This window comes from Rhinolophus ferrumequinum, chromosome 9, assembly GCF_004115265.2.
Source record: "Rhinolophus ferrumequinum isolate MPI-CBG mRhiFer1 chromosome 9, mRhiFer1_v1.p, whole genome shotgun sequence".
NCBI lineage: Eukaryota > Metazoa > Chordata > Mammalia > Chiroptera > Rhinolophidae > Rhinolophus > Rhinolophus ferrumequinum.
The window spans coordinates 22,280,716-22,410,537 of record NC_046292.1 but is presented as its reverse complement, the minus strand read 5'-3'; the positions used below and the strand labels follow the sequence as shown (position 1 = coordinate 22,410,537).

At 41.1% G+C, this 129,822-nt stretch overlaps 4 protein-coding genes and 1 pseudogene across 15 annotated transcripts; 3 read left to right on the top strand and 2 right to left on the bottom strand.

The window, feature by feature from the left end:
* The first annotated feature begins 22,277 nt into the window (after nt 1-22,277).
* On the top strand, nt 22,278-36,180 carry SYNC (syncoilin, intermediate filament protein). Of its 4 annotated transcripts, XM_033114423.1 has the most exons (5): nt 22,278-22,711; nt 26,632-27,853; nt 32,852-32,976; nt 33,152-33,228; nt 34,323-36,180. In XM_033114423.1, the coding sequence occupies exons 1-5, from the start codon at nt 22,659-22,661 to the stop codon at nt 34,331-34,333; spliced, it is 1,488 nt and encodes a 495-aa protein (XP_032970314.1). In that variant the 5' UTR covers nt 22,278-22,658; the 3' UTR covers nt 34,334-36,180. The 4 variants fall into 4 exon arrangements, with proteins under 4 accessions (XP_032970314.1, XP_032970315.1, XP_032970312.1 ...); XM_033114424.1 differs by lacking the exon at nt 33,152-33,228; XM_033114421.1 differs by having other exon boundaries at nt 33,152-36,180.
* On the bottom strand, nt 35,550-54,036 carry RBBP4 (RB binding protein 4, chromatin remodeling factor). The gene is made up of 12 exons (XM_033114433.1): nt 53,877-54,036; nt 53,152-53,299; nt 49,560-49,705; nt 42,414-42,587; nt 41,962-42,077; nt 41,684-41,844; nt 41,455-41,581; nt 41,245-41,322; nt 40,059-40,135; nt 39,897-39,954; nt 39,700-39,810; nt 35,550-36,522 (listed from the first exon to the last, which is right to left on the bottom strand). The coding sequence occupies exons 1-12, from the start codon at nt 53,890-53,892 to the stop codon at nt 36,457-36,459; spliced, it is 1,278 nt and encodes a 425-aa protein (XP_032970324.1). The 5' UTR covers nt 53,893-54,036; the 3' UTR covers nt 35,550-36,456.
* ZBTB8OS (zinc finger and BTB domain containing 8 opposite strand) lies at nt 53,499-81,878 on the top strand. 4 transcript variants are annotated; one of them, XM_033114437.1, is made up of 7 exons: nt 53,499-53,774; nt 61,566-61,590; nt 61,864-61,985; nt 62,187-62,269; nt 63,427-63,479; nt 64,729-64,765; nt 66,652-68,277. In XM_033114437.1, exons 3-7 carry the CDS (start codon nt 61,913-61,915, stop codon nt 66,736-66,738), a joined length of 333 nt encoding a protein of 110 aa, XP_032970328.1. In that variant the 5' UTR covers nt 53,499-53,774; nt 61,566-61,590; nt 61,864-61,912; the 3' UTR covers nt 66,739-68,277. The 4 variants fall into 4 exon arrangements, with proteins under 4 accessions (XP_032970328.1, XP_032970326.1, XP_032970325.1 ...); XM_033114435.1 differs by lacking the exons at nt 53,499-53,774; nt 66,652-68,277 and adding exons at nt 54,267-54,764; nt 81,758-81,878; XM_033114434.1 differs by lacking the exon at nt 53,499-53,774 and adding an exon at nt 54,279-54,764.
* Nucleotides 75,508-113,273, bottom strand: ZBTB8A (zinc finger and BTB domain containing 8A). Of its 6 annotated transcripts, none has more exons than XM_033114431.1 (7): nt 113,217-113,267; nt 112,857-112,956; nt 102,448-102,547; nt 101,598-101,685; nt 81,762-82,585; nt 79,547-79,716; nt 75,508-76,174 (listed from the first exon to the last, which is right to left on the bottom strand). In XM_033114431.1, exons 5-7 carry the CDS (start codon nt 82,582-82,584, stop codon nt 75,842-75,844), a joined length of 1,326 nt encoding a protein of 441 aa, XP_032970322.1. In that variant the 5' UTR covers nt 82,585; nt 101,598-101,685; nt 102,448-102,547; nt 112,857-112,956; nt 113,217-113,267; the 3' UTR covers nt 75,508-75,841. The 6 variants fall into 6 exon arrangements, with proteins under 6 accessions (XP_032970322.1, XP_032970318.1, XP_032970321.1 ...); XM_033114427.1 differs by lacking the exon at nt 113,217-113,267 and adding an exon at nt 101,310-101,472 and having other exon boundaries at nt 112,857-113,011; XM_033114430.1 differs by lacking the exon at nt 101,598-101,685 and having other exon boundaries at nt 102,448-102,549; nt 113,217-113,273.
* Nucleotides 80,476-80,613, top strand: LOC117027885 (uncharacterized; annotated as a pseudogene).
* Nucleotides 113,274-129,822: the final 16,549 nt, after the last annotated feature.

Sequence of the window (129,822 nt, the reverse complement as noted above, 5' to 3'; positions counted from 1 at the left end):
TGAGGCGAGGAGGGGGACAGTGATTGCTGGTCAGCAGCAGAGGAGCCAAGACCAGCAATCTCAGTCTTGTCTTCGCCGGGTCCCCAGAGGCTAGAAATTGCCCTAGGGGCCAGCTTGGGTTCAGCAGACTCTCGTCCTGGGTCCCCAGAGAGGCACTGTGATCACCCCACCAGTTAGAATTTGTCTTTGTCACCCAACCTGACCCTGGTCACATAGCTCCCCCCTGGTCCTGGTCTCCACGAAGGCACAAACCCATTTGTCTGGGGCACTCAGACTAGTCAACCCCAGCATAGTGTAGATATTGTAGGATGATTAGAGTGCAGAGTATGACCTCCCTAACCAGCCTTAGCCCCTGAGTGTTCCCAGGGGCTGAGCTGTGGCAAACCTGGGCCATCACTGACATGCTTCCCACCAGGGAGGCCTAGGGCAGATCGCTGTCCTTGCTGGGCCTCAGTTTCCCATCTAACTGCCATTTATTCAGGTCTGGCCCACAATCCTAAAGCACCCATTCTGGATCAAGCACTGTCATGCTCAGGGATCACACTGGACCCTGTCCTCAGGGTGCTCCCTGCCCAGCCCAGCACTATATCCTTAAGGGCACTGCTGCTCCCTCAGTTAGTGAGTGTCAAAGGAAAAGTGTCACAGGCAGGGCTGAGACTTGGAGAGAAAGCAGTGCCCAGGGCCTTGGACTGCTGGATAGTCTGGTTGCATTGGGTAGGGAGGAGAGAGGAAGGCAAACATACTCTGGCTTTTGGAAGGAGTGGTCAGGAGAGGAATACTAGTCAGTCTTGCCCCCCACCAACTCTTTCATTACCCCCTTCTTCCCATTGGCCAGGACAGCTACATAGTTTGCAAGGCCCAGTGCAAAATGAAAATGGAGGGCCTTTTGTTCAAAAGGTATTAAAAATGTCAAGAGGAAAACAGCAGAGCATTCAACCAAGCACCGGGCCCTTCTGAGAGCAGGACATTGTGTGACTACCCCCATGAAGTTGGCCCTGCCAATGGCTCACATAATTCTTCAGCAAAGGCTCCCCTCAAACCAGAATCCCTAGGGGTCAACCCACAGATTGGGTCCCATGATTTGGAGGAGAGGAGAGGAAGGTAAAGAGTGGGAAGAGGTCAGGGTTCTATTCCCTTCATTGTTCCTAACTCCAACACCCAGATGTTTTCACCTCCCGTCTCCAACCTGGACCACCCTCAGGCCAAGCTTTCCCTCTTGTCCCCTAGCCTAGTGGGTGGACATGCTTCTAAGACACCCAAAGAGGACTAGCCTAGGAAGGGCTAGTCTGCAACCCTGCTCTCTGGATTTACGATTGCTCAGCTTAGCTATAGTTCTTTGCAGGCTCTATGGGCAGCTAAGGAAACTAACTTCCCAGCAGACCCTGTCAGCATGGCCCAAAGTCCATCCTGGAGCCAGGCTGTCACCTGACTAGGCAGGAAGTGCCAGCCTGTCCCCAGGGAAGAACCAGCAACAACCAGGCTTGGGACAGCAGCCTCCGGACCCTCTAGTTTGCCCTTTCTGTCTTTGGAAAGCCCAGGACCACCCCATGTTGCTCTCACACCCATTCAACCCCCCAACCCTACCTCCACCTTGGGAGACCTGCCTCCCACAGGCTCCAAGCAGCTTTGTCCTCTGCTGGGCCTGGCCTCCTCCGCACAGACTCCAGCCTGGGCAGCTAGGCCAAGGTGTGGCTGAACCTCCCTCATTTTACAGGGACACCAGGAAGGGAAAGAGCCTGCATAGCACACAGCCAGGAGTGGGAGCACCTGTGGCTTCCCTCAGTGTTTATTAGATCGATTGGAGGGAGTTGGAATTTTAGTAGAGGGCAGGGCAGTTTTGCAAAGTTGAAGATGTTGAAAGATTAATATATTCCTATTCCATGGACAAAAAAGGCTAAGGAGAGGTGGAGTGAGTTGCCAACAGTCACACAGTTACCTCTGGGCAGAGGTGAAATGTAAAACAGATTTGTGTTCTTGTGTGTTTGTGTGTGTGTGTGTGTGTGTGTGTGTGTGTGTGTGTGTGTGTCCTAATTGAGCACCTGCGTTGTGCCAGGCACCCTCCCCCACTCCACCCAAGCTACTTTCAAGAGTTGGCAGTTAAGACCCTAGAAAAAGGGAGTATTTATCCTGGGGCCACAGTTAGGCCTCCAGACACCTCCAGAAATATTCTGCTTAACTTTGAAACCCCTTGCATGTGTTGATCTGGGGAAAGGGTCTGCAGCTTTAACCAGATTCTCAAAGGGGTTCCTGTTTAAGAATGACATCTAAGAATCCACCCTTTGATTCTTTTTAGTGGGAGGAGAACATAGAAAGGGGCTCCTTGCATCGGATGCCCTCCCTCTTGGCTCCTCCCCAGCCTGGGGGTGGGGGTGAGGGGAGAACCCCACAGGTCCCATTCCCAGTGTGCATTCCTGTGCCCACTACAGTGTGGCTCCTGGCATCTGTGGCAGCATGTTAACACATCAAACAACCTCCCTGCCGAGGTCTTCTTTGATCCTCCCAGCAGCTCTTAGAATCAGGTCCCAAACCTAATTCCGCCCATTTTCCCTGCTGGGTTGAGAGGTGAGATAACCCAAGGTGTTAGTGGTGTGTGCCTGGAATCTTTGGAGTCTCGAGGGCTCCCGGTTCTGAATTGGTGCCAGCTCTTAGGAGGCTGAGGAAGGGAAGGGATGAGAGAGAGGAGGAGGAAGAGGTGAGAGCAGGCAGAGACAGAGAGAAAGGAAAAGTAGCTGTTGCCACTGCCCCGTCTCCAATGTGGAATGACTTCTGAGTCCCTTCCTTCTTTCAGCAATTATCTCCTGAGACCAGTTCTGTGCCCCAGGCTTCCAGATTGACCAACTATTCTGTGATCAGAGTGTCACTTTCCTAGCTGTGCCCAGTGTTGACAAGTGGTTTTCAAAGTTTTCCTTTTAGCATTGGAACTTTTGGTTTTTCCCCTCAAACAAAACCTACCCAAATTTTATCTGAGAGGTAAAATAGATAAAAGCAATGTTTTTATAAGTACAAATTTATTTTATAACTCAAAACGTAAACTTTACTCACCACAAAGTAAATCAGCGAGAACAATGATGACATTTTGAAGGACTCCAAATTTGAAACCCTGAGTTATAGGTGATGGTTATGGTTTTAACTAAGAGCCAACATTCAATTTACTTCCTTGGCAGTTTTACACGATAATTAGAAAATACTGTGCCCCATTGACAAGCAGGGGCAAATGGTAAGAGTCTTTACAATTTGGTGGATATATATCAGGAGAAGCTTTATTTTGAGGTCTGTGCAGAAATGAGTTCTGCAGCCAACTCGGCTTAATGGCTTGTCAAAAGTTAGCCTGACCTGGTTCTCTTCGCAGTCCTGCCATTAACTTGCTGGGTGTCCTTGGGCAAGACACTTGCACTATCTGGGCACCAGTTTCCCCATCTGAACATCAGAGGATTTCCCCTAGGAAGTGGTGTGTGTGGAGGTATTTGAGCGTGCCGGGGTGTTGGGGGTGGGGTGCAACACACATATGCTGAAGCTTCATTACTCACCCTCACCATCTATCCCATCCCAGCGCTGGGCCTGAAGAAGGGGCCACAAAAACCACTGAAATGCTGAAGTTTGAAGGCAGAGGCGGGTTGCCATGGACACATGCTTTGTTTCCCAACTGTCTGGCTGCATCTGACAAGCACAAAAAGCTGAGCCAGATGGACACTGACCTAGGTGGAGAGAGCAGGGATTTCCTGACCCTTAGATCCACAGGGCTCACTGATCTCCAAGGAGAGGAGTTCAGTTCTCACCCCCAAAACAGAATGACCAGCCTGGCCTGCCAGCTGATAAGGCTTGGTGTAGGGGCTGCTGGGTGGGGCCCTCCACGTGTTTACAGACACCCACTTCACCAGTCCTGGATAGCAAGTCTGGCCCTGTGCCCAAGGGCAGGCTAAGAGGGAAACACCCACACTCAGGGCTTCTGGAAGCTGGAGGAGGGGTGAAGATGTGTGGGCAGGGCTCCCTACACATGAATGAAACAGAGGGAAACAGCTGCATGTGGACTCTCAGAGACCCTCTACCCCTGCCATCCACACAGGGGCCTACACTAACACACTGAGATACAAACAGGTTGACACACCCTCACGTACACCAATTCACACTGGCACACCCTGATACACAGACACACACAGCAAAAACACAAACCCAGATACAACACACATCTACATCACTAAACACTCAGGTACACGAAGATAGTCTGACATCTAAACACATATAAACACACACACTGAAACACAAACTTGTGCACAGGTGTAACACACACACACAATTTTACAGACAGGCTGATACACACACATAGATATACAAATGCACACATTTCCAGATGCACATACCTGCATATACAGACATCCATTGATACAAGAACACACACACATACTCACTTGCCCATAAACCAATGAGAGATGTGCAAGAGGCTTTGTTACACAAAGGTAAAGAGACAAACAGTTACAAGTAGAAACCCAGTTACACAAATACCCAACACAGATCCAAGCAAGAGGAAGAGAAGAGAAGGGAACTCATACTTGATAAGGGTCAATTCTGAACAAGCAGCATGAAAGGAGTTTTATCTGTAGGATCTTTTTAAAAACCTTCCAACAATCTGTGAAGTTGGTCGTGTTAGCCCTACTATTTACCAATGTGATAATGTAGGATACACATGTCTATAAAAGGCCCAAACAATGCAGAAGTAAATTGGGTAAAATGGGAAAGTGCCTCTTCACACAGGTTTCCCACCCCACTCCCACCACTATTAATGTTAGCTGGCAGTATATACTTTTTCTGTGCATTTACATACAAATATTAAAGATACTAAAGTCTGAACATTTTCCACAAAACTGACTCAGAGAGTTTAAGAAATTTGACCAAGTTCATGCAACTAGTTAGTAGCAGAATCAGGATTTGGATTTAGCCCTGACTCACTCCAAAGTGCTCTTTCTGCTGCCTCAGCCCACAGACAACCACAGGCACAGATTCAGAAGTGAAGTGGAGACCCAGGGGCAGGAGGAGGGCCTGCAACTCTGGCCTGGAGAGGAAGGGACGCGCAACAGGCTCTCTGCCTGATTGCTCCAAGTCCCGTGGGTGGCTCCCCTGGCTAAAGGCACTGTCCCTGTAAATTCCTGTGAAGGAACCTTTGAATCCTTGACCTCAGGTGAACACCCAGCAGGTGACTAAGTGATACACACATAGCTCCAACTCCCAGGACTATCATATCAATTTACCCCAGTCTTCTAACCCCTCTCTCCCCCTCAATCCAGAGGGACCTTTTCTAAGGCTAAATCAGGACCTTGTCCCTCCAGTGCTTAAATCCCTTCCTGTTGTCTCCAGGATAAATCCCAGCCTCATGGACACATAAGGCCCTTCACTCTCTGACCTGACCTGCTTCTCCCCATTCTTCCATGTGGCAAAGCACTTCTCCTTTAAAACCAGCTCAAATGCTCCAGAGCCTTCCCTGACTTCCCCTCCCTGCCCCTACTCCCCACCCCCACCCCACAGAGTTTGTCCAGGAGACATTCACCACAGGACTTACAATCATCACCATCATGGCATCTCTACTAATAGACTGACCAGCTTCCAGGTCCTTCCCTAAGTACATCACATAATCGTCTCCCTTAGTCCTTACAACAGCCCTAAAGAGATAAGTATTGCCCCCATTTTACAGATGATTAAATGGAGGCCCGTAGAGGTTAAGTCCCTTCCTCAAGTCTGATTTTCTCACAAATCAGTCCTTAGCCAAGCCACATGCAATCACATTATAGCACACATGTTTCCATTGCCCTCCTAGCAGCTGGAGCACACACCCCAGGGAACAGGGACTGGCCTCCTTCAGCTCTGACTCTGGTGCCAGCACAGGCTTGGCAGAGTGGGCAGGAGCTCAGTGAATAGTTATTGAGTGGGGTACCCATCCATTTGCTGCCCCCCTGAGTGACAAAATGAGAGGATGGGGAGACATGTTGGGGGGCTGGGGTACCGCATGAAGGGGCCCTGCTAACTGGGATTCCCCGGGAAGTGACTAAAGGTAAGACTTCCCTCAGGATCTGGCTGGGATGCCCTGATGCCTCTGGAGCCCAGCAGACCCTGCTGAGGGAGCAGGTGTCTTCTGACTCCTCCACCTGTCCCTTCAGTCAGGAGCTCTCAGAGAATCTGTTATTAAATATTTACTGTTTCCCACTCTGCTCAGTTTGGTGCCAGGCCCTGGAGGAGAAGACCAACAAGCAGGGGACAGGGAACTGTTTGCAATTAATGATCACCTACCAAGTGTCACGGAATCCTCTTGGTAGCCCTATAGGTTGGATTCTCAGCCCTATTTTTGCAGCTGGAGAAATGAGGCTCAGATTGGGAAAGATACTGGTCCCAGGTCACACAGCCAATGAGTCAGGATCCAGAGTCAGGCATCCTTCCCCTGTATCCTGACCCCACCCCCCAGCCAAGGAAGAATTCGGACCAGGCTCAGAGGAGATTCAAAGAGGCCATTTTTAAGGTGGGGCTGCGGCTAGAACACAGCCTGTCCTGGCCGATTGTCTACAATAACAACAGCTCACATTTGTCCAGCACTTTCCCTTCCATTAGCTCACTCAGCCCTCCCCAACATCCCCTCGGGTGCCTATTATTATCTCCATTTGACAGATGAAGGATGGAAGCTCGGTGAGGTCAAGTGACTTTCCCAAGTTTCCAGTCTGCGAACTGCAAAGCGGGGGTAAACTTTGGGACCCTAATCTTCCCCTGGGTCTCCCTGCTGCCTCCACTTGCACCCCCTCCTAGCAGTCCTCCATGCTGCCCCGAGGGAGCTCTCTAAAACACAAATATGAACTTCTAATTTTAAGGACTGGGCCAGTCTCTGCCCTCTCATACTTCATACTGCTGTACCTTTTTGCCCATGGCTGATTCCCCAGCTCTCTCTGGCTTATTCACCTTTTAAGCTCTTAGTCAGCCTACAAGCGCCAACTCTAATGCTTCCTTGTCTAGGAAGGCTTCCTGAGTGGGCTTCCTCCATACAAACCTCTAATAGAGCAATTATCTTATTTTTTTTAATTGTTTGTCTCCCTCGCCAGACTGTGAGCTCCATACGGGTAAAAACAATGATTTTTCAACTCTGTCTTCCCTGCACATAACTTTGCATTCTCAGTAAGTACTTGTTGAACGAATGAATGACATCCCTGGCTGCTGGGCCTGGTGGAAGATGGGGAGGCAGTAACAGAAATACGGGCATCCAAAAAAGAAGCTAGTGTTTGGAGAGGAAAGAGAAGGGATAGAATTTTGCTTTTGGCCATTTGGAGTCTGGGGTGCCACTAGGACATCCAGCTGGACATGTCCAGTAGGTAGAAGTTGGGGGTGGGATGGGGAGGAAAACCAATCAGGAAGAAAGGACGTGCCAGACTCAATGCTGAAGGCTTCATGTGCATTATATCATCTGATCCCCAGGAAGTACATAATATCAACCCATTTGATGGAGGAGGAAGTTGAGGCTCAGAGAAGTAAATTACGTTATCCAAAGTTATATAGCTAGTAATAGCAGAGTCAGGATTTGAACCCAGGTCCACATGATGCCAAAGCCCATGCACATAATCCCTCCTTCATACAGTAGACTAGGAAGGACTGAGTTTACAGAATACTATTAAGGCGGAGAGAGGAAGCTGAGATCAGTGGAGGAACTAAATGTCCAAGAGCCACAAGGGGAACCAGCAGGGTTTGAGGCCAAGAAAAGAAGCTCCAAGAAGGGTTGGGCAGCAGTGCCTGTTGTTCTGAGAGCAAGCTGAGTTGGGTGAGGGATTTGGCAACTAAGAGGCAATGTTCCAGTGAGCTGCTTCCATGTGCTTCGAGGAGTCAGTCACAGGACCTGCCTCAGTGGGAAGTGAGGAAGTAGAGGTCGTTGGCTGGGAAGAAGAGAAGACAGGGAAGGAAGGGAGCACCCTGGGGTATGTGGGCCTAGGAAGGAGGGGCAAATGGGTTTGGACTGGCCTAGAAATATTGGGGAAGGGATGCAAGCAGGTGGGAGGAGGAGGGCTGAGCAGTTAAGTATTTTCTGTTGAGTCCACGCCTATGACTTGACTCAAGGACACCCTCGACCTCTTCCTTGACGGCTCCAACGTTGTCCCTCGACTGTCCCATTCCCATCTTGCAAGCCAAGGCAGCTATCCTCATTCCTCCTTCCCTCTCCTACTCCAACCATCCTCCACCACTCCCCAGAAATTGTTCAAGACCAGCCACCCCCACCTCCAATCTGCTGTCTCACCTTCCCTGGCCCAGCCTGGTGAGGGAGGCAGGGAGGAGTTTCCAGGCAGGAAAGGGCTGAGTCACTCAGCCACACATCTGGTCTCAGATCTTGATACCCAGCTGGAAAGAGCAGGAAGGAAGAGGGCTCCTCCCCCACAAGATCTCCCTGCCAGTCCTCATGTTACCAGCTGTGTGGGGCAGGCTGGGAGAGGAGAGTCCCTGTTATTAGCAACCAGAATGTGTTGGGCTGCTTCACCCACTCCCACCGGGGTCCTTTGCTTCTGTGATTGCCTTTCATGCTCAGAACAGCCCTGAAAAGTAGGGTTTGTCACCTCCATTTCACAGGAGAGGAAACTCAGAGAGACAAGTGGCTTGGGCAAGGTCCCACAGATTTGGAAGCTGGTCCATTGGTGTCCCCATCCCATGCTCTGGGCACACGGGAGGGGTGGTGTTTGGGGACAGTGGACAAGAGCTGAGGGGTGTAGGCATACCAGTGGATGAGGACTGCCAAAGCTGGGTTGGGGAAGCACTCAGTCCATGCTGCTGCCATCATCGTCCTTTTCCAAAGTCACAGTGGAGCGAGGACTCTCCTTCTGCCCCCACCCCGTGCTCTGCCACTGCTGTTGTTGGCTCAGCTATGAGCCACCCCTACTGCCTTCCTCATCATCTTTCATCCTCTCCTCTCTTCTCCACGCTGAGAGGAACAGCAGGGGCCTTGGCAGGAGGTGGCCTGCCATCCTGCATGCTGCTGGGGCACAGTGTTCCCATTGTCCTGAGCAGAGGGAGGTGTCCAGGTCCTGGGGAGAGGCGGGGTGGGGGATCAGGCCAGGGCCTCTGCTCTCCCCATACTACTCAGCAGCCTTCTCTGGGGCTTGGGCTGTTTTCTCACACAACATCCAGTGTGACAATGGGCAAGTCGCTTCCCCTCTCCCAGATGGGGCTTCCCACACATGTTGCACAGAAGACCACGCCAGCCATCTTTCTCCCATACACCCACAGCATCCCTGACATTAACTTCGGATTTATTTCATTGTATTTACTGGGGCTGGAGTCACAACTGTCCACTTGCTGTGTGACCTTGGAGCAAATTTCTGGACTTCCCTAAGTCTTGGGTTTTTCCTCTTTAAAATGGGAATAACAATAAGATCACCTCCCTCCCAGAGTGGTTGTCGGGGTCGGTTTAGATAATTGCCTACAGCAGGTACCATATAGTGTTAAGAAAAAAAAATTGCTAGTATTATGATTAAGGGATGTCTGATTACAAACTGAATTCATGTTCAAAGAGAACCTGGGCAATGCGGAAAAGCACAGTCATAAATAAAAATCACCTGTAATTCCACCAAGAAGGACTTTTTTTGTGATGATTTTCTTACACAGAATAGAACTGCCCTCCCTCATCCTCCAGGGAATGACCCATGTGTTTCCAGGCTGGGCAGGTGTCATTGAGGGTGGATATAATCTGCATTTTCTGTATCCTCTCTGGACCTCAGATCCCCATCTGGAAAGGAAAGGGTTGAACTAATCATGGAGGACAGATTTAATTTCACATGCCAACTGCTGCCTCAGATGAAGTGGCTCTGGGCTCCGAGTGCCATGATCGATCAATCATGTCTGTCATGGATGCAGAAAGGGGTAGTGGTAGTATGTGTAGCCTGTGTAGCCCATGGGTACAGTCTAAGAAATCCCTAAGAACCACTTCAGATTTTAACATTCGAAGAACCTTTCCTCCTTCCCATTTTACTCCCTGTTCCAGATCCTGGCTTCCTCTGGGGAATAGGAAAGGACTCCTGCCTCTTCTCCCACCTCAGAACTGTCATAAGCATGCTTCTGGGGTCTAGTACCCAAACTAGTTCTTATTTAACTTTCTGCATCGTTGTACCTTCTCTGCAGAGCCCAACTCAGGCTCTCCTCAAGTCAAGATTGGAACAGGGGAGCTGGGGAGGGAGTAGCATTTGAGTGTTTTCCTCACTAAGAAGGAAGTATGCAAATAGCATACACACTGGCAGCCATTCCTTACCAGCTCAAGCTAGGATATTTGAATATTAAATGATCCCATGCAAACGAATGCAAATGAGCATCTCCTCTCTCATTAGCAGCCCCTGCCGTAAATAGGTCCTTGACCCGGCCTGAGTGAAGGGATCCAGTGTCAAGATATCCCTTCCTGCAGGAGGGAAAGTGGCATGAGGGCTCTGTGAGGGGGACCTGGTCTCAGTACGGGGACAGAAACTTAGAGCCAGGGACTCTCTCGGGATGGAGGGTGGGCTCAATCAATGAGGAGGTCCTCTGCAAAAGAGATGGGGACTCAGTAGTGACGAGGGTGCTGGGGGGAATGAGTTCACTCAGAGGAAGAAGGCTCAAGAGTCAGGTGTGGTGCCGCTGCCCTTCCCTTTCTCCTCCTCCCAGTCCTGGAAGCTTGCCAAGGGTTATAACCATCCCAGGATTCCAAATGCCTTTCTGGAAGCTGTGCCCAGCCTACAGGATCCCAGAGGGGGGAGGAAACTTGTGGGAAATAAGAAAATCTGGGACAGGCTCCCTCACCCTCCATGGTCCCAGGCCAGATCTCACTCTCACTAGCTCCTAGGGGCTCACTTCCAGCCCCCATCCCTTTACTGAGCCTCCATTCCCCTGGCTGAGCCCCCGTTCCTCTTGCTGCGCCCCCATTCCCTTCACTGAGCCCCCATTCCCCTCACGGAGCCCCCATTCCTCACTGAGCTCCCATGCCCCTCACTGAGCCCCGTCCCTCCCTGATTTTCTTCCTCCCTAATCAAGCCTTGTTGGTAAACCTCCACTCCCCAGATGAGGCACCTGACTGCAGCCAGTCTCCGGCCATAGCCATATAGCCCCAGTCTTGTCTTCATTCTGGCCCAAGGCACAGGTCATGAGATGGAGGAGCCAGAGGCAAAGGGATCAGTGATAGCCTGGAAGGAGAGCCCAGCTAAGGGCCATCTTGGTCAGCTTCCACTATGGCTCTGGGCCTGCTCTGCCAGCAGAATGGATATTGAGATGATGCCACAGGCAGAGAGGCAGCTTCCCCTCTGGCCTGCCAAGACTCAAGCCAGGCACTGGAACACAAGAATAGGCATTGGTCCCACCCTGATCCCCTGAACAAGAGCTGCACTGTGCATACCCCTCCCTTCCCCCCCAGCCGGCCCCTCAGGCCAGCACAGGGTCAGGCAGGGCCACCCATGGAGGCCAGAAACGGGACACTCAGGCAGGGAGGGAGCAAGGGAGAGAAGCTGTGAGTTCCAGGGTCACGGATATACAGTCAGACCTGCAGGCGGAGAGAGGTGGCGTGCTCACACCCCTGAGTCCGGAGTGGCAGGGGTGGCTACCAGCTGTTCTAGGCATCTCCAGAACACAGAGAAGCAGATCTCTGTGAGGGAAGCCCCAGCCCACAGGCAGAGAAGCAGGGAGGCTGGAGGTGCCGGTGATCCTGGAGTGCCTTGGGCAAGGACACAGGTATCATAGGCCACATTGCACAGCCACAGCCTTCATCAGATCCCCACAGCTCCTTGGCTGACTTCACTCACTGGAACATCAACAGTCACTGCAGCTCGACTCTGCCAGCCCTGTGTTAGGCACGGGGGCAAAGACATGAGAAGGCACTGTGCCCCGCTTCACGGAAATAGCTGAAATCAGGGTCTGGATTCCAGGGAGCTATTTATGCGCTAAGTGCCTGCCTTGCCCACAGTCCTTTCTAATGGTTTTTTAGGTCACCATACTCTAAACCGAGTGACCAAACTGCCCTGCCACTAACTGGACCAGAGGTGGGCCTGGCCCTCACTCAATTGGCCAGGGGCCTATGAAGTGGTCTGGCTGGAAACTGCCCTCTAGGAAACAGATTCACTGAACCAAGTAGATCCTCTCTCGGGGAATAAGGGAGTGCCACAGAGAAAGCCATGAGCAGGGGTGGGAGGCCATGGGAGCCAAGCACAGCAAGGACGCTAGGCACGCAGCCTGTGCAGGAAGAACAGAAGTGAAGGCCCAGAATGACCAAGCCCTAAGCGTCAGACTGGAAGCATCGGAAACCTGCAGTGGTGGCAAAGATGAGACATCCAAGTCAGTGGAGCTGTTCTGTTTCCTGAGCCTCTGTGGGGGTGCTATGAGGCCTGGAGGTGAGCGGCCCCCTCCCTGTCTTCCTTATCTCCCCAAGGAGCCCCATGACAAGCCTTGTTTTTTGAAGCACTTGGGTGAGTGTCTTTCTAGTCCCTGTCCCCCCAAAGAGCCACATAAACCCTTCCTCTCACATCCCTGCCTGTCTGGCCTCTTACCAGCAGACCCCACTGTGGGATCCAGAGGGAGCCACAGACAGCAGCAAAAGCCCTGGACTTGGAGTCCGAAGGTGAGACTTAAGTCCTGCTTTTGCCATGTATCTGCCTCTCAGAGCCTCACTTTCCTCATCAGAAAGATGAGAGGAAAGCCTGTTGCCCTAGAGCATGTTGGGAGAATAAAATGAGACAGTGGGTGAGACAAGCCCAGTGCAGCCTCCCCCAGGGGTCCACCCTTCACACTCACTCCGGCACCTTGTCTCATTTTCATTGCTTCCATCCCTATTCCAGAAGGACATCCAGGATTTCCAATAGTCTGGGACCCTTGCTTTAACCAAACTCCCTCAGGCTGGGTTGGGGGCTCTAGATACCTCCCCCAGAGCCGGAGGTTCTGATCTAAAAGAAGAGCCTTGGGGCTGGCCCGGTGACTCAGGCGGTTGGAGCTCCATGCTTCTAACTCCGAAGGCTGCCGGTTCAATTCCCACATGGGCCAGTGGGCTCTCAACCACAAGGTTGCTGGTTCAACTCCTTGAGTCCCTCAAGGGATGGTGGGCTCCGCCCCCTGCAACTAAGATTGAACTCAGCACCTTGAGCTGAGCTGCCGCTGAGCTCCCGGATGGCTCAGTTGGTTGGAGTGTGTCCTCTCAACCACAAGGTTGCTGGTTGCTGGTTCGATTCCTGCAAGGGATGGTGAGCTGCATCCCCTGCAACTAGCAACGGCAACTGGACCTGGAGCTGAGCTGCACCCTCCACAACTAAGACTGAAAGGACAACAACTTAACTTGGAGAAAAGTCCTGGAAGTACACACTGTTCCCCAATAAAGTCCTGTTTTAAAAAAAAATAAAAGAAATAAAAGAAGAGCCTTGAGGGGACAGAGATTAGTGGATGGTGGAATTTCAAATACTTGTGACCAGCCAGTGGGGAGGTTGCTTAAGCCTGAGCCCACTTAATCACATTGTCCCTCAAGCCAGCACCTCAGTGCAAGGGAGGAAGCCCCGGAGCAGGGAGCCGGACTCTAGTTAGAACAGGAAGTCCTGCCAGGCTGCTGGGGCTCACATGAGACTGTGTCACCTCGGCTCTGGGTGTGATGCCACACGAGAAGTGTCTCGAGTCACCGTTTCTTATTTTCTACCATGTCTCATCATCTTTCCACTTTTCTCTTGGAGACTAGCAGCCAGTCAGCCCTGGGCAGATTGCTGCTCCCCCTCCGCCACCTGCCACTGCCCCTAGTAGCATGATATCTGGAGCTAAAGACATCTGGGTTCGAATCCTGACTCAGCTACTTTCTGACTGTGACACTGGACAAGCTGCCTCACCTCTCTGAGCAAGACCGGAATGAATGAAATGACAACATGTGAATGGCCAAGAAAGTGGCCATTTCCCTTTCTCCTTCCCAGGTCCAGAGCCCTGGCCCGGGACCATTGAAGGGGCTGGAGAAGGCCAGAGATCCTGTCCTGAGCTTTAGGAGTCATGGGATCAAACACACATGCCCACCGTGTGACCTGCAGCAGGTCACTGCTGGCTCTGAGCCCCATGTTTTCACTTATCAAAAGGGGGTATAATGGATCACACTTAGCTAATAATAGGTCCCTCCTCACTGATCATAGAAGGCTGCCTGGGGGAAGGGACTGAGACTCCCTTTGGGGGGGAAGAGAGCAAACTGGACAAGACAGGGACTGCCCTTTAAGGCAGGATCTTGGGGGTGGGCAGGGATGGTAGGAAGTGAGTCACCTGGAGGGCAAGCAAAGCGCTGGGCTTTTCTGAAGGGTGGGGCCGGTTTTATACCTCTACCTCCGTCGGGTCAGTTGGAGGAGCTGCTCAAAGGAGGTGGACTCACAAAGGCTCAGACCTATTCTGAGAGGACTCTGCTAGGGACACACAGAGTCACACACACACTTGCCCACCTGGTCACACAAAGGCACCCTGGACACACACATTCACACACTCCTTACACTCAGGGACATTCCCATAGTTGTCCACAGACAGAAAGACACACTCAGAGACATTCACAAACTCATCCAGAAGCATTTTTACACTCAAGTGTAGCCACACAAAGGCACACATTCACACACGCTCCTGTACACAACATCCACACAGGCAAAAGAGACAAACACAAAGACACACACTTGTGTACACAGGACGTTCCCACAGACACCAACGGCAAACAACCATACTCAGTCTTGCACACCCAGGACATCAGCCCAGAGGCACACACAAAGACATGCTCAGAGACATTCACACATCCTTGCACACAAGCTTGAATACATCGTCACAGTCAAAGGTACGCACTTATTCTGTACACACTCCTGTATACTCTGCAACATTCACAGCCGTTTGGTCAGGTACACTCACGCACACAAACTCCCTCACCCACCCCTGCAGGCATTCCCCACCTCTCCAACCAACTAAGCTCAATTCTTTCTCCCCACCCACTTCCCACCGTCCTCTGGGGCCTCTGGGACCTCCCTCTGGAGCTGGGGGAGGGGATGGGGCGGGGTTCGCCCTGCTGATGTGGCAACTCACTCACCTGCAGCCTGGCCTCACCCTCCACTGGGAAGGCTTAAAGGAGCAGGAATCCCAAGTGCTGACCTCACCAGGTCTCTGCTCTTGTTTCCCAGATGGGGAAAGTGAGGCTCAGAGAGGGAGAGAGGGATCAGATAGAGAATGGGACTCGAACCCAGGACTCCAGTGCTAGGAGTGGAGTGGGGAGGGGATGCTCCTTCTGTAAATGGGAAAGACTGGGTTCCAGGCTCACCTTCTGCCTGACTGGGCTGGCTGCCTGTCAAAGCTGCTCCTTTTCACTGTTCTCAATCTTTCTAACAGGCACTCCCAACTTCTGGCAGCCCTGTCTCCATAGCCACATAGCCATAGGTGCTGAGACAGAAATCTAGTTCCTTCTCTCTCTCTCTCTCTCTCTCTCTCTCTCTCTCTCTCTCTCACACACACACACACACACACACGAGTAGTCACTGTAACCTGTTGAATTTATCTTCCCAATGTTTTCCAAACATAGGCAGGAGGCAGCCTGTGCAGTGAGCAGCCCACCCCCGCTACTTCCCAGCTATGTGACTTAGGGCAAGTCACTGCTTTTCCCTGAACCTGTTTCCTCATCTATAAATGGGGTGATGATCACACCTATCTCCCAGGATTGGATTAGTGAGAGAATTAAACAACATAATAGAGGTAGAGTGCTGCAGGCCCAGGCCCAGGCACTCTGGACAGGTTTGGTGAGTGAATCGAAGGCATATGAATGAGTTGCCAGGACACACTGAATTGGACCGGGTCACACCCTCCTAGAGGATCCTGCAGGACCAGCCTCTCTCAGTGTGGTTTGCTATTAGGCTTGCTGCTGCTTCCAAAGTCCTGGCAACCCAGTCCAGCCCTAATTGCTATACCATGGTGGAAGGAGTGCCTGGCTGGCGGGCAGGGATGGAGAAGGGTCAGGGAGACAGCCATGCCCACAGGCATGACCGGTCTGATGGGGGAGATCGAGCTCAGTTCTGTTCCTGGATTATGCAGCTTAATCAGACATATTCTGTCCTCTGGGCTCCAAGACTAGTTAGTGGGGGAGATGCGGCCCTGCCCCAAGGGCTCCAAGTCTGATGGGAGACAACCTAAGAATCCAAGAGCTCCCAGACTGGTGGGAAAGACACTCCCTGGCCCAGGCCCCCAAACTAGTTGGGAAGACATAACATTTCCCCCGGGATTGCCAGTCTGATGGGAGCGATTCATCCTCTTGGATGCTGCCAGGTTGGTAAAGGAGACACAACACTTATTCTCAGGGATCCCAAGTCACAAAAGATGAGAGTGAATACATAGCTAGACACAAAGGTACCCAGACACAGAGAAGCAGAAATGAGCACAGATGAATTTGGTTACGTGTGTGTGCCTCTTGCATATGACTGTTTGTGACTATGTGCAAGTGTGTGACTGTGTATGACTATGCCTCTGAGTGTGTGCTTCTGTTTCTATGTCTGCATGGGCCTCTGAGCTGAGGCTGTTGCGAAAGCTCAGTGAGTGAACCCAGCTGGGTTGAATCACTCATTCACTGGATATGCATTTAGTGAGCATTCACTTTGTTCCAGTCACTGGGCCCTGCAATACCCTGGAGCCCTCAACAGGTGCGGTTTCTGCTCCCAGGGAGCAGATCACTAGGGCATATCACTATGCCCTATGGGGGGTAGATAAGGAGCACTACACAAGCACGGGGGACTACAAGAACACAGGGGAAGGGGACTTACTGGAAGAAATAATATTTAAGCTTCACCCTGAGTAATAGGCTTTAGGGCTGGGGAAAAGGTGTGCCAGGTAGAGGAAACAGCATGTGCTAAGGCTGTGTGGACCTGGGGAGAGAGAGCCCAGGAAACGTTTCCTGGATGAGGTGGCTGGATGTGGTTTGGGGGAGGTAGGTAGGCAAGAAGACGGAGCATAGCATCATTTGCAGGGGTGGGGGTGGGGAGTGTAGTGGAATAGAGTTTGCTGATCCAAACCTGTCCCTGGGGATGGAAAGATAGTGTCCAGAGGGGCCTGAGGTGCTGAAGGTGAAAGGGCAACTCCAGAGAGAATGCTGCTGGATGGTGGGTTTAGGGGGTAAGCTCCTGGACTGGCTTCGGCTGTGCTAGGAGAGAGGGAGAAATCCAGGGAAGCCCAGGGAGCCCAGGAAAATGGCCCCAGTAGATCCTCTGCTGTAAAGGCAATTTAATAATAGCTCCCTCACATGGTAGAGGTGAGAATTACATTACATGTCCCATCCCAAGTTGCTCTCCAATGAGCCCTCCAGGAGCTCATTTATTCCTCTCAAGAACTATATTATTATATTTCCCATTTTTAAGCTGAAGGAGTAGGCTTAGAGAGGCCCGAGGTTACGGAGCTCAAGGGAGCGGAGCGTGAGAGGGAGCGGTCTGGATTGGAAGCCGGTCTGAGACTAAGCATGGCTCCTTCCCTTAAGTCCCACAGTCTCCTAGCACGCGAATGCGCCTTTTAAATTGGTTACCGGCGGATCTGGTGCTGCCACTATTATTATTGTTTATTATTAATTATCACTGTGATCCTAAAACATCCTTGATTCAGCTCCCGCTCGGACCTCCCTGCCTCCGCGCATAAAACTCCGGGCCCAGGCGACCCCGCGCGGCCGCGGTGGAAACAACAAACTCGGAGTGCGAGGTCGGCGTCGTGGCGCCCCCTGGAGGTAACACTCGGCACTGCCACTAGAGCCCCCGACCGGGGAGCGTGGCGACCTCTACACCCACGGTCAGCACCTGCGCAGGCCCATGATCCCCGGACAACGGTTCCAGTGGGCGGGAAGAAAGGAGAAAATAAAGAGAATAAGGCTTATCAAGCAACTCTTGTATATTGGGCAAGGTGCTGGGCATTTCCTCCACACATTTTCTCATTTAACATCCACCCATCTCATTTTCTAGAAGTGGAAACAGGTTCAGGGAGGTGAAGCAACTTGCCCAGAGATGCAGAACTGGATTTGAAACCAACTCTGCCCAAGTCTGCAGCCATGACCAGGGCCCCTCCCTGGTAAGTCCAAGGGGGAAAAGGCCACGGGACCCAAAATGACAACGATGCGGATAAAAAAAACAATTCAGTCACTAGTGAATTTGAGTGTCACCATTTCCTGCTTGTGTGACTTTGGTCAACTAAGTTACTTAACCTCTTTGAGCCTCAGTTTTACCATCAGTAAATGAGCTTCATTATAGGTCTTATGTTATGGGGATGTTCTGAAGATTCATTGCAATAATGCAGATAAAATGCTTAACTTAGCTCCTGGCATGTAGTAAGTGCTTAAGAAAATAGCTAATATCAGAACAGAGATTGTTCTTGCTTTAATGATTTCCTAGTCTCTCTGTTCCTAGGATCTAACAAATTGTCTGGCTTAATAAATGTTGAAATGAATGAATGATTAAAGGACTGGACAGGTGCATAGATGGATGGATGGATGGACAGATGGACATATTGCAGTAAATCAGTCCATGGTGCAGTTTCAGGGAGAGTAAGAGAGGAAAAAGGGAGTTCTAAAAATAGTTAATATTTCTTGGGCATTCACATTATATCAGGTATCCAACTAAATGCCTTTTGTGTTCTCAGTTCATCCTCTCAGCAAACGTGTGAGGTAAAAAGTGTTACCTGATTTTACAGAGAAGAAAACAATCTTTGTGAGGTAGAATGGCTTTCCTAAGGTCACGGTAAGTGCAGAAGCAGGTTTTACGCTTGTGCCTGCTGCCTCCAAAGCTTGAATTTGAACCCTTGCTCCCTTGAAGCAGTGAGCTGGAGGGCCTGGTGGGGTATCTCTCACCATCCTCCTCCCACCACTGGGTGGTTGGCTGGAGCTCCTGGTACATAGAAACTCAGCAGAATGGCTCCTCCTGCACCAGTAATAATGGGGAATGTGCTATACTCAGCTTTAAGAGCAAGTTCACTTCCATTGGCTCATGTATCAAGCCTCACATTTGATTGCTATTCACAACAGTCCTGTGAAGAGAGTATTAATTGCCCATTTACCAGATTGGGGACTGAGATTCAAGGAGGTTGGCTTCTCAAGGGCAGGTAGGGCATGTTCTGGGGTAGGGTGGATACTGCTGCCTGGGCTCAACCCCCTCTTCTGCCCTCTGGTGCCTCTCTACTTCCGAGCTCACCCTCTGCCAGTCATCTCCCCATTCCTTCCCATTCTCGTAGCCCCTCCCTGCCCTGTTCTCCTGGTCAGGGTAACTATAGGCCTAAGCCTGAGTAAGATGAGCCAAGAGGGACCTCTTGAGTTGGAACCCTGCCTGGAGTGGTGGCCAGGAGGTCACTGCTCACCCAGGATGGGATTTTGATCTGTTCACAACTTTTCTGATTCTAGTTTTTGGTGGTGATTTAGAAAGAGTGTCTCCCTACATTCTCTGCCAAGGGCTCATCTTCCCTGGGTATAGTTCTTACCTTAGGGGGCGTCTCAGCAAGGAATAGGGAAACACTCAAAGTGTTTGCCAGAAGAGGGTTTAATGAAGGGACTGTTCAGAGGTGTGGGCAGGAACGGTAAAGCACCCTTGGGCTCACAACAGTGGGATGGAGTCACTAACCCCAGGTCTGAAGAGGCAAAGGGGAGGGAACCTTGTTAATGAACTTGGAGAGAGCTATAGCCATGGGTGTCGGGCAACCAACAGAAACTGCAGCTTTCAGTGGAGGTGCCACAATCATATTATAAATAGCCTGATCTCACTCTCCTCCTTCCCTCTGCTCTCCTGCCAGTGTCTCCTATGGCCAAATTCACCTGAAACCGTAAGGCAAGGAAGCCCAGGTGAAACTGTTAGCAGGAGTCAGTCCCGAGACACAAGGCAAGGCAGAGAAGCTTGGCGAATGGGAGTTAGGCCAAGAGTAGCCAGCCCAGGGCTTCTCTGCTCTTCCTGGACTCTGCTTTGTGGAGGGGCTGAGAGACGGTGGCTGTGCTTGTCTTTCAAAGCAGTGCCTGCCTGACGCCAGAACACCCTTTCTCATCCTTCCAGGCCTGGTTACTTTGTCTGAGAGGCTGTCCCCACTCCTGGAGTCTCTCCCATCCCTGGCCTCCCTGGTTCTCAGAGACTATCACATCAATCAGCTCAGTGATTTGGCATTATTCTCTGCATGGGTTCATCTCCCCAGGAGACAGCTCTAGCTAGCATCCTCTACCCCGTGAGACTGCAAGTAGGGGATTGGGCCAAATAAAGCCATTTGCTCTGACACAGCGCCTGGCCCAGACCAAAGGCCAATGTTCTCCAAGTGAACTGAGTCCTACAACCTCACTACCTCACTGCCTTGGTATACACAATGTATGTCTATTTCCCTGAGCACACTGGGGTTCCGTGGTGGTGAGTGACCCAGGCCTGGCACACAGGAGGCACCAAATATTGCCTGAGGCCTAGGTAGGACCATCCTTCTTTCATTCATTCATTCAACAATTTTTTGAGATCCTACTATGTGCTAAGCTCTGTGTTGGGCCCTGGGGACATAGCAGTAAATGAGACACACAAAGTCCCTTCCCTCATGGGGCTTCCATTCTAGTGGGGGAAGCAGAGATGGAAGGAATTGAAAAGGAACAGTATGATTGCAGATTGTAATAAGTGCTGTACAGAAAATAAACAAGGTGATGGGATAAACAGTAAATGGTAGACATTCATGGGGGGGGCACATCAGGGAAGGCCTTTCTGAGGATATGACATGTAAACTGAGACCTAAAGAAGAGTAGAAACTAGGATGTCAAGAGCTGGAAAGGGTGTTCTAGGCAGAGGGAACAGCAAGAACAAAGGCCTGGAGGTGGAGTTGCTTCTGGGACTCTGGGGGATTCAGTGTTTTAGCCTAAGAAGGGCTTCGGGGGGAGGCTAGGAGCGGTTAAGGAATTCAGTCTTGGGGACTTCCCAGGGCCAGCTCCTGGGGTAGGGGTTTGGAGGAAAAGAGATGACCCTTCTTAATGCCACCCTTGCTGCCTGTTGCCTAGCACCAACAGCAAACAGTGCTGCTGGCAGGCCTTACCCTGGCTCCCTCAGCTCCCCTCTGACTGGCAGCAGCTGTCAAATGACCAGCAGCTGAGGCTTTGCCAACCTCCTCCCCTGGAATAGTTCAGGGGTAAGTCAGAAAATGACCAGCAGCCTCCAAAACCCGACTTTTTCTGATGCATACCTTACAAGGGTGTATTTGGCTGCCCTGGGTGTTAATCTCCCAACCCCTTGCATTAGACAGAGAGATAAAAATATACAGCCACAGGCTGCACAGAGATACATAGATTAATGAGCACGGATGCAGGTCCCACTCACACACAGAGGACACTCCACATCTGCTTGTGAGCACCCACCCACACTCACAGGCATCAGCGCCTAGTCACTCAGACACACAATCACACACAGGACCATACACACACCCTATAAACACAGTCACGACGGTCGGCTACACCACAGATACTCCACAACCAGCATTACATTACATACATAACCACTCCCCTCAGGATTATACAATCACACATCCACATGCCCGCACACAGACACGTACCCCACAATCATCACAGAGTCACACACAATCTCACAATCTTCCCTTCCACACACCACACACACAGCCAGGTGGTGTTCATACAGTCAGCGGTGGGCACATTGCTACAACACACAGCCCACACACATTCAGCGCAGCCGCGTCATTACCCCACCCCCACCCCACCACAGGCCTTTCTGATTAAACACACATCCAGCCCCTCAGCTACTTTGAGTGCACAGCATTCTTCGGCGATTGAGTCAAAGACCTCCCCAGACAGAGGGGCTAAGTGGAAAAAAGGCATCAGAAGCTAGAATGCCTGAGGCCCAGGTCTAGGAAGGGGCCAGGCAGCTTCTCGCTTGGGGAGAAAGACTTCATGTGGAAGTCTGACACTGACACTGGTGGCCTAAGGACAGGGGAGGAGACATGCCTTGGGATGGACAGAAGCAAGTCTAGGTGGGGGTGACAGGTGGAGCAAGTGGAGAGACCCCCAGGGAACTTCGCCGGGTAGGGAGTGGAAGTGGGGTTGAATACGGACTCAACCATATAGGCTTAAACCCCTCCCACGCAGTCCTTCCCTAACCCCGGCCACAGGCTCTCAGGCTCCTTAATGTCCCCAAACACCCGGGGTGTGACCGTTAACCTTCCTCACTCAGCCCTTCACAACAGCTGCGGGGCCGGGCTCCTCCCCCCTGCGGGTGGGGACCTCAAGGTGTCCAACAGCGGCCGACATTCCTAAATGGGGGTGGCTGGGTTCCTCTTAGTCCTCTACCCCAAACCCTGCCCCCTCTCCCGGGCCAGCCAGGCAGGGAAAGTGCTTTTCTGGCGCTGCAGAGCCACCCTCCTCTCTTGCCCCCAGTAACTGGGACCCTTGGAAGGGAAGGGTGGAGAGAAAGAAGGTTCGGGAAGATCTCGGGGCTGGCTAGTTTCGGAGACGCCGATAACCACCCCCTAACCCCCACCCCAGGCTGGTCCCGGGAGGGGCGGTCTCTCTCCGCCCCCCGGCGGCGTGGCCGGCTCCCTCCTCCCGCGGGCAGGAGCCCCGGCCAAGTGGGCGCGCCAGCCGGGGCCGGGATCTGGTGTCGGCTGCAGCTGGCAGTGCGGCGGGCGCGGAGCTGGCGGCCGGCGGGGCCTCCTATTAATAACGCGGCCACCCAGCACGGGGTCGGACAGCCATGGCCAGCCCGGAGCCCCGGCGCGGCGGGAACGGCACCGCCCAGGCCGCGAGGTAGGACAGTCCAGGGCCTGCGTGGCCGCCCCTATGGGGAGGGGGTGCTGGACGGATTCCCTTCCCCCACGCACCAGCACCTTTGGTGGGTGTAGTGGTCTAGCAGGGGTGCGGCAAGGGGCGGAGCCACCCGGTGAAGGGAGATGGGGGAGTCCTGGCTCAGGGACCTGGCACCTCCGTTTGTCTGTGGATTCTTATAATACCTCCTCCCCTCTCGCTGCCGTGTGAGAATTAACCCTTTCAGACTAGTGGCCATCAAGCATCAAATGCCATTTGGCCCATAGTGGCCAAAGACGCTACTCGTTTCTTTCAATCCTCACCCCAGATGCAACTGGAGATGGAGGCCTCTAGTTGCTGAATTCGCTGTGTGGAAGATACTTGGTGCAAGGCTGGGCATCTGCCAGCTTGGAGTTAAGAGTCTGTGCAGACAGCTTGTTCTCTGCTGCCTGGGGCCTGGGTGGGGTGGTGGTGGCAGGGTCTACTAGCCCAGTCCAGCAGGAGGGCCTTGGTTGGTCAGTGGCCCTGGATGGGAAGCCCTCCCACATCCATCCACACTTAGCTTACCATTGATTAAAGGGAAAGGACCTGTGCTGAGGAATCTGTGGCAAGTAGGGAGTATTTCTGCTGGAGGTCAGACTAGCCCTGGATGTTCCCAGTGTACCAAGAGATGGAAGTGCCAATACACACACCTGACACCCCTTCACTGTTACACAGGACAGAAAGCTGAGCATAGTCTTACCCATACATTCATCTGTACTGCCATGCACACAGACAGGTACACAGAATCAGACCCACACCAAGCCATGCCTGCACAGTGTCACAGACTCTCCCAGCTACAACCCTGATGGATAGAATTGGGAGCTACTGGAGTCTTCTAGGGACAGTGACAGAGTGGCAGAGGCAGGCTGCTTGGTACCCAAGGAAGCTTGAGGTCAAGGACCCCAGCTGAGTTGGCTTCCTTGTCCCTGGGCCCCCCTACTTCCCCCCCCAGCTCCTTAGAGAGAGGGAGCTGTGTGAGGGCAGCATGTAGCAGAGGCCGGGCACTGTGGGACTGAGGCAACAGGGGTGTGGTAACAGCACCACTTACAAATCGGGGTGCCTGGCTTCTACTTCCAGTTTTGCCACTCAACCTTGGGCAAGTTTCCTCCTTGGTTCTCAGTCGGTTTCTGCCTGTCTTCCTTCTACAGAGCCCCCACCCTGGGGTACAGAGAGAATGAGAACTATACTTGTCTTAGGAAATTGACTGTCAGGGCAGACAGACGCATGGCACTTCTATGGTACGAAGCACTAAGTGCAAAGATGAGCTGCATACGAAGTGCCTTGAGAACGCAAGAATGGGGGTTGTCTGGAAAATACTTCACAGAGGAGGTGGTCTTTAGCAGGGCTTGAAGGATGAGTACAAATTTGTTAGGTAAGTGGATATAAGAGTAAATACATTTTGAATGCTATGGGCCAAGTTCTAGTATACCTGCCCTCGTTGTTTTACCTCTTTTAGACTTCATGTCTATTCTAAGAGGAAAGCGGTCAAAAGGAGCTTTGGGTCTGGAGTGGAACCTCAAGTGAGTTCTTTATTCTGTGCTTTGGTTTCCTTATCTATAAAACAGGGCTAAGAGATGAGCATCATATAAATGAATATTCGTGTAAAATACTTAGAATACTGCCTTGAACAGTTATGTCATTCCAGGGTGGAGGACCCAGCAGAAGCATGATAGGAGGGATGTCTGCTGGGAAAGCAGGGACTCTGTTGAGGTCCAGGGTGGGTCTGGCTGGCTGAGCAGGTGCATCCTTCCTGGCACTAGGAGCTCTACCTGTCCAGGACTGTTCTCTAGTGAGGTGGTGTACAATGAGCTGTATTTTCTCAGCTGGATCCTTTAGGCATTGTGAGCTAGGAGTTTATTGGGAACCTGGAGTTAAGATACAGTCTGTTCTGGATTGTCGAGCATTGGGTGGGCTGCAGGGGGAGTAATGTGAGATGAGGCTGAAAAGGCCTTGAATCTCTGCTAAGCAGTGGCTATTTGTGGGTGAAGTGAGCGACATGGTTTGCTTTATGTTATAGCAAGCTGTGGCATTGTTGAACATAGACTGGGATGGGGAGAAGGAAGAAGGCCCGTTGGAAGGCTGGTCAAAAGTGCAGGTGAGAGCTGATGATTTGGACAAGGACCCTGGCAGTGGATGAAGAAGGGGCAGGGACTGAAGACTTTCAGAGATAGGAGGGTCAGTTCTCATTGACTTGGCTTTGTAGGGGAGGGAAAGAGCTGTTTAAAGATTTCTTGCCTCAACAACCTGGTGTAGGATGTGTTTCTCTGAGCTGGAGAATACAGGTGCAGCAAGCTCAGGGAGAAGAATAATTAGGGGACAGTTGAGTTTGAGTATGAAGTAACATCTGGTGAAGATATCTAAGGAACTCTTCCTCTCTGATAAAGTGATGTGAATGGACTAGGTGACTGTTGAGATTGTCTTCAAACTTTAGGTTTTAGTGCGGGTGCTGGGTTAAATAAGGCCGGTGATGTCTGGAGTTTGGTAAAGCCATACTTTTGTAGTTTCCAGAGGGCCAACATGAGAAAACAGAAAGAGAAGCCAGGGATTCCCAGGGTGTTAGAAAGGAAGACAGCGTACATGATGATTTTGTGTAAAACTAATCTTTATTGAGAACTTGGAGTTAAGATACAGAGGTTAAAACCTAGACACAAGTAGGCCTTTTCAAGACAGATCAATCAAATTCTTTGATACGTGGGGCTTTTCATTTATACTTTTTTTAAAAAAAGATTTTATTGGGGAAGGGGAATAGGACTTTATTGGGGAACAGTGTGTACTTCCAGGGCTTTTTCCAAGTCAAGTTGTTGTCCTTTCAGTCTTAGTTGTAGAGGGCGCCGTTCAGCTCCAGGTCCAGTTGCCATTGTTAGTTGCAGGGGGCTCAGCCCACCATCCCTTGGAGAAGTCAAACTGGCAACTTTGTGGTTGAGAGGACGCTCTCCAACCAACTGAGACGCTCTCCAACCAACTCAGCAGCAGCTCAGCTCAAGGTGTCGTGTTCGATCTTAGTTGCAGGGGGCGCTGCCCACCATCCCTTGTGGGAGTCGAGGCGTTGAACCGACAGCCTTGTGGTTGTGAGCCCACTGGCCCATGTGGGAATCGAACCGGCAGCACGGAGCTCCAACTACCTGAGCCACCAGGCTGGCCCCATTTATACCTTTTATCTTAAAAAAGTTTCTTGAAATCTACTTAAATTTAGTCTGTTTTATAGCTGGTGCACATTGAATATGAGTTTCCTTGAGCGAATTATTTAATCTCTTTTAACTTCGGTTTTTTGATCTGTAAAATGGGGATAATAAATGTAACTACCTCATAGAATTGTTAAGAGTTTATATATGTAAAGCATTTAGAACAGTGCCTGGCACATATAAGGCCTTTTTAAATATAATAATAATTATTATTTCCATGGTATATTTTCAAAGAATTACTTAGAGATCCAAGGTAGGTAAGATGTGATTGAAACCGGACAGACCAAAGCCACTTGTGGGCCAAAGAAACAGTGGGGTATTCCTTAACAGGAACTGATTAGGCTAGCAGGCAATGGGCAACTGGGCAAAGGGGCTCCTTTGTTAGAATCACAGAATCTTAATTCAAGAGCCTGTACAGGTTAGAAGGATGGACCAATTCTAACAAGCTGAATGAAGTTTTACAGGAACAAGAGATATGGTTTAAAAGCACTTGGGGTGAAAAAATCTTAAGGATTTTCATCAAACTCAGCATTTGTCAAGAATATGATGGGGCTGCCCTATATGCTAAGGGAATCTTAGCTGCATTAATAGGAGTATAATGTCCAGAGTGACTGCTCAGAGCACACCTGGGTATTGCTTCCAGGACCCATCCCCAAGGGACTGTGTCTGCCTTCTCACTTTAAGTCATTTCTTTTTCAGGAAAACAAGAGCAGAGGCCAGTTCTCCTCTTCAAGAGGAGGAGCACTCTGAATCCCTGGATGAGGCGAGGACCTTGAATCCAGAAGTTCCTCTGTCTTTGGAGGGAAACTGGAATTTAGAGGACATTCTCTTCCTGGGGGACACAGGTGGTTTTGATGACACAGTTTATATGGAAGAGACTGAGAAGCCTGAGGAGATGCTGTACATTGAGGAGACGGGGCAGCCAGATGAGGTTCTGTATGTAGAGGAGACTGTGAAGCCAGAGGAGAGGCTGTATGCGGAGGAGACTGTGAAACCAGAGGAGACACTGTATGCGGAGGAGACTGTGAAACCAGAGGAGACACTGTATGCGGAGGAGACTGTGAAGCCAGAGGAGACCACAAGCCCAGAGCAGATGGTTTATGGGGAAGAGATGGTCACGAGTGAGGAGAAACCTAACCCTGAGGAGAGCCTCAGAGCGGCTCCTAGTCCCAGCACAGAAGAGAGCCTGAGCATAGAGGACCTGGAATTGCTTGAGGGGCGTTTCCAGCAATGTGTCCAAGCTGTGGCCCAGCTGGAAGAGGAGAGGGATCAGCTCATCCATGAGCTTGTGTTGCTCCGGGAACCAGCCCTACAGGAGGTGCAACAAGTCCATCAGGACATCCTGGCTGCCTACAAACTGCATGCCCAAGCAGAGCTGGAGAGGGATGGATTAAGGGAGGAGATCCGGCTGGTCAAGCAGAAGCTGTTCAAGGTGACGAAGGAATGTGTGGCCTACCAATATCAGCTGGAGTGCCGCCAGCAGGATGTGGCCCAATTTGCCGATTTCAGGGAAGTGCTGACTGCACGGGCAGCCCAGCTCTCAGAGGAAGTGGCTCAGCTCCGGGATGCCTATCAGAAGCAGAAGGAGCAGTTACGGCAACAACTAGAAGCACCTCCAAGCCCGAGGGATGGACACTTTCTGCAGGAGAGCCGGCGGCTCTCTGCCCAGTTTGAGAACCTCATGGCAGAGAGCCGCCAGGGCCTGGAGGAGGAGTATGAGCCCCAGCTGCTGCGGCTCCTGGAGAGGAAAGAAACTGCCGCCAAAGCTCTACAGAAAACCCAGGCCAAGATCCAGGAGATGAAGGAGGCTCTGAGACCCCTGCAAGCAGAGGCCCGGCAGCTCCACCTGCAAAACAGGAACCTGGAGGACCAGATCACCCTTGTAAAGCAAAAGCGAGATGAGGAAGTGCAGCAGTACAGGGTAGGCTCATTGGGCATGAAAGGAAGTGCGGTCTTGTAGCCTGGGGAAGGAAAAGGTGACCGGAGTCAAATGTCTTTTGGGCTGAAGGATAGATACTATCGTGCTTAGGAAGAACAACTTATTTGGGGAAGCCATTCACTCACTTCTTTACTCTGTTCTTCATTTCATTCATTCAGGTCTGTGCTAGGGCCTGAAAATTATCTGCACTCTTTGTTTACACTTTCACACGAATTATCTTATTTGATCCTCTCATTAATCTTCCAAGTCAAGTAGTAGTTTTTTGTTTTTTTGTTTTTTTTTTTGTTTAACAGATGAGGAAACTGAAGCTCAGTGAGCCAGAGTAATTTGAACCCTGGTCTGACCGATCCCCAATGTCAGTGCTCTTTTCATGGCACAATTTTTGAATTTTAAGTGACTCACACGTGGGCTTATAGAGAGCAGCAGGGAATGAGGCTCGGTAGAATTCATTCATTCTCTCCCCTCCCCCCATACCCTCAAGTCCCACCTATCTGATCTCTGCCTTAAAATTTTCCAGACTTAAAACTGGGAGGCAATCTATACATTTCTATTCCTCATTTTCCTTTTTTGTGCATTTGTCACCATTTCACTTGTGTTCAGGTTACTTCTGATTGTGAGCCAGTTTTAATCCCTTTATAGAACAGTGGGATAGAAATATTAAGTGAATAAACAATGTGTGTCTCTCCCACAGGTTGTGAGCTTTGAGAAGGTAGGGAGTGTTTTATTTATCTCTGCCACGCAGGCTCAGAGTACACATCAGTGAAATGCTGACTTAATTGCTGCTGGGCACTATGAGACTACAGTGTGGTCCTTACAGAGCAGTATTTTGGTCTTTTGAATCACATGTTCCTTTGAATAACTTAAAAATCTCATGCTTTCAGAGATTCCCATATATCCTGAAGGCAACATGTCCTCTGTTGAAAATGGCTTCACTCAAGATTTTGTCAAGCTTTCTGTAGTTAGTATTATGAAAACAGTAGGGTTTTTTTTTTTGTCATAATATTGAATGTTTTCAAACTGCATACGTGGACTATCCTCACCCCCACTTACCCAAACATTACATAAAGCCCTTTAGTCTGGTCCCCATCTCTCTCTCCAGCCTCGTTGCTGTACTTCTCACATTCCTTATAATCCTGCCACAAGGTAAGTTGAACTGTAAAGATAGGTTGAGGCAGATCACATTGGACTTTGAAATCCAAATGAGGGAGTTTGGACTTTACTCAGTTTGGACTTTAGTCAGTTGCATCATTAAAGGCATTTAAACATAGTAGTAATATGATTCTCCCAGTACTTTTTAGAAAAAGTACTGGTGACAATGTGTAAAATGTAGATAAGAGGCAACAATTGTAGTGGGAATAAAAGGGAACAAATGCAGGATACATTTGACCATCGAATGAATGGGGCAGAGAGGTGAGAAGTCAAAGAGGATCCTGAGATTTCAGGCAAGATTAGGGTGGTGGTGCCATCAATAGGGAATTCTCTGGATTGGCTTTCTGACTACTACTAGAGTTGTAGAATTTTCTCCCCAGTGATTTTCATCACTGTACTGGATTTGTTTCAGACTTGATTTTAGTTTTCTACATTCTATGAAAAACCCTCTTGATGAGTGTCTCCTATTGCTATACCATAATTAAAGTAGGAATCAAGGTCTGAAGGAGCTAATTCTTCTTTCTGAAAATGGCTTCCTAAACTGTTTGCCAAAGGTCATTTATGGCACCTAATTACTTTCCAAGGGTACACTTCACTCTTATAATGTAAACTTTGCCTTTCATCAGCATCATCTATTCATTCAACAAATATTTCTAAGTGCCTCCTCACTGTGTGCCAGGCAGTGAGCTATGTGCTGGCAAGAGATGAGAAACAGGGAGGGGGAGGAGTTCCTGCCCTCAAACACTTTACAGTCCAGGAAGGATACCAGATAAAATGAATATATTTCATGAAGTCTAAGACACTTGATTTTAAGATGCATCCTGATCTGAGATGTTAAAATGTGAAAGCCTTAAAATCAATGCATTGTATTGATGAAGCAGGTGTAATTACCCGACTGGGAAACAAGGGGAAAGTTTCATAAGAGGATTAACAATAGCTGGCATGCACTTAAAAGTTCTTTATATGTAATAATTCATATAATCCTTACCTCTCTGAGATAGGTACGAACTATTGCCATCATTTGAAAAATGAGAACAGGTGAGAGTTGTCATTTGTCCGGGATTATACAGGTAGGAAGTGATGGAAGGATATAACCCTACACAATCTAGCTCAAGTCCACACTCAACTAGTACAAGGTGTCTAAGCTGAGCCTTGAATGAATTTGTTGGATAGACTCGGAAAGGCGTTCCAAGCATTGGAAACAGCTTATACGAAATCATGAAAACACGAAAAAGACATGTTATGGAAAGTGTGGGTGGCTGGATCATAAGGAATGTGAGAAGTACAGAGAGAGGCTGGAGAGATAGATGGGGACCAGACTGTAAAGGGCTTTATGTAATGTTTGGGTAAGTGGTTTTCTAAAAAAGGTTTCTCTCCAAAGCTACAGACCCCTTTTCCCAAAACAGAATTTTATGTGGAATGCCAATTATATAACAGGTAAAACTGGAGTTACTTTCTAATTAAACAGTGGCAATGGCACTCCATTTTGGCTGCCTCCTGGAACTTCATGGGAAACAGTTGAAGACCACTAAAGAGCCTATATATATACAAGCAGAAAAGCAGTTAAGAATATGAGCTTTAAGCCAGTGGCAACTCCTGGCTCTACCACTTCCTAACTGGGAAACTGAACAAATTGCTTAACCCCTGTGGCTCTGCTCCCTCATATGTAATACACATCATAGGCCATTGCAAGGAATGAACTTACCGTGTTTCCCTGAAAATAAGACCTAGCCGGACAATCAGTTCTAATGTGTTTTTTGGAGCAAAAATTAATCTAAGACCTGGTCTTATTTTACTGTAAGACTGGGTATAACACCGGGTCTTATATTAATTTTTGCTTCAAAAGACGCATTAGAGCTGATGGTCCGGCTAGGCCTTATTTTTGGGGAAACAGGGTATTAATAGTTAATATTTGTAAAGCATTTGCCATAGTGCCTGGTACACAGGTATTACTCTTGAAAGTGGCAGTGTGGCGGGTGTATTGAAAAAGCCTACAAGATCACTTAGCCCTTAGGAGGTAAAATGGGTAAGAGACAGTGACTGGTTGCAGTGGGTGGAGTGAGGAATTTAATGAGAATGATGATTTTAACTTGGAATTGGTAGATTACTAATGCCGAAATATGGAATATGCCTACTATCTGCATGTTTCATATCAGCAAGCATTATGTGTAGGGTGCTAGATGTACTAACAACCAGGAGCCTACAATATGGTTGGGAGTTAGATATGAATTAAAAAGATAAACAGTAATATAACACAGCAGATGCTGTCTAGGTGACAGAAGTAGAAGCAAAGGCACAGACATCTGACTTGGTCATCTGGCTAGAGAGTAGCACTGTCCAACAGAAGTATCATGCAAGCCACAGATATCATTTAAAATTTCTAGTAGCCACACTAGAAAAGGTAAGAAACAGGTGAAATATTTTATTTAACCCAGCATATGAAAATATTATTTCAATATGTAATCAATACCAAATTTGAAGTATTTTATTTTTTGTGCCCAGTCTTAGAAATCTGCTGTGTATTTTAGTTGTGTCACATTTCAATTTGGACTAGCCGTATTTCAAGTACTCAATTAGCCACTGTGGCTTCTGACTTCAAACCAGACCGTGCAGAGTAGAAGAAAATGTTCACGTGGAGGTTCTAGTTAGAGGTAGGGGTCAAACCAGAGGGGGTCTGAATGTCAGACCTCTGAAAGACTGAGATGACAAAGCAGCTTTGAGAAACTTAATCTAGTGGTGCTGCATAGGATTAAGATTGGAGATTGTCTCGAATGCCACACTGTAGCAGTGCCTCCTTCGTTCTGACAGTTCCCTGACAGTTCCCGTCACAGCAGCGATGGTACACACTGCCTTCCCAAGCGTGTACTTTTGAGCCTCACTAAAATAACAGGTTTGGGAAATTGGGGCAGAGGTATGCAGATGCTTCCCTTCAGATGACACGCTCTTAGATGGCAGGGCCGCATCTGTGTGGTGCCAAAGCATAGCTAGGCACTAAAAAAAGGCCTTTTGACAATGTTTATGTAAGTTGAGATTCAGCCAGAGTATCAAACATTGCAGACTGATGTGCTACATGTGTATCAAGGATGACTCAGAGAACAAATTGTTTAGATCTTTTTAATAATAGCATATACCCAAACTGGATTCCTAGCTTACCATTCTTCAAAATTTGAGGTGAAGTCATTGCTCCTTTAAAATATGCCTCCCAATTCCCTCTGCTTCCTAAGGATCATGCCAGCTAGCAACTAAACCAGACTGATTTGCTGACATCTTCCTTACCTCATGCCTCAGGCATTAATCCTAGGTAGACATTTACAGAACGCATCCTGCCTGGTTTTGGCACAACGGGAAATGGACAGTTAGCTGAAAGCTCCTGAGGGCCTCAAGGGCACAGCATCTTCTTTCAACTTAACATTTTGAACACTTTGTTTTCTTCTACATGCACTGTAAGCACTTTGTGAACAAACAGTCTTATTGGTAACAAACTTGCACATAGAGCAAAAGGTCTATAAAATTCTCAGCTCACCAACTAGAGAATCAAAATCCTTCCCAACACGTCTTAAAATTGTGAAACCAAAAAACTCCCTCTGACTACCTGTCCCCTCCTTGTAGTATTCTATTAAGAAGTAAGCTGTGGTTAACAGACCAGACTCCTTTCAGGTCACTATCTTCAAAAGAAATGTCACTTTGTCAAAAACACAACCTGTTGAATGTTTCTCAACCTCAATATTGCTATGAAGATTAAACAATATACAAGAAAGTGCTTTGTAAACTCTAATGGACAATGTCATATTTTTGCTTGACTCATTAGAAATGCTCTTGACCCTCATGCAGGAACAGCTGGAGGAAATGGAAGAACGACAGAGGCAGTTAAGAAGTGGGGTGCAACTCCAGCAACTGAAGAACAAAGAGATGGAGCAGCTAAGGATCAGCCTTGCTGAAGAGCTCTCAACTTATAAGTCAGTTTTTGCTGCTACCCAAATCACAACTAACAGTGGCTGAGGGGATCGTGGGGAGGGCACATGTTGCTCGGGGGAATTTCACTTAGAACAGTGGAAAAAAAATGATTTGGGAAACAATTTTCAAATTGTGCTCATTCATGAACAGATGGAAAATGGCTCTCTTTTTTTAAAGGGCTATGCAACTCAAAAACCCGGAACAAGCTAATGCTCCCACTTCTCAGGCAGGTGGAATCGAGACACAGTCCCAAGGTGATCCTTGTGGGTGCAAGAGTGGTGTTTGCATCGCTGCTTTCTTAACAATACTAATTCCTTAAAAGAATTTAAGTGTGTGTCTAATGACAAGTCGTTTAGGGATAACACATACCTCCAAAATGCCTGGTTCAAATATTCAGGGTTCATTTGGAATGTTTCAGTTTCTGGTAGGAATCAAAACATGCCCTAATTACACCCAGGAATTCTGTAACAGAATAAAGCATCTAGGCTTTGTGCATTCTTACCCTCCTCCCCCTACTTTACCCTATCTGCTAATCAGTTTCCTTAGAATAGCAGAGATGGCAGTTATGCTACCTAATTGAGACTATGACCTAAAGAGGCAAAGAAGGCTAAATTAATCTGTAACAGTAATAATAATAAAAAGCTGGTGGGTGTTATTTATAGGCTGAGGGACAGGATTACTGCTTAATATGTGAAACAAGCAACACACCTATCCATTAATTTCTTTATATACCAGTATGTTTTGTATTCTTCAAGTTCTAGATTCTCTTGGATAAACTAAAACTAGAGTTCTCTGTCAAGTTGTATACTAGCCAGATGCCCATAAATTTTATTCTGAATTTCCTAATCTTACACGTTGTACACAAATTCACAAATAACTATTATAACTGACGCTTTTTCTAACTCACTAGAACTTGACTGTGTTTTATCCAGGCATAACTGATTACGCTGATTGGGAGATTACTAGAACCTTGTAATTGAGGAAAATGATCTGCTAAACACCTCTGCATGGATCAGATTAAAAGTACAATAGGTAAAGGCAATGATTAAAAGAAACCCAACTACAGAATTTCAGGCACTGTAGTACCTGTGTAAACTTAACCTGGATGGAGAAAATTTTAGCTAGCCCCTCCCATCACCATCACATCACTTACCACTGATTTGCAAATAGGAGGCACCCAAATACTTGCTAGGGGAAAGTCATCCCTGATCATGCGGAATTCAGTCTAGCAATCCCTCCCTGACACAGCCTGCACTGTACTTTGGAAGTTCACTGTTATAAACATTATGCTGTATTATTCCAAGTTGAAGAAAGTATAAACTTACTCTTTTTTCTCTCAACCTTACAGGGGCTGTTTAGAAACATATGGCCGAATCTGTAACCCAGAAACAACCAAAAAAACTTCTTAGCCAAGGATCATCAAGTACCCTTTGGACATACTTTTTTTCCAGAGAAGGGAGTGCCAGGGACTTGGCAAGCAATTCACCCTGGGAAAGTTACAAATACTGGCTGACCTGTTTAAAAAGATTTTAGGGCTGGCTGGAGGCAGAACACCATCAGTCAGCTCTTAGTGGGGTTGTATTTCATAGGCTGCCAGTCCTGATTTCAATGCACGAAGGAACAGAAAATGAGCCTCCTGTCCTCCAGAGGCAACCTCACAGGCAGAGTAAAGGATGAATGTATGGACACACCTTGAAGTGATGTGAAGAATGTATCTTGCCTTGTGTTGACCGAAACCAAAAACATTTTTGTTGGAGTACAGGTGGGGTCAAAAAGGCAGCCAATTTTTCATTTATATGGGTGTACAATTTGAATTATTTTGTGCAATGAGTATTGGACTTTAAGTGAATCCTCTTACAAAGTTTACTTTTCTTTAAATCTGTGCTTTTATTAGGTTGGTGCAAAATTGTGGTTTTTGCAATTTTAACCTTTTAAACTGCAATTACTTTTGCAGCAAATTATCAAGATAATTTTCATTATACTCTAAAAGGAACCCATCCATATTTCAACCTAAAGGTTAAGGATATTGCTTTCCCTAAAGATCATACCTTATGAAAATGACTTTGGGTCAGTGTGATCCACTCAGTTAAACTGAGTGATTGGCAAAGAACCAGGCATTTTTTCTGGTTATGGCACTTGGTGATGATACAGGCTTTCAAGAGCCTATTATTTCTAACTTCTAAGTATAGGCCCCAGCAAAAAATATTCTGGAGAGATTCAACCTCTTTGAGAAAAGGTTCAAATACCTTTTCCAAATTTAAATTTTGCCTTAAAAATCTCTCTGCCACACTGCCTTTGACATTCTTGCAAGTCCATGTAGTTCTCTAGGGACAGACTTAAAAAAGATGCTATTTTATCAAAGACTAATCTGAGCACCTCTGATTACGTGTGTTACGTCTTTTATTTTCCCTGGGAAAGAGTAAAGCTCTTTTCTATAGCTCTGGGTGTATTATATTTAATTCTGCTCTTGATAGTCAGAGACTACAGAAAATAACTGTTATCCGAAGAATTCTTGTATAAGCCAGACTGGTTGTTGATCAATATTATATACTAAATAAAACCCATCAGCATGGGGTTATGTAGAAAAGCAATTTATTCCATTATAAGCACTTACACAGTTAGTCATGGAGAGTAATAGGCCTGGTGAAACAGGTCACCCAAAATAGAGATGGTATCAAACTAGTGGTCAAGGACTAACTCCTAAAAAAAAAAAGGCAACTCTTATCCAGGATTAATTTAATTTTAAAAACAAATACAAGCTATCAATTCACTCTGCTCAACTTAACTGGACAGTCTACCTGTGGTATAACTGTCAGGTAAAAACATACATCTTTACAACTTGGTGGTCCCCAAGTTCTTTTAAAAAACCATTTCACAGAAAGGAAAGAAATAATATGAAAACAGCTCAAGAAATACACTAACAAGCAAAAATATATGGGAAAGAGGAACACTTAGTTTTGACTTAAGAAACTGAGAGGAGACTGGTCTACATAGGAAAATGTGCATCCTGTAAAGTCAGGTGTGAAGATTTTACAATAGGAATTTATGACTTGAATCTCCCCTATTTCCTGAATGACATTTGCAGTACTTATACATCATGGCTCAGACACCTACCTCAGTTGGCTCTATTCCTTCCTTCCTTCTAGTCTTTACTTCAAGAGTTTGAAAAACTTAGGGATATAGCATAAGAAGAAAAATAAAATAACCACACACAATATTCCCCCTTCGGTGGCTACTTTAGATCTCTGTTACTAGAAAATTCCTGAAGAAAATTTCAATATAAGTCGGTGGCTTTACTGAATCAAGTCCCCTAGTTAATAATTAGAAAACACCCTCGGTTTGGGCTAATAACATTGTTGATGGTACCTATTACAGAGGGATAGCTGAACAAAGTTTGTGTCTCAAAACCAGTGTTAAATCAATCTCAAGGCTGAGAGGAAAAAAAAAAGGGGAGTCTAAAATCACAAGAAGTGCAGACATATCTAAGACCCCTGTCCTTCTGGATCCACGCTTCCTTCAGGGTCTTCATCATTATAAATGTTCTCTGCCTGCCCAAAAACAAGAAAAAGAGAAAAGGTTATTTAGTAATGAAGGCAGTTCTGGCAGTAAGGTTTCAAAAATAGATTAGGCCAGGGAGACAGATTATGAGCCATACAGTCTCTGTTGCAACTATTTAACTCTGCAATTGTTGGATGAAAGCAGCCATAGACAATCTGCAAACGAATGGAAATGGCTGTCCTAATAAACACAGACAGCTGGCCCACAGGCCAACACCCCTAGGTTAGGACATTCCCACAAAACTGAAGTATGGTTACTGTTTGTCTTGATAATCAACCTTCTTGAGTCCTTTAGCCAGACATTATTCATAAGAGTCAAAAAGTAAAACAACACAAATGTCCATCGACTGGTAAGTAGATAAAATATGTATCCATACAATGAAATATTATTTGGAAAGAAAAATGAAGCCACTCAACTATCATTACGATTTTATTTATATTAAATGTCCAGAATAGGCAAATTCACAGAGAAAGTAGATTGGTGGTTGCCTAGTATTGGGTAGACTGGAGGAAAATGGGGAGTGATGGCTAATGTGTATGGGATGCGGTTTTTTTTTGGGCATTAATTTACTGTTGAATGTACTAAAAATCACTGAATTTTGCATAAAAAAAGATAAACCCCACCCTCTACCAAAACCATATGTTCCAAATCTCAATTTAGAAATATTTTAAAAAGAAAATTGCTCTTGCATAAAATAAACTCTAATTGTATTTCTTGATGTTAACTACCAAAATCACTTCCATTTGGGTAAAATTTACTATTCTTACCATCTACTATACACAAATCACGAGGCTAAGCACTACAGAGAATGGGAGTCTTGTCTTCAAAGAACTTGTGATCTGACAGCAAGGAAATGTACACAATTGTGTGATATTTTCTGACAATGAAATGTGTAGTGTCTTTTTCCCTGACACCAATTCTCTGACACCAACTGGGTGTCCAACAACTCAATTCAATCCTGACACTACATAGACGTAGCATCAGATTCCACAGGTCTAAGGAATGTGACTAAGGGCTCAGTCTCACCACACTGTCCTTACTTCAGGGGCCAGTGATGAGCCCTGAGAGCCCGCTACCGGGACTTCTGTCCAACTTGTTGGTTCTAAATTTGGGGGTTCCCACAATCCCTCTACCTACTCAGGTTTGATAATTTGCTGAAATGACTCACCGAATCCAGGCAAATGCTTTATTTACTATAACTGGTTTAATATAAAGGCTACAAATCAGGAACAGCCAAATGGAAGAGATGCTTAGGGAAAGATGGGGAGGTAGCACAGAGCTTCCATGTCCTCTCTGGGTGGCATCAATGTATTTACCAACCCAGAAGCTCATTAAATCAAGAGATTTTTATAGCACTTTCCCAAGTCTTTTATAGAGCTCAATCCTTGCTATCTGCAGGTAAGTGGAACCAAAAGTTCCAACTCTCTAATCAAATGTTTGGTCTTTCTGGAGACCAGCTCCATTCTGAGCCTGTATCCAGGGGTCCCTTAAGTCACATCGTTAGTCTAAACTCAGGTGCGGCCAAAAGGGAATCCTTATAAATAACAAGAGACTTCTTGTAATAACTATATGGTGTCAGATGTGTACTAGACTTATCAGGATGGTCATTTTGTAAGTTATATAAATGTCTAATCATTATGTTGTACACCTGAAACTAATACAGTATTTTATGTCAACTGTAATTGAAAAAAAATAGCAAGACTCCTACCATGCAGGAAATTCTAAGGATTTTAGGAACTCTGTGACAGGAACCTGAACAAAGACCAAATATTTAATACTTTTTATACCACAATTCTAAAAAACAAAACAAAAAACTGACTAAAGTAAAACCTGGCCTGGAGGTGATGGCCTTAAAGATGATGTATGTAGTTCAATCTCGTACAACACTCCCACGGCAACTACTAAAATACCTTTAATTGAGAGGTTATTCAAGGCAGCCCATTTTACCTTCCTGTTAGAACTATTACTTTTTATATTAATTTTCTGGGGTGTATAATAAGGAAAAAGGTTAGTTGGATTTTCTGTTTATATATGTGACAATATATCTGTGAAGGGTACAAAGAAGAAATCAATAGCTCCCTAAATGTACCAACCATATTTTGGCAAACAGACTTCTAAATACATACTTACATATAATCAAACATAAAAAACTAGATACACACAATTTTAATATGAAGTATTCCACCATCCTATTCTGCAATCTGCTTTTTCCCTATTTATCAATAAGTAATAACTATCGTATAAAACTAAGCATACTTCTTTTTGATACATACTATTCCAAAGTATGGATATCGTATATAATTTGTTAATCTCATAGGCCACAAATACGTTTTTACTCATGTTGAGCCAGAAAGTTTCCCTTGGATTTTATTTCTGGCTCTAGATCTACCCTGAGACACCAAAAGTTTCTTTTGAATTCTTTTCATTTATCAGGCTACCATTATTCAAAAGTTATGCAGTAACTTTTTTTTTTAAATTGTGGTAAAATACACAGAACATAAAATGTACCATTTTAACCCATTTTAAATATAGTTCAGTGGCAATAAGTCTATTCACCTTATGTGCAACCACCACCACCACCCATCTCCAGAACACAACTATTTCTTACATATATTAGACATTACAGTTATCTTGACTCAAATGCTAGCAAACAGGGACAAACAGGAGGCAAGTCAATAATTAGGAGGCTACTGCAATAGTCCAGCAAGTGGTAATGAGAATCTGATCAAAAAACTGTGTGGAACAGAAACAGGAAAGTTGGGTATGTATGTTTGTAAGGTGAGTGTAGACCGAAGAAACATTGCAGAGATGGACCATATAAAATCTGGTAAGTGAACTAGAGCTAGAGATGAACAGCAATGGAGAACTCTTGAATTTTCAAGTCTGGTGTGCTAGGGAAATGCCACAAAATCAGAAGCAAAGAGGAATAGGGAGAAGGAAGAGAGAAGAAAAATTCAGTTTTGTTTAGTTGAGTTTGAGATACCAGTGGGATAACCAGATAAAGGTAAAGAGCAGGCAGGTGAAAACGATAATGTACAGACAAGTACTAAAGTCACATAAGGAGTAAACTGAGCAGAGATGACAGCTGTATTCATGAAGTATAAAAGTATGAAGTGATACTGCACGATTACAACATTTAACCTCCTCCAAATGACTAAATTACTTACCATTTGCCACACTTGCATGATATTGTCTTCTGATACAGAACAGATCACCCAAGGTTCATTGGGATTCCAGGAGAAATCAGATATCTTGGCAGTGTGACCACCATGAATAAACTGAAGGACGGAAGAAAATAAAGACATAAAAAACCAGAGGATTTTAAATTATAGAGGATTTCAACTGCTCAATGTTTGTAACATACCAACAACTCTGGTGGCCCATCTTCTGCATCTTCTGGGGATTGTTCTTCTCCAATTTTACTACCATAAAAAGATTTTTAAAAGTTAAAATAAATTTTTCCTGAGTAATTTTAGAAAGTATAAACAAACAAACATAACTCCACAAAAACTAATACAAGACTTACCTTAAATCCCAGACATTCAGCCTGCGATCGGTACCACTGGAAGCCAAAATAGTCTCATTGTGAGGTGACCACTGAACCTACACAGAAGAATGAAGGAAACAGAAAATTGAGGGTAAAATTATATTTAAGAATTTAAAATTTTGTAAATAAAAGGGAAGAAATCAAAGTATCCTAGACATTAAAGTTAAAACTGACAGGTAAGTTTTGTTTTTTGTTTTTTGTATGAAAACAATCCATTATTAGACCTAGGATATCAGCTTTTGTTCTATTTCACCATATATTTTTTGAAGTTCTCACTTTATTTATTATCTAGTTCTGGCCTCTAGCCAAATGTCATCAAATTCTGACCTAAGAACTACAGTACAGACACACACACACACACACACACACACACACACACACACACACAAGTCCTAGCTTCATGGTACAGATAAGAGAGCATTAGTATTTAGGAAAGAATTTGGAATTTGGATACCCTCCAGGCAACACCACCCTTACAAGCAAGGACAAAAAGATAGGGTGGAGACAAAATGTTCCTTGGAGCAGGCTGAAGAATATAAAATAAGGTTGAGAGACTAAGTGCACAAGAGTATGGCTCACCTAGAGCCCAACTCAGATGCCACTCATACACCAAAATTTTAACCACCCCTAGGTTCTTAACATTTCACAAAACAATCTATTATGGTGACACTACTAAATGGGGCTTTCCTCACTATAAAATTTTAAGCTCTCTGAGAGCAAACCTTATTTTCCAGTGCCCCTGCAATAAGCTTTGAATACACAATTTCTTGAACTGAACCAGAGGGCTTTGCATGTTAAAAAAGGAGCTAAAGCTGATGAGGCAGAAAATATGGAGCCAGTGCTTTAGGATTGAACTGCAAAATCAATAGACACGGCAAGTTATAAAGAATGAAGGAATGGGAATATGGGAAGAGACAAGTGTCAGGAAAAAGGCTGATAAAATAATCAGACGCTAGTTTTCTTAATACCTCAGCAATGTAGGTGACCAATGGCCAGTTTGAGAAAGTATAGCAACAACAGAGGAAAAACAATCCCAATACCTATAGAGGTTGGCACAGGCAGACAACATTTCTATCATCGCAATGGGATAAAGCACAAGCATGCCCACTCACACATCAAGGCCTACCTTCTTTAAAAAAAAATTATCAGCATCAGTTTCTCTTACCTGGAATATTTCATCCTTATGTGATTCAAAGGAATGCAACTTAAGTTTCAGATTTCTCAGATCCCACAAGGCAACAGTCTGTGTACAGAAAGGAAAAAGAGCAACCAATATTTTTATGACAAGAAAACCAGTAACTAAAAGATCTCTGTGCATTCAAAAGAAGCCAGAGAAATTCACCCTATATTTTCTTTTAAAATAAATCAAACTGACCTTATCAGCTGATCCTGTAGCAAGAATGAACTCACTATAAGGATTGAAAGAAAGGCAGTTCACTTCAGCAGTGTGAGCATCAACTGAGTGGCTTGGTTTGCAAGTATTATTTGAACGAGTATCCCAGCTTTAGTGAAAAAGGAGAAAAAGGAAAAAAACTCACAATGGGCAACTAAATATAAAACTTAGATAATTTATGAAGAAAACTTTAAAAATGGATTCTACTCACATCATGAGTTTCTGATCATCAGCAACGGACCCAAACAGAGACTCATGGAGCAGATGCCAGGACACATCTTCTACTACTGCTGTATGCCCTGTAAAGATGGTCTTCGCGTCCACAACTTTCCCTTCCTTTGGAACAGCACTGATGTCCCAGAGGCAGATGGTCTTAAATGTAAAATTAACTATTACGGAAAAGGAAGAGCCTCACTTCCCCACACACCCCAGAAAAGTAACCAACTGATAACTAGCCCAGATTTCCTCCAAAATGGGAAAGATACACACGTGGTCATCTGAAGCACTAAGTAAGTGCCCACTGAGATTTGGGTTCCAAGAGAGCCCATAGCCTTCTTTCTGATGTCCACGGAGACGCAAGTCTGGATTGCACTCTCCAGAAGGATCTGCAAAGTAAGAGACACATCAAGACTATCCATCCAGTCTACTGCCTCTTTGGGTCTACTAAGCATAATGGAATTTTGATCAAGAGGTCTAAAGCTCTTAATATTTATAATCAATACAGACACATTATGACCAAATATATAATGCTTAAGTTGCACCATCATTCTGTTCTATGTAACGAAGCATTTTATCACCTACAGAATGAAGACTATCCCTACATATCAATATAAATCAGAAGATGTTAAATTATACAAAGAATAACAAGCAACTAAATTCAGGTTGAGTGGAGCAATGTATTCCCATAGCAACTCATTATTCGAATCAAAGAGGGCAGGTACCTGGTTTAGAAGGATGTTTCGTATAGTCAAAAACAAGAACGTCACTTGATGGAGTCTTTGTTGCAATGATACAAGGGTTCTGAGGCATGTAACGTGCCCTGTTTACTTCTCCTTCATGGTTGATCTTGATTTCTATTTCAATTTTTCCACTAACAGAGCCAAAACCTCCAAATTCTGTAAATAAGAAATTAACTGCAAATGAAGACAAAGCAAGAGCTACTCTATGTATGTCATTCAAAGTATTACACAGGCAAGCCTTTCTATCAACAAACTGGCATAATACTAGACGTAATCTAGACATTTGTTAGCACCATAAAATGCTTTCACATCTCTGATTTTATTTGATTACCATAACCCTACATAGCAGGGAAGATAGTTATCTCCAAAAATTTCACACGGGAACACAGGAGCTCAGAACCTACACTGAATCCCTATTTTTCTGATTCTTAGCCTAGTACTCTTTCAGCTATTCCTCCAATGACTGTAGGTAGTTACATACCAAATAAGAAGTATCATATTACTATCTAAAAGTAAGGAACACTACCAACTCCACTTCAAAAATAGGTTCTCAATAAGCAATTTTCAAACCCTATTTAAAGTACCAAAAAAGTGTGCTAAATAAATAAGACCTAAGTCTCTATGGTAATTAATATTAGGTATTCAGTGTGCTAGGTACTGAAGCGTCCCTCTTACACTATTTATTTGACACTCTAGTTTGGGATAACCCTTCTGAAGTACTATCACACCACTTCCTCTCCCTACACTGTTTCTCTTAGTCCAGTGAGGAAAAACAGAGCCACAACAGCTAGTTCCACTTTCCTAACCCCCACTTATACTTGCTAACCCTAGTCCCTGGTTGAAATAAACCAGGTAGGCAAGGACTAGACAAAAACATTTTTTATTTATATTTGACTACTGTATACCCTTAGAGAGTTCTCCCAAGTACCATTATAAAATGTATAATACAGTATAATTTGTGATTATGTAAGTCTTGGCAAACAGTATGTAAACAAAGGTAGTTAATGATTAGTCAAAGAATTATACAAGACAGCATGATAAGGTACCTAAGAGTCAGACCTTGGCCTAAATGATTCTGTCACTTACTAGCTTGGCGATTTGGGGAAGGCCTTCAATTTCTGAGCCCCAAATACCTTATCCATAAAGTTGTGAGAGTAAATGAAAATGCTATTAATAGCACTGTTACACAAGTGTTCTATTTTGAAGGACAAAAATCTTTAAAAAGCAAGGACATAGATGGGTAATATAGCTGGTAGATTAGGTAACTTTCAACTTCAAAATAACTTTCAAGAGGCTAAAAATCTGAAAATGAAAGTTCAAAATTGACTCTAAGAGACAAAAACCCCCATTAAACAATTTTTCCCCCTAAGAACTTTATACCATGGAGCATCATCTACAATGTGAAAAAAGAAGACGATGTGATACATGAGCTCAAGGAACTCAGTCCAGACACGGAGATGAGCAAACAGCTATTGGTGACGGACAAAAAAGCGTAACTGCCACCATAAAAGGGATACCAACAACAAGGGAAGAGCAATCGCTGGCACGGAGCCCAAAGAACAAGAAGAAATCATCACATAATGTGGGATATTTCAATTTTGGCTACATACTAAACAGAGGACCTCCCTAACTGTAAAGTACAGAAATAAATCAGCATAGAAGATTCACAACTGAAGTTTTAAGAAGACAAGGATTTATCTATTAAAAAATGAGAAACCCCCTACGCTGATATGTCAAACGACAAAAGTGAAGTATGAAAGACTGAGGTATCAACGTAGTCATGCATTGCTTAATGACTAGGATACATTTTGAGAAACATATCTTTAGGCGATTTCATTGTTGTACAAACATTGTAAGAGAGCACTTACACAAACCTAGGAGGTATAGCCTACTGTTCTCCTAGGCTACAAACCTGTACAACATGTTACTGGACTGGATACTGTAGGAAACCCGAACACAAGGGTATTTGTGTATCCAAACATGGAAAAGGTATAGTAAAAATACAGCATAAAAGATTAAAAATGGCACACCTGTATAGGGCCCTTACCATGACTGCGCTTGCAGGACTGGAAGTTGCTCTGGTGAGGCAGTGAGTGGGGAGTGAATGTGAAGGCCTAGGATGTTACTGTCCACTGCTGTAACTTATAAACACTGTCCCACAAGCCCTCCCTCTCCCTGCTTCCTTCCAACAACAGGGTCAGAAATGGGACATCAAAGCTGTCAGTGCTCTTCCATGGACAGGAATGTGGGCTGGATTGATTGGAAATAACAAGGAGAACTCGCTGGGTAAAGCACAGATCACCATTAACAGTGACTGTCAAGAGAGAGTGAAAGCTGGCCTGAGGATTAGTAGGAATAAGAACTCAAGATGAAGAGACAAAGGAAAATGAGGTTGTCATGGCAACGAGGTTTTGGCTATTGCATGCTGGAACAGTGGTCAGATTAAGGAACTTTGGTTTTCATTAATGAAGTTTTAATGGGGTGGCTGGTTAGCTCAGCTGGTTAGTGTGCGGTGCTAGTAACATCAAGGTTGTCAGTTCGATCCCCCCATGGGCCACTGTGAGCTGCATCCTCCTAAAAAAAAGTTTAACTTGGAGAGGGTGTAGAACTGAGGATTCAATATATGTATTTTTTAATATTTTTAAGATTTTATTAGGGAAGGGGAACAGGACTTTATTGGGGGAACAGTGTGTATTTCCAGGACTTTTTTTTTTTTTCTTCCAAGTCAAGTTGTCCTTTCAATCTTAGTTGTGGAGGGTGCCGTTCAGCTTCAAGCTGTTGTCCTTTCAGTCTTAGTTGTGGAGGGCACAGCTCAGCTCCAGGTCCAGTTGCTGTTGCTAGTTGCAGGGGGCGGGGAGCAGCCCACCATCCCTTGTGGGAGTCGAGGAATCGAACTGGCAACCTTGTGGTTGAGAGGACGTGCTCCAACCAACTGAGCCATCTGGGAAGCTCAGCGGCAGCTCAGCTCAAGGTGCTGTGTTCGATCTTAGTTGCAGGGGGCGGAGCCCACGATCCCTTGCAGGACTCGAGGAGTTGAACCGGCAATCTTGTGGTTGGGAGCCCACTGGCCCCTGTGGGAATCGAACCGGCAGCCTTTGGAGTTAGGAGCATGGAGCTCTAACCGCCTGAGCCACCGGGCCGGCCCAGGATTCAATATTTTGCCTTTGGAAATTTGCTTTTGTTTCAATGACCCTATCTGGCACAAAGGGCTCTCTCTGGCATTGAGTCGTTGGAAAGAAAAAAACTTGTCTATGCTTTACATCATTACAACCTGAAAATATTTTCAAAGTACAGGGACAAGCTGGCTCCACACTTCCACAGGAAGCTTTTACTGAAGTGGCAGTGGCCCTGCATACTTGTTAAGGTAGATCCTGTGGACCTGTCTCCTTGTACAGGATAAGAATGTACAGCAATATACTCTGGAGACCATCCAGCTAGATCTGCGAGGGCTGGAGAGCCCTCTGACTATGTCGCACTGGGGGGACAGGCTCCTCTGTGGTGAAACAGGTCAGTGGCTGACTGGGATGGAATCTGTGTACTAAAATTGAGGTGCTGTGAGAGGGAATCTATTGCCAACCCCACAGATACTGCTCTTATCAGAGAGAAAAAGAATTCCTCCAGAACCACATTTACTTCCATGACTTACAGGAGATTCAGTTCCATTATAATCTTATGGGACCACCATCATATATGTGATCTGTCATTACGTGGTGCATGACTGTACAATAAACTGAATGACTACCAAGTTTTAACAATGTTTTGGTTTTGTTTCCTCCTCTCTCTATAAAACACTATTTAAAAATTGAGGTATAACATAATATAGTAAGACTCTAGCTTGATGAATTTTTACATATGCATATACTAGGAGAACCACCACCCATGACAGAACATTCCAGCTCTTCTCGCAGATAGTGTCAGAAGGCACTATCGTGTCCTTCCCAACCAATACTCCCCCCACAAACTAGGTAACTGGTCTTCTGATTTCTACCACACCAAGACACTTTTTGAGCCCATAAACATTTTGAAACTAAGAAGTTCTAACATCCTGAGTCAAATATTTAATTATTTCATCATGATTTAATAATAGTTTCTTACATATAATTAAGACCAAAGACTAAAGATACCTTCTTAAAAAACACAAAGCCAATTCCCCAAATACGTTGCTAAAATTAAACTTGTTGATATTTGAAGATGTTGGTAACAGTCAGAGGTAAAATTTTATACCTAATCTATTTTCAGGGCTTCAAATGTGACTATAGCCAGGCTGAATCTAATATAAACAAACAAATTCTTTCTCATGTCAAAACAGGCCTACGTCAGTTTTTAGCTCTTTCAGTTTGAAAGTTCAAGGATCTTTTGAAGCTACCTGCCATCAATTAAATCAAACAGGGTCAAGTAGATGATAATCAATTACAACAGTTCAATCTGAGAGTCCAGGACATTTCATCTGAGAGGAAGGAGAGACTATAAAGCTATTTACCTAACAACCACCCAAGAAACTTCAAGAGACATTAGACTATATCTACTTCCACCATGGAGACCACATGGAGAGAGTACCCCCAACTTTTAAGCACTAAGCCTATCTAGTGATCTGAAGAAGATATGGGGTGGGGGAAAGTAAAACAGAAGAGGAAGCAATGGGAGCTGCTGTGTAACCTTAGGGCAAGTTACAAAACATCTACAAGTATCAGTTTCCTTGTGAGGATTAAACAGAGTGATTTATAGTTATACAAATACATCATACATATTACTGGTATTTTTACTTGTTCTTTTATTATTAAACGTTAGTAAGAGGGACAAAGGTATCATTGGAACATAAAAGTGAATTGGTTTGATGCCACTCAAAATACTCAGTTACCAGAAAAAGATTTGAATATATATACATTAAAAGACGTCATTTCAAAAATCAGTGGAGAAAATGGATTGGTCAGTAAAGGTATAAAAAAAAACTGCTACCATTTAGGAAAAAGGCTTGGATTCCTATTCCATACCTAACACCCAAACAAATACCAGAAAGATTAGTTTTAATGGTCAAAACATAAAATACCAAAAAAACAACAGCTAACCATTTTGGAAAAATCTTGGAATGATGAAGACCTTTCAAAATCTGAAGGCCATCAGACGAAAAGTTGGACAGTTAAAAACATACAGCTTACAACTAAGACTTAAGATTATAAAATAAACTTGGAAAAACTATCTGCAACTTATTTACTGGGGATAACCTACCTTATACATAGATAACCCAAAAGAAAAAATGAGCAAAATATATAAATAGGCAGCTCAAGAGCGATAGACAAACACAAATATTTTAAAATAAGTTCAATATCATTAATAACTTAAAAACAATGTAAAAGACTGTAGAACATTAAGTTCAATGTTGGTGAGGGCATGGAGAAACACGTAAATACATCGGTTCTTGGTGGGATTGTGAATCTTTTTTGGAGAGCAATTTAGCAGTATCAATTATACTTGAAAATGTTCTTGCCCTATGATCAGCATTCCACTTAGAAAATTATTCTACAACAAAACTATGCAAGTTGTGTGTACAAGAACTGTTTGAAACCAGAAGATTGGAAACCACTCCAATTCCCATAAATAAAGGATGGTTAGGTGTGGCATAGTACACAGCCATCAAAAGGAAATGTTTCTATCCATTCACACAGAATTTTGTCCACAATACCCCAAGCCGGAAAAGTATATTCTATGCTGTATCCCCCATACCAAGAGAGATGCCTGGTATACAATAAGTACTGAACACATTTTTTGAATGAGTAATCCAAAAAGGGAGATAAATCATTCAGAAAACTATGTATCAAACTAACAGTGATCTACAAGAGATAAATTTATGGGAGGGGAGGTTCCACATTTTAATTTGCTTTGATATTTAAAAATAATTTATTACATCACCAGAGAATACTCTTTGTGCCTAAGTAACCCAAGATCCTATATAAAGACAATTTATCTTCATCTAATAGAAAAGAAACAGGTTCAGAGATGCTAAATGAGTTACCTAAAACCACACAGCTAGTGAATGGCACACCCAGGTCTAAAGCCCAAGTCTAAGTTCAGTGTTCCCCCACCTCCATCACTGATGCCTACCCAGAAAATAACTTTCCAGCAATTATAACCTATAGCTACACACTTGGGTCAGTAAGACAAAATGTTTGCTGAACTTTATCCTAAGAACTTATATTGCATTCTGCATCACCCTAAGCTAAATATGGAATAATCAAAAGATCAACTGCACATTACAATCCTGGGAAATAACTGAAGCCCAAAATAACTTAGATAAAAAAAATAGATACCGCTCATCAGGAGAAATCTAAGGTGAACACTAAATATCCATTTTTTAGAGCACAAATCTTAATAATGAGAGCCAATCTTCAACCCCTCGGTAATAATTTGAGTCCAAGGACAACAATAACGGAAACTCACTCATTTCTTCCTCTTCTGAAAGGGAAAGAGTATTTCATGCATAGTTAAAGTCTTAGATTATTTCCTAAAAATAGAATATAATTAAACGGCTCATTTAATTTTTATATACATAGCTAGTACTATGGTTAAGTCATTTCTACCACTTCAAACCTGGAAAAAGTAATTTAAGCCAGTTTCTCAATCTTTTTTTCATTATCCCCCATCTAAGGAACATTTTGTTAAGACATTCTGTAAGACATTTTCCTGATACCCACGATGAAATTTTAGTATCACAGATATCCTGTATATCTATTTACATATGCTATGCGTATCTGTGCTTTATACATTCAAAGAATTAGACTGTTTTCACACACACCTTCTTCCAAAAACCAATTTTCACCCCCTTGGTGGCAGTATCTCCCATGTTGAGAACACATGCATGCACAGCAATAATTTATGATGGAGTTCTGCTTTCAATTCTAGAAATCCACCCCCTCAACAAATTTAATAGAAGAAGGTTTATAGAAAACATACAGAATCAAATATTTGTTGTCTTCTGACATCTAGTATCCACATTACAAACACAGGCTTTCCAAAGCTGAAAATCCCGTTTCTATCTTGAGGCTACTCTACCAAACTGTACATTCTTTTTATGATTCAAAGATATGAAAAATCTACCACACACATTCCTTCTTTCACCTTTCAGATTCCTACCTCCTTTCTCACTGTCGTAGTGTGAAGCATCAAACTGAGCGTCATCGTTAGGGAGCTGCACACTGGCTATCACAAGGTGGTTTTGTTCATCTGATGTGTGTGTCCCCAGGACAAGTCGATGGATGCTGAAATCTTTCCCTTCTGGTCTGTAACAGCAGTATGTATATAGTCACTATTCAACTAATAACACTAAGAGACGACAAAGTCAGTGATATACATCTACGCAAAAGGCATCATTACAATCAGATTTTGAGAGGAGAAAGTCACTAAGAGACCCATTTTCTACTTTTAATGTAATTTTCATAAAGCCTAGTATAAGGACGACTACACAGCACTTAATCTTGTAAGTACAGTAAATCCTCACTTAATGTCATTGATAAGTTCTGTGACTTTAAGCAAAACAATGTATAACAAAACCAATTTTACCATGGGCTGATATAAACAAGAGTTAAGTTCCTATGGCATCTCATCATTAGAGGACCTGCTGTATTTCTTAACTTGGACAAAAATATACAACCGTGTTTTCCTGAAAATAAGACCTAGGCAGACAATTAGCTCTAATGCGTCTTTTGGTGCAAAAATTAACATAAGGCCCGGTATTATATTAATTATATAAGACCGGGTCTTATAGTAAAATAAGATAATAGTGAAATATAGTAAAATAAGACTGGGTCTTATATTAATTTTTGCTCCAAAAGACGCAATAGAGCTGACTGTCCGGCTAGGTCTTATTTTCAAGGAAACACGGAATTACTTTGGGGAAAAAGTCTATCGTGAATTAACAATTCATCCTTTACAATGGGTTGGATGGAAAGAAAATTATTGGGTACACTAATACTTCAGGGTACTTCATTATGTTAACTTCATTAAAAGAAAAAGGAACAGTAAACTAATTATTCAAATATTTACTGAGTGCCTAATCAATGGACACATTGCTTCAAATCGGAAGTACCAATTAAACGTGATTCCTGTTCTCAAAACATCAGGGGAATTAGGCAGTCATGTACACAGATGATTAAAATAATACAAGTCAATATACACTACATGAAAGGCACACAAGAATACTGGAGTTTAGATTAAAAAATTACTTCTGGAATGAAGAATGTGTTTATGGATAACTGAGCAGGTCTGAAAACGAGAAATGAAACCTGGGAGAGTGGGACATGGGCTTGGGAAGACAGCAGGTATTCCAAGGAAAGGGAACTGAGCAAAGGGGAAGGTCTACAAAGAGCCAGGCACCATGTTGGGTCCTTCACATACCTTTTATCATGTAAACACTATAAAGCATTATTCCAACTACAGATGCAGATACTTGAGCTTTAGGAAAATTAAGCAACTGGCCTAAGATCACACAACTACTAAGTAACATAAGTAGGACTGAAGTCCAAATCTGACTTTGGATATGGGAAAACACAGTGGGAGAAAAGGCTACAAAGCTGATTAAAATCAGACTCTAAAGAAAGTTGGGGTGGGACCTACATGCAAAGAATATATTCAGTTTGGAACATGTCATGTTTGGGAAGCCAATTAAGATACTCCAGAGGACACCAGTAGGCAGCTGAAAATTCAGGAAGAGCCTAGAATAGAAGTTGGCTCTAAGAGATAAGAGGAATTCCTCTGCATAGAGGTGATAGGCACCTACCGGATTCCCCCCAAAATAAGACCTACCCCGAAAATAAGCCCCAGTTAAGATTGTCAGCCAGAGAGATGCATTTAGTAGGTTGTGACGATGTTCCAGAAGATGACATGACTGTATTTGAATAAATGTAGATTGTTGTACATGAAAATATAAGACATCCCCTGAAAATACACCCTAATGCATCTTTTGGAGCAAAAATTAATATAAGACCTGGTTCTTATTTTCGGGGAAACACGGTATATCTTAAATAGAAAAAGTAGAGGAAAGAAAAGAGGGTTGTCAACATAAAACTGGGAATTCCTGCGTTTAGAAAGTTAAAGAACCAGAGGAAGTGAGGGAAGGTAGAAGAGGTTTGTAAAACTACATTTTTTAAAAAAAGGATACGAATAAACACAAAGGAAACACATACACAAATAATTAAACACTTGGCATTAGGGATGCTTACCAGCAATCCTCATCCTAAAAAAAAATTAACATTATTATGAGAATACCAAAAAAAAAAAAAAAAAAGGAGAAAGGAAAAAGTCAGGTATTTGGATCAATGTCAAACATTACAGAAAGATTTATTTACCTAGATCTGCTGAAGCAGAAAGTTACTAAAACGATAGCACAAACTTTAGCCTTGGGGAATTTAGTCCAATTCACTGCTTTCCAAACCCAGATAATCACTACATTACATGGGAAGCGTTTTAAACATATGGGTTCCAGAATAATTTCATAGGTATGGGGTAGTCATTATTCAGGAACCACTGGTCCAATATAATTCAGGACATGACTGTAAATCTGGAAACACAAACTATTTCTCATCAAGCACTCTGCCACAAGTTCCTAAATGGTTTGAATTACCATTGAGAACTCCTGACAGAAATGACTCCTTATCCTGAACTCAAGTAATTCTGATGATCAGTTGACTATGGTAACTCCCGGTCATGATCAAGTATCCAATTCTAAATTTCTAGTAACCACATTTTGCAAGTATCTTGACTTCTAAAGACCCGAGTTTGAAGGAATTTATTATTTACTACATATAAAATATAACTTTTAAATGTTTTTCTGAATAGCAAAAGTTTTATAATAGGAAATCCATTATTCCAACGGGCACACTGGTTTTGCTAAAACTTTATATTAATATCTAAATTCATCTTCATCTTTGCATTGTCACTTCCATATGGAAGCCTTTCCTGATATCCCAAGTTGAGGTAATTTTTCCTTCCTCTGATCATTTAATTCCCCCCCACCCCCGCCCACTTCCTGATCATTTAACTTTTGTCACGCTTAAATTTTTTACTGTTGTAACTTATACACATGCAGTCAAGGCGGGGAAGGTGTCTTACCTAAATTTGCATGTCCTAGGATGTGGCTCCTAGTATACTAAATATTTTATCTCCTCTATTAGAGGTAAGCTAGCCATGCTTAAGAAATATGTCATTTATCTCTCACCATGCCTAATTCCCTCATATGAAAACCATCCCACCTTCAGCTGTTAGTTCGAAGCATCCTAGGTATCTCGCTAAAACTACTCTGAGCACATATTACTACAATTATTAGTTTATACTTGCCTTCAACTAGACTGTGCTCTTTAAAGACAGGTACCATGTCATATTCATCTTTGTATTAACCAGCTACAACCAGTGACTGTGAGATTGATAGAACTGTACTCATCATAATACTTTCTGAAAACTGACAAGTTTTTATATTACTATTCGGTCCACTACGGTTATAATACGGCTATTCAATTCAGTAACAGAAAAAGAAAACAGCATGTTCTCTCTTATCAGGAAAATTACAAAGTAATTTTACATTGCCTACTTTTTGACCTAGAAAAAATGTCACCAATAGGTTTTGATCACGTGCCCTCTTCGGATGAATGTAGAAAGGAAAATAGGGAAAAATCAAAGTGAGACATCTACACCGAGGATACACCAAAATAACGTTCAGGAGATTCATTATCACCTGGTTACATCTGGAAGCCACTGCGCAGTTAAGCTGGGCCACTCCAGAGCATGGGTCATCACCAAATCGTAAAGAAAAGGGGTGTTCTTTTTCCATATTTTATACTCTTCGTTGATCACACGTTCTTCTACTGCGTCATCAAAGGCTGCTAAAAAATTAAAAACAAATGAAGTTAGCGAACATAATGGGAACCGAGTAAACACTTCCAAAGCTAACGGCACGGCTGCCGAGTCCTGATATGGAGCTCATCTGTCTAAATTACCCCTAGGAGGAGGCACCAACACGCTCTACATCTTTGCGGGTCGGAACTAATCTCAAGTCAGGTCGGCCAGACACTCCGTTAGCCGTTCGCGCGACGGCGCAGAGCCTCGGGGGCACGGACCCCTACGCCTCAAGTCTACCCAAAAGGCGAGGAGGCCCGAGCAGCGACCCTCGGGGATAGAGAGCGGTGCAGGGCGGACTGGGAGAGAGACGGACAAACCGACAGTGAACGTGAGGAGGGACCAAACACCCGCCAGGGCCCCCACCGCCAGCTTCACGCCGCTGCACCGGGCCTCCGCTCCAGAGAAGCTGGTGGGCCGTTATCCCGCCCCGCGGGGCGATTTCGTCTCACGCCTTCGATGGTGGGGATGGCACTCAGCAGAGTGGGGCCTGCCCTCACTGTTAGGCCATGTCGAAGCCGCGGCGCAAGCCCGGTACCACCCGCTTTCCTGAGGTAGCCTCACCTTCCTTGTCGGCCATGGCGGGCAGGCAAGCCAGGGGGATCCCGGGGTCGAGCGTTGCGGGAGGGGAGGGGAGGCTACGGGCGCTCGCTCTGCGCGCGCGGCCTCTATTGTTTCCTGCTGTCCCTGCGTGAGGGCGACTCGCGCACCTTCGCGCCAACACTGGCCAATCGGAGCGCACCGAACGGCGAGGTGGGCGGTGAATCCTCGTTCGCAACCTATCCAGACGCGCGGAGTCACTATCCGCGGGGCCGAGGCGCGCGCTCCGCTCCTGCCCCCCACGGCCCGGAGCTGACTTCCTTCGATTGAGCGCGCGCGCGCGGCGTTGGTGGGAGTGCGCCCGCCAGGGTCACGTGAGAGGCATAGTCCGCTCCCTCTTCGCGGCAGCCATTTTCTTAAAGGCTGTTCAGGGGATCACTTAAAAGTGCTCGGATGGGAAACTTAGGATGCTTTCGGGTCTAGTTATCAACTGAGGCGGCAAGTACAGGCCTCAATCACTCAGACCTAGAGGTGTCTAATTCACGTGTCCTTTACTCCCGGGTTCTCCAATTTGTTTCCTTACTCCTTAGATCATTGATGAAGTAAGCGTAGAAAATGGGGCCCCGGCTTTTTAAAAATGTGCTCCAAGTAGCGAAGCCTAACACGAAAGTCGTGGGGATAAAGTACGTTGGCGATAATGGAGTCCTGGTCCTTTAAGAGTACGTGCCAAGGGGTGGAGTCTAGAACGGAAGTTGTAAATCAGGGCCGAGGTCCGGCTGTTGAAGGGCGGAAGTAGAGTGTCCAATGCTGCAATCATGGCGCAGGAGGAGGAAGATGTTAGAGATTACAATTTGACTGAGGAGCAGAAGGCGACCAAGGCCAAGTATCCTCCAGTCAATCAGAAGTACGAGTGTGAGTAGGTGGCTCACTTCTCTTCTCTCTCCCAGAGGGACTTACGGCCTCGCTGTCCACTTTTTCGCATAGGGTACTTCAGGCGTGATCCCTTTTCTCCTTGTGGTGTAATTTCATTTGTACTTGGGGAATGCTGAAGAAAAAATCACCTCATCTGAGATTCGAGAGACCTGGGCTCCCAGTTTTATAGTCTCTTGAACTTTTTCCATATATGCCTAATCACATTTGTCTTGTGGGGATTCTGCTAGTATATTAATTCTGAACATAACCATGTTTTCAAGCGTTTGCGTGATTGTCACCCCCGTGTATCTCCAACAGTGGGATAGCGTGTGGCTAGATTAGAAAACTCGGGAAGCTAAGTAAGGGCCTTCTAATTTGGTGTTTTACTTGGATCTGTTAGTAAAATGACTTGGTTTTGCCATTTATTAGCTTAGTGACTTAGGCAAATCGTACATCTTCTCTTTGCATTTTATTTCCTTCATCTGAGGAAGAAATGAGATAATAAATTTGAAAGTATAGTGCGCATTCCTAAGTTCTATATAAACGTTATGCTCTCATCCCTAAAGGTCGCTGTGGTTTGGGGAACACAAATCGGACTGACTTCCCTGCTTAAAAATCTTCATTAATTTCCCATTGTCCTCTGTATAGAGACCAACTATTTACCAGAACATACTATACTCTGTACTGTCTGGACCCCGCATATATCTCCCTAACTCATTTTTCTCTCACTTAAAAACAATTTTTAAAAAAATTATTTAATAGGTAGTATATATAATTCAAAATTCAAAATGTAGAACAGGTGTGCAGTGAAAAGTAAGTTTTTCTTTCAACCCTCATCCCAAGCCACCTAGTCTTCCTCACTAGATCAGTCATCTTTACCATTTTCTTATGTGTACATGCAAAGATGTTATAGCATTTGCTTTATTTAACCAATTTCCAGTTGATGGACATTTGTGATATCTGTATTCTTTTGCAATTAGACACAATGCAGCAGTGAATATACTTGCACATCCATTGTTTTGTACATGTATTTGTACAAGTGTTTTTGTAGAAGAAATTTCTAAAAGTTAACATTGTTTTGTTAAAGGATATGGGCATTTTTAACTTCGAAGTTATTGCCAAATTGCTCTCCATTGAGGTTGTGCCAATTTATACACTCACTAGCATTGTATGAGTGTGCTTCTTCACACTTACCAATTTACTGTTTCACCATACTTTTTGGTCTTTTCCAGTTTGTTAAGTATCTTGTCATATTAATTGCATTTTTCTTATTATAAGTGAGGTTGAACATATTTTAGTAAGTTTGGAGCTATTTGTATTTCCTCTTCAGGGATGTGTATATTCATATATTTAACCCATTTTTCTGTTGGGTTGTTAGTCTTTTTTACTATGCAGAAACTTATGTAGTGAAATGTGTTAACACTTTTTATGACTTCTGGGATGTTATACATAGGAAGGCCTTACCCACTCTGAGATTGTAAAATAATTCTCTATTTATTGAAGTATAATATACGTAGAGAAGAGTTTACATATCATAAGTGAATTTTCACAAACTGAATACACCTGTATAAATAGTAACCAGATAGATAAACAGAATAGTACAGCATCCCAGAAGCCTCTCTCATGTTCCTTTCTAATCACCACCACTCTACTACTTCTCCATTAACCTGACTTCTAACATCGTAAATTAGCTATGCCTGTTTTTGTACATTATGTAAATGAATTATTGTGTATTCCTTTTGTGTTCAACTTTTTTTGCTCATATTTGTCAGAACTCATATTTTTGCTGATAGTTATAGATTGTTCCTTTTTTAAGAAAATTTTTATAAGTTTATTTGAACCAAAACTGACAACAGTTTCAGGAAAGCAAACATCTTAAATGCTCCTGGGTTATAGATTGTTCTTGCTTCTAGTATTTATGTTTGTTTGCTTTTTAACATTTAAATCTCAAATAGGTCAGGATTAGGGTAAGATAAAAATTAAGTATCTGATTTAATTATTTTCCAGATGACTTATGAGATGTTCTCACATTATTTATTCAACAATCTCTTTCCCCCTGTGATTGAAATTCCATAACTTTATCATATACAGAATTTCCCTACCTATATTTAGGTCTGTAGATAGACTTACTTTGGTCAGTGTTGCTCAAGCAGTAGTTGGCTGTAACCAGAAGTGTCTGGACGCTGATGGTAACCACTTTGAGCACCTCTTGTAATTGCAGAAGTCAAACGTGACTTGTATTCATCTTTTTTTATTGGTATATATTGAGTATTACAATTTTAATACAGTTTTTTCCTTTCTTAAAATGTGTATACATTTTTTGGCACTCTCTGTATATGTATATTTATTATACCACAAAAACATTCAGCAAAAAGCAGCAGTTAAGAATGAGATAAAACATAAACAATAGTTTAACTATTGTGCAGAGAAAACCTTTTGGCTCAAAAATCCTGTTAATATTTTTATGTTATTCTTCATGATTACATCTATGGAGATGACTATATACTTATATAAATTACATGAATCAATTTCCTAGTAACTGAATCTTTGCATTCCAGGAATAAACCCTACTTGTTCATACTGGATTCTGCTTGCCAACATTTTGTACAGAATCGTGTCGATGTAATGTTAGAGTAGTCTGTATTTTCTTCCAGCTTCATTTCTTGCCACTGACCACCCCAGTTCTACCACAGGTTTCCCTTGTTAAAAAAGCAACATTCAACTGAGCAAATTTGAAGACCTATTTGGCTTTCTTAAACATTTCAGCATCCCATCTAGCAAATAGAAGGGAGCTGTGAGAAGTTGTACAAAATAGAAGGTTTTTTTATAGGCAGAAACTGGCATGACAAAGTTATTAGCAAAAGAAAAGAAAAGAAAGGTTTGTTTCAGGCGGGGGAATCTTTCTTTGGGGGAAAGGTGGCACGGTCTTGTCAGGCAGATTACTTCACTAGTGTTGATCAGGAAATTCCATACTGATTGGTTTGAGGTCACATTCCTGGGTAAGGCTGAAATTACCCAGTTTGCTGTCCTAGAGGCAAGGGATTTCACCTTGGGCCTGTTTTTTTGTTTTAAACACCCTGTTGGCCTGGTTTTCCTTTCCGACTCAGATGTCATTTCATTTATTCATTCAGCAATGTATTTGAGAACTGGTTGTGTATCAGTTACTGAGCAGAAATTGGGAATAAAAGAATGAGCAAACAGATATAGATCACCCTTATTCTCTTGGCACTTAAAGTGTTAAGTATTGTTTCTTTTAGGAATTCTTACCTGAACCTCTTAGTCTAGGTTACCTTTATCTCTTATGCTCTCCTGTAAAAGCAGTTTTCAAAGTGTGGTCTGTAGACACCTGGGGTTCCCTAGACCCTGTCAGAGGATCTGTGATGTAAAAGCACTTTCATAATGATACTGAGACGTGCTCTTTTCACTGTGATGATGTTTACATTCCTGGTGCAAAAGCAATGGTAGGTAAAACACCATGCTCCTTAGCACAAATTGAGGTACTAGCACCAAACTGTACTGGTAGCTGTTGTATTCTTTACCACCATAAAATTAATTTAAAAAAGAAAAAGTCATTTTTACTTAAAAATGTTCTTCATGAATCGGTAAGAACTATTAATTTTATTAAATCTTGACTATTGAGTACAGACTTTTAAAATGTTCTTTGTAACAAAATGGGAAGTCTGTACAGAGTGTTTCTGCTGCGTGTCAAAGTATTGATGATTACATTGAGAGAAAGAACTTGTATAATTGAGTTGTGAGCTGCTTTTTTCCCACAGAACATCAATTTTTCTCAAAAGAATGATTAAAGACATACCATTGTTATTCAGACTTGAGTATTTGGCAGATATTCTCTTGAAAATAAAGTGATCTGTCACATCACTTTGGAAAATAACACTTTGTTGGCAATGGTAAAATTCAAGCTTTCAAGTGAAATTAGAATTTTGGAAAACTTGTGTCTGCTGTCATGAGCTTGACAGTTTCCTGGTACTTACAGACTTTTCTGGTGGGATTAGTGGTGATATTAACAAATACGGTTTTAAAAAAATTATATGTCATTAAATGTGTCACCATTATCTGTATAACTCAATAAACTAATATTTTCCAAATAACACCCAATGATTGATGTTACACAATCAGGCGTGGGTGAGATCCATTCTAAGCACAAGATAGAGCAATGGATTTTAATGTTACAGAGTGTGAGTTCATCGTTACAGCTTCAGATTTCCCATTGTGAAAAACTACCATGTTTCTAGTTGTGGAGTAGCATCAAAAACTATATACAGTTTTCTGAAAAGCTATTAAAGCACTCCTCTCTTTTACTCCTGCATATCTGTGAGGTTGGATTTTATGTACTCCACCTAAATCAACATACTGCAACACATTGAAAATCAGACATAAAATATTTGCAAAAATGCTAAACAGTGCCACTTCTCACTATTTTTTAAAATTATAGTTATATTTCATAAAAGATGTAGTTTATGTCAAATAAAATAGGCCTATTGGTATTTTTAAATGAATTAAGTACTTAAAATTTCTAGTATGGTTAATATTGCCAAATACAACTCATATAAACAAAAGCTTTTTGGGGTCCTTAGTAATTTTTAGGAGAGTAAAAAGTTCCTGGAACCAAAAAATTTGAGAACCCCTGCCCCATAGCAATCTGTCATTGTCTTTTAAAACTGTTTTTTTTTAATTGAGGTATAATTTACATATAGTAAAAGTGCTCAGATCTTATGTGTAAAGTCCAATGAGTCGAGAAACATACACCTGTGTAACCACCATTTCAATCAAGCTCTAGAACATTTCCCTCATCCTAGAAATTTTCTTTTGCTCTTTTCCAGTGAGTCCCCTATGCTCTTACCTGAAGCAAACACTGTTCTGATTTTCATCACCATAGCTTAATTTTGCCTGTTTAGAGTCTCCTATAAGTGGAATCACGCAGCATAGATTCTTTTATGTCTGGCTTCTTTACTCAATATGAAAGAGGACGTTAAAGTGGTGAATGGATTTTATTCAATAACTACTGATTTTATTCAGTAACTACTGACAGCTGAGCTCTATGCTGATTTGTGCGGAGGTGATTGGGCCTTTTAAAGGGAATTAATGATGGGGAGAGGGTGAGGGGATTCAGTAGAGACTGAGAAGTGAACAATTACAAAAGTTGGTCAGTGTAAATTCAATTAGGCCAGCAGTGTTTACTGCTGGCTGTCAGGTAACAGGGTTCTATCCTCCCACAGAGACTGAGAGTCCTTCCTGATGATAACTTTTCAACGGAATGGTTTTTGAGTCCTTGAGAAAGACACTTCTGAGCTGTAAGAGATAAATATTCACAACGGAAACCCTTTTTAGTAAATGCTCTAAGGAAGGGAGGTCAAGGGCCTATGGTCAGGTGTTGGCTGGAACAAATAGTAAATTCTGTCAGTGTAGAGCTTTCTCAGGCAGGCATTGTAATCGGTGGGGGCGGAGTGTGTGATCCTAGGAACATGGCCTTGTGCTGCTAGAAGCCATGCTCAAGTTCGGACAGGTCTTAGTGCAAGTGGGTTTGGATGGAGTTAAGTGCTGAGAGTTCTGTAGTTTTCACTTAACATTTTTGGGTTTCATGTTAGTATAGTATCAGTAATTCATGCTTTTTTATTGCTGAGTAGTATTGCATTGTATTCCTCAGTTTGTTTATCTGTTCTCTTGACAGACTTTGGGTTTTTAATTTGGGGGAATAAAATTGCAGTGAAGATTGTTGTATGTATTTTTGGGGACACATACTTTCATTTCTCTAAGGTTAATACTAGTCATTTTCTTTTCACTTGTTTGTCATCTCCGTTGGTCATCGAGCCCCTTAGCGGCTAAAGCATATTAAGTCTTTCATAATATTTTTGAGTGAATTAGAAATGAGTTTGAACCTTGAGTGCCACCACAAGATGAAATGTAATGGTGTAAAGTGCACTGAATTGAGAGTCAGAAAATCTCGGTTCTAGTCCCGACTTTGCCTCTAACCAACAGTGTAGTCCTGAACAAGTCACACATTCTCTCTGGATTTCAGGTTTCTTGTAAGTGAAGGAATTCTGTTACATGATCTCCATGAATTCCTTCTAGCCCAAATATTCCATGATCCTAAGTGGGAAGAGTTGATGGAAGTCATGAGTTGATGAAAGAATAGACTCTGAAATGTTAAGATAACAGATCCGATGAGAGCTTGCTAGAGTAGCCGTTGTTATTGGTGTTCCTGGGAGACTAACAGGAAAAATCTCGTAATACGTGTTGTACAGTTTAGTTACTAAAACTATTTTATCAGCCAAGGATATCATCGAAGAGTACTTCAAATGCAAGAAATCGACAAATAAAAAACTTGGCTCTTGCACAATGGATGTTTAGAAAAGATAATTTGTCAAGGAAAAGTAATATCAGGAAATGACATTTGTTTATTAAGAAACTATGATGTATAAGACACTTTTTAGGTCTCCTAGAAACTGGCCCTGCTGCCTTCTAGAATTGTCATTCTTTTAAATATAAATCTTAGCTAAAAAAAAATAAATAACCCTTTAAGATTAATATGGTAATATTATGTTACTATTAGTTCTTTAGCCATTTATTTAATACGTATTAACAGGATAACAACTAAATGCTCAGAAGAAATTTTAAATAACAACCTTTAACAAAGTAATTAACTTTTGTGTCAAAAATGGTGATATGCCCATATTTTCTCTCTCTTCGAGGTTGATGTTCTTCATAATGAACTACAATTCTTTCCTTGTGATTAGCAAGTCGAGTTACTTACTTACAAGTGTTTTTCTCTTCCTCCCTCAGATTTGGATCATACAGCGGATGTCCAGTGAGTATAGCTGGAGTTTATGTCTTTGAAACCATGTGCTTAAATAGGAAAGCTGATGTTTTCATCTTGATGTTCCTGCTTTAAAATTTTCTCCTATTTTGGTTCCTTTAGAACATGAAAATGATGGTTTAAGAACACCTAGTTTCAGTGCCATTAAATTGATTTGAGGCCTTTGGTTTTATATGTATTATATTGATTTTATTTTGACTTTGCTGTCAAGTTTTCTCTCTTGCAGTGTATTATATTACACAGGATACGAATGTATTTCCTTAGGTTACACGCATGGGGAGACACTCTGGAGGAAGCATTCGAACAATGTGCAATGGCCATGTTTGGTTACATGACAGATACTGGGACTGTGGAGCCCCTCCAGACAGTAGAAGTAGAAACCGAAGGTACCAATGTATTCACAAGAAAGTGTTATACAAATGTGCAATATTCTACATAATTTCAGTATATTTTCATAACAAGAACAACAAAATTGATTATGAGCCTGTTCTGCCTAAGAAATGCATTGCTATTTTAAATTCAAGTAAGTTTTTAGAGATGAGATTATTAAACATCATACTATTATGGTTCTTTTTGATGCTGTGTAGGAGATGACTTACAGTCTCTTCTGTTTCACTTTTTGAATGAGTGGCTTTATAAGTTCAGTGCTGATGGATTCTTCATACCCCGGGTAAGCACGGGTTTTCTTTTTTACTGAGCAAATGGGTTCTTAGTTCATATTTTAAAATAGAACAAGTGACTTAAAGTAAAACATGTGATGCGACACCAAGCCATACAGATATGTAAGATGATACTGATTTGCAGAATTATAATGACCATAGGCTGTTCTTGGTTAATGTTCTTGGTTAACGTGAGTTTGCCTAAGTATATGCCACTTGTATTTAGATCTCCTATTATATTCTTGTCACTAATCAGGATTGTGTGATAATAATGCACCTGTCTTCATCCACATTTTGTTTGTTTGTTTGTTTGTTTTTTCTATTGGGGAATATTGGGGAACAGTGTGTTTCTCCAGGGCCCATCAGCTCCAAGTTGTCCTTCAATCTAGTTGTGGAGGGCGCAGCTCACTGGCCCATGTGGGAATCGAAACGGCAACCCTGTTCAGAGCTTGCACTCTAACCAAATGAGCCAACTGAGCCATCTAGCCACCCCTCATCCACACTTTTTGTGTCTCCTGAATTTGAGCTATATTTATGTCCACTTTTATGTTTCTTTTGTCTTGTTTAAAATTTAGTAGCTCTGCCATGTTGGCCCACATTAAAAAATTAGTGCTTTTAGTTTTCCTTAATGTGAAAAAGGAAAAGACAGATGGAGATTCCTTGTTGCCATCAACCTATAGAAGGGAACACCTCTTCAACACCGTTGTTATCTAGCACACATGGCCCTGCTTGCTTCCATAATTTCCTCCATTCTCTCCCTTACCAGCTCCACTACATTTTCTTCCAGCTGGGTCATTCGGCCTATAAAGTCCTGGTGCCTACAATATTTCATAAAAATAGGCTGAGAGTTCTGTCAATTATACCTCAATGAAGCTAAAAAAAAAAAAAAGGCTGAGAGTAATTGAAATCTTATCTCATCCTCTTCTATCTTACAGGAAAATTCTTTTGACTCATATTTTTAGATGGTACATTTTCAAGAATACCTCCCTTGAATATGTAAGGAAAAAAACCCCATTATTGAAATAAATTTAGTTCGTTCTATTTTAGTTTTCTTTGCAGCGTAAAAGTTGTATGCTGTTATCTAGAAAAGGTGATAACCTAGACCTGTTTTTAGTAGATGGACTGTAATTGATATTTTTTTTAATTAAAAATTTTTTTTCCTCTTTAGGAAGTGAAAGTACTTAATATTGATCAGACAAATTTCAAATTGCGGTCAATTGGGTAAGTTTCGAAGATCTTTTAAGTAGCAAGTCATGAAAGATGTTAAGTTACACTCTTCACTGAACTTAGCAGGCAGGAAGACAGAAAAGTCAGAGGACCATTGGCATCCCAGTAGGGCTTTGTGAGACACCATGAGCGAGAGCTCACTTCAGCTTTGGAGCACCAGAAACTTGTCAGAATTGATCTGAGTTGTTAAACCTGAATCCCAATTTGTTGGCATATATATATATATTTCTTTTTTAGTACAAAAAACATGTAATTGCCAGATGGCACAGATACCTGCATAAAGCATAGCTTGGCAATGAGAAACACTGATTCATCATCCTTTCTCATAGATCCTCATACCTGAACTTCATTCAAACCATTTCCATCTATTAATAAATTGTATTTTCCTTCTGGAGTTTGTAAACACTCGGTTAGGTTACTTTGATTGGAGTTGGTGTTTCCCAATGGTATCTTTAGTCACTCAATGCTATCTTTTAGGTTATTTCTATATAAAGCTTATCTTTTCCATTTTATGTTGACTTTTATTAGTTTTATTTTTTTCTTTTTGAAAAGTGAGGTCTTTTATTACCTCCCTCTCATTTTTTTTTTTTTATGGGTAAGGAAACAGGCTTGTCCAAGGGTACGTAGCTAATAAATGGTTGAACTGAATTTTAAAATGTTGTTCTTTCTACTACTCCTACTGCTTCTTCTACTGTGATCTTCAGCCACATTAGTGTTGAAGAGAGAGAGGATACTTAGGCCAAGTTCTAGGAGAGTACCTTTCTAGGGCCTTCTATATACAAACCATGGACATTTTTTGAAAAGTTATAAAATGCAAACCAAGTTCAGACCATATTACAGAATCTAGTATTTTGCTTTTATGTGGTATACTCAGACAGGCTTTCTCCAATAGGAGATATTATTTAATTAGTTCTATATCCTTGAATAGTGAAAATTTTGAACATGCTACTCTATTATTATGAAACAATGTTTTTCATTAAATAGTGTTTATTGACAATCTGCCTATGCACACTATACTAGAGCACTTTTTGTAGAGCAACTATCAACCTTGTTGAAATGGCTGCATAAGTCCCGCAATAGCTGTATTTGCTGGCAATCAAACTGAAATTTGTAGTTTCTTCCCTCCCATCTCTTGGCTTTCTAGTATCTTAACTGCATTTGTAAGTCTTATTTTAAAATATGTAAAGAGAGAACACATTAAATCCTGTAAAACTTAATTCTTGTTTTAATTTTCCTTCTCAAGGTGGGGAGAAGAATTCTCATTGTCCAAGCACCCTCAGGTATGTTTTTCATCCAGCCATTAAAAACATTTTATACTTCCTTACCATACAGTCAGTATATGTGACAGTAAATTTCAATGAGTTCTAATAAATTGGTATAAAGTGGTAAGTTTTTCTCAGACATCTCGGACCTGTCTGGACATACTACATTAAAACATGTGATTTCACACACTAATTTGGTGGATGAGTCAGCACCTGGGTTCTAGGGTCAGGTTTGTTACTGATTATTGTGGAACTTAAGTCCCTTTGCCTTCGCAGGCTTTGATTTCTTCCTCTATAATGAAGGTTTTGAAATAGATGTTCTCTAAATTCTGCCTTCGTATTAGTCAAATCTGTTGGAATAGGGGTAGGCATATTTTTCCTATAAAAGATCAGATAACATTTTAAGCTTTGTGGCAGAGAGTGATGGAAGAGCCACTACTCAACTCTTCTTCTGTTAACACTATAGAAGCCATAGACAATACATAAATGAACGGATGTGGCTGTGTTCCAGGAAAACTTTATGGGCATTGAAATTTGAATTTCATATAATTTTCAACTGTCATGAACTATTGTTCTTTTGGTTTCTTTTTTTCAACCATTTAGAAATGTAACCATTCTTAGTGGGTGGGGCTGTACAAAAACAGGCAGCAGGTTGGATTTGTAGTTTGCTGAACCCTGTGAAAGATCGAGGAGACTTAAATTAGTTGGAGATGGCGGGGAACTCCTGGTTGCTTCCAATAACTGCAGTATCATTCCTTCAACCACCATATGATGAAATAAAGCCTAGTGAGGGAGCCTCAGGAAAGAGAAACATAAAACAGAGAGAAACCAGTAGAGGGGGGCATGTAAATTGAAAACAAATGGAGATGTCAGATAATAGGCATTTATCTATAGAGTGACTTGTTCAAGAGATAGATGTATCTGTGAATATAAATTTGGGAGTCATCACTGAATAGATGATATTTATAGCCATGGAAATGGATAAGATTACCAAGGAGGGAGGGTAGATAAGAGAGAGTAGGACAGAGGACTGAGCCCTGGGACACTAAGTTTGGAAGAGAAGGCGCCATGAAGGACAAGATGGAGGAGAGCCGAGTAAGAGGGTCAAGAGCAGAGGGGTGCCCAAGAAGCTGAGTAGTAATGCTCTTGAGGCTGCTCAGAGGTTGAGGAAGGTAAGGACTGAGAATGGACCATGGATCTGCTAACCAGTGGAATGATGTGTGTAACATTTGAGCTGGTCCAAGAGGAAATGAGAAGTGGGAAAGTAGAGGCAGTATATGGAGACACTTCTTTTGAAGAGTTTGCAGGAAAGACGAACATGGATAGAACGGTAGTAGCTAGAGGAGGATGTGGCTAGTAAGGAAGTTTTTGTTTTGTCTTATTTTGCCCAGCTGGTTTTTGGCCCCATTGTACACTACATGGAAATGATTTGGGAAATTTTATCATGCTGGAAAGGGAGAGAATAATTCCAGAGCAAAGACCTTAAGTGGGTAAGGGGGTTGTGTGTGGGATAGATTATTGAAATGGAGAAATCAGCCTTGAGAAGGAGCCCTGAGCAAACAGTAGGAAAGCTTTGTGTTCTTTGTTTGATTCAACCTATTTGATAAATGAAAAAGCTAATGCTCAGAGAGGTCAAACAGCTTATATTCAGGTGGAAACAAAACCAAGATTAGAGTTCCATCTCCTAACTCGAGCTCAGTGCTCTTTCTACTATGCACATGTTGTTTTTACTAGATAAGTAATAATATAATAATATATACTGTACTAATTTGGTAATTGTTTTATGTGTTTCAGTTTTTCAGAATAATATTAAAAAGTTGACTTTAACCAGTTGTTACTAGTTAAAGATTCTGATTTCAGTGTCCTTTTTTTCCTATTTGTTTTTTTCTCTAACCTAACTTTAGGGAACTGAAGTCAAAGCAATAACATATTCAGCAATGCAGGTCTATAGTGAAGAGAATCCAGAGGTTTTTGTGATTATTGACATTTAAGATACCAAAAAAAGACTCCTATGAAGAACTTCCTTTTGAGAAGATACCACAATATAAATTCTACAATCTGACGATATATGGAGATTTGCAGAACAAATTTTTAACTTACAGTGTGACTTTTAGAAACGGAAAATCAAGGCACATCCTTGGTGTGTGTTAAGGAAATATTCAAACGTTAAAGAATTCTTTAGGTGGCAAGTATGGCTCCTCGTTTATTAATTCGCTGCTGTAGCAGCAGGTGCCTCACACCTTCCCAATGGAATGCCTTCCCTCCAGCGTGATCCCAAAAGGAATCATTGATGTTAGCAGCAGCCCGAGAGACTCTGAAGCCTCCATGCTATTATTGAATACAGTTTGGGGGGAAAATTGTAATTTGAGAAATCCTACAATCAGGTTTTTGCTTTTCCTCCAAAATGGTTAAGACACATTATTTTGTATATGTATATTGAGAGGTTGTGGAACAGTGTCATCCTGTATTCCAGTTGGTATCCTTAAAAGGAATAATTATAGTTGAACAATTGGAAGACTCCTCTAGAAAGAGCCCTGGTTTTCTATTTCACTTTTTTAAAGGACTGGTGTATTGGCAATTTCCTTTTTTCCCATAAGACAAATTCAGTATCCTTACAAATGGGCCTTTTAAACATGTAATTTTACATTAAAGCCAGTATATTTATACTGTTAGTGAAGGAAAATTTTTCTTTAATTTGATTTTTAAAAATTACCTAAGTTCTTCATTTCTAAGGAGATGGGAGACCAGGAAAACAACTTTAAAATGCTCTGCACTTTTCAAAGTAGTTAACTTTGAAAAAATGAAACTGCTTTGGTTTGATTTGCAACATTATTCTATTGTGAGGTGTTTTTTCTTGTGATACAAGAGTTTGCTAAGTTGCTATTTATTCACACGTACAAGAATGCCACTGGGTGGTGCCAAATATCATTGTAGTGGGCTGAAGTTGACCTAAAAGGAGGAGATTGTGAGTTTTGGAAGTGCTCTCTGAGCACTGCATTATTTTTCTCTGAGTATTTAACAGGAAGTAGGGGTATTGAAGACTAGGCCAAGAGCCTGTGGTTTGAATATGCAACAGGATCACTGGGGTAGTGCTTCTTAACCTTTAACCTCAGGCACATTTGGTAAATTTGAATTGTGGCTCTCCAAGCAAAAAATGGAAAAAATGTCTAGAAGAACCAATTTACGTTTTGTTAGGATGAGTTTCTAGGCTGAGATGGGCTCTTTTTTTCATGGACCACTTTGTACATCATGGGCTACTTGGGGTGGTGAAAATGAACAAGGGGATAACATGAGGGCAGTGGAAGAGCCAAATCAGAAGGAGAGGGGCCCTTGGGATGTACTAAGGCGAGTCGGGTATAAACTTGACCAGGAGAAAAAGCATGGCCATGTCTCTTACCATCAGTGCTATATGTTGGGGTTCAGTAAAAACAAGTCAGATGTAATTATCCAATACAAGTTATGTTTTTTGTATTTTTTTTAAAAGTTTGTTTTAAAATAAGTCAAAATAAAGATCCTGGGTAGAAGGAAAATGAGTATGTTATCCTTTATATGTCACGTTGACTTTTTTTTTTTTTTAAAGATTTTATTGGGGAGGGGGAACAGGACTTTATTGGGGAACAGTATGTACTTCCAGGCCTTTTTTCCAAGGTAAGTTATCCTTTCAGTCTTAGTTGTGGAGGGTGCCTTTCAGCTTCAAGTTGTCATCCTTTCAGTCTTAGTTGTGGAGGGCGCAGCTCAGCTCCAGGTCCAGTTGCCATTGCTAGTTGCAGGGGGCACAGCCCACCATCCCTTGCCGGAGTCGAACCCGCAACCTTAAGGTTGAGAGGACTCACTCCAACCAACTGAGCCATCCGGGAGCTCAGCGGCAGCTCAGCTCAAGGTGCCTGTTCAATCTTAGTTGCAGGGGGTGCAGCCCACCATCCCTTGTGGGACTTGAGGAGTAGATTTGGCAACCTTGTGGTTGAGAGCCCACTGGCCCATGTAGGAATCAAACCGGCAGCCTTCGGAGTTAGGAGCACGGAGCTCCAACCGCCTGAGCCACCGGGCCAGCCCCCCATATACTTTTTTAAAATTAATTTTTTATTAAAATACAGTTGGTATACAAGTGTCCCCAGCTTTTCTAGGATAGTTTAGAATCTTATTTATAAATGAAGAAAAAGGGATTCACCTTGGAATTATACTTGGAGCTGTGGAATTTAAACACAACTGTGCTAACATTTTTATTTGGGGGGAAGTAGTGGTTCATAGCACAAACGGGAGCCGAATCACTGGGGTTCAAGTCCTGGTTCTGCCACTTATTGTCTACTTTGGGCATGTTGCTTAACTCTTGTACCTTAATTTCCTCATTTTAAGTGGCGGTGTTAGTACTTGCAGGGTAGTTGAGATAAATGTATACACATAAAGCTGTTAGGACACTGCCTGACACACAGTAAATGCTCAGTAAATGAGGGCTAGTATTATTGGAGCAAGCATAAATGCTAATAGTCCCCTTTTCTCCTTAATTTTTAAAAAGTCAGGTGCTTGGTTAGGGGATGTGGTCAGGCTAGAGACAGCTCTGGTAGCCAGTGCCATTCTGCTAGTCTGAATATTAAGAGCAAACAAAGCCACTCCTTTCTGCTTCACCCTCTCCTGCTTCTCTACTCCAAGTCTTTCCTGTATTCATTGAGTTTTCTAATGTCCACGAGGGCTCTAATCGCTTTGGCACTCGGAGTCATGGGTGGCTTTGGGGTTAGTATTCAATCGTCAGTTTCCTCCTGTTTTAAGTAGGGACTGCGCGAATACCTATGTCAGAGCCCTGGGATCTAGTAGGTCCTTGGCAAATGTCGGCTGCTTATTGGGCGCCCACTATGCAGTAGACAAAATTTCTATTCAAACCTGCACTCCCCACCCCTGGCACCCAGACTCGAGCGTTACGGGTGTCTGGTAGGTTGGGGGCCACTCCGAGGGTCTAAGCTGCCAGTGTAGTCAGTCTTTCCTGAAAATATGATAAGATACACTTGTAAAGCCACGCTGGTCACCCGCCTGAGCACGAATAAAAGTCACTGCTGGTTAGGGAGAAAACTACCCGGGCTTTCATTTTTTAAATAATGGCCTGAAAATACTGGAGCGTCTGTGGCAATTCTTAATATACACCATTTGCCTCTGCAGTATTCCCTGTGGATTTTTTTCCTAGAGGGGGAAAAAAAAGTTTTGAAAACTCAAATACACAACAATCAACAGAGTAAATATTATTTCAACATTTAACCTTTTTGAATTATACAAGAAAGTACCACTTCATCATTGGATTTTTTTTTTTTTTGGTAGGAGACCAAGCAGAGGAGTGTATATACAATACTGCTGAAAGGAATCCTTGTGTTTGAATTGCAAACAACTTTAAATGTGGGAAGGAGGATGGTACTTTACTCAAAAGTTGTTTCAAGTTATTTTCAAAAAAAAAATTTTAATGACAGTACTTGAAGAAGCTAAGAACTTTTTATTTCCAAATTTATCCAAAGTACTATTTCTCTAGGGTGACTTTTAACTTGAATAAAAAATAATTTAATTGAATTCATTGATGGAATTTTAATATGTAGCAATTAGGCTTCATAGTGCTTGGAATGTTCCGGTTCCTTTTAAAAGCAAAGAAAACATTAAAGCTTTCAAAATTTCAGGATATAGTATTTCAGTGACATATTCCTAATACAGTTCTTTTATTAGTCTGAAGTACTATGTAAACTCACAAAATGCAACACCCATAATCAAGTAAAATACAAATGCATCCCAACGTAAAAAAGGGCTATTTTAAGACTACCCACTAATTTAATTTTCATATTATTTGTCCCTAAAAAAATCTTTAGTTAAGGGAACATACACAGTATCTTGAAATTTCACAAAATTACTATTTTTCTTGGCCTCGGCATCCATATTTTTAAATTTTTTCCATAATAGGACTTGAGAACTGTTGAACTGGAAGGTCAAATGGCCAGACGGCCCATCCCTAGTATCTATGTGGAGAAGACAGAGGGAAACCTTGAATAGGGCACCTATTTTACACATAAAAATGAAGTGCTGGGAAGATTTTTAAAAATATGCCCAGGATTCTGGGCATCTGCCAGAGATTCTGATTTGCCTAAGCATCTGTATTTTTTAAAACTCCCCAAGTGTTTCTAGTGTGCAGCCAAGGTTGAGAAATATGGTGTACGCAGAAATGTTGTTCCATTATTTTTTCCCTATGAGCTGAATAAGATTTTTTTTTAATTGGGGAAAGGGAACAGGACTTTGGGGAACAGTGTCTATTTCCAGGACTTTATTGGGGAACAGTGTGTTTTTCCCAGGACCCATCAGCTCCAAGTCAAGTTGTCCTTTCAATCTTAGTTGTGAAGGGCGCACTCAGCTCCAAGTCCGGTTGCCATTGAACCGACAACTTTGTGGTTGAGAGCACGTGCTCCAACCAACTGAGCCATCCGGCCACCCCTCCGGAAGCTCAGCGGCAGCTCGTTGTCTGCATTCTAGTTGTGGAGGGCGCAGCTCGCTGGCCCATGTGGGAATCGAACCGGCAACCCTGTTGCCCAGAGCTCATGCTCTAACCAACTGAGCCACGTGTCTGACCCATATTATTCTTTAATAAAGGAATTAAGTAGTTGTAAATAATACCAAGAAGGAATTAAAAGATTTTTCCCAATGGGAAAATCAAGAAACAATATAATGGATTTGTGTGTCTAGAAATCTGCAAGAGCAAAGCAAAGTATAATAAATTCTTAGATGTACTTTACAACCTGTATTCAATGTAATAAAGTTTGCAAATGATCTAATCAAGCCCAAAGGTAAAGCGGTGACTGGCATTACCCTGGTCACTGGTTTCCTATCTAAAGGTGATAAAATATCCAATGGCTTTTGCTGGTGTGAAAAAATAAAAAGGGATGAGCAGTGTTTATCATGCTATTTAAGTACATTTAAAAATATTTTGCCTTTAAAAGTTGAGTCTCTTGGCTTCTCTTCTGTGTGATTTATTGCTTATTAATATACTTGACTTTTTGTTGGCATTAATACAAACTCTGTAGGGAGAAGGCTGACATGTTAGAAAATGAAGTTTATACATCCTGTGTAGAGTCCATTTTTCTGGTATATTCATGGCTCCATTAGCATGAATAGTTAAGAAATTCCTGCATCAAAATAAAATATTAATTATACATTACAATATAGAAAGCAGCTTGCTAAACAGTGCCATTTCTATGATAACCTGAATTTTATCACTGAAACTCTTTAATAACTAAAGTCACATCCTTTACATAATGTTTATTCTGTATAGGATTTATCCACATACAATGATGTCCAGCTTTAAAACAATTGATTGTTATTTGTATAAAGTCATCTTATAAAATAGAGTAGTACACAACATACCTCAGTGAATTAAGCTGATATTCCAGGATTCAGAAAATTGGATCATTCTAATTCCTATTTTTGTCTGCGTTTCACTGGTTTTCTTAGGTAGACTGCTTTACTGTTCTGTGCCTCAATTTCTTTAACTTTCATGTGGGATAATTGTTCTATTTCATAGATACGTGAAGAGTAACAAAAATTATTAAATACTTTGCAAATATAAAATGCTATATAAATGATAAATAGTTAATACTGATCCACTCTAACATAAAATAATATAGACCTTTCCACTTACAATCTAAAGTTTGGTCCTCCAGTACTTATTAATCATCACCCTTCCCAGTTAATCAAATCTTATGCTGTACTGTTTTTAGTGATTTTCCATAGTATTAATTTTAGGACTCATAGAATATGTATATATAAACAATATGAATGGAAATTTCAATATATCTTAGCATGACTTGGCAAAATAACTACTGAATTGAGTTCTGAGCCCATAAGTAATTGAAACAAGAAACTTTTTTCATCCATTAAGCAGTAACTTGAGCACAAAAAAAGCTTTGTTTGTTTTGACTTCATTACTCAAAAATACAGTATTGAAAAATGTGTTCTTAAAAAGTCTTTAGAGATAACTACAGAAGGAAGATTATATAATAAGGATGTGATTTGCTGCTCTAAGAGACCCTATGATTACCGGCTTATAAATGCAGTAATAGGAGTAATGAAGTAAGACTATTATGCTCAGAAAATTTAAAGTTATTTAGCTCCAAGGTTTTCAGTGTTGTACTCCTGAGCTCTGCCAAGGTGCCTAGGGAAAGGCTCATAGGGGGCTTTCACCAGAGCAGCTTTGATTTTAGAGTTTCTTCTCCTTTAAAGGTTGAACTTCTCTATAAATTCATTTGCAGAAAGGGTTTCTTGGATTTAAAAAAAAAAATCTTTTAAACCACTGATCTAGTCTATTATGCTTCCTCGAGACCAGGGGTGTCCAAACTTTTTTCAACGTTTTTCACCAAGGGCCACATGCAGTAAAATATACAGACAGCTGGGCCACTCACTCGAGGTGAAGTACATATTGCCTCACCTGGTTTATTTAAGTAAACTAAATATATTTTTGGAATTTGCTGCGGGCCAATTAACAATGGATCATGGGCCACAGTTGGCCCGCGGGCTGAAGTTTGGACACCCCTGCTCTAGACACTAGGCACGACTTCAATGATGGTTTATTTTTCCAAAACTTCATCCCGTTAACAAGACCTCTTGAGGACCACAGAGTTAGAAGGGTGTTCAGAAACTGATAAACAGCATCTTTGCAAGAACAAACTGGTCTAACTAATTTCATTCTTTTCCAAATATTTAAAAAAAATCCTTGGCACAAAGAAAGCTTATATTAACAGATTATACGTCTACGTAACATTTCCCCACATTTAAAAGCCAAAGAATTCCGTTTTCTCAGAAACCATTAAAGACAGTTTCTTTAATGGTTTAACTGGTATCTTTAACTGGTCTCTAAAGTCTTAGGTACATATGATTTGATAACTGGAGTATTATGTATAACTTACAAGGATGTCTTGAATGTTCTTTTGTGATACTAAGATGAATGATGGAACAGATTTGCTGTCTAGTTTGGTGAACTTGATAGCTGTTGGGTGGGGATTGCTTGATGCTTGTGATAAACAATTATAAGAAAGCACTATTTCTGCTAAGGTGCACTGTGTTCCGTGGACTCTGCTGAAATGCATGCTGATGTATGTAAAGTCTGCATGCAAAGGATAACAGCATAAAAGAACATGTAGATCATAAAGTGCATTAGAGTATTCACATGCGAGTACTACATTTCTATGAATAAAGCTCAAATCAGTCATTTTCCCTATTGGCTCCAACTGAAAATCAGATTATAATTTTGAAAGATGTTACCATCATCTGTTGAGACTACAGAATAATAAGTGTTCCCTCCCTCATTGGGATACAACCTAATTGTTAAGACTCCTGATTTAGGAACAGTCATGTTAGGAGAACAATGAATTCAATGCACATTAGCCAGTCTTAAAGCAACTCGAAATTTACCATCAGAGGAATCTTGAAAAAGTCTCAGAATTAAGTACCATAAAACAAAGTGGTTATTCATCTATTTATAAAAAATTGTTTTTAGAAATTAACCATTTTAGCCCACAAATTGGTATCAAGGACAATCATTAATTAAAGAATAAGAGAAAATAATTAACAAAAAGTATCATTTTTGAGGTATGTCGTGAAATTTAAAAATATAATACACGGAGCCTCTCAAAATTATATCAAACTTGTGATACCTTTCAGACACCTTTATGAAGGTCAGTTCTTTACTTCTGGTATTTAGATTTTACCTTTAAAACAAAAATGCTCCAACTTAACTGTAGTTTTGGAATATTTCATAATTCATACAGGGGAAGAGTTTAAACTTAACTTTGTATCCTAGGAGAAAAGTTTGTTCTGAAAAATGACATAAACAAGATATGCAAAAATGCTTAAAGTACTTGAGAAAAACTTGTTCAAATAGTTTTATATATAAAATTTACATATAAATAATGACATAAAAACATGTCAATATATACTGTAGGGACATTACTTAGCACTATTTGAGTAACTAGTTAAAGATATATGTTGTTGAAGATGATTAAATTCTTTCAGACTTTCTAATTCTGATAGGCTTCTTTTTATAATTACTGCAGATTGGTGAGGTTTGACATCATTTCATTTCAGTAGACAATACGGGGAGAAACTGTTGAAAGAGAACTGTTTAAAATCAAAACTTGTCCAATCACCAGTCCCATCACTTAAACTTTCTGACCTTAATTGCCTCGTTTATAAGAGACAATAATATTTACCTTGCTGATTTGGTGAGAAAAATGTGTGAGAGAGCACTTTATAAATAATATAGCAGTACATAAATGTTAGAAATTGCTCTTAAGAACTGGTAAGAACTTCCAGTTTTTCTTGTTTTGGGGTTTTATTTTTTTTTTAGAGAGGAAGAGAACTATACTGACAGATCTTCACAGACTATCTTGACTTTTACGCAATATTAGTTTCCTGCTTTAAGAAAATGATATCTGTATATAATCTCTGGTCAGCCTCTACTTTAGGTATTGTTTTTCTTAACAATACTGCCTACATAAAAGTAATTTTTTAATGACAAAAAGTTCAAATATGAACAATTTCAAACATTTTAGATTTTGTCTTCTGCCATAATCCTAAAACATGTTAGGATATCAGAATAATGATAGATAGATGTGGATCTTAAGTTAATAGAAAGCCTTAGTTCAGTCAGGTTGGGTGCCTGACTCTTAAATGTGCTCTTTATACCTGGTTTCCTGTGAAAATTCAATATTAGTAGTTTATGTGTTTTTGAAACATCTTGAAATTATAAAGTTTGGTTGTGGTAAATTTATTTAAAATACTTTTTGAGAATGTTTTTTTTGCTAAGTAGGTCTCCCAACGTTAAAAGCAAAAAGGTATTTCTGTAATAAAAGTAACAGGTTTAATTGTTCATCATGCCAACTCAAGCTAGGCTTTTCTTTCCAGTGCAGCAACATATGTTAGGGCAACAAAGTTCAGAATGGATACAGAGGCCTGTTCAGAAGCATGCAAATGATATCAGGTTAGTCTGGTCATTTGTTAACCAGACTCTGACCATGGAAAGAGAGAGACACAGGAAGTCAATGTAAGTTGCAGACATGCCAGCCTTGTCAGTTCACATGACAGCTACCTAATGTTGGGCTTTATTTCCTTTTCTTCTTCTTCTTCACTATCATCAACCTGTTGTATGACCAGATCAGAAGACCCATCCTCTACAATCTCCACATACGACCTATTCTCGTCTTCACTCAAGTGCCATCTGGAATCCTTATCTCCATCTGATGGGGACATGAGGTGCTGTTCTGTTTCCAAATCAATGGGGAGGCTGTCTATGCCAACTTCAGCAAGGCACTCATTGCAGAGTCTGTAGCGCCTGGTTCCTTCCTGTACCACTTGACCTGTTACATCAGTCACGTGGCGTTTGCATTTCCTGCAGATTAGTTTGCATGCTTGATGAATCTGTGTAGAGATTTAAATAGGGATAAAAAACGATTTTTCAAAAGCAAGACAGTTTGATATTCTAAGTACCAGTCATAAACTTATGTTCAAAAGCCAAGCATTAATATTAGCATCTGGTTATTTCAAAAGATCACAGGTTTTGGTAATAAGTATTAAAGACCAGCTTTCTCTAAATAATGGCTATAATGTTTTTATGATTAATAGCACATACTTAATAATTTCACATATCCCTTAATCCAATAGCATTTTAATATCGGAGGTAACAAGGAACAGCTTTTTCAGAATAATAATGGCAAACACTTCATACACGCCACGTACTATTCTAATGACTTTACACATCTTAATTCGGGGGTGGGGAACCCTCATTTCATGTGACTCTTAATTTTTTGTCATTTTGCTAGGAAAAAAATATGGTCCCAAATTTAAATTTATCAAAAAATATTTTTGGTTAGAGGATTGTCTGCCACTTTTATTAATGAAACATCAATCTAGTAGAAAGAGGACTGGACTAGGAACTGGACTGCTTGAGTTCTAGTCCTGATTTTGTTATTTACTAACCTGTCATTTACTAACAAAGTAATTTAAACATAAACCTGCTTCCAGGGTGATAGTCAAAATATTTAATAACTGGTGAATATATAAATGGGCACCACCCAATCAGAACAGAAGCCTGATTAATCAGAATGGACACTAGTTATAAACAACCACGATGGTGGCTGTTACATACCAGCCAGCCTATTTATCCTGCCTGCTTCCATTATTACTACTGGGGATACATCTCAAGTTGTGAGGACCAAATGAGTTAATATGTATGAAATGCTTTGGGAAAAAGTTGTAATTGATCAATAATTACATATTATAGTTAGTAATAAACAACTTTGTTCATCAGCTGTCAGAGCAGTAGATTATATGGCCTAATCTAAAAATTACTACAATTAATTGTATAATGCTGAATTAATGTTTATGGTATATTCATTTAGATAAAGTCAGAACAGTATGGAAATAGGCCACCAAACAGAAATAGTCAAAAAACCCAAGAAAAGTACTAATGCAGTCTAGTAAAATATCTAAGAAAATATATGGGACTACCACTCGGTATAGTTATTGCCTTCTGCTTAACTACTGACATATTAATCAGTACATATTGGAAGTACACAATTTGAGTGTACCCTTATTTCTCCTGACATGGTAATCGTATGATTATCATTTGTGGCATTGTTTTTGTTACAAAGTTCTGACACAGGTTCATGTTCTCCCCCTAATTCCAACACAATTTTGAAGTCAAAGAAATGAAGTGAAACACTATAATGTTAAGACTGAAAATTTCATCATGAACTCATTATTTTAAAAAAATGTATCTTTTAGCTCTGTTCACTGAAACAGTATAAAAAGAATGACACCCTAATAACAATGAGTACCCTAGGTGTCCAAATATTGGTTTCTAATTTTAGTCCCCACTAAAAGGAACCAAAGCTCCTTTGAGAAATGGCTGTTTCTAGTTTTGTGGCAGGGAAAGTACAAGGTGAGCCTAAGGGCTCTTTGGAGCCAGAAAACAAGGACACTTTGAAAATTTAATGAAGTTGTGACAAAAGGACACAAAGAAGCCAGCTTCAAGGTGTCTGCACTGGACAAAACTGATCATTGTGGAGTATCAAAAAGAATAATAATTGTTATGGATCCAAACACAACGAATCAATACAAATTCATGAGATCACATGCTATTTAAAAAAACAAAGCCAGATAACAATTCATGAATCATTTGAGACTACTATTTAATCAACTCTTTCCTTTGAAAACTATTAAAGAATTAAAACATTTATCCTGCTTCTCTTTCAAAGTAATCAAATAGCCTCAGCTGATGAGGGAAAGATTTACTTTACAGAATTCCAGCTAATAATGTAGAAGGAAGAATAAAATTAGTAACTCATTCCACAACTTCAAATAAAATTAATAATGTGAGCAGAGATTATCAACTGGTGTTAATGCCCTGAAATAAATGGTTGATGGGGAAATGGATAGTTGCATGGTACCAAAATAGTTCCACACAGGTTCCTTTTTAATAAGGCAGCACCTTTAGCTGTACAAGGGTGGCATCACAGTATCGTCACACGAATCCACTGATCAGTTGTTGTGTTTTTTTTAACTTTTATTTAAGTGTGTTTTTCCAGGACCCATCAGCTCCAAGTCAAGTAATTGTTTCAGTCTAGTTGTGGAGGGCGCAGCTCAGTGGCCCATGCAGGGATCGCACAACCTTATTAAGAGCACTGCGCTCTAACCGACTAAGCTAACCAGCCGCACCCAGTGATCAGTCTTACTACGGATGGTGCGTCCACCAGATAATTATGTGTCTCCTAATGTGACACAATATGAAATACACAATTGCATTCTTGATGCATTCTAGCCAAAAGTATTCAACTTGAATCCATTAAGGCTTTAGATAAAATTTCTAGTTTATAGAAAACACAGTGGAGAGGAATAAGCTACATGATACCATGTGGAAGCAAGCAGAGAAATAAATCTAGAGGTACGATATTTTGTAAAACAATTGGCTAGATATCTGTAGTAAGTCAGTGTTATGAAAAAGAAGGGGGTGGGGAAAATTATGTTATCTTAAAAACATATTTAAGGGACCTAACAATGAGATGGAATACATGGTTCTGGCTTGGATAAACCAGCTATAAAAGGTATTTGAGGGACAATAAGGAAATCTGAAATTGAACTGGGTATTACATAAAATTTTACTGAGATGTAAACGTACAGACTGTTCACTGAAAAAAGCAAGTTATAAAATATCATGTACAGTATGATCTCATTTTGGTAAAAAAAACACAAATGCACATGATAAAGGATTAAAAATGGTAATATCTGGGTGGTAAAAATATAGTCTTTTTATTTAATTTTTACTCCTATTTTTTTACCTTTTATAATGCATATTTATTACTTTTGTAATAAAGGCTGTTTTAATTTTTAAAAATCTAGCTTCATGAGGTTAATGACGGCAGACATTTTGTCTGATTCAAGAATCACTAGTAGATGCTGAGTATTTGAAGTGGTGATTCTGATCTAGACATTTAAAACATTTTCATAGTTTACATCACCTCTGGCTCTGAAAAGACCAGTATATAAAAATGTGTTAGATTTTAAGTGCATTAAAATGGATGTTCAAAAGAGTATCTCTTATTTCAAAGTCTTAAAGGAGAAATATATATACATATATAAAATTATGTATTATACAAAGTAAAAACATTAATTAAGAAAAATTTTAATATGGGGGAGTTATGTGAAAAGATTTCCCTCACAAATTACATTATCCTAAAGCAGATAAATGCACGTATTTCTTAAGAAGTAAAAGATGAAAAATCAAATACGTACTGTTCGAAAATGGCTACTTAGATGGTCTAGCCTGCTAAATCGTTTTCCACAGGCTTGACACGGATAGGGTCTTTCTCCTGTATGACAACGAAGGTGGCGCTTTAGGTCTGCTTTCCGCTTAACAACATGTGTGCAGTATGGGCACTTGAATCGCATCCTGGGCAGATCACCTGTCAGGAGACAGTTTGATTAAATCACTGCAAAGTTCATAATCACAATTCTAATAACAAAAAGAATCCAAGAGTTGGTGATTCCAATATTGAAAAGGTAGATGAAAAGGAGAAGAAATCGAATTAAGACTAGATTGTCAGTGTAATCCTAAGTACAGAACTATAACTTAAGTATTTGAGATAATTACAAAGTCTGGGTAAATTTAGACTGCCACACTTCCCTTTTTATCAAATGTCATAGTCAATAGATATTAAATGTAAAAAGGTAGTACTGGATTTTAAAACTATTGACACAGTCCAAAAGTACTTAATGTTTAAGCTTTTAAGTAACTTGTTTTATTTACATGTGTTTATTCCCTTTGCCTTGATTTTTCATACACTTGTACTACTTTTAAAGGTGAAAAAATTTTCAAGGATCTTTTAATTTTCCATTTTGAAACATACGCTTGGAGGCAAACTTCATCAATTTAAGAGCTGTTAATTCAACTGTTCATTATTGAAGCTGGATTTAAATAACCTAGAATTATAAAAGGGCAGAGCCCAAATAAAGACAGGATAACTTTATTGCTGTTTTAAAATGCAAGAACGATTTCCCATTTTTGCTGTTATTTGTTTGCCTCGGTCGATGGTTAGAGCTCAGCAGAACTTTCAGTCAGCTCTATGATATACTATGTCATATATTTTCATGTTAGTATCCTGCAGAAAAATGTGGTTAGTAAAAATCAAGGAGGTTGCTATTATTTAAAAACGTGTTATCTAGTGTCCTATGGAAGGAGAGAAGGTTAGCACCCCCCACACACAAGGATGGAAGACGCCCTTGGGTGTCACAACATGCACACAAGTGGGCATCTAACCATCGAAAAAAGTAAAAATATGTTATCTACAACCAAATTTTTTGAGATTTATAAGACAACAAGGGAAATGTGAATACTGACTGGCAATTTTGTAATATTAAGGACTTGTTAATTTTGTTTAGGTACTGGTATTGGTGTTTTTTGGTTTTTGGTATTGGTGTTTTTTGTGGGGTTTTTTTAAGACTATATTTTAGGGACACATTCTAAAATATTTACAGATAAAAACATATGCTATCTGAGATTTGCTTTAAAATGATAAAGGGAGGGGTTAAAGGTAGGGGTACAGATGAAACAGGCTGGCGGTGACTTGAAAGTTGTTGGGACGGGATAATGGGTGTATGGTGGTTAACTAAATTATTCTCTTTACTTTTGTATATGTTTGAAGTTTTTCTAAAATTAAAAATTTTAAATGTATAATCTAAATCTTATTCTATGCAGGAGTTCCATTTTATCATAATTTTCCTTTAAATTCACATGTAAACTGTTAACATCAAGGAAATTTGCTAACTGATTAATTGGGGGGAATGGGGTGATATGCATTCCTAATCTCTGCTCTCTATTTGTCTTAAGGGGGTGAGGGGAGGATTACTTTGAAACTATCAACCCACATAATCTCTCTGCATTTTAACTATCATAAAAATGAGATATCTCAAGTTGTTGCACATGAATTACAGTATCAGTGTTATGGGTTGTATGTTAAGTATTTTTAAAATTACGTATAGCTTAATGAATTCAGATTTAGTCTAATTTCTTTTGGATATTGGATCTGTGAACAATTGCAAATATGCATGGTTGCTCTATTTAACTTTTCGGTATAAAAATACTCCTTCCAAGTGAATACTCAGGGGAAAAAAAAACTTTTTAAAGTGAAATCATATGTCTTAGGGGTTGAATCATTTATAACTTTAAACATTTAATAGTAATCTAATCACCCACAGATAAAGGTTGGGAAAATCATGGGTTTTGACCCTTAGAACTCTATTGTTTTGACTGTCATTAAATTTATCCAATATTACTTTTAATTTAAAAATTTTTAATTTGTTTTATGGAACAAGTTTTATTAGAGAAGAATGACTTTTAAAAAATCACTTGGTTCAATGGCTCATAACACTTGAAAGTAAGGGCATGTTAAGATAGACTTGACAGGCGTTATTGGAACCTGAGTGAGGGGACGGTTCTCTTTTCGGGTACCTGGAAAACTCCTTGACGTGACATCAGATCCCTGACCATACTGATAGCCGACCGGAGTTGAGTCCACTTCAGCATCCACTTGTGCTTGTTCTTCAGATTGGGAAATGTGGCTGGAAGAATCAGATGTTCGTGCTTCTCGTTTGCTTGACTTATAATGAACAATTTCAGACGGCTGTGACAACCTCAAATGTTTGGACTTTTTAATGGAGTCTTTCCTTTGTTCATGCTTGGCCAAGGGTTGTTGAGTATTCCTTTGGGAGGTTGGATGGTAATTATACTTATTCCAAGATTTTCCACTTATTACAGCTGTTCCTTGATCTGGGCTTAGGTGAGAATGTGGAGAACTGCTTTCTTTTTGCCAGCTACTGCTATACAAAGAGGAACGTTCTATACCATTAGAACTGGCATCTTTATCAGAGAGACTGAAATAGCGATCCTTTTCTTTCTCACTAATGTCTAATGAAGATTTAATAAAGGTCTTACATACACTAATGACATCAGTCATCTGAAGGAAGCTGGCAGCTGACATCACTTCTATGACATTCTGACCAGTAAGAGAGAGTTTGCCAGAATAGACGAAGTCCAGGATAACTGTGAAAGTGTCAGGGGAGAAAGCCTGAAATGTAGCTGTGGTTGGCTGACTTGTCTCCTTTGAATTCTGAGAAAGAAGCATTTTAAAGTAACCACTGCTAGCAAATAGTACATTTCTATGTGCTTTGAAGACCTTCCCTTCAACTAGAATACTGCAATCACAAAACACATCTTGCCGGCGCTGCTCATTCAGTTGTTGCAGGAGGTGAGACTGATGAGAGGAGATTTCCATTCTGAAGAGGAAAAGACACGTGGTTACCAACCACGAAGTAACATTGTTTTTCTAAGATGAGTCAACAAAAATAACGGAAACACTTTCTTCTTAGAGAACATAGTCTCTAAGACACAGAGGATAATAGATTTCAGGATATCATTTAATATTGTGCTATTAGTTAGTAGATTTTTAGACAATTATTTGTTCAGTCAACAAACTTCAAGCATCTTCTATAAATCAGGACTTCTGCTATATGCTGAACTAAACAGGCTTGATACTTGCCTTCATGTAGTTTTCAAATCTAGAGAGAGTATCAGGCATTACACAAATATTCATATGAAGTAATAAATGACAAGTTAAGTGCTAAGACAGGAAGAGGATGCTATCAGGAGTATCAAAAGTTAAACTAGTTTAGACTGGGATGGAGAAGGTTAGGGCACCTCTCTGATAAGTAACATATAAGCTGAGACGTCAAGGGTGACCAGGAATCAGCCAGGTGAAGAACGAAGGGAAAAATATTTCTGATTCTACCAAAATGGTGGTCTGGAGAGTGCTGAAACTTTCCTGCCACAAATTTCTAGAGATGCTGTCTAAAATGTAACCAAAGCTTTTTAAATGTATGGCTGAGCTTGCAAGAAAGAAGAAGAAATCCGTAGATGCCATAAGTGGAGAGAGAGCAGAGCCGGAACAACGATGTGGACTCAGGTTTTTATCAGTAACGGAAGTTGGAACCTTCTAAGGAGCACAATCTTAATGAAAAGGGACAAGTACACTTTGCCCATAAGTCCAGGGAAAAGGTCAAGTTTATCTTTGCAGGGCCTTGGTTGGGATAAAACAAACTGTCCCTAGGTGAGATACCAAACCCAAGGTTGTACCTTGTGAAATTACGGAGTCCAAATTTATTTTACCTGCTCGGTGTGGGAAACCTGGAGCTGAAAAATTAACGAAAATTAGTCCTGGGCTGCTGGTGCCCATGGGTCATCTTGCAGAAGCAAATGCAAAACTGTTCAGGAAGGATGCTCTCAGAACCCAAGCCCAGTAGGAAATAAGCTCTGCTTAAGCTGAACTCAAAATCAGTCCCCTCTTTATACCAAGTGGATCATTTCCAATATCGTACTACCAGGATGTCTAATATCTCCTATGGTAAAATCAAACAAACAAGCAAGCAAAACCTCTGCTTCATTTCACATCTACCTCTAGCTACTACTCCATTTCTCTGCTCCCTTTCCACAAAATTCATTGAAAAGAGTTTTTTGGTTTGTTTTTTTCATTTGCTGTCTTCACTTCTCCTGCTGTTCTTTCTCGAACCCATTCTAACCAGGTTTTCATCCCCATCCATCACAACCATTTAAAAAAAAAACACAATCACTCGTAACTTGCATGTTGTTTTAAACCCAATGGTTATTTCTTCGTCCTCATTTTACTGACATAGTACATGACTCTCTTCATCCTAAAACACTTTCTTTACCTGACTGTCAGGGCACAATTCCTTCATGGTTCTACTGACCACTCCTTTTCAGTCTCCTTTGCTGGTTCTTCATTTTCCTAATCTCTAAACTGGGGGACTGAGGACACGCTACCCCAAAATAGGGCACCTTCGCATATTCAGTATTTTGAATTGAAGGAGTTCGAGAAAACAAGAGAAGCAGGGAGATCACTCTGACACCCCCCACCCTTCTCCCCTGCAACAGGTCATAAAACCCTCATGTGAGGGTTGCCCTCCCTACACCCAGAGGAACGGCACCTCCTTATCTCAGAAGAAGGTGACACTGACAAGAATCTGAACCAAAAAGCTTTGCTGAATTTCCCCGTTAAGGTGCCATATTCCCCCATGACGGTCCACTCTTCATCAAACCTAGCATAAATATATTCAGGTTTAACTATTTCATCATTTGCTTATGAAGGTTTCCGTGTCACATAAGACTTATGTTAAGGAAATCTGTTTGACTTTATCCCGTTAATCTGGTTTTGTCAGTTTAATTTTTAGATCCAGCCAGGAAGAGGGTCAAAGAAAATTTTTTCTTCCTTACAACTGGAATGTCCCAGGCTGTGGGGCTCAGATTTCCTCTCCTCTACCTATATCATACCCTAGGTGAGCCTGCCCAGTCTCAGAGTTTTAAATACCACCCTTCAGTTTGTGACTCACAGATTTATATATCTAGTCCCTGACCTGTTCCCTGAATCTTAGACTCACATATCTGTTTACCTGCATCTCTGCTTAGATGCTTGCTGGGCATCATGAGCTCAACAAATTCAAAATCACATTCTTCATTCATCCTCATCTTAAACCTGTCTTTCCTACAGTATTATCCATTTCAGGAAATGGTAACTCCATTCCAGTTGTTTAAACTAAAAACATTAAGAGCCATTTTTGACTCCATGTTGTGGGCTTCATATTCAAAACAAATCCAAAATCCTTACTCCTTCTCTCCACTGCTGCTGTTACCACCTTTATGCAAACCACCATCATCTATCATCAACAGCCTCTTAACTAGTCTCCTTGCGACTTCAGCCTAGTCTGAATGCAGCAGCCAGTGACCCTTCTAAAACATAAGTGAAATCATGTTACTCCTCTGTGCAAACCCTCCAATGGTTCCCCATCCAACTCCCAAGTTCTTCTCTTGACCTAAGAGGCCCTACATGACCCACTCCAGGTCCCTCTTTACCCTCATCACCTCTGCTCTACCCTCACACATTGCATTCCAGCGACAAGGACCTCTGCTCGCTCCTGAACATTCCAGGCCCGTTCCTGCCATGCAGCCTTTGCACTAGCTGTTCCCTCTGCTTGGAAAGTCTTCCCCCAGATATACACACATAGCTCACAATCTCACATCTTTCAAGTCTCTTATCAGAGATGCTTCCCTCTATCATCCTACACAAGCAGCCCCTCTCCCTCTCTATCCCCTTATTTGTGAATTGCCTATTTTCTCCTACTAGAATTTAAGGTCCAAAGGAGCAGAAACTTTGCCTGTTTTGTTTACTTATATACTCCCAACTCCTCGAATAGCACTTGAGCACACAGTTGATGCTCAATGTTGTTAAACGAATAAATGAAAAATAAAAAGTGTTAAAACATAGAAGGAAATCATTCTTTATACAGAAGAATGAGCAGGCACAGAAACAGGAGAATAAGAAACCCAAGAATTTCAGAAAATTGAATCAAAGCCTGATAGTATGTTTAAAATGGTCAAAGAGATAACAGTTGATATAGACCAGAATAGAGTTATAAGCAGAGACACTGGAGCCAGGTAGCTTGATTTGGATATTCTAGCTCCACTGTACACTGTAGACCAGTCAAGTGGTCACATAAAATTAACCATCACACCTCTCCAGCAGATAGTTATTCTCCTTTTTAAAAAGAGCTTTTGGAATGCTACCAGGCCCTCTTGATGCTGACTATGGGACACCAAGTGGCCATGCCTGAGTTGCCTATCATGTGTGTTACTAATGCACCAAATTATACATTTGGGCATGTGCAGGAACACTCCATCATCAAGAGCAAGTGTTGTGTACAAGGTTAGACTGAACAGGTCCTGAATCCACAAATAATTTCATGAGCAAGTAGCACAGTTCCCACAGCACCTACTCTAGTACATTCCTGCCCTTCTTCAACTCACACATATGGTCGCATGGTGAGTTCCCTAAAACTAGTTGATTGAGGAAGAAAAAGTGAAGGTTTGACTTAGATAATTCTGCACAATATGCTGGTATCAGCTGGAAGTGGATGGCTGAAACATCACAACTCTATAATCAGGAATGTCTCTGAAAGGCAATAGGAAGGGAAACACCCCAGTGGGCATCTGGCTGTCCACTTTGCATGGACATAGATACAAGTATTGATTTTACCCTGATTCATGGCTAACAAGTTGGCCAAATGCTCAAGGATTCAGAAAGGACCAGCTAGAAGCATTGATGACAAAAAGGCAGATGGGGAAGGGGCAGGTGTATATACCTCTTGGAATGGGCACAGGGTATGAGGTTTTAGTATCTCATGTGAATACTTAATAAAGGGTACTAACTGCTGAGGAGGCTCTCAGAAATCAGGTAGACAGATGACCTGTTCTGTGGATGTCAGCTGGCCTTCCCTACCCACCATGTACTCCATCACCGAGAAGCAGCTTGCTTGATAAAATGGTGGAATAACCAACTGAATATTCCATTATGGCCCCATCTGAACAATGATACCCGCAGAGATTGGGGTGCTATCGAAATGGACGTGGTACATGCTTTTAACCACTACCATAAGATGATGCTACGTTTTCCCCATAGATAAAATACTAATTTCTAGAGAGAAAAAAAATAAGTGGAAGTGCCACCTTTCACTTTTACCTCTAATACCCCACCTACAGAATTTTTGCTTTCTGTCTCTGCAGAGGTCTTAGTTGCCAAGATAGGAATACTTGTACCAGGGAAACACTGCATGGTTCCATTAAATTACATTGTCACTGACCTAAAGAAGAATTAACATCACCCAGTTTCTTTGTATGAAGGAAAGTTGCATATTGTAAGCAGACATGAATTTGTTTGGAATTTTAAATATGGGAAGAGTGGGGTGTGTGGATGCCAAGCAGCCAAAGGGTAAATAAACCATGCTGGTCACTTACCTGTTGTCTCTGAGCTCAACACACTCCACACTCTGCTCTACTCTCTACTAATGGAATTGGAATTCTGCAAATGATATTTCCCAGGCTTCCTGCCTGGCAGCTGGCTTCCTGTTAGATTCTATCAGTAGAAGGCACTAATAGGAGACCAGAAAAAAAGAAAAAGAAGTTTTGGGCAGTGGAAATGCAGCAATTGATGGCTGTTAGTGTAGTGACAGCAGGGATGGACTCCAGTAGCCTTTCCATCCTTTGGACTTTCCATCTCTGATAGAAGTGGTACCTCCTTGGCAGGTCCAGAATTGACTGTGACAGTAAGTCCAACTGCACAGCCGCTGGTACAGACTTGGTGGGCTCCAGCTCAGGGTCTCTGACTAGAACGTTTCTTCTAGCTCCCCCAGCCCTTTTTTTCACTTTTGTTGTTCCAACCCTTCTTTGACTTTTGGAACCAATTTATATATTAAATTCCCTCTTTGAAATACCCAGTGGTTTCGGTTTTCCTGAGTAGATCCTGACTGATAACATTTCTAGCATCAAAAAGAGACACATCAGCTAAGAAAAGGATCTATCCTGAGACTTGATCTTCTGGACAAATGAAATACAATCTTCCCTCTCAGCATCTCTCTTACCTTTTACTTCTTATAAACAATCATAGTCAATTAGAAACTGCATTTATTCTGCTGCTGCTATTGATGGTATTTTGTTTTTGTCATTAACTTTTTAAACAAAAATGTTACCACTCACCAAAGCAGGGTAGATAATATAAGGAATGTTCATGTACTTATTACCCAGCTTGAACATTGACCGATTTTGCCAAGTTTGTGTCTTCTATCTGCCTCCATGTTTCCCTCCAGAATATTTAAAAATAAAATCGCAGGCGTCAAGTCATTTCACCCATATTTCAGGGGTACGTTTTACATGAGCCTCCTTCCTTTTCTGTTCTTATAGTCGGAACTCTGTTGTCTCTTGCCTGCACAGCATCCCTTTCTCTTCCTCAGTATAATATTCTTCTTTTTCTTTTGGGAACTGCCTTCCACAATTTGGTGGTGCTGCTCATCCCTTGGCCTCTTGAACTCCATGGGAACATGACCCAGACGGGTCAGTCTGAGTCTTTCTTTGGGGTGTGCCATGAAAGCTAAGAATGAAGGTCTCACTATATGAGAGCATGGGCCTTAGGAATCCTATAAGCCTAGACCTACAAAAAATTATCTTCAGCAAGTGGGAAAGCCCACCTACGAATGATGCTAACACAAAAGAAAGCCCGACAAAACGGTTTTAGAGAGAGTCCTAATGAGATTATTTTAATTCTGATTTAGCTGTACCTAAAGCCAACGCTCCCTCTGGATTTTTAGTTATATAAGCCAACAAATTTACTTTTCTGCTTAAATTTAAGTTGGATTTCTATCGTGTCACCATGAGTCGTTTATTCCTATTTTGTGACACTCTCCATAGCCCACTCAAGAATACTCTATTCAGCAGGGAGAACAGTTTTATAAATGGGAACACTAATGGAACCAGTACAATTAAGGTCATCATATCACTAAAACATAGTTTCTAATGTTGCTATATTGCAGCTTTTATTCCCCTTCATATTCCTTGAAGTCCTGGAAGAAACATGCTTCCTGGCAAAGTTTCTTTCAACTTTGTTCATTCAGATAGTTGTGAGTCATTTCTTCTCAGGCTATAATAACTTAATGATACTTTTCATGATCTCAGAACTCTTCCACCAATCTCTTAACGGTTGATCAGCTTTTTGAAAAGTGTTTTGCTAGCTCAAGCTGCTGTAAAATATCCATTTTAAAATCCAAAGTAATATTTTTGTTTAGTACTTATATAGTAACGTTAGCCTTAACATTTGCACCTGTGATAAGTCATGATCGATCAAAATCATTCAGCAGAACATGAAATAATGACAGAAAGTGAGACCACGGCCGAGAAACACAAATAGATTAGTGAGGCCTCTCAAACTCAAGAACATACAAGCTGCTAAATCAGCTCTCATTAGTGCCAACTTTATTGAGCTGTCTGAGCAGTTATTTTTAAAATGCATTACTGTAGTTCAGCACTGTATCAAAATTATAACTATGAACATAGATAAAGAAGAGCAGTATAAGAAATTAGTGCTCAAGGAGCTACGTCTGTAATAAAATTTCTTCCGTGTTTAATGGAATCCAGGTTTTAGCTAATGCTGGCCCTCAAAATTACAAACCTCCTAGAAATTTTTATATAAAAAAGACTGAATCACTTGGCTAGAGATTGGGGTCTTCATATTCTCATTATGCACCCAAAGACGCAGCATGGTCCTTATATGACCATGTCTCCAGAATACAGACAAACCAGGGATACTATGCTAACAGAGATGGACTATATTCAGGGTTATGTCATACAACTGCCGAAACAAGACACCTGGGAATATTACTAGAGAAGCACCCAACAGTCCCCGATCCCTTCCTACTATCATATCCTTGCAGTTAAAATCTAATAATTCCTCTATTCTCATTTGAAACATGGTAGTAGTTCGTAACTTTACAATTTTTTGCTATTATAAATAATGCTGCAACAAGTACCTTTGCACATGGATCCTTAAGCACTTGTTAAATAATTTGATTCCTAGAAGTAGAGTTGCTAAGCAGGTACAGAATACCTTCCCAAAACATGATGTCAACTTATATCTTTACCAACACCATACGAATAGTGCCCTTTTCCTCTAACACTTTTATTAGCTCTGGATATTATCTCTTTAAAATGCTTTCCCATCTACCCTTAGGGAAAACTACCAGGAAAATATAAATACTATTATTTAATATTGTCCTGCAAGTACTAGCCAATGAATTAGGCAAGGTAATTAAATATGAAGTATGAATATTGGAAAGAATGAAGCAGTTATTGTTATTGCAAATGATACTATATATCTTTAAAATGCAAAAGTAAACTTAGAAAACTCTTAAAGTAAAATTCTTGGGCTGTTGCCATGTTGGAGTAACTAGTATTAGACTTGGCCTTCTGCTATAAACAATTAGAAGACTGAATGAAATACATGAAGAAACTGTTTTCAGACAATGAAAACAGGGAAAGTGGGACTGTGATTTCTGAGAGAAGGGAATAAGGTAAGTCTATTACCACTTTGGCTTTCTGAATTCAAAAAGAGGAAATGATCCGTGGTTGAACAGACAGAGTTGGTGTTCTGGAAGGCTGAGGTGCCTGGAAGTTGTGGGCACAGTACTAGAAGAGGCAACTACACAGGCAAAGAGTGCAATGAGTCTGCATAGGAGACCTCTACAGTCTGTACTGAACACTAATATGTACATGTGGAGGGTGAAACTCCGAGAGTAAGGAACTATTGGGGAACTGTGAGCAGAAAAATTCCCAGGGCTCACATAAGGTTGGGAGACATTTAAGTTTGGAGCAGCCACATTAAAGATTCTTTGCTGAACACCCAGGACGTTTAGTAGAAACCCCTGAAAAGTAACACCTACGTGGTAGGACTAATCTAACTCAACAGTAAAGATCACTCTATAACTGCCCCCAAACTCAAAAACAAGTCTCAAAATCATCAAGATGAGGGGCGGCCAGTTAGCTCAGTTATTAGAGCGCGGTGCTCTTAACAAGGTTGCCAGTTCGACCCCCACATGGGCCACTGTGAGCTGCGCCCTCCACAACTAGATTGAAACAACTACTTGACTTGGAGCTGATGGGTCCTGGAAAAACACACTTAAAATAAATGAAAGTTTTTTAAAAAATCATCAAAATGATCCACTAGCAACTTAACTAACAAGTAACCCAAAATTCAAAAGTCTTCAAAGAAAGACAACAAAATTCAGACACTGAAAAACATGTATTTCAAGGTCCATCCTTTCATAAAAAATTATTAGACATGTGAAAAAGTGGAAAACAAAACAAAACAAAACAAAGTCACCCTAAAATCAGAAGAAAAATTAGATCAATAGAAACATACCTAGAGATGAAGGAGATGCTGGACTTGGCAAATAAATATGTAAAAACAGTTATTATACACATAATCAAAGATTTTTTTAAACGAACATACTGAAATAGAAAATACAAAATTTCTAGAAACAAAAAAATATAATATCTGGGGCCAGCCCGGTGGCTCAGGCGGTTAAAGCTCTATGCTCCTAACTCCGAAGGCTGCCGTTCGATTCCCACATAGGCCAGTAGGCTCTCAACCACAAGGTTGCCGGTTCAATTCCTCGAGTCCTGCAAGGGATGGTGGGCTGCGCCCCCTGCAGCTAGCAACGGCAACTGGACCTGGAGCTGAGCTGCGCCCTCCACAACTAAGACCGAAAGAACAACAACTTGAAGCTGAACGAAACCCTCCACAACTAAGACTGAAAGGACAACAACTTGACTTGGAAAAAAGTCCTGGAAGTACACACTGTTCCCCAATAAAGTCCTGTTCCCCTTCCCCAATAAAAAATCTTTAAAATAAATAAATAAATAAATAAAATATATAATATCTGCAATTTAAAAATTCATTAGATGAGCTTAATAGCAGATTATAAACTTATTAACTGCAGAAGAATAATCCATGAATGTGAAGATATAGCAATGGAAACTATCTGATGTTAAAAAAAAAGACAAAAAAAGAATAGAGGTTTAGTGACATATGGAACAGTATCAAATGGCCTGATATGTCTGTAACTGAAGTTCCAGAAAAGGGGAATTAGGAGCAGAAAAAATATTTGAAGAAAAGAGGAGAAACAAATATACTGCTTTAAGGTCCTTACATTATATGTCAGAGGTTTGCAAACTTTTTCTGTAAAAAGGTCAGATAGCTAATGTTTTAGGCTTTGTAGGTTAGTGGTCTCTGTTGTAACTCAACTCTGCCCTTGTAGCACAAAATATGCCACAAGCCATATGTAAATGAATGACTGTAGTTGTTTTCCAATAAAACTTTACTTACAACAGCAGGTCGTGATCCAGATTTGGCCTGAAAGCTGTAGTTTGCCAACCCCTGCCATATATGAAATGGTATAATATATGGTAAGTAGTAAGTGAAATGCATATTGTGATGAGGGAAAATGCATATTGTCAAACCTCTAGGGCAATCACTAAATATAAAACAAAGAGATTAAACTCGTAAGGCAATAGTGGAGATAGAATACTAAAAATTACTCAATATTCTTTTACTGAGGCAGGATAAGGAAAAGGCAGGAAATGAAGGGAAAAGGAACAAAAAAGCAGACGGCATAAACAGAAAACAAATAGCAAGATGATACACTTAAATCCAACTATACTGATAATTTTATTAAATGCAAATAGCCTGAATTCCATTTAAAAAGATTATCAGAGCTGATGAAAAAGGAAGAGTCAAATATATGCTGTCTACAAGAAATGCACTTTAAATCTAAAGATAAATTATGTTAAAAGTAAATAGATGTTAGGAAGTATGACATGAAAACACTAAATACAAGAGAGCTGGAATGGTTATATTAATATCAGACAAAGTCAGCTAAAAATAACACAAGAGCTAAAAAGTTATTTTATAATGATAAAAGGATTAATTCATCAAGAAAATGTAACCACCATAATAAGTACCTATGAACCCACAATACATATAGCAAAAACTGGCAGAATTGAAAAGAGAAATACTACAATTCATAATTATTATTGTGTATTTCAACACTCCTCTCTCAGTAATTGATAGAAGCAATGGACAGAAAAATTAATAAGGGTATGAAACACTTGATCAACACTATCAACCAACTTGATCAAATTTACAGAGATAGGGCTGGCCCGGTGGCTCAGGCAGTTAGAGCTCCATGCTCCTAACTCCGAAGGCTGCCGGTTCGATTCCCACATGGGCCAGTGGGCTCTCAACCACAAGGTTGCCGGTTCAACTCTTCGAGTCCCTCAAGGGATGGTGGGCAGCGCCCCCTGTAACTAAGGTTGAACATGGCACCTTGAGCTGAGCTGCCTCCCGGATGGCTCAGTTGGTTGGAGCGTGTCCTCTCAACCCGAAGGTTGCCGGGTTCGACTCCTGCAAGGGATGGTGGGCAGCGCCCCCTGCAACTAGAAACGGCAGCTGGACCTGGAGCTGAGCTGCGCCCTCCACAACTAAGACTGAAAGGACAACAACTTGAAGCTGAATGGCACCCTCCACAACTAAGATTGAAAGGACAATAACTTGACTTGGAAAAAAGGCCTGGAAGTGCACACTGTTCCCCAATAAAGTCCTGTTCTCCTCCTCCGCCCCCCCAAAAAAAAATTTAGAGATAGAACACTACACACCAACAGTAAAATATGCATTCTTTTTAAGTGTGTATCAAACATTCACCAAGACAGACCACAGGCTGGGCCATAAAACAAGTTTTTAACATATTTAAAGGATTGAAATCAAACAGAGGATGCTCTCTGACCACATGGAATTAAATTAGAAGTCAATAAAAAACAAAAATCCCCTAAAATTTGGAAATTAAAGATCAAACTTCTAAATAACCTATGTATAAAAGGGATCACAAGAGATACTAGAAAATGTTTTGAACTGCATGAAAACACACCATAATCAAAATTTGTTGTTTGTGGCTAAAGCAATGTTTAGAGGGAAATGTATAGCTTTTAATGCTTATATTAAAAAAGGAAAAAGTTCTAAAAATCAATGAGTTGTTTCTACCTAAGAAGCTACAAAAAAGATCAAATTAAACTCTATGTAAGTAGAAGGAAGGAAATAATAAAGATCAGAAATGACTGAAACAAACTGAGCAAATGAAAAAAATCAATGAAACCAAAAGCTGGTTCTCTGTATCAATATCAATAAATGGATCACTAGCAATAAAATCGATATCAATATCAATAAGTGATCAACCTCTAGCTAGATCAATCAAGAAAAAAGAAAAAAAAGACAAAAATTACCAATATCTAGAAGAGGGAAACATCACTACAGAACCTATAGACATTAAAAGAATAAAAACAAATATTATAAACAACTCTTTGTCAATACATTCAGCAACACAGATAAAATGAAGAAATTCCTTAAAAGACATAATCAAAACTGATACAAAAAATAAATATAAACAGCTATACAACAATTAAAGAAACTGAATATACAATATTAAAAAGTTGAAAATATAATTTTAAAATCTGCCCACAAAGAAAACTCCAGGCCCAAATGGCTTCAGTGTTAAATTCTATTAGACATTTAAGGAAGACATAATAACCATACTATACAAACACTCAGATAATAGAGAAGGAGGAAAACTTCCCAACTCATTTTATGAGGCCAGTAATACTCTGAAACCTACACTAAAGACATTATTAAAAAACGACAGAGTAACATCCCTTGTAAATAGATACAAAATTCCTTAACATTCTATTAGCAAATCAAATATATTAAAAGATAATGGGGGTGGCCAGTTAGCTCAGTTGCTTAGAGCATGATGCTCACAACACCAGGGTTGCTGATTCGATCTCTGCATTGGCCACTGTGAGCTGTACCCTCCACAACTAGATTGAAACAACTACTTGACTTGGAGCTAATGGGTCCTGGAAAAACACACTTAAAATAAATAAAAGTTTAAAATAATAATAATAATAATAATAATAATGGTTTATCCTAGGAATACACGATGTTTAACAGCTGAAAATCAATACAATTCACCATATTAATAGAATAAATAAGAAAAGAAAATAAGATATGGTCACCATATTAATAGAATAAATAAGAAAAGAAAATAAGATACCTCAACAGACGCTGAAAAATTAATCATACATTATTAAAAACTCTAGCAAAATGGCAATAAAAGGAACTCCCTCAGCCTCATAAAGGGCATCTCCAAAAAGCAAAGGTTGAATGCTTTCCCCGCTAAGATAGGGAACAGGGAAAAGATATATGCTCTCACCACTTCTATTCAACATTGTCCTGGAGGTCTTGATCAGTGCAATAAGAGATGACAAAGAAATCAAAGGCATAGAGAATTGAAAGGAAGAAGAAAAACTGTCATTGTTTACAGATGACATGATCACGTACATAAAAATCCCAAGAGATCTACAAAGACTCTTCTAGAACTAATAACTGAATTTAACAAGGCCACAGGCTATAGGGCCAACATATGAAAATTGATTCTATTTCTATAAGTTAGTAATGAGCAATAGGAAAATGAATTCTAAAAAACAGTGCATTCATAAGAACATCAAAAACATGAAACACTTAGGGATCGATTTAACAAAATATGTGCGAAATATGTACTGGAAACTATAAAACAACTGAAAGAAATGTAAAAGACCTAAATAAATGGAGAGACAGGCCAGGTACACGAATTAGAAGATTGAAACAATTACTACGTAAGTCAATTCTATTCAAATTGACCTATGGAATCAACGTAATCTCAATCAAAATCCAAACAAGTTTCGCTTTGTAGAAGTTACCAAGCTGATTCTAAAATTTATAGGAAATGCAATGTACCTAGAATAGCCAAGCCAATATTTAAAAAGAAGTGTAAAAGGGAACTTTTACCATACCAGCTTTCAAGACTTACTATTATTGTTAGACAGTATATGCAGTATTGGCATGTAGAATAGGCACATAGATCAATGGAAAGAAGAGAGTCCAGAAATAGATAAATATATTACCAATTGATTTTTTTAAGTCAGCTTCCTTTTATTGTATCCATTTTTTTTTACAAAGGTAACACAGTAGTAATTCAATGGGGAAATATTAATATTTTCAAATAAATAGTGCCAGAACAACTGGATATCCATTATAGGGAAAAAAAATGAATCCTGACCCTTACTTTATACCATATACAAATTTTAACTCAAAATGAATCATAGAATTAAATGTAAAAGTTAAATTGCTAGAAGAAAACATGGAGAAAATCTTTAGGATCTTGGGGTAGGCAAAGATTTCTTAGGATACAAAAAGGATGGACCATAAAGAAAAATTTGACAAATTCTGCTCTTTGAAAGATACCATTAAGGAAATGAAAAACCATGGCATAAAATAGAATAAAACATTTGTAGTACACATATCTGACAAAAGACTTGTATCCACAATATACAAAGACCTCAACTCAATAATAGCACACACAACCCATTAGCAAACAATTTGAACAGACGTTTCACAAAACATATACAAATTAGTACATGAAAAAATGTTCAACATCATTAGCTATGGGAAATGCAAATCGAAACCACAATGAAATGTCATTACACACCCACTGTAATGGCTAAAACTAAAAAGAATTATAGCACCAAGGATTGGCAATGATGTGGAAAAACTGGATCTCATGCACTGTTGGTGGGAATATAAAATGGCACAATTACTTTGGAAAACTGTTTAGTAGTTCTAATAAAGTTAAATCTACTCTATGACCCAGCAATTCCATTCCTCAATATTTACCCAAGCAAAGTGAAAACATATGTCCACCAAAAGACTTGAGTGAGAATTTTAATAGCAGCTTCATTCATACTAGCCCCAAACTGGAAAGAAAATGTCCATCAATTGGTAAATAGATAAACTGGAGTGCATTCATACCCTGGAATAGAACTGAGCAATAGAAAGGAACAAACCCCCCATACACACAGTGACATGAATTAATCTCAAAAGCATTAGCCTCAACAAAAGAAACCAGTCACAAAAGAGTACATACTGTGTGATTCCAGTTATATGAAATTCTAAAACAGGCAAAACTAATCTATAGTGACAGAAAGGAGATTACTAGTTGCCTGGAGCTGGAAGTGAAACAAGGGGGCCAGGGGGGTTACTACAAAAGGGCATAAGGGAAAAACAAGACCTGAGGGAAATTTTGGGTGGTGGAAATGTTCCATATCTTATTTATGGTGATTGTTACAAATGCATATATGTCGAAACTCATTCAACTGTACTCTTAAAATGCTTGCATGTTATTGTATGTAAATTATACCTTAATAAAGTCTAGTAAATAAAACTAGAAACAAGAATTTAATAAGATGGCAAGTTACAAAATTAGTAGACAAAAATGAATTCAGTCATGCGCAGTTTAATGACAGGGATATGTTCTGAGAAACGCGTCAGTAGGTGATTTCCTCATCGTGCGAGCATCATATAATAAAGTGCACCCACACAAACCTAGGTGGTACAGCCTACTACTCACCTAGGCCAGATGGTACGGCCTATTGCTCAGGCTACAAACCTGTACAGCACGTTACTGGACTGAATACTGTAGGCAACCCGAACACAAGGGTAAGTATTTGTGTAACTAAACACATCTAAGCACAATAAAAATATGGCATAAAAGATTAAAACATGGCACACCTGCATAGGGCAGTTACCATGACTGCGCTTGCAGGACTGGAAGTTGCTCTGGTGAGGCGGTGAGTAAGTGGGGAGTGAATGTGAAGGCCTAGGACTGTGCACTGCTGTAACTGATAAACACTGCACTTAGGCTACACTCAATTTATAAAACAACAGGAGATTAAGTCAAGCAGAAGAGAAAATGATGCCATCAAGAGACACGGCAAACACGAGATGTATGAGGCTGCTGCCCGCATAACGTGCCCTACTGTTTTACAGCAAAATTTTTGTTATATGTGAGTCGAAAGAGTACACTTTAAAAGAATGATAAAAGGTATCGTATAGTAAATACATAAACCAGTAGCATAGTCGTTTATTATCACTATCAGGTATAATGTACTGTACATAACTGTACGTGCCACACTTGTATATGACCGGCAGTGCAGGTTTGTTTATACCAGCATCACCACAAACACGTGAGTAATGCATTGCGCTACCATACGATGGCTAGGCGTCACTAGGCGATAGGAATTTTTCAGCTCAATTACAATCTTACAACTTTTTATCATCTACAAGAGGAATCTGTGAAAATGTGAGTCATCATATCATTCCTCTACATAAAATCTCCAATGGCTTCCATCTCAGAAAGAACTCGAAACTTTTTACCCTCATCGAAAAGGGCTTCAAGATCTCCTTCCCTCCAATCGCCCCCACCCCCAGCTGTAACCTCCTTGGTTTTGATGTTTCCCATTGTGCCAACTCACTCCTGAAGGCCCCCGTGTCAGGAACGCTCCTCACCCTGATCATTACATAACTTGTTCTTCAACTTGGTATAAGTCTTTGGTTCAGTGTCACCTCATCAGAGGTTATCTTGACAACCCCATCTGTAGTACGGGGAGTTTCTTTGATTACTATAGCCAACAGCTATTGTCATGGGACCGATGTCATGTGAGGCGTAGTTTCGGAAACAGGAAAAAGGACTGAAAAGAAACATGATAGTTGTTTTCCAGAGGCAGTTATGTGGAAAAGGAAGTAGAATTATTCTTTTAGTGGCTCCAGTAGACTAGCCCTCTACGCTGATCACTAGACTGTAAGCTCCAAAAGGGCCAAGACTGTTTTGGTTACTTCAATATCCCCAACACAGAGCACATGTCTGGCACATGGCTGCTCAGTCGGTATTTGTTGAATGAATGTTCAGTGTGGTTCTAAAAAACAAAATGGACTAATAGAGAGGACTAAAGGGAAACAGATTTTAGTTCAATATAAAGAACAGCTTTTTAAAAATGAGAACTGAATGGGATTTTTTTGAGTTCAGGTGTCCTGATCTAGTGCCTTCGTATGTATATGCAAGTAAACTGAGGTTTGGAAAGTTCTAAGTCAATGGTTAACATACTGCTTGTTTCAATCCATTAGTGGCTTTTGAAATCGATCTAGTGGGTCAAAACTGGGATTTTAAATAACATAAAATAATATTAAAAATACTAGTGCTATGCAAGTTGCAGGAATTCTCACATGAATTTTGTTTCAGGTAGAAAGATAGATTAATGTGCAGAATCACAAGTATGTGTGTATTGGGGTCATGATATAAAATGTATTTCTTCTGTGGGCTTTGGTTAAAAAACAAAAACAAAAAAAAAGAAAAATACTGGGTTAAGCTGCTCAAATTCTGTGAAGAATTTGCCCCCTTGCAAAGTAACGCGTTCTATGTTGCTATTGTCGCAGAGGTAGAATGTCACTAATTTAGGGTGATGGCGCTTGGGAGAGGTGGGACTAGATGATCTCTCAGGATTATTCCGACTTCTACACTTTTAAACTGTTTTGTTGTAGTTAAATGTTATTCTACACATGTGCGTGTGTCTTACAATAAGATCCTGAAATAAATCAAGTTATAGCATAAGATACCATTCTAAGGGGTTTTTGTTTATATGGTTTTTAGTCACTCTCAAAAGGATAGAAACTACTGGCTCCACTATATGTATTAATTGTTTTAGGTATATTTTGCTATTGAACATGTATACTTATGCTAGTTAGCCTTTTCTGGTTGTGAGGAGATTACAGACAGAGAAATGAATTTTTTCTCCTAAAGAAGTACAGGCCAGAGGCCTGGTTGGGGTAAGGGATTTGTCAGCTATATATGGAAAAGAGCAAATAGAGAAAGAATTTCATTCTGCTTCTGAATAATTCTGTCAAAAACAGGCACTTTGCCTCATTTACTTAGACATCTGTGTTACATTTCCACTTAGCTAATAGAGCTCCAGCCTTAAAGTGGCCAAAGAAGAGCATTATGGTTAAATCACAGCTTACAAAATAAAAATTCTAACATATCAATCATACTAGAAAAGTAGTGAAGACCCTGCCACAGTGATGGAGTAAGTATGGTAAAATCCCATTTATCTAAAGTTCTTAAGAATGAATCATTCCAGTGGCACAATTTTCTAGGAAGTGGAAACTACTTAGTGCAATAAAGTTGTTTACAGCCCTAGGCTAAATAAGTCACAGAGGAGGTCACCAGATGGCAGGGTAGGAGGCTCCTGACTTTTCCTCCTCCCATGAACACACCAAATACACAGCTACACACGGATCAATTCCCCTTGAGAGAAATCCAGAAACTAATTGAGTGACTCCTACCTATCGGGTAACTGAGAAAATACCTATGTCCAAACGGGTAGGCAAGACTGAGACACACTCTTGCCATAAGACCCATCCCTGGCACAGGGCCTTACAATTGGGAGGGAACTCCTGATTCTCAGTTTCTCCCTGAGGAGCAAAGGTTTTGGACCACACATGTAGCACCCCAACTTTTAAGGCTGCCACCTGAGGGATGGGTCCCCAAATCACCTAGCTCTGATAGCGCATGACTCCCACCGAACCACAGTAAACAAAAAAGCAGTTTTTAAACAGGTGCATAAGAACTTCCCATGGCTATCCACTGCCCCCATCACCCCCACCCCGGCTCAGTGCAGAGGGAGCAGGCAAAAGCCCCCATCTCTCAGTTTCTCCCTGGAAGGGATCTGACTGCATATTCGCCCACCTGCTGCGTGAGGGTCCAGTTTCTCCCCAAAAGGGGCTAGTCTGCTAATGTCCTGACTTTCCTAGCTGCCACCTGAAGATCAGGCTTCTAATGAGCCTGCATGGGGAGCTATAGGGGGAGGCAGTTAGTAGTCCTCCAGGAGCCTGAACAGGTGTGCGGGCTTTTCCCACACCTTTGGGACATTGACAGGTCATGGGACACCCTAATCTCCTGGGAGCCACTAAGAACAAAGATGGCAGCTTGGACAAACACAAAGGTTTGAGAAGCAATCAGGAGCTCAGGCCAGGCTGATTGACAAGGTTCATCTCCTACAAGAGGCCAGTCTGTCCAGCAGCGAGTGTATTTTGACATTTAATCATATTATTTTATCAGACCTGTATATGGAAAGATGGCTATGATACATAGCTAAGTTTTTTAAAAAGCAAGAAATACACACACACACACACACACACACATTTTTTTTTTTAAACAAAGCGAAAAATAAGCAGAAACTCTGGAAGGATGGACAAGAAACCTAGAACAGTGATAGCCAATTGGAGGTGAGGAGGTGAGGTGGCATTTGGGAGACAGGGGACAAGGATGGGAGGCAGACTTTACACTGTACACTTTTAAGTATTTTTTGAGTTTCGAATCATATTAATATATTCAAAAATAAAAATTTGCAAAGTTTGTCAAACAATTGGATAAAACATTAACTATCAGTCTCACATTTAGCCAAATCCAGGCTGTAATTCAAGAGTAAGATATTCTGAGAACTCTGGGAGCAAATGATCTTCTGTGTCTTTACTTAAATCAAGATTCATGTGCTACATGAACTAGTAACAAGATGACATTCCATTCGGAAAAGTCAAGAGGTTGTATTTCTTGGGAGAAAAAGAGAACTAACCAAGCTATTTCCAGGTGACCGAACTGTTACCCTCTGGCAATTGTCAATGTGGCTAGTGGCCTCAACACGATGATGATGGCAGGAATGGAAAAGAAGAAAAAGATGCAAAAGACTTAAAAGGGAAATAAATCCACGGGTCTTGATAGCTGATTGGCTCTGGAAGCTAGAGAGATATAAAGAGAACACAGTGATTTTTAAAGCCAAGGTGTTTAGTTGTAACACTACCAGAAATTAGGAAGTCAGGAGGAAGTGGTTTAGAGGAAAAGCAATGACTTTGGTTTTAAGTACCTTGCATTTGAGGAGAGTGGGAAATCAGGTAGAGATGTCCAGAGGGCCACTGGAAATGCTGATCTGAATTTCAGATGGGAAGTGAGATCTGAAGATAGAAATGTGGGAGATATCTGCAAATGGAGATAAAGGGGCTCAGAGGGAACATGGGGGAGGATTGCCTATGACTGTGGTGCAGGATGGGGAAAAGAAGCCAGTGTTATAGACAGAGAATCAATTACAGGGAGAATCAGGAGAATACTGTAACACGTTAGCCAAGGGTGGGGAGTTTCAAGAAGCAGTGAAGGGGTCAACACAGTGAGAAGTGAAAGCGCCACAGGCAATAATAACAGTAGTGATATGCATTGTCCCCTTGAATCCCCCCCACAGCACCTATCAGGTAGGTGGTATTATATCCCCATTTTAGAGAAAAGGGTTAACCCAGACAGTGACTCCAAAGCTGGAAGATGTAACTGCTAGCTATACTCCTTCACCACCACTGTCGGGGGAGAGCCCATAGTAGTTTTACCACTACATTAGCTATATGTCCATGGACAAGTCAATTTACCTTTCGGGGCTTCATTTCCTTCTCTGCTAATTGAAGGGATTGGTCTAGATAATCTCCAGCCCTTATGTAATATGAGTCTTTGATTAGGTAGAATGAAAGATACTAGAGAGGCAATGAATTAAAAATTTAGCAACAGGCAATAAGGAGACCTGGCCAAGAAGATCAGAATGTTGAATGTTTTATACAGTGAATTTTCAAGCAATAAATCCATTCTCTGATTTTTAAAATCTACAGTGGTAAAACTCTACTTTTTATCTGTGTATTTAAGTTAGGTATAATATCAAGAATTAAAAATTTTCATACCTGGAAATGTATAAATGCTGCTCTTGAAACCCTGCTGAGTCACTTGAACGGAGTGAAAAAGGGAAGATTCCAAGTCAAACACTGTGAATAAAGGATTGCCCTGTAGAGAGAGAAAATAGTTATTTATAATATACTTTCATAGTAAGAGGCAGAAACATCTGTTAAGGTACATAATAAATATTTACTTAAATTATATGGGAGCATTTATTAGGTATCTTTTTTTAACATGTAAAAATAGATAATCTGGCACAGATTATGAGTTAGCAGATATTTATTTCCTGAATCTTAATATTAAAATTTGCAAGAAGAGATTTCCAATATTAAAATATATAATGGCAAATTGAAAATAAACATACTTTTTTTTAAACATGGCATTTCCTTTTTTTTTTTTCCTTAATTTTTATTGGGGAATATTGGGGAACAGTGTGTTTCTCCAGGGCCCATCAGCTCCAAGTGGTTGTCCTTCAATCTAGTTGTGAAGGGTGCAGCTCAGCTCCAAGTCCAGTCACCATTTTCAATCTAGTTGCAGGGGGCACAGCCCACCATCCCATGCGGGAATTGAACCAGCAACCTTGTTGTTAAGAGCTTGCGCTCTAACCAACTGAGCCATCCGGCCACCCCAAACATACTTTTTAACTTTAATGATAAACTTCTTAAGACAACAGCCAGTCAAAGGCGGGCCAGCAGATGAGATACCAAGACAACAACAAAGGTCCTATAACCGTTTTCCTGCCAGTGATATCCATATAATTTGCAAGAAAACCAAACAGAATAGCTTTAAAGATTCAACTTGAAAATTTTAACATTTCTTAAAAACTGTATGGTTAAGAGAGATGTGTGTGGGGGGGAATCCTATTACACGTGTTAAGAAAGAGCCACTACAGTCACCTACATCTTTTATAACTCTTATCTAATTTACCAGATTGAACTACAGTTTATATCACAATTTGTAACAGCAGCTGAACAACTCTTGCTAGAAAAAAATTTCAGTTTCTACTATATTCCAAACCTTTTTAATTACCACCACCACCACCACCAACAAAATCTGTTCCACTATTTCTTTTTTCATTGACCATGAAGTTTTGTTAACAGAGTAGGAAAGCTTTAGGTCCACAGGCAGTAGAAAAATGACTTTGATGCTTTTTATAAACCAATCAATTAAGCTAAGAATTCCCACCAAATAATTTTGACTAAACTAATGGAATCACTTTTTTAAATAATATGCATTTTCTGATTATAAAAGTATTATACACCTACAGAAAATTTAGAGGATGCAAGCAAGTATAAAGAAGAAAACACATGATTCAACTACCCATTCATGAGGTCTGAATTTTGGCAACTTAAAACCATTCAAAACACTACTGACCTAGAGGTTTACCAAAAAAGTTTTAAGCGTCAAGCAACAGAGAAAATAGCCAAGATGATTTGAGTATTCCACAAAATGTAATGTGATCCCTTATGATTATATATATAAAAAAAAAAAAGTCCCACAGCATCTCTATAGCTGGGAAGAATGGGAAAATAAACAGAAATCTAAATGAAAACACAAAAGCAAGCTGAGCAAAGGGGATGGAGGTGGGAAGCAGCAAACCTCTGACAGTGGGTTATCAACACTTTTTAAATGTCACATTTAAAGTACAGTGAAGAATAGAATTGGCTATGAAAAGGATTTTAAGAAACACCTGTCATTAAAACAGTAGGATCAAACTGAGGGATAAACTAGGCCTTTGTAGTTGGAGGAACAAAATGATTTTTGAGAACAACTCCTTGCTACACTAAGAGCTCATCCATCTCCTGGCCCCAGTGAGCTAGGAGGGCACTCAGCAAAGGGTATTTACTCTAATAGATTTAGCTTCACTATTTCAACAATGCTACTTAAGAGCACACTAACTATAACTAGTAGTGACCTGTGTATTAGGCCTGTGTAGTGACAAGCAAAAGTTAATTCTGTGGCTTTTGAAGAGAACTGATTTCTGAACCTAGTCTGTGCCCTAAACATTTGTACACACTAACCACATGTCATTTTTAGGGATAATCACCAAGTTCTACCCTAGCAGATATTAGAGATTTGTGTCTTAACCCTCTCAGCATCCCTTTCTAACCTCCTTCTGGAAAATTAACAAACACATTTTTCCAGACTCCTGTACAATTAAGTTTCCCCATGTGAAAGGGGATCCATCCATTAAATGGTCTTCTGTGAGATTTGGAAGGCAGAAATGAGGCAGGAACCATCTTTCTGCTGTTTTGGCTGTTACTGCTGGCAAGTACATTTGTGGAAACATTGGGTTTTTCTGCAGCAGCTCTCCAGTGTCCAGAGCTTCATGGCTGTCAAGCGACAAGTTTGGTGGAGACAGCCATTACTAGTTGGTGGGTGCTGAGGAGCAGTTTCAAGGAATCAATTTCTTGACCCTGGAACTGTAGCTAGCAATGCCACCAGGAACTCAGCAGTGCCATAAGTTCCCTTCCCTGACGGGCCTGTTTGGCAGTCTGGTTCTGGGAACCATTTCTGAAGGCCCAGCCTGGAGCCCACTCCTCCCAGCCCTTCCAAAGATTTTGTAAGCATTCAATTCCCTTTAGTAAACAAATTAAAACACTAAAGTGGTTACTGTTTCCTGAAACTGGGCCCAGATGACATATTAGTACATCATCTGCCTCAAAATTTAAGTGGAAGGATGAGTAAGTAGTCTGTCTGAGCAGCAGTATCGGGCAACACACTGGGGGTACAGGCTCTGGAATCACACTGCCTAGGTGCAAATTCTGCTTCTGCCACCCACTAACTGGATAACATGGGAAGTTAACTTCCCTGTGCCTCAGTTTCTTCATCTGTAAAATGGGAATAGTAATAATACCTATACCGGGGCCAGTCCGGTGGCTCAGGTGGTTGGAGCTCCGTGCTCCTAACTCCGAAGGCTGCTGGTTAGATTCCCACATGGGCCAGTGGGCTCTCAACCACAAGCTTGTGGGTTCGACTTCCGCAAAGGATGGTGGGCTGCGCCCCCTGCAACTAGCAACAGCAACTGGACCTGGAGCTGAGCTGCGCCCTCCACAACTAAGACTGAAAGGACAACAACCTGACTTGGAAAGAAGTCCTGGAAGTACACACTGTTCCCCAATAAAGTCCTGTTCCCCTTCCCCAATAAAATCTTTAAAAATAATAATAATAATAATAATACCTATACCTTCGAGACTTATGGGACAGAGTAAATGAGAAGATAATTTAAATAAGGTGCTTACAGCAGTGCCTGCCTTATAACAAGCCGTTGACAGATGTTAGCTATTATTATAGTAATAATAATAATGTCTATTATTACTATGACTAATTATGCAGACAACTTTAAAACAGTTTTAACTCGGTAGAAAATGTAAACATCTTATAATTTGATTACCACTTTTTTTTTTTGTGGCCTACAGAATACTAACTTATACAAAGTTGAACACAGAAAAAAATCTGATTGGTCCATCAGATTTGTGTACCCAGAGTGATCATTTTAAAACTACAGTGTACCTGAGGATATCAAAGCTCTACACTAACTAGTCAACTCTAATCAGAGTTACTCTAACTAGTTAATTACCGACCTCACCCTAAGGAAGAGTTATTCTTTAGAAACAATTTTTGCCATTTTCCCGTTTCAAATGTTCCCCCATTAATTACGCTCTATGAACCAGAGTGTTTGTTATTCAGATTTTTTTCAGCTTCATTGAGATATAATTGACAAATCAAATTACATGATATTTAAAGTGTATACTGTGGTGATGTGGTATACAGTACAAATACATTGTGAAATGAGTCCTCCCACTACTTAATTAACATGTTCATCACCTCACATATTTACCTTTTTTTTTTTAAGGTGAGAACATTTAAGTTCTACTCTCTTAGCAAATTTCAACTATCTAATAGGTGTTATCAACTATAGTCACCGTGTTATACATTAGATCCTCATACCTTATTCATCTGATAGCTAAAAGTCTATGTGTGCCCTTTTGCCAACCTCTCCCTATTTCCCCCACCACCCCCAGCCCCTGGCAACCACTTTTCTACTCTGTTTCTATGAGTTTGACAAGTTTTAGATTCCACATGTAAGTGTATTTGTCTTTCACTGATTTATTTCACTTCGCACAATGCCCTCAAGGTCCATCCATAGTCTCAAATGACAGAATTTCTTTCTCTCTCATGGCTAATTATTATTTGCATACACAATATAATATGAAAAACAAAACAAACTGTTTGTTTTGTGTAATGAATAATCTATTCATTAATAGATGAATAAACAAGACGTGATCTATATATGTGATACATATATATATACATATATATATATTCTAATGTACATATTAAGGTCTTTGATAAAAATTATGGCCTAGTTTAGTGTGCTGAAGTGTCTTCTGATGATGAAAATGACATTGTAGATTTTGAAATAAAACTTCCTCCAAATATTCTGAAATTCTAAGAACCTAATGTTGCCCCTTATCCGTCAGTGCTAGTGACAGAAAGGGAACTGAAGCTGATACGAAGGTGTTTGTTATATCCTCGATGTTTCAGATGCTGCTTTGAGAGCCAAGGACTCAAAGCCGTGGAGATTTTTTAAAGGGTTAGAAAAATAACTGAAATAAAGCAACTTCGTCCTATGATTCAATAATTACTTTTATACTGTTCCAAACTCCATACAGCTATATATGTTTTCTTTTTCTATTTAAAGCAGAAATCTTTCTTGTCTTTTTATGAGAAGGGCAGATATTCGAACTGAAAGGTGCTATGGATTCATTCAATACATATTTATTGAGCACCTACTCTGTGCCAGGCTATCCCTGGTCCTGGGAATACAATGATGATAGATAACATACCAAAGGTCAGTGCTCTGGCACATCATAGTGTCTATCAGGAGAGAGTCAGAAAAAGAGCCTTTAAAACAAAGTTACAATACAATGAAAACAATACTCCCAACAGAAGGGAACAGTAAAACCAAAGAAGCAAATGACTGTGCCTGGGAGTGTCTAGCAAAGCTTCCAAAAGGCAGTAACAACAGCTGAGTTGGGTATTGAAGGAGACGTTCATACATGAAAAAAAGACAAAGGGCATCCTAGACACAGCACCAAGGACAAAGACACAGACAGGTATTAAACAACATGGCTTCTTCAGGGATGATAAAAAGTTTGCTATGGCTATGGGGCCGGCTCGGTGGCTCAAGAGGTTAGAGCTCCATGCTCCTAACTCCGAAGGCTGCTGGTTCGATTCCCACATGGGCCAGTGGGCTCTCAACCACAAGGTTGCCGGTTTGACTCCTGCAAGGGATGGTGGGCTGCGCCCCCTGCAACTAGCAATGGCAACTGGACCTGGAGCTGAGCTGCGCCCTCCACAACTAAGACTGAAAGAACAACTTGAAGCTGAACGGCACCCTCCACAACTAAGATTGAAAGGACAACTTGACTTGGAAAAAAGTCCTGGAAGTACACACTGTTCCCCAATAAAGTCCTGTTCCCTTTCCCCAATAAAATCTTAAACAACAACAAAAAAAAGTTTGCTATGGCTAGAAATGTAGTGACAAAGGAGAGATAGTGGAAGATGAAAAGAAAAAAATATGTAGGTACCAGGTCCTGAAGCCCCACCACTTTGTAGGTTCGAGGAACTTCTGAAGGATTTTAAGAATGACTTAATTATAGACCTACCAATGACTACCTGTGTGACTTAGTCAAGTTACTTAATTCTAAGCATCAGTTTCCTTTTGTACTATTAAGAGGCTCTGAGGAAGTCTGTTAAGAGGATTAAATAAGATAAATAAGATTAATAGCAATAAGAAATTAAGACAAATAACAATAAGCACATGAAGATATGTTTAACATCCTTAGTCATCAAGGAAATGCAAATCAAACTCAGAATGAGGTCCCAATTCATACCCACACTAAGATAGCTATAATAACTGCCCTCTTTCCCCCACACACACACACAAATAGCAAGTATTAGCCAGGATGTAGAGAAACCTGAACCTTCACACACTGCTTGCTGGTGGGAATGTAAAATGGTGCAGCTGTATTGGAAAACAGTCTGGCAGTTCCTCAAGTGATTAAACATGGAGTCCCCACATTACCCCACAATTCCATTCCTAGGTATACATCCAAGTGAAATAAAAACATATGTCCCCACAGAAATTTGTACACGTTGACAGCAGCATCATTCATAATAGCCAAAAGGTAGAAACAACCCAAATGTCCATCAACGGGAAAATGGATAAACAAAAAGTGGTATATGGGATACAATGGAATGTTATTCAGCCATAAAAAGGAATGAAGTACTGGTACATGATACAATGTGGATGAATCTTGAAAACACTATGCTAAGTGAAAGAAGCTAATCACAAAAGACTACATACTATACGATTCGATTCATATAAAAGTCCAGAATAGGAAAATCTATAGAGACAGAGAGTATTATAGATAAGTGGTTGACAAGGGCTAAAAAAGGAGGGATGGGGAAGAAGGATGGAATGAGGGGCGTAATAGCTAAAGGGTACAGGGTTTCCTCTTGAGGTGATGACAATGTTCTAAAATTGACTATAGTGACAGTTGTACGCATCTATAAATGTACTAAAAACCACTGAATTGTATACTTTAAATAAGTGGATTATATGGTATATGAATTATATTTCAATAAAGCTGTTCAAAAAAAATTATACGATCCAGTAAGTCCACTCCTAGATATATACCCAAGATAAGTGAAAATATACATATACATAAAAACTTGTACATGAATGTTCAGAGGCATTATTCCTAAGAGCCAAAAAATAGTAACCCAAATGTCCATAAGCAAAATGTGGTATATCCATACAATAGAACATTACTCAACCATAAAAAGGAATGAAGTACTAATACATGCTACAACATCGATGAACCCTAAACAGCGGAAGCTAAGTGAAAAAAGTTATTCACAAAAGACTGTATCTTTTATGATTTCATTTATATGAAATGTCCAGAATGAGCAAACGATAGAGTCACAGAGTAGATTAGTGGTTGTCAAGGGCTAGGAAGATGTGAGAATGAGGGGTGATTATTAATGGGTACGGGGTTCTTTATGCATTGGAGGAATGTCCTGGAATTAGAAGGTGGCAACAGTTGTACTACTTTGTGAATATAATAAAAAACACTGGATTGTACACATGAAAAGAGTGAATTTTATGGCATATGTATTATATCCCAATAAAAATGGCTAATATTTTGTTGATATAAGAACATCCAAACCTGTAGAGAATGTTTATAAAAATTTATTTCAGCCTAACAGAGGATACACTTGGAAGCAAGATCTCAACAGACTGAGATAAATGCTTCCAAGAAATGACAGTTGGAAGCTTTTTTTATGCATTTGGAATTAAGGAGGGAAGGTAAAGAAGATTATAAGAAGGCAGGAGAAAGCAAGGCAGGGGATGGGATTACAGGATAGTTAAGAAAGATTATTTGGCTCTTGAGGGTGGTCACCCTTTAGAAGGAGGGGTCTGAAAAAAGGCATTTCAAAGAGGCATTAACATAGATGCACAGAAACAATGGACACGTCTTGCTTAAGGCAAAGATAAGCCTTTTACTAACGAAGTTATACGCCTGGGGCTGGACTACTGCCATGACCTGCCCATTCAGGAATTTATGATCAGATCACCCTATGAGATTACTTCCCAGAAAACATCTTTTTCACCCACAATTTGAATGTTTATTGGGCACTGTGCTAAACACTTTACCCTCATTATTGTATTTCAGTCCTCACAATAGTCTCATGAGGTAAGTGCTGCTGTGATCCACATTGTATAGATAAACTGAGGCACACAGAAATTAGAAGAAAATGTCCAAGATTGCACAAGGAGCAAGTGAACAGAGATGGAGGCTGACTGACCTCAAACTGAGATTCCTAAATCTTACATTCTTCTGACCATAGTGTATGCAAAATACTTAGCACAATGCCTGGCATGCAGCTAGGACTCAATAAAAATTAGGTATTACTGTTATGATGATTAATTTGCATACGCAGAAGAAAACCTGAGACAGCTTGGAGGAAGCGGACCGATGGGAGAGGCAGGGCCAGGGAGACCAACTTAGACTAAAAACAATTGTCAAAGCAAGAAATGGTGAGGATCTGAAATAAGACAGGCAGTGGAGACAAAGGAAGGAGCAGAAACAGGAAGTTTTCCAAGAAAATAGGAATTGTCCTATAAATTGGGGGCCAGTTACACAGTTACAACTTGGTAACATTTACATCTATAGGGCGTTCACAATTTGCATTCGTAATAGTACTTAAGTCATCAAGAAAGGTTTAAGTTATTTTCAAAATATGTAATTAAATTATGGAAATGGATAACATGTTTTAAATTTTCTTCCTTCAGTAGATTGACAGTAGAAGGTGAAACAGCAAGCTATACTAATTCATGTGGGACATCCAAAATTCAATTGGAAACATTTAAAATATCTTTGAGAGTTAAATATCTATAATAGTCCCAAGAATTAAAGAATTCAAGATTCCCATCAAGTTCAAAGATCTTTAAAAAGATGGATGGAAAAGACAATTACATATTTTAGAAACCATTAAGTTCAAAGGTCTTTGGAATTGAAGAGAAATACATGTATTTCTATGAGTAGACTGAAGATTGAGGTAACGAGTGTAGCCTGAGTTAAGGTTGGGGGATAGAAGTCCATCTCTTTTAAGACATACGTGCAACCAATAATCTAGAACTTAGTGTGTCCCATCAGTCACCAAAACAAATCTCATTAGCCTCCTTAGCAAAAATCGCTGGATCATAAGGAACTTCAGCTAACTGGCATGGTAATCGTATTCTTTGGTGGATCAAGATCTTTTAACCTTGGTTATCAATGAAGGGCTGTTGCTCCTGGGGTCCCACAAACACACCCAGACCTGAGGCTCCAGGAAGATTAGAGTGGAAAAGAAATTTAGGATTTGATTCTTCTGCCTGAGAATTTTGAACTTTCTTCCGATAAAGATCAGTTACGGTTTTTACATCAGAGGAGTGATGTGACCGACTGACTGGCTTTCTGAAAGACTCTGTAGGTGCCTCTAGGAGGAAATGGAGAGCAGGAACGTAAGAAGGCAAGGGTGCTGGGACGCTGCCCTCGTTCCCGGCTTAGAGGTGAAACTCCATGCTTAATGAGTTTCCTCACCTGTAAAATGGAATAACCATCGGACTGACTGGGTGGTTGTTTTATGTGAAATTGAGTGATATAATTCATATAGATGAAAGCACTCAATTTACTAAATAAAGTTCTGCAAATATTAACGTTTCTTAAGAATAGAAGTAACACTGACGCGGGTAGCTAAAGCCCATTAGGTGGGAATCTACCATTTCCAAACACGTTCTTGGCTAAAACTAATACAACACTTTATGTCGATTATACCTCATTAAAAAAAATCCACTTTTTGAAAGATGTGGAGTCTGGCTATTGGCACAATCAATAACAAATACGCGCATTTTAAGGTTAAGGGGGCCAAACCTCTCACTTACAAAAGTGGCAGTCTACATCGGTAGAAGGTGCGTATGTGTGGTTCCGTCATAAAACAATAATCACAGTTCAATATTTGTTAGGTGCCCTCGGTCCTTAGCCTGGGTCTGTCGCATGATGATATAAAACCAAAGGATGGAGGATGTACGGAGCAACTCGGACTACTGCCCAGGACGCCACCTTCCCGAGGAAGCAAACGCCCGGGGCTGCGTGGGAGAAGCCCCGATCCCCTGCCGCCCCATTGGGCGGGCCGCCCGTCACTCGCCGTGCAGCCTGAGCCCGGCTGGCCGCCGACCCTCCGAGAGTCCGCGGCGCCCGACGGCTCCAGACACGCCCGGCACCGTCCCCGCGCCGCCTTCCCGCCGCCGCCAGGAGGCTCCGTGCGCCTTCCCGCCTTTCCCCGCGCTGCGGCCGGGAAAGGCCGGGAGGCGAGGCGGGCGCGGCGCTCGGCGGGGGTGGCGAGGCGGGCGAGGACGGCGACGGCGCGGCCATTGTCCCGCAGCCCCTCCCGGGCGCGCAGGATGGGCTGGCCGGGCGGGGCGGCAAGGCCCGGCGGGCGCGGGGTCTGGGAACCGGGGCGCCCCGGCGCCGCCCGCTTCTCCCCGCGGGCCGCCGCCTCGAGGCCGCGTCCTCCGCTGCCGGCTGCCCAAGCCGCCTTTGTGACCGTCTCCAGCCCCTCGGAGCCAGCGCGCCGCCGCCGCTGCGCCCGGGGCTGCAAATGGCGCCCGCTCTCCTCTGCGCCTCCCGCCGCTCGCCCGGCCCGGGGACGTCTGGGGCACTGCGCCCCGGGCCGCATCCCGCCGCCGCGGCTGCCCGGGTAATCAGAGCCCGCGGCGCCGCCGCCCGTAGCAAGGCTCGCGGGCCGGTCCCGGCAGCCCCGACGCCCCGCCCGCCCTCCGCCCGCTCCGCCCGCAGCTTCTTACCGCGGGCCGCGGCGCACCGGCGGGTCGCGCGCGCGGTCTTCGGGAAGATTCCTGGTGCTCCGCAGGGGAAATACCCCTCTCGAAGCCGTTCCTTTGCGCCCTAAAACAAGTAGCCCCAACGTGAGAGAAACAAAAGGTATTTGCTGACGTGGGCGTTGGACAGAAACGCCCGAGGGCTGGGGACACAATTAAAGGGGCAACGCACAGATTTCAGGCACCAACCAGCAGCTTCGCCCACTCCCCCTGCCCTTGCCTACACCCCGCTGCACCCTGCAGAGGCACTGGGGTGCCCAGATTCCCTAGCAGTTGGCTACGGAATCATTATTTAGTCAGGAGCTGAAATTTAAAATTATACTTTACGTTGGGAAAGGCGCCTCCGGAGGGCAGAAGGGCTGGATTTCTAGGATCTGGGGAATTTGGTTTAGGAAAGAGGGAGGGACTTAGGCGTGCCCACAATTACTGTATAAGTACATGTGACATTATTGTACTTAAGTTCAGCAACGTCAAATATAAGAGATTTCCACAGAATTTTTCCCTTTATTGAAGCACGTATTTTAGTCGGGGATAACCTTTTCTAAACCTGTACAGGTCACAAGCTTATCATTGAAAGAGGAAACCCAGAGAGGCTAAGATAAGAGAACATAATTCTTGGTTAAGTTCAGAGAAAATAGAAAACTATTGAAAATTGCAGGTTTTGTGTCTTCAAACAAAAATTCATTGTACATCAAGCCTTTCTTCTGACATATCTATGTTACTAATTAATATTTAGAATACTAACATATTTGCTAAAATCTTAAATCATTGAATTTTCACTGTTACTACAAAACCATTAATTCTATAAATTAGTTTTCTAGTTCCTTATGCTGGGATCAGGTACTGAAAAGTGTTCTAAGGTAGTAAAACTAAAGGGGGGGGGGAAGACTCAAAATTTACATTTAGCTTCTTGATAGATTCCTGTGTCATACCGGGTCATACTGGACAAAGTTTATTCCTTTGGTTTCATCAACTGCATTTTGAGAATCATACTGCTCTATGAGAAGGATACAAAATATTCACAACTATTTCTTAAAGTCACTTCTGTATTATGCTAGAGGTGTTTTGTTATTTGTATTTCCTCACATACTGAACAGGTAAATGGAAACGTTTGAAAATCATTAGGCATCAGGAGTGTTGGTTGTCTTCAAACTACTCTGCCAGCATCCCCATGGAGAATTCTCTCAGAAAGCCCTGGGCATTGTTATAGCTAAATTTTTATCTTAGCCTTTGTTAATTAAAACATGCAGTAGAGTTCCACAAACTCGTTCCTCAACAGAGCACAACAGATTGGTGATAAAATCTTTGTTGCAAGGAGGAAGTAGTGGAAGTTTTTTTCCCTTACCTTCCCTGTCCTAGCTTCTGAAACTCACTTATACATTTGGAGAATTTCTTACGTTATGATTAATTAATGGGAAGTAGAATCTGCTTTCTGCAATAGAATCTGGAAATGCCAGGGACTTGCTTTCCTAGAATCTCTTGCGGTTAGGGCTTTGGTCAGGGACTGACTACATGTCGATAATCAGATGCACCCACCAGGAACTTTGAAGAGTGGACTATGACACCAAGAAGCAGGACCCTCAAAGAATCTTTCCTGGTCGTGGTGACAGTTGCAACAAGATATCTCCAGGTGCCACCATGCTGCTAGTGGCAACATCCACTGTCCAGTGCTAATGCTATCAGTGGTGCCCGCTGCCTGCCATGTTTGTTTACTGACAGCAGTATTGGTGTCCTCAGCAGGCCAGTTCTGTGGTATGACTTGGCTGTTGTTTCTTCCTGTTTAACCCCTGTGTTCTGCTCTGCCTGTGGTTCTGTGAACTTTTAACATATTCCTTTCTGCTTAAATCAGCCAAGGCCAGTCTCTGTGCAACTAAGAACCCTGACCAGTACAAAATGTTAAGAAGGCATCTGAACATATGACCTAAAGCTTACTAGGTAAAATTGTGTGAGATAAAATGTTACCATCAATGTCAATAAAGCTGGGAATTAAAACCATGGATATGGATTGAGAGAGAGAACATAAAGTGAGGAGAAGGCTTAGAACCAAGCTTGAACAACTTCGTTATCTAGTTGCTTACCCAGCCACAGAGGAAGGTAACATCGCAAATAAGACTGAGAAGGGACTAGGGATGAAGGAAGAGACTTTGGATGGTGTGGAGTTAAACAAGAAAGGAGATTTGGACAATAGTGTTCAATGCTTCTCTTAACAGCCTAAGAAAAAATGTCATTAGATTTAGCAATTTGAAGGTCACTGAATTCAGAGAACATTAAGCTTGAAGGAAGGAAGCAAAATTTAGATTATAGGAGTAAGTGGGAGATGAAAAACTAGAGATTTCATTAAAATAGACAACTCAAGAGATTTTGTTGTAAAGGGGATGTTTCAGTTACTATTGCTGTGTAACAAACCACCCCAAATTTAGTGGCATAGAACAAAAACTTTTATTATGCTCATAGATTCCATAGGTCAAGAATTTGACAAGTCACAGCAAGGATGGCTTATCTCTCTGTTCGACAATGTCTGGAGTCTCAGCTAGGAAGACTCAATGGCTGGAGGGTACTTGAACTGCTGGGAACTGAAATCATCTGCAGGTTTCTTCACTCACAGTTCTGGCACCAAGGCGGATCCCTTGAAAACTGGGCTCAGCTATGACTATTACCTGGAGCACCTACATATGGCCTCTCCATGTGGCTTGGGCTTCTTGCAGCATGGTGCCTGGGTTCTGAAAGGGAGTGCCCCGAGAGAGCATACCAAGAGAGGGTATTCCAAGAAAACTAGGAAGAAGCTGCATGATCTTTTATACCCATCTACAGAACTTGTATTGCTTCACTTGCCATATTCCATTGTTTAAAGTAATCAGAAGCCTACCAAAATTCAAGCAGAAGGGGACATAGCTGCTATCTCTTAATGGGAAGAATGTCAGAGAATTTGGGGTCGTGTTTTAAAACTACTATAGGCAGCGAGGGTATTAGCTAGAAAGGGATGTGTAAAAGACTTAAAAAATGTTTAAATGCTGAGGGAAAGCATAAAGATGAGAGGGAGATATCGAATATACAGGAGGAATAATAGTGAATGAAATCCTTTAAATTCTGGGAGAAGGAAATGAAAAATAGAGGAACAGTCCCTGGATAGGGAAAGTGATAACTTCACTGTCTTCATTGAAACTGGAGAGCAAAGAGAAGACCATGGATAGTTGTGCAGGTTTTTAAATGCCTACATATTCTTTGACCCTGCTCCCTTTAAGAGTGAGTTGGCCTTAGTGACTTGTCTCTAAAGAATAAAGTAAAAATGATAGTGTGTGATTTCAGAGTCTTGGTGATAAAAGGCAAAATAGCTTCCTGCTTGTTCTTGCTGTCTTGGGTCACTTGTTCTGGGAGAAGCCAGCTGCCTGAGGATACTCAGACAGCCATGTGGGGATGTACTGAAGATTTCTGCCAACAGCCATGTGATTGAGCCATCTTGAAATGTATCTTCCAGCCCCAGACAAGCCTTCAGCTGACTGCAGCCCCAGCTAACAACTTGACTGAAACCTCATGAGAGATCCCTAGCCAGAACCAACCAGCTAAGCTGCTCCCAGATTTCTGACCCTCCGAAACCTTGTCAAATAATGAATGTTTGTTGTTTTCAGCCATTATGTTGTGGAGGTAATTTGTTATACAGCAATAGATAACTTGTACAGATCATGGTACCTAAAAGTGCTACCATGACAAAAACCTACACATGTGACTTGGGAACTGGGCAGTGGATAGGAGCTGGAAGGACTTTGAGGTGAATGTTAGTAAAATATAATAGAGTCCAGATGGCCTTTGAGGAAGCTTCAAGTGAAGGCTTAAAGGAAAATCACAAAAAAATCCTATTGGACACTAGAGGAAAGGGGGTCCTTGTTATGTATTGGCAGAAATTTAGCAACACTATTGCCTGAAGTCAGGTGAAATGTAGGAAATGGTACCTGGTGTGTTGAATGATCTTGCTAGGAAGATTTCTAAATAAGTTTAGAAGGGGTCACCTGGTCTCCTTGCCACTTAGTAAAATATGAAAGGAGACAGATAAACTAAAGGAAGGACTATTAAACAAAAGGAAGTCAGAACTTGCTAGTTTTGAAAATGTCTAGCCTCTCCAGGAGGCAGATGATGCTAAAATTAAGAAATGGCTTCTGAGCAAAGATTAAATCCCAGGTAATGCCAAGAAAACAGTGGAAAGATGAAGTCAAGGGAGTAGCTCTAAATCCTTTGTTAAGATCTAAGAAAGATCTAAGGTGCTACCTCAGAGTACTGTTTGGTTAGATAAAAGTCATCTAAGATTGGGGAGGAGGGGAAAAAAAGATTTAAGGAAGTGACTCATGGATCTCCTCAATCAAACAATAGAATTCTAAAAATCTTAAGGGCATTGTTCCTTAGCAGAAGACCTAGAGAAAGTCTTAGCTTGAAGAGCTTTGTGATGGTACCTTCTGTCAAATGGGGTGAACCCCAAGAAGTTCACAAGAGACCTACATTGTTTTTGAAAGGAACACTGCCTGCTGGAACTGAAAGGGTCAGAAGCAATACAAAAATGAAAAGATATCTTCTAACCCCCAAAATTCTACTGATGGATGCAATCTGTGAAAACTATGCAATAAATAGGTGATGTCTTTCATGCAAAAGGAAGGATGACTCAGAGGGCCCAGAGGGTAGAACCAAGAGCCATGGATGATTATCCCCATCCCTGAGTCCTAATCATTTCCAGCATCTGCCTAGTTGGATTGCAGAATTGCTATGGACCAATGATTCATTTGCGCTTGCATTTCTGCCCTTTTTGAGCAGAAATATCTATAGTGGTTATTCTATGTGTACCACCATTGCCCATTGAGTGTGTATGAGGCAGATAACTTGTCTCTTTAATTCATGGGTCTTCAGATCAAGAGGAACCGTACCTGAGGAACTACACCCTTGAGAGTTATTGTAAGGTATGGATTAGAGTGGTCAGAGAATGAATGATACAGAATTTTTTTTTTATTGGTGGGGGAAGGGGGACAGGCCTTTATTGGGGAACAGTGTGTACTTCCAGGACTTTTTTCCAAGTCAAGTTGTCCTTTCAATCTTAGTTGTGGAGGGTGCCGTTCAGCTTCAAGTTGTTCTTTCAGTCCTAGTTGTGGAGGGCGCAGCTCAGCTCCAGGTCCAGTTGCCGTTGCTAGTTGCAGGGGGTGCAGCCCACCATCCCTTGCCAGAGTCGAACCAGCAACCTTGTGGTTGAGAGGATGCGCACCAACCAACTGAGCCATCCAGGAGCTCAGCGGCAGCTCAGCTCAAGGTCCCGTGTTCAATTTTAGTTGCAGGAGGCGCTGCCCACCATCCCTTGCGGGACTCGAGGAATTGAACTGGCAACCTTGTGGTTGAGAGCCCACTGGCCCATGTGGGAATCGAACTGGCAGCCTTCGGTGTTAGGAGCATGGAGCTCTAACCACTTGAGCCACCGGCCCGGCCCCGAATGATACAGAATTTTAAACATGTCCCTGAAATATAAGCTAGAGATTAATGGACAAAGAGAAAGGGTATATATTTTCTGAATTGGGGCAATGCTTTATTGGTCATTGATTCATTTGAATTAGATTTGGCTGAGAGTGACAGAAAACCCAAACTAACAATGGCTTACACAAGATGGAAGTTGATTTTTCTCTCATGTAAAAATCTGGAAGTAGATGATTCAAGGCTAGTAAAATAGCTCCATTCTCTGAAGCCTTTAGGGAACCAGGCTGTTACCAACTTTCTTTTCCATCATTTCTAGCCCTCATGCTCCTCTTTTAAAATGGACCTTCCAACAACCCCACATTCCAAGCAGGATGGAGGAAAAGGGAAATGGGGTAAAAGGCATGTACTTATCTCTTAAGGAAGATTGCTGGAATCTGCCACATCACATCTTTATTTACATCCAGTTGGTCAGAACATAGTCACATGGGCATATCTAGCTGCAAGGGAATCTGAGAAATATAATCTTTATACAGGATAGTAATGTTATAGGTAAACATTCTATTACTAAGGAAAAAAAGAGAAAAAATATTGAGGGACAACTAACAGTCTCCTATAGTCAATCTTGCTATTTGTAGAGAATAGATTCCACTCTAGGTAGTTTAAGCAGAAAGGGCTTTATTAGACAATGTTAGGTGGCTTATAAATCTCCGAGTGGTCCAGAGAATCATGTTTAGATGCTGAAAGTTCAGGACAATAGCAGCCAGGAGAAACTCCCATCCACACCACATAGCTATTGTCATGGAACCCCCAATGCATAGTATCGTGGAACCCCCCACCTCCTGATACTATGACATTAGGAATAGACACTGAAATCTCTGCTAGATCTGCCGCGGAAGAACCAGTGCCTTCAGACTATGCTTGCAAAAAGAGCTGATCTACCCATGATCATGGCTTCTGCCTTGTATTTCTCACTTCCTCCTTTCCAGTCTCATGTAGATCCAACTGTTTGAACTATAGCTCCAGGGGAGTCTGGTAAATGCAGTTTTTAGCTTTCCAGCCTCTGCAGTATAGGAAGGCATCCTAGAAGAGGACTGGAAAGTGTGTTGAGTAAGCCAATACACACTATATGCCATAGTCCATCATTTTGTGTACCAGCTATCCATACAACCTTCCCATACTTAAATTTCAAAAAACAACACTAGCAACAAAAGGTTCCCACCTCATATAATTCAACTACCATTACAGAAAAAATTCTTACCCTCTGTGTGAAAGGAGGGTAATGTCTCATGAGGAACTGCATCAATCTCTGGGAAATGTTCATGTCTTATCTATTCAGTCATAATATGATATTCTATAAAAGAAAGAAAAGGTATGTAGCTACTACAGTCCTTGTTTCTAAAACTGGTCACAAGGCAATAGTTGGCATTTATAATTTTCTTCTACTCCCTGTTCTATGTTCTATTATTATCTTTTGTCTCTTATGATTTTATTACTAGACATTAGGTGTTTTGTACTGGTCTCAGTCTATCAATAACCTTGTGGTTCTTATTATAACTTCAAGACACCCTTCAGCAATAACCATCAAGAAACCTTGAAAAGATAACAGGTTTATTACTTGCAAGACCTGGAAATTACACAACACACTTGGAACCACACAGCAAGGTCAGGGGTAGAGAGAGCAAGGGAGCACTCACAGACTCTGTTTTTATTGGGGCCAAGTGTGGGGACCTAAAGGATTTCATGGGCTCACTCTTTACTGGTGCGTTTAAAACATAAGAGCTGGGAATTTAAAGCTCAGGAATTGAAAAGAAACAAGTAGCCCAGATGGACAGGTATTGAAATAAACCACAATCTCTAAAACAGAGGAGCCTTAGTGGGAGGAGGTGACCTGACTCTATATTTAGTGGTCTATTTATTGGAGATAGCTATCTTTGAAATGGATGCTTCAGCAATCAAAGTTTTAGAAAGGCACTTGTATTGCAAAAAGAGAAAAAAAAAGTCAGGGCTTATAGTACATTAGGATTATTATCCTCTGGATTCTTTTGTTCACATATGCCTGGCATAGCTTTTTCTATCCTATTTTCAACCTTTCAATTTCTTTTCATCTTAAATTCATGATTGGATAAATCATACTGTTTGATTTTTAAAAACTGGTCTGAGAAGCTCAGCCTTTTAATTTTGAATTTAATGCAATTATGTTTATTGTATTTGCACTTAAAATAGTATTTACTTCTGTCACATTATTTTTATTTCACATGTGCTTCATGTTTTATTCCTTTTGTGTTATTGATGCCCTTCTCTGTAGTCTATTGGCTATATTGAGTTTAATCCTACTGATTTAAAAGTTTATTATATATTTATAATTTGTTTGTATTGTGATCACCCTTAATTTATTACCTATATTCGTGTTTTTTTATCCTTATGGATAATGTATCAATATCTGTTTCTTCCCCTTAACAAGAAATTATTATACTTCATAAGGGTAAGCATACATACCCTTATTTCTCTTTCTCCACTTCCCTCTAATATTGATATTTCTTGTTATAGGTATGTTTTCTCTTTTTATCTTATTTGATACAAACCTTTTTCTTTAAAGACAAAGGTAAACTTTATCAAAGTATTTGAACACTCTTATTTATCCTATCTCTTGGAACATCTCCCAGATTTGTTTCTCATCTTTAGTACTTTCTTCAAGATTGCTTTCAGTGTTTGTCTTTGTGTGTCAAAGCTTCTAAGGTTTTGTGTGCTGGAGAATACTTTTATTATATTCTAACATTTGAATGACAATTTAACTGGAGATAAAATTCTAGAACCAAAGTTCTCTTCCTTTGATACTTTAAAACATATTGCTTGATTCTTATCTTGCATCCAATATTGCTGTTGAGTAGTATAATGTCGATTTGCTCTTTCATGGGAGACAATAATTTTCTCTTTATCTCTAATATACTTACATTTTATATTTGATATTCTTACATTTGTTAGGATGTGTCCAAGTATAGATTTTCTCTTAAAGCTCCTGTTTGTCACTCTCTGGGCCCTTTTTAATCTAAGAGCTTTCATTCTTTAATTCTGGGAAGGTTGCCTTTATTATTTAAAATATATTTTTCTCCATTTTTATCCTTCCTTCTGGAACCTGTAACTTTCTAGATGTTGGCCTTTCTACTCCTATCCTCCAAGTTTCTTGACTTTTCTTTTAATACTAATACTCTCTATTGCTTTGTCCTGTCTTGCTATCTTATAGGAAAGGTCCTTAATGGATCTTGAAATTTACTAATTTTTTCTTCAGCCATATCTATCCTTCCATTTATTCTATCACTTGTGTTCTTTTTTTCAGCTATTACATTTTCAATTCTAATATTTCTTCTTGGTTCTTTTTTTGTGATTTCTCATTGTTGTCTTGTACTGTTAATATAATCTGTTATCTAAGGATATTCATCATTGTTATTTAAACTTTTTGATCCTTCTATTCCAATAATTCTTAGTTTATATATGTAATTATATGTGTATATGTTTGTATGTGTGTAATTTAGGTTATTGTTTCTCTCATGAAGGTTGTATTTGGCCAGTGAACTCATGTTCCCTGGAGGTACTGACTACCTGTTAAGGCAGTGTTTTTCAAACTGTGGTAAAGAATCAGGTTGTTTTTGTTCCCAATCTGTTGCAGGCCTATTTATTGTATAAACCTTTCCAAATGCCTACTTTCACTCTCTGTACTCATTATAGAGCTTGGAACATCAGTTCTTGAACCACTCTTTGACTAGTATTGTCCTAATGCATACTGGGAAAGGATACTGATTCAGGGTGGTATATTGTATTAGCCTTTTCAATTATTACCTTCCTTCACTCTGACAGGATTATACATCACCACCCATTGCTATGTGACTTTCAATGCCTCTCTGGAGACAGAGTGTACTTCCCTGCATCATTGTTTGGTTTGGTTTACTAGGAAGCAGATGCAGAGGTAGAGTTGAGAGTATAAAAGGATTAACGGGGAGTAACACATGTGGAGGAAAGGGAGAAGAAGTAGGATTGAGAAAAGAGGTCAGTGACAGAGTTTCTGCCAGCCCAGAGCAAACATTGCCCAGTGGAAGAGTCCCATGTGGTAGCCAGGCTTCTGGAAAACTGAAGCGTCTGAGAGCACTAACAGTTAGAAACTGTCAGCAAGTTCCTTCATGAAAGGGGATCTCCGTAACACATCTTTCCTTGTCTGCCTCCTCACCTTTCTCAGCTCTGTGGTGGTGAGCATGGGGAGGTCTTATCATCATTCAACAAACGTTCATTAAGCACCTCTTATATACCAGGCACTGGCAAGATACTAATGCTACAAAGGTGACTGGAATATTTTCAGTGAGTTCCTCTGCTCAAATAAGACTCTGTCCCTGCAAAGGAACTCACCATCCAGCAGGAGAAAAGAAAAGCTAGCATTCCTTTGTGGGGTGTTTTTTAAGTTCATGAACTTTTACTTATCCATAATATAAGCTGATTTATTAAGCTAAATGCAAAAAATCCAAACGTTCTAGAACCTAGCACAGGATCTGGCAAATAGTAGGCATTGAATACGTATTTTTGACTGAAAGGCTATGAGAATTCAGAGGAAGAAAAAAATCATTTTTTCTAGGGAGCAGATTTGTTTGTCACCTACCAATAGGTCAACAATTAAATTTTTAAAAATCAGTTATAATCTATTCAGCCGATACAAAGATTCAAATGATACAAAGTAGACAAACTTGTCTTTATGATCTGCCCATCCTCCTGCCTCTTTCAAGCCCTTCCACCCATAATTTCCTTTCCTTCCTCCCCATCATAATCAAAACTCTCATTCCCTAACTCAGGGTGTCAGTCTGATTATTTTACTATAATGCTTCACACCAATTTAAGAATGATTTTTAAATTTTGGCAAATTTGTTTGCATTTTAAAAGAGGAGGTATTTAAACACAAATGTAAATGGTAGAGGAGCTAGTAGATCAATATCCTTGCCAACCACCAACACCACTTCCTCCCTTCTTCAAAAATGTAATTTCTTCCTTAGGAGTTACAAATGAAGTATATGCAATTAGCTTCTACAGCCTCGCCTTATTGCTCCTCCCCACTTTTGAAAGCAAAATTCAAAAGAATATTAGAAGCTCCAAACCCAGGGCTCCTGGGACTTGAGACAGCCTGACTTCTGTGTACCTTGTGGGTTGGCCCAGGCCTGGAGCAGATCGGCAGAGGAGGCTGCTCAGTCAGGGACATGCCCTAGGATCGCTACTGTGAGAGAAATCTCTTAAGAGTGGTGCAGGCAGGGGTTTCCAAGGGGGGAGCCTACTAGGGAGTTTTCACCAAGAAACAAGTCTGCTGGGGGATGCACTCACATTACAATATTAGTACGTGTAAGGGAAAAGAAAGAAGGGTATCAAACTTCTATGGTCACTCTCCCAGTGACCTCCACTTAAATGCTGCAATAAAACTCAACCAATGGCTGGCTGAGGCTGAGTAGGCACAGGAATTCACTGCAAGGCCTGCCCTACCTTGGTTACCATAGTGACCTCTTAAAGGAAAATGGGAAGAGACTACCTCAGAGGTTGTACAGGAAAAGTTGGCTTCCCCACAACACTGTGCTTGGTATTTAGCAAACTATTCACATGCCTCTTTGATTTGTCCGTTATTCCCAACAGACCACAAGACAGTTGGGGGCAGAGCTGTATCTCATTCACCCAGATATCCCCAGCACCTAGAGGTCCCCAATAAAGATGAAAAGAAAGAACAGGGTTGAGGGCTCCCTATGCAAAGAATAAGGTGTGGCTCCTGCTCTCACGGAAAGGAAGTCCACTGAAACTGGGTCTTAAAAAAGAAGTTTTCACCAGGTGGAGAAGTATATATAGGTGTGTGGGGTGAAGAAGAGATAAGAGAATAGAAGAAAATGCAAGCAAGTACAACATGAAAGGGAATGGCATTTTCAGGGAGTAGTCTAGAAGATGAAAGTGAGAGGGTGAGGTCACCTTTGAAGATGATGCCAGTTTGGATGCATTTTGCAAGAATATTACTCCCTTGAGTTAATATTTTTATAACTTTTCATGATGATAGTTTTCAGATTTTCTAAAGTGATACTTTTAAGTAGTATATTCTACTTGGTGGAAATATTCTATTTATATGATTATAGCTGCTCAAGGCTGGAAACACCTTTACTTTTTTTTCAGGTCATGACCTAGACGTGCATTGTCCCATATAGTAGTCTCTACACACGTGGCTATTGAGCACTTGCAATGTGGCTAGTCCAAATTAAGATGTCCTGTAAGGGTAAGATACCTACCAATTCTTGAGACTTAGTACAAAGAAAAGAATGGAAAATACGTCATTCAATAATTTCTTATATTACATGTTGAAATAATATTTTGAGTATTCTGAGTTAAATAAAATATATTATTAAATACTATTAATTTTAATAGGTATTTAATCTTTTTTCTTTTTAAATGTGGCCTCTAGAAAATTTGAATTTTTTTTTAAATTAACATACAGTAAAAGTCACCTTTTTTGGTGTACAGTTCTATGAGTTTGGGCAAAGGCATAGAGTCATGTAACTAGTACCACAAGTGAGATACAGAACACACAAAATAATCCAAAAAACCTCCCTTATGCTGAACCTTCATAGCTAACCTCTCCCACCCTCATTTCCTAGAAACAACTGATCTGTTTTCTGTCCCTATAGCTTTGCTTTTCCCAGAATGACATATAAATGGAATCCTACAGTATGTAGTCTTTTCATTTATTGTGATAAAATATATATAACAAAATTAGCCATTTTAACCATTAAGTGGTAGTCTTTTGAGTCTGGTTTCTCTCACTTAATATGTTGAAACTCATCCAAGTTGTTGCATGTAACACTAGTTCCATTCTTTTTTATTGCTGAGTAATATTCCACAAATGGATGTACCACCCATTTACCTGTTCACCAGTTGAAGAACATTTGGATTGTCTCCAGGTTGGGGTATTTATGAAAAAAAAGCTACTATAAACATTCACATACGGATTTTTGTGTGATCATGTTTTCATTTATCTTGAGTATTTCCGGGTCATATCCTAGGTATGCATTTAACTTTATAAAAAACTGCCAAACTGTTTCCCAAAGTATCTGCACTATTTTGCATTCCCACCAGCAACATCTGTGTTTCCCTGAAAATAAGACCTAGCTGGACCATCAGCTGTAATGCGTCTTTTGGAGCATAATTAATATAAAACCCGGTCTTATTTTACTATAAGACCTGGTATAATATAATATAATATAATATAATATAATATAATATAACAAAATATCCGGTCTTATACAATATAAGATCGGGTCTTACATTAATTTTTGCTCCAAAAGACGCATTAGAGCTGTTGGTCTGGCTAGGTCTTATTTTCGGGGAAACATGGTATGAGATTTCCAGCGTCCTTGCCAGTGCCTGGTATTGTTAGATTTTGTCTTTTTTGTTTTGTTTGTTTGTAGCCTTCCTAATAGGTATGTGGTGGTTTTACTTTGCGTTGTGGTTTTTAATTTGCATTTCTCTAATTACTAATATTATTGAGCTTCTCTTCCTGTGCTTATTTGCCATCCATATATCTTCTTTGGTGAAGCTCAAATCTTTTACTTGTTTTTAAAAATTGAGTTTTTGTTTCTGGTGAGTTTCAAGATTATTTTTAAAGAAAGCTTTAGCCCTGCCTCTAGTCTGTAGCCCCCACTTCTCTCCATGTTGACATATTGTAGGCATTGCCACCTTCTTTTTTGTGTTTTAAAGCATGTAAGGGACTACCTTCAATTAACATGACAGAATTCCCACAATTCAAATATTCACCGAAAAACTTAATTTTTAGTTAATTGGATACTGACAAATCCTTGCTGAAATCAGGATTGAATGATTGCTCAGAAGGTCAAAGGAATGTGCTAACCATTAATTCCTCCCGATTTTACAAACTGTCCCTGAATCAAGCTACACACTTAGACAATCTGAGTTTATGATTTAGTGTTATGTACTTCGAGTTTATTGATGGCCCATATTAGAAACAGTCATTGTGAAGTCTATAAAACTGCTGATAAATAATTTTCCCATTATATTTTTCAATATCCCTTATAGAGGGAAGTGTTTAGTAAGTTCCTATTAGAGTTTAGTGCCAGAAGAACTTCCTTTCTCCTGACAAATAGCCTCTTTCTTATTATTATACAATCAGACTGTTACATTTAGCAATCTCTCTGCTTATACTTCTGGCTGCTAGAAAACTCAGAACTATATTAATATTCAGTTATACTAACTACTTGTAGCTTTAATTATCCCTCTGCTCTCCATGGCTTTTTATTGTTTATACTTATTTTATGTTCTTATATAAAGTTCTTTAATGAGATGGTCTTGTTCCACTTACTATTGCCGTACAACACCCATCCCAAACTTAGTGGTATGAAACCACCATTTTGTTATGCTTATGATTGATTTTTATTGGTTTTTGTTGATTTCATATTGATTTTTTTATGACTTTTAAAATTTTTATACAATTTATTATTGATTCTGTGGATCAGAAATTCTGAAAGGGCACAGTGCAGGATGTTTTTCTCCGTTCCACCCTGTCCTGAGCCTCAGCTGATGACTAACAGCTAGGAGCTAGAATGGCTGGGCCTGCAGGAGTCGCTCAGAGGCGACTTCTTCCCTGGAAAGGCTGAGGGCTGGGCTCAACTGGAACTGTCCTGCAGCCTCTCCATGGCCTCTCCATGTGGTTTGGCTCTTCACCACAAAGTGGCTGGGTTCTATGGTTCTATGGGGGAGCAAACCCAAAGGAGTGTCCCAAGAGCCAGCATCTCAAGAAAGGTGCATGATCTTTCCTAGCCTCAGAAGTCACACGACATCACTTCTACTATACTCTACATTTATATCAGTCACAAGCCCACCCAGATTCAAGGGGAGAGCACAAAGAACCCACCTCTCAACAGAAGTCTTAAAATAATTTACTGCCACTTTCAAAACCTACAGACATAAATAATAAATTCGTGATTGTCTTTTAGCCAAAGAGATCTAAATAGAACGTGTCTCAGCATTTATGCCTGCTTAGACCACACAGCTGGAGGTTGGGGAGGGACAAATGTAGGAGAGGTCTTTTCAGCTCCCCACCATCTTCCCATGGTTGTTACAGAGCCACTTAAAAAATTCACCAAAGCTTCTGCAAAGTGAAGCTAAAATTAGATGTATTACTGATTTGGTAATAACAAGATTATTTGGCCCCACATAACTTTTTAAAAGGACATTTGAGAAGCTATTATTTTAGCCATGAAAAGATTGATGAAAGACATCTTTCTTTTCCACTGGTTGGGAATAATAAGTTCAGCAGATGCCTGAAAAGAAATATCTAAAAATCACTATCCCTCTTCCGCTTCTTCCTTCAAGGCTCTTCTCTTTCTGAATTATTTGGAAGAAATTCCTTTATTAAGCACCTAAAATATGCTAAGTATTATTGTTGTTGCTCCCATAACGTTTCAAAGGACAGAGTTAGCAGCCAATTTAATAACATGATTCAGGGCCAGCCTGGTTGCTCAGGCAGTTGGAGCTCCGTGCTCCGAATGCCGAAGGCTGCCGGTTAGATTCCCATGAGCAAGGGCTCTCAACCACAAGGTTGCCGGTTCGACTCCTCAACTCCTGCAAGGGATAGTGGGCTCTGCCCCCTTCAACTACGATTGAAAACTGCACCTTGAGCTGAGCTGCCGCTGAGCTCCTGGGTGGCTCAGTGATTGGAACCGACCTCTCAACCACAAAGTTGATGGTTTGACTCTCGCAAAGTATGGTGGGCTGTGCGCCCTGCAACTAGCAAGGGCAACTGGACCTGGAGTTGAGCTGCGCCCTCCACAACTAAGATTGAAAAGACAACAACTTGACTTGGAAAAAATTCTGGAAGTACACACTGTTCCCCAATAAAGTCCTGTTCACCTTCCCTAATAAAAAAAATATATAATATAAAAATAAAATAATATGATTCAGACACAGTATTTCAAGGGCTGACAAACTTGTTCTGTAAAGGATCAAATAGTATTTATGCTTTGCAGGCAATACAGGTTTTTACAACTATTCAATTCTGCTGTTTTAGCAAAAAGCAGCCAAAGACAATACATAAATGAATATGCATGTGTTTCAATGAAACTATATGGACACTTAAATTTGAATTGCATATAATTTTTACATGTCATCAAATATTATTCCTCTTTTGATATTGTTTCAACCATTTAAAATTTAAAAAGCAATTTTAGTTCATAAACAAAAACAAGCAGTGGGCCAAGTTTGGCTGTGGGCTGTAATTTGCCTACCCCTACAAAACTGAGTGAGAAAACCTAGTACAGAATTGTATTTACATCATGATTTCCTATAACTCAAAAAAGGAGATCTGCACGTAAAGAAAAGGCTGAAAGTGAATCTATAAAATGTAGTTGTATTGTGATGCTGAGATTATGGTTGATTTTCCTCCCTTCTTACTAATTTCAAATTTTATTGATGGAAATATTTTACTTTCATGATGAAAATAAAATTTTTTTGAAAGAATAAATGTGGTCGTGTTCACCTTAACAGCACATATACTGAAAATCATGGAGAGAAAATTATAATGACTCCTGTGGTGTTGGATTGGACCTGGAGTTATCTATTTCCATATGTTTATATCTAGATATCAATCTGTCACTCTGCTTATCTATCTATGGATTGTCCACTGAGAGGGCATGAAAGCAGCAACACTTCAAAAGCAATGAGCACACCTAGCATCCAGATCTCGGTTTCTAAGTAACTGCTCTCCACTAAAAAGAACCAAGACTCCTTGGAGAAGTATCTGATTCCAAGACTGGGGCAGGGATAAAGATGAGACTGGAACATTTTGTGTAGGAAAAAAAGGAAGTGTTCAAGTAACTACATGAGCATGTCAAATGGACACAACAGAGGGCTTGAATGGGCTTCCACTGGCCAAATCTGGAACAATTTGGGCATTAAAATAAATGGTAGCAACATATTATAGCCTAATGAATAAAACAGGAAACCGTGAGTCTGTATGATATAAAAAATAAATGGATAAAATTGTAAAAGGTTTGATAGAAACAGATGATTTATGTAGTTTCAAAATACCTCCCTATATAATACTTTATAATCAAAAATGGGAAAAGTGTAACTTTACAGTAAGAAGTGTGGTGAACATCATCTTAATCGAGGATCAAAGTGATCATCAGCAATGAGACAACTTGACGAGCTGAAATTGGGTGCCAATTGACATGAGGCGTGGAGAAGAACGCGGCATCAGTTCTGTGATAATCCTGCTTGAAATGCATAACCTGAATCTAGTCAAGATAACTAGAAACACTAAACCACACCGAGGGAGGGTCTACAAATGAGCTGGCCCGCCCTTCCGCCGCACTATTGGGCGGACCGCCAGTCACTCGCCGTGCAGGCGGAGCGCGGTTGGCCACCGACGCTCCCCGAGCCCGCTGCCCCCGACGGCTCCAGACGCGGACGGCTCCAG

Bases quoted from the DNA above. Each gene is read 5' to 3' on its own strand.
- SYNC (XM_033114421.1), top strand. From the start codon at position 22,659: ATGGCCAGCCCGGAGCCCCGGCGCGGCGGGAACGGCACCGCCCAGGCC. The intron at 22,712-26,631 runs GTAGGACAGTCC...TTTCTTTTTCAG, and splicing joins GGCACCGCCCAGGCCGCGAG to GAAAACAAGAGCAGAGGCCA. The intron at 32,977-33,151 runs GTCAGTTTTTGC...CTTTTTTTAAAG, and splicing joins GAAGAGCTCTCAACTTATAA to GGCTATGCAACTCAAAAACC.
- RBBP4 (XM_033114433.1), bottom strand. The intron at 41,582-41,683 runs GTGAGTAGAATC...TTTTCACTAAAG, and splicing joins GATGATCAGAAACTCATGAT to CTGGGATACTCGTTCAAATA. The intron at 36,523-39,699 runs GTAAGTAATTTA...GTTTTTGGGCAG, and splicing joins TCATGCAAGTGTGGCAAATG to GCAGAGAACATTTATAATGA.
- ZBTB8OS (XM_033114434.1), top strand. From the start codon at position 54,668: ATGGCGCAGGAGGAGGAAGATGTTAGAGATTACAATTTGACTGAGGAG. The intron at 61,986-62,186 runs GTACCAATGTAT...GATGCTGTGTAG, and splicing joins AGTAGAAGTAGAAACCGAAG to GAGATGACTTACAGTCTCTT. The intron at 63,480-64,728 runs GTAAGTTTCGAA...TTCCTTCTCAAG, and splicing joins TTCAAATTGCGGTCAATTGG to GTGGGGAGAAGAATTCTCAT.
- ZBTB8A (XM_033114430.1), bottom strand. From the start codon at position 82,584: ATGGAAATCTCCTCTCATCAGTCTCACCTCCTGCAACAACTGAATGAG. The intron at 79,717-81,761 runs GTACCCGAAAAG...GTCTCCTGACAG, and splicing joins CACGTCAAGGAGTTTTCCAG to GTGATCTGCCCAGGATGCGA. The intron at 76,175-79,546 runs GTACGTATTTGA...ATCTCTACACAG, and splicing joins TAAGTAGCCATTTTCGAACA to ATTCATCAAGCATGCAAACT.